A 144179-nucleotide genomic window follows, 5' to 3' on the forward strand; every position below is an offset into this window, starting at 1 on the left:
CGTAAAACCCCAATAATATAGTCTAGCAGGACCTAGGCAATAAAAACTAAACAACAAACATTTTAATAATTTATTTTAATATACAATAAAAATATTCTCAATCTATTGAGTATTACTCCCAGAATATTTATGGTACAAAAATTACTAACTACTCTACAAAATTAAAATAAATTTCTATGGTGCTATATTCATTTGAAACTTATCATTTATGTTGTTTTATCATAATTTAATATACATATTTAGTCCTACATAAATAAAGTATGTTTTAATTCAAATTCTTTATTACACACACACATTAATGATACAGATACAATATTAAAGAAACTGATTTTACCATAAACGGGCTGGTTTTATCGCTGACGCTGAGCGATTCCTTCTCAGTCTAACGTCAAAACCAATAGGTATAATATAATGTCGTTGGTCAAAAAACTGCCTTTAGCGAGAGAAGTAACTATAATTGAACAGAGAGCCTAGTGGCAGTTTGATACTGTGACGATATCATTAACGTAAACGCAAATTCCTAAGGAATTGAAATAGCGCCATCTAGTGGCACTACTTCACAACTGTTTCAATTCCATATAAATTTGCGTTTACGTTAACGCGATAGTAACAGTATGAAAATATTGAAAACTCCCACTAGGCACACAGGGCCTAGTGGTAGTTTGATACTGTTTCTATCACGATAATGTAAAAGCGAATTTCTGAGGAATTGAAACAGCGCCATCTAGTGGCACTACTGCACAACTGTTTCAATTCCATATAAATTTGCGTTTACGTCAACACGATAGTAACAGTATGCAAATATTGTAAACTCCCACTAGGCACACAGGTCGGTACCGCAATTGAAAATATATTTTAAGGTAACTCAGAAGTGGATTAGTAGTAGATTATTATATAAATAGCACTAGTTTTCCTTCTAAATTCATTATATATTCTACTTTCGTAAATTTTATCAAGTAGGCATAAAATACCTTTTAGCCGGTAGAGGGTGGGGACACTTGACTCTAACAAAGATTAGCTCTTAAAACCTTATTATTTTATAAACGGATACCTAAATCGAAAAATGTTGGTAAAAGACCCCTCATATCTTTCAAAGACCTTCATTTATTTCATAGTTTGGGGTATCGTTGGATACTATACCCAAACTATGAAATAAATGAGTAAAAAAAATCATCCCCACTTTACATGTAGGGTAACCCTAAAAAAAAATTTATCAAGGTTTTATTTTACGACTTTGTTTACGTTTTTAATGTACATACTCATGATAATTTACTACTTTCTAGTAGTAATAGTTTCTGCGCTAAACCGCGGACAGACGGACGGACGGACGGACGGATTGACAGACGGACATGGTCAAACTATAAAATGTTGACTACGGATCCCTAAAAATGAACCCTAATGATACTACGTGTACCGTTTTAGGGTTCCGTGCCCAAAGGGTAAAACGGGACCCTACTATTTTACTTTTTTATTTTTTTAGAAAAGTTTAAATATGGATGGTAGGTATTGAAAACTTAACCGCACAATGAATTTAGGAATTTATTCTAAATATATTAAGGTGCAATTTTAAAAAAAACTGCTACTAATTACAAAAGTACCTTCTAATGGTACCTTTATTTAATTACCTAAATTATTAAAGAATAATTATATCTAATTATCAGTTGTAATTGTAATATTAATAAAATATTAAAATTACAAGTAATAGTACAATAAAACCATAAATTTAAAGAAAAGTGCAAATTGAGATGAAGACATAATTTCATAAAAAAAAGTATCTAACAACAGTGAAGTGTAACACGTAAATATCTAAAAATTAAAAAAAAAATTACAACAAAATCACAAAATGTTTCTACTAAACTAAAAAAGTGAGAAATAAACATCGTATGTATTCTGATCAGTTAGTACCTAATTATATTCTCGGGCCAGGCAAGTCTGAAGTACGAACAATATTAGAACTAGAATAAATAAATTTTAGAAATTGCATATTATGCATTTGAAGTGCTATTTATATGGCTAATTTAACAACTTACTTAACAAATTACACATTTCTATTGTCACTTAAAACTACATATACATAACATAATATATTACATTTCAAACAATTAGTAAATTTCTCTATAATTGTATTAAGTGAAACTGCCTAAATATTGTAGCGCATCGGGCATGTTTGCCGACGCCAGAATACCAGATTATTTCGCTATCGTGAGATCGCGAATTGCGTCTTTTTGGTCCCGTATCCGGAATTGTCGTAATGAAATCCTCAGTGTATGCTCCGAGTATCCTGAAAACCCTATTCTAAAATATTGGCTTACCGTGCATCGCGACAGGAACAAGAAATAATAAAAAAAAAATATGTTTGCTCTCAGAAATTTCTATAGATTTATTATTTAATTGTTATTGTTCAGACCTTGTAAATGTAGTTGCCGAGTCGCATACTAGATGGCGTTATTACCACTTGTACCAAAATTGTATCGCGCTAAGATGATTTTCACCTAGTAGTATAAGGCCATAGAAATTATTCATAATAAAAGTTTTTACACGGAAAAGTTGTGCAGTGTGTTATTTCGCGGTGAGTGAGCATTGGTCCTTCGAGCCGGATAAACTGTAAGTAAAGTGAACAGTGATACACAACAAACAGTAAAGTGCAAAAAGACTTAGAAAATTCACTAGTATTCGGTAAAGTGCAAACACTTAGAAAATGTTTCATACGCAAAAGACTTAGTAAATTCACTAGTGTTCGGTAATCCGTACAGTGCAAAGACTTAGAAAATATTCAAACGCAAAAGACTTAGTTTATTTACTAGTGTTCGGAGTTCGGACTTTAAAATATTTCATACTAAACACGCAAAACACTTGGAGAATTCATTACTGTTCCAACTTAGAAATTATTTGAAGTGCATAACACATAGAATATTCACTGATGTTTTGATGAAGATGAATGGAATTTAGTTTATCCATTGATGAATAAATTTTATTACATTTGTTTATTCTCGATCACTTTGAAAATACTTAAAGATTTGGAAACTTGTTTGAAAAATGGATATTTTAAAAAGTCAGGAAGAATTAAAGGCACAAATTCACCAACTTGAATTTAATTTTAAGAATAGTGCTAAAGAACGAATTACTAAACAGTACATTGAAATCCAATTACAAGCTCTCGAGTCAAAATATGAAGATTTTACAAAAAATCATGTACAATTAATAAAAAAACGGCGTACTTTGAGCACTGATTACTTTAGCGAAGACGTGTTTGGATCCGTAGAAGAATTCTATTTAGATTTTAAAACCGAATTGTTAGAAGAGTTGGATAGTAGTTCGGCTAACAAAAACGCTTTCTCGTATAATTTACCACCAATCGAACTACCCACATTTTTTGGAAATTATCGAGATTGGGTCTATTTTAACGACATGTTTACTTCACTCATCGATAATGATCCTACGTTAAGTGATATAGAAAAACATCAATGTTTGCGCTCAAGTATAAAAGGCGAAGCCGAACAACTCTTACAACACATTGAATTAACAGCACAGAATTACGAACATGCGTGGATGTGCTTGGTTAATAAGTATGGTAACCCAAGAATTATAGGTAACACAATTGAAATGGTGAACACTACTCAGAGAAAAGAAGTTATTCACTCACAATCTACTACGCAGGCACCTAAACTTGAGATGGTTAAAAGCCTCACTACTGAAATAAATACCGAATGCACTTATTGCACAAAAAATCATTACATATGCCACTGCCCAACTTTCACACAACTCAATATGGAACAGCGTCGAGATTTTGTCAAGAACAACAACCTTTGTTTTAACTGCTTGGTTAAATTTCATTCAATTAAGAACTGCAGACAAAATACAGTTTGTCGCCGTTGTAACCGAAAACACCACACACTTTTATGTCCACAAAAGAAACTGGTTGAGAAGCCAGTAGTTATAGCACAAGAACAGACCGTCAAGCCACCAATAGGCCCTGATAAGGAAATCACTAGCACGAAAGTAGCCGTTGGCGATAATCAAGTTAGTTTACCTACTGCTCGACTAGGAATTCAGAATAAGAATAGTGTTATGACCTACCTCCAAGCACTAGTCGATCAAGGATCTATGGCCACTTTCATTACAGAATCAGCGGTGCAATCTTTAGGCTTGACTAAGAAACAATTCGAAGTAAAGGTTACCGGCAGTTTCAGTGTGTTATTCGCGGTGAGTGAGCAGTTATATTTAATTATTATCTGTACTTATTTATGTATATTTTAAATGGGTGTATAACCTGAAGTAAATAAATTATTATTATTATTATTATTATAAGTACTATCTTACAATAACGGTAATTCATTGTTATTGTTACCTTATTAGGTATAATAACGGTAATATTTATTTAAATTATATAAGTAAAATATTCCACGTGGGGATGATTTTTATGGTTATTAGGATAAGTTAGCTTAAGTTCCTTATTGTATTCTTTCTCAATAAGAAAAAAAATGTAAAATATTTTACTAAGTTTGACTGCCTTTAACGATTTCAATAACACTATTTTTATTAGATGGCTTTCTTTTTGTTATTGTTATAAGATTCTAGCTATGCCTCGCGGTTTCACCTGCATAGATCCGATTGCACAGATATTGTCAGAGTTGTAAATATCGGGATAAAAAGTAGGGTATGTTCTAAGGTATCAAAATAGGAGGTTACGTATTCAGCCCATCTGTAGATATACGTCCGTATCTAGCGATTTTCCCATAAAGTAGTGATACGATTTGAATTTACTTTTACAATTTAAAAAATAGCAAGAAGTTAGGTAGTTCATAAAAAGTTTATTTACATTCAGCAAATATTATGACTATAACAGTTAGGTATATATAAAGTAAATTTGTATGCATATCAAATTTGAAGTATCTGAATAATACTCTTTGAATGCGTGAAATTGGAACGTCATCGAAGACATAATTTTATTGATTCTATTTATGTCAGGGATCCGTAGAACATTTTGTACAATTACTGATTACTATCAAGTTAATTTTCAACTTTTTTATTTACGAAAATTCTTGATTCTGGTAGCTAACTGAGTTACCAGGAAATTATTTTTTAAGCGTCGGAACGAGATAACTTACCACGCAATTTGTAGGACATTGAGGCTGTTAAATTGTATAATTATTAATTAATCAACAGAAAAAAAGCTGGTTAGTAACAACTTTTAACTTGTTATCTATCCATCATTCAAAATCGTTTTCTGTAATTTATTTAGCTTCAGTGGAGTAACAAACATCCATTATTACAAACCATCGCATTTATATTACGTAGATAGGTTATATTATTAGTAATTTCTGTACATTCTCAACTTTTGGAGCATTATTTGCACTAAAAATACCAACAACAATACAAAATTCACACTATCGAAAGTAAAGGTACCTCTATGATTTCACTATCGTAAATCCCATTTCTGATAAATAATTATACTTTGCTTCCCGCAATAACGGGATAAAAAGAAGCCTATATTTTACTCCTGACTATAATCTATATGTTAGCCAAATTTCATCCAAAACCTTCCATCCATTTTGGCGTCATAACAAACAACCATCAATCTGAACCATCGCATTTATATTAGCAAGATAATACTCATTTGTCTAATACTGTTCTTGGAGCCTAGCGAAGAATGTTCAACGACATTTGGTGAAGAACATCCTTCTGCCCGTGTGCTATCCCCAGTTCCAATACGAAGACTTCCTGTCGTGGTCCTTCAAGATGGCTCTGATGTTGATGTCAGCGTTCTGGAGTTCCTTTATTGAAATCATATAAAATGGTTTATTTCAAGTATGTTTTTAAATAACCTTTGTATCATAAAAATGAAATCGTCTTCAAAAATGTAAGTGAAACCGATTTTAATAAAAATTAAATGGAACCGATCTGGAAGTATACTCTATGAAACAAAAAAGAATTTTCAAAATTGGTTAATAATTAATGACGAAGTATTGAGGTAATAAAAATTTAAAAAAATATATACGAGTCAAATTGTGAACTTCCTTCTTTTTTGAAGTCTAACTGACTTCAAAAAAGTGAAAACGAGAGTGCTGAAGTAAAACTTCTTTCAGAAATAAAATAATACATGCAAGAGAAACTTAAAAAATAGTAGCGGTTAGTAGCGCCATCTCTCGTGTCAGACTTGCCTCCCTTCACACAGGGTTTTACAAGTTAGTTCACAACTATGCCGTTATAAGACAAAAGTGATTCGGCGCTGGGCTTGCTTGTCGTAGTTTAGCAGTGTTACTACAGATGGCGCTTTTAAAACTTAAAGGTATGTTTTTTCTAATAATAACACTTTTATACATATTAATTTACATTTAATTTTTGATACCTTACGTTTGTCCCTCTCCATCTTGATGAGCTCAAGGCCGCGTTTGGCCGCGCAGTGGTAGCGCTGGCTGAGGGAGGCCTCGGAGCCTTTTATTCTCGGGATGTGGCCCGTGTATCCCGCTATTGGTGGAAATTCCGGTGATATTGTGTTCTCTGGAAGGTACAAAGTTAATTTAGTTAGACAAGCTGATGCCCAGACTTCGTGTAAATGACGGATTTTTCGAATGAACATTCATTATGCTAATTCACAAAGTAACAAGTAGGTCTATTGCTTCAAGTACCTGTAAAAATCTGTAAAAATCCCACAAAAATCCATTAATTATTTCATCATCATTAGGCCAGGCCTCCCTCTTTATATAGGAAAGGGAAAGCTTAAGCCCACCACGCTGCTCTAATGCGAGTTGGCGGGATTAGATTGATAATGTTAAATTAACTGGCTGTATCGGATTTTAATGACCAACGGCTTAGCGTGCTCTCCGTGGCACAGGGATGGAGAATCGGAGCGTTGAGATTTTTTACTGGAAATTCCTTATAAGTCAGAAAAGCGCTCAGAATGCTTTCCAGGTCACATATTTTGCCTAACGATGTAACTCTGCAAAATAAATAGAAAGCTATGGAAAACATTCACGATGGGCTTAACATAATCTTCGACATTCCCCCAAAACCAAACGAAACTGAATGCTTAAAGAGATTTAAACATCGTTTACCGATATCTTCCGAAACATTAACATAAATCTCACCTTTGTATTTATTGATCTCTATAAATCTATTCAAATCTCTTCTGATCTCATCTCGGGAATGAACGGTCTCCATCTTGGGAGCGCTCCGCGATCTCACAAAGCTCCTGTTGAGATTTGTCTTGCGTTGCAACTCTCTTTGGCTTGCGCTGAAGTCTGCCATGCAATCGTCGGCTGCACGTCCGTAGGATTTTCCATATCTGTTTAAAGCAAAAATTTCAACTGTATTAAAACTACCTAACTATGTTGTGATGGTATGTTAAAATACTAAAAGAAGAACGATATTTTGCGTTGATTCTTCTTGGCATGGAATAAGGAATATTGTGAAAAAGAAAATGTATTTAGTTCGAACTGTATAACGATGCAATTACTTTATTTTCATGAAAGAAGTCCTCCGGCTAAAACTTAAACTAAAATTGATTGTCATTTGTGTAAATGGCAATATATCGACATTACCAAATGACTTTGGGCGCCATTAAGACACTTTTGAGCTCAATTCTCCTGTCAGAATGAGGGGTTAGGCTAATAATTAGGCCACCGCGCTGACCCTACGCGGGTTGGCAGACTACACACATGTAGAGAGTTGAGAAAATTCTCAGATATGCAGGTTTCTCCACGATAATTTTCCTTCACCGTTGGAGACGATATTTAATTTCTAACTGAAAAGTTGGATGTGCCCCGAAGTGGATTCAAGTTACGCTCCGAATCGAAGGCAGAGGTCATATATACTGGGCTAAAGCGGCTCTCATTTAAGTGGTTGGTGGTTATTTAAATTAAATCAAACCAGACTCAAAACAACAGGTCGAAGATATTTTACGTAAAGTATGTAAATATTTCTTGTCACTATAAATGGCGAACATAAAACAGCACGGCATGTTGTCGATCTCGTAGTTGTCTATTGGCCTATACTTTTACGTGAAATACATGCCAGGCACGTATCATGTGTGGTCGGTCATGTAGGCGGGCTGTCGTACACGTCGCGCATGGGCCCGCTGCTGCGCGGCATGTTTTCGATCTCGTAGTGGTCTCCTGGCCTATACTTAACAAAGTATTTACGTGAAATGCATGCCGGGCACGTATCCCGTGTATCCGGTCGTCGATATAGGCGGGCTGTCTGTGTGGCGTCGTACACGTTGCTCATGGGCCCGCTGCGTCGCGGCATGTTGTCAATCTCGTAGTTGTCTCCTGGCCTATACTTAACAAAGTAATTACGTGAAATGCATGCCGGGCACGTATCCCGTGTAGCCGGTCATGTAGGCGGGCTGTCTGTGTCGCGTGCCGTCGTACACGTCGCGCATGGACCCGCGGCGGCGCAGCATGTTTTCGATCTCGTAGTGGTCTCCTGGCCTATACTTAACAAAGTATTTACGTGAAATGCATGCCGGGCACGTATCCCGTGTAGCTGGTCATATATGCAGGTCATATATGCAGGCTGTCTGTGTCGCGTGCCGTCGTACACGTCGCGCAAGGGCCCGCTGCAGCGTGTTGTCGATCTCGTAGTGGTCTCCTGGCTTATACATAACAAAGTATTTACGTGAAATGCATGCCGGGCACGTATCCCGTGTAGCCGGTCATGTAGGCGGGCTGTCTGTGTCGCGTGCCGTCGTACACGTCGCGCATGGGCCCGCTGCGTCGCGGCATGTTATCGATCTCGTAGTTGTCTCCTGGCCTATACTTCAGTGGTTTGCTGAAAATAACATAGTCGTAAAATTAATAGTTAGGTACAAAAAAATGTTTATCAAGTGATTTCTTAAGTTAAATAATTAATTTGAATACTTGTCTCTTGTATTCAAGTGGAGTACAAGATTGACTTTCATAATATTTCATGCTCAAGAGTGCGTGTCTACTATGCAAATCATCGATTCTAAAATAGATATACAACTGCGTAACATCATACTAGATGTATTGACGGAAAAAAATAAAATACCTAAAGAAATTCATAAAACATTTATATTATGTAAATTATACGACCTGTTTTATGTCGTAGCATATTACATAATAGCTGTATTTTAGAAATACACTGGGTTTATATTTTTTTTTAAACACAACTTCATAAATTACAAACGTACCCACGAAACAATAAATTATAATATATGCTACCTACTGATCACTTTGAAGGCGGTGCCAAGCCGGGGATGTATTAATTCAAGACGTAGACCTAACCTAACCTAACCTAACATGAAGATTTTGGTTTCTTAGACATTGTCTTTTCTTTCATGTGTTTTTTTCAGTTACGACTTTAATAAATAAAATCTTTCTCATATAAAAAGCATTATAAAAATCGGACCAATCTGTTAAAAGTTATGCGTATTTATAAAAAAAAAACAAATATATACGCATCGAATTCATAACCTTCTCTCCGTTTTTTAGTCGGTTGAAAATATGTATATAGTAGTAAACTATAGTAGGTATAAATTTGGAAAATGCCCTTACAAATTGCGTTTTAACAAACTGCTAGAACAAGATAACGATTATAAGTTGCCGCTACGTGCCGTAGACTATTGTAGCATAAACTCATAAATCGTATACGATAGACCTTGTAACCTAGATTGAGTTACATAGTAGGTACTTACGTAGGTTACTTTAGAACGATAATGTCCTACGTACGAACTTCGAAAAACGATAAAGCTGAAGAGTTTGTTTGTTTGTTTGATTGAACGCACTAATCTCAGGAACTACTGGTCCGATTTGAAAAATTCTTTCAGTGTTAGATAGCCTATTTATCGAGGAAGGCTATATATTATCCCCGGATTCCTACGGGAACGGGAACCACGCGGGTGAAACCGCGCGGCGTCAGCTAGTCTTACTATATTACAGCCTTTCTCGATGAGTACTGTTTACCAACAAAGAAATTAGAAATGAAGGTAAAAAACGCCTGTCTTTTCATAACTTATTTATTTTTAAAAATGTATGGTTTGTTTTTACAATGTTATATAAAATACATTAACCATATCTAATTGTTTAAGCTTATGAATCAAACTTATTTTAATTAATTTACGAACAAGTTATTTTTTTTATTTTATTTCTTTATAAGTTAGCCCTTGACTAGTCATGATGCAATCTAAAATGAAAGCGGGCTAACTTGTCAGGAGGAGGATGAAAATCCACACCCCTTTTCGGCTTCTACACGACATCGTACCGGAACGCTAAATCGCTGGGCGGTACGTCTCTGTCGGTAGGGTGGTAACTAGCCACGGCCGAAGCCTCCCACCAGCCATACCTGGACCAATAACTAAATCTCAATCGGCCCAGCTGGGGATCGAACCCAGGACCTCCGTCTTGTAAATCCACCGCGCATACGACTGCGCCACGGAGGTCGTCAAATTTTAGTTATTATTAGGTGTGAAATGACTAGTGATTTATACCCTCATTTTTGTTTGTAAACAGTACTTATCAAGAAATGCTGCAGTGTAGGTACAACGAAATACGTATACAAGTTATATAGAAGTTTCGTGTATGTTTTACATAATTGGTACTGAATTAAAATTTTATGGTCGTAATATACGAGTAGGTACTTGACTATTGTAGCTGTTTTTTTCAGTACCCACATATTTTAGAACTCTTAAATTAATTATCGTGTCACATTGTTGTTGCCATACACTTTTAAAACGGCTTGACCGATTTTGATAAAGTTTTATATGAATCTTCAGTAGTTCTAAGAATAGATTGTTATGAATTTTTCATACTAGGGGTATGAAAAAGTATTAAGGGTGCCATTTTTGCCAAATTATTTTGTTATGATATATATCGTTTTTTGTATTATTTTTTATGAGGCTTTAAAATACATACAACTCAAAAACCCGTACAACTGGTTCAGCTAGTCTTTCTATAAAATCTATCTAAATATATCTTGGTTGAACAGGATTAACTGGATATGATCAATATAGATTAGATATGGTTTATGGTCGATAGAATGTGCATTAATAAAGGGGAGAATCTCACTTGAACAGTCCTTTAGAGCGTATTTCTTTGAGAATGTGCCGCGTGTTGTCGCCGTAGCATTTCCCGTAGCGAAACTTCAGTAGCGGGCAATGGCCTGTGTACCTGGAACAACGTTCGTATTATATGAATAACCTACATAATAACTCCTATCGATTTATGACGGCCTAGTACTTAGCTTAGGTTGGGTTACAGTTTTTTTGAAGATGTTATTAGTTTTTTGGTAGGTTTTCTATTAAAATATGTGAGGAAGTAAGTAGGGAAGGTAGTTAGAAAGCCTATTGAGTGTTTTTCTACATACTGATATTTTTAGGGTAAATCTCAAGATATAGGATTCATCATCATCTCCTTACCCTTATTCCACTTAAGTGGGGTCGGAAAAATATGTCAATCTTTTCCATTCGTTTCTATTACTCGTCAACTCATCATCCACTCCTTTTACACACATGTCCTCTTTCACACAATCCAACCATCTCTTCTTTGGCCTTCCTCTCCTCTTATGACCTTCCACTTGCACATTAAATTTTTCTAGTAATATGACTTTCCTCTCTACGCATTACATGTCCATACCAAGCTAACCTTCTACTCCTCAATTTTTCTGCCACCTTCAGACTTCCTCTTATATACTCATTCCTTATTTTATCTATTTTTGTCACACCACACATCCATCTCAACATATGCATTTCGTTTCATTCAAGATATAGGATTACTTTAGTAAAACTTTTGAAAGATGCTTGTAGTAAATAAAAAAAATCCCCAACACTCACGAATGACCTAATAAAATAATTAAATACATTCAGCTAACTTATCCTAATAACTATACAAATCATGATCACTTGGAATACTGGCAAGAAAACTTGCTGTATTTACGCGTTAAACAGCCAGGCTGATCTTTACACTGAAAATGTGCCACCCCTTCTGTCACCAGTTAAGCCGCGATGAAATAATTCGGATAATTTTTTTGTCTATGGCCCAAGGGATTCCACAACAAAAGGAAAAATTAACTCTCGGTCTGAGAGACATACCACTATACCAGTTTCAGATTTTTCTGTTTCTCTGCTAAAATACAGCCATTTGAAACATTACATGTTTGTCTCAAATCTCACAGTGCTTTTTGACTGGGAACTTGGATGCAGGAAACTAATCTATATTAATATAATAAAGCTGAAGAGTTTATTTGTTTGATTGAACGCGCTAATCTCTGGAACTACTAGTCCGATTTGAATAATTCTTTCAGTGTTAGATAGCCCATTTATCGAGGAAGGCGATAGGCTATATTATCCATGTATTCCTACGGGGACGGGAACCGCGCGGGTGAAACCGCGCGGCGTCAGCTAGTAACTAAATAAAAATGCATCAGTGTATTATTGACTTATCGATAGCACACTCAAAGTGGAAAATATCGCACGTTTTCAATTTCACGTTTTGATAACGTTAAAAGTAGGTACGTTTCATATCACGCTAGAGAAAATGTTATTCGATAAAGCAAAAAGCAATCTCGAGAAATATATTTAATGGATTTGGGTGCCCCCTATCACTTGGAAGCGTTGAAACGGGTTAATGGAAATAAAAAAATCCATCATGTCTATTTATACTGAAAAATAACTAAAATATGGTATACTAGCGAATTCTTGTGCAATTCTGAAATTTAGTTTTTCACAGATTGTGTGGGAATTCTTGATTTTTCCAGAATAAAAAGTAGCCTATTTGTAAGTAACAAAATATTCCATTCACCTTACTTACACCTTCGCGATTATATATTGGTGAGACGAGATAGATTTATTTAATGCATTGAATAATAGCCGTACTAAGCGTTTTCTCACCTGTTTATCCCGATGCTGTAGGAATTAGAGGATAAAATTTAGTATATCCATCTTTATGTACCTACTAATCTAGATTTCTAAAGTTGTGAATGGGGTGACTAACTAAACGAATAAACTCTTTTTCACTTTATGGTCTTTATCTTTAATTTAAATTTAATATTCCATTTGAATTTCCTAAATCAAAATAAGGGTTTTAAATAAATAAAAATATAGTTAGGAAGTTGGTACTATGTTTCAAAATTTAAAATTTGAAGATAAAATACATTAGTTTATTTAGAGGTTTCTGCAATTAATACCAACATTTTTAAAGGATAATAGGTATGTTAGGATAGTTATTAGGATACGTTATCAATACAATGAGCAAATACAATGAGGAACTTATCCTCATTGTATTTTTCCTCAATAAAAAAAAAAATATTCAAAAACGTTTTATTTCCAGTCAATATCTAGGCATCACAAATTAGGGGCAATCCTCATAGTCGAAGCAATATCCGGACGCTAAATGTAGGACAAAGGGGAAGTCGCAGTCACAACGCGACCAGTCGCATATAACGCCCATTGATGTTGCAACTGGATCGTCGCAAGTCCTCTGAGACGCGGTTGGGAGACAATCACTGGTCACTCTGTGCATGTTTTCTGGGCAATTATCGACGCCTGTGCAAAAATTTCAATTTGAGGTTAAAATAAAGGCCTGTTTTTGTCATCAACAGAGCACAAAAACTCAAGTTTGTACCGCGATTTTACCCGCGTAGCTCACGTTCCCTTGACAGTACGGTAATAAAATATAGCCTATGATATTCACAAACAATGTAGCTCTCTAGTAGAATTGTCGAAAACGGTTTAGTAGATCGAACTTTACCTCTTTATAATATATATATTATATATATTTGAATAGATAAAGGTAAACTTACATGTGTTATTAAACAATAAGCACCCTTGCTTACCGATTTGGTAATACAAGGCTTTACTAAACCGAATGTAGAAGTATAAAATGACAACCAATTTTATCGTCTTCATTACGCCGATATATTACCAACAATGGTCATCGCACGGTATCTTAACGAACAATTGTATCGTTGAAGCAGGAAATAATTTATGAAACTTGTTTGGTTTCAGAGAAAAATTGATCCAATTGAAACAGATAAATATTGATACCCATGTGAACTCCACGGGAATTAGAGCAATTATTAGTATTGCTTGGTCAATGTATGATAAATCTGGGGGAAATTCAATAATAATTGGCAATAGTTTCAAAATACTCCACGTACTCGCTTCAGGAGTGCTATTCACCTCTATCTTTCTAATCCTAAGTTATAAAAACATTATTACAGAATAGCACTTGGTACAGTTCTCTACGTTGGTATAACAACTTACGAAGACGAAGGCGATAACGAGGGCGTATGACGAATAGTTTTGAACTCAGTTAGTCAATTGCCAGTGTTCATCAATTGTCTAATTGTTTGAAATTAATTCATAACACTTCCATGTGATGACCTACGGATCCTAGACTTGGTCGCTGACTATGGGCCTTATTGGAAGGCTCAAAGTCACTCAGCGGGCGATGGAGCGAGCTATGCTTGAAGTTTCACTGCGTGATCGAATCAGGAATGAGAAGACTGCGGATCTCATGCGGACGAACCAAAGTCACTGACATAGCTCGGCGAGTCGCGAAGCTGAAGTGGCAATGGGCAGGTCACATAGTTCGAAGAGCCGATGGACGTTGGGGTCCCAAGGTGCTGGAATGGCGATCCCGCACCGGTAGGCGCAGTGTTGGTCGACCCTCCACTAGGTGGACCAAGGAAATTAGGCGAGTTGCAGGGAGCCGCTGGATGCTGGCGGCTCAAGACCGTTGTGCTTGGAGGTCCATGCAAGAGGCCTATGTCCAGCAGTGGACGTCTATCGGCTGATAAGGTACTCCCATATTCCCAATACGGTATGCGCTACAAAGAATAATTTCCCATGAAACCTTCCCTTCCCAAGCTACCGCGGTCTGAAATTCTGCCATCTTAGATTGCATCATCACTTACCACCAGGTAAGATTGTGGTCATGGGCTAACTAAGACACTTAAAGAAAAAAAACTCCATAATTGGCTTCCGTATTTAGCTATAGTAGGACCATAGGCTGAATGCATGTCTTTAGTATAAGTATAGGGCCAGTATATAATGTCAGCTATATAGTATGTCAAATGGAAGACAGGTCTTTATTAAGCACAGCCAGTAAGTTACTAATCATATGGGAACTAAAAACTTCCTTTATTTATTTTTTATCTTTATTTTTATTTTCATGAAGTTTCCACAAGCCACAATCTATTATCTATCTGTAGTTATCCAGAACCACTCTTTAGCATAACATGGGACATAAAACCTAAAAATTATTTGTAAGTTTTTGTTCATATTGATATACGACCAAACACTAAATGAATCATGAAATCGTTTCTGCATCTTCGTTTATTACTACTTTCTTAAGGCCTTTCAACTAGCCATAATCTAACCATAAACAGTATTTAAGCTTAAGGCAAATAAAGGACTGGAAGTTGAGAAAAAACTAGGTGTTTTTATTGTGTAACTTTATTGATTTCTTTGGTTAAATACAGTCAAAATAGCATATGAATTATGTCACCATGACCTTAATTTAATATAAATAAATACAAATGTAAGTTAAAAGTTTGTTAGTTTTTCATGTTTTCACACTAAAGTTGCTAAACCCATTTTAAAAATTCTTTTATTCTTGTTATTCACCATGAGATTCACCAGTATAATTTAGCCTATCATGCAGTAACACAGGATATATTTTATCCCTGTATTCCTACCGGAAAATACACAGGTGGAACCACGGAGCAACCGCTGCTAATCATATACAATTTAATTAATTAATCAAACGGTTCTGGCTCTTCCTTAATTTCTATATTCTTGGACTTTCTACGCCTCTTGCCCTGCTTCCTACGTTCACTGCGGCGACTCTTCCGTTTGGATGGTTTGGATATGTACAGCGGACATTCAGTACTTTTGACACAATACTCATTTTGATCGTCCCACAGCATGTCTCCGTTACAGTCGCAGCGAGACCAACCACATGTATATCCTGAAATGAGTATTTAAGCAAGAAGTTAAGTACAGTACTTAATATGACCATTAAGGCATTGGTCATATTTTCATTTGAGTAAATCACTATGAAAGATTATGAAAAAGACCATGATGATTACCCAAAGACTTATGAAAAATCCAATTATTATTGTTCCAATTGGGTAGATCTATAATTAGCCTAGCAGATGGGGATCATACTGAGATGAGTCCGGCCCCTTTAGCTCGTCGAATATTATCAATTTAATGCTGGCTCTTAGTAAAATAGGGCTTACAAATAAATGAACTTTCGATGATTAACGCAAGGCAGGTTATGGTAGGGGTAGGGTTAGGTAGGTGTAGGGTAGAGTAGGGATAGGGAAGCCAAAAGAAACATTGGCGTTTTTTTACTTTTGGACAAAATAAGGAGATTTTTTAGTTACCTAGGATACGTGGTATCGGTGAATCGCACGTTGCTTGTGACATGGTGTCACCATTGCAGCGCGTATGGTAAGGGTGCATGGTGCGTGGGCATGCTATCACGCCTGTAACATTTTTCATGTAATAAAGAAGTTTGTATCGTCATTATCATCATCATCATCCATCATCATCATTAACAGCCGATGGACTGATCCACTGCTAGACATAGGCTTCTTGCATAAACTTCCAAACAAAATGGTCTTGAGCCGTCAGCACCCAGCAGCTTGATGTCCTTGGTCCACTTAGTGGGGGTCGACCAACACTGCGCTTTCCAGTGCGGGGTTGCCATTCCAGCATCTTGGAACCCCAACGTCCATCGGCTCTTTGAACAATGTGCCCTGGCTATTGCCACTTCAGCTTTGTGACTCGCTGAGCTATGTCAGTGACTTTGGTTCTTTTGCGCTAGACTGTAAGCTTTTTCAAATTTCATTCAAAATTAATCGGGATGACGAGCGACTTGATTTATCATTGACTTTCTAGATCTAGACTAAGCGAGCGAGCACGTGTTTGTAACTAGGGTAGGCATTATAGTATAAATTAACTGCCTCATTGGTCCCGTGATTAGCTGGTTCAGCTACGGACAATGAGGTCCAGGGTTCGAATCCCGGGTCAGGCCAACAAAAACAAACGATATTATAGTGCACAAGCATACACTTGTGCACTATAATATCTCCTGCGTACATGGTTAATCTCACCATGAGATTAGCCGCCGTGACCGAAAAAAAAAAGTCGGTCGGGAGCATATTATTATAATATAAATTGCTATAGTATAAATTGCTCAGAATGGAAAATACTCTACTACTGAATATACCTTTGTGAGTTGATGCTTAGAGGAATGTTAGTAATCACTTACCATGCCCTTCTTATGATTGATGATGATGGTCTTTGCCTGATTATCACAACACTAAGCTATTCCCCCACATCACCCATCACCCATTTTTTTAAAGAATATTTGCCATATCTTTTAATATGACTAACATTTTCATTCTCCTCCAACTAGTCGAGAAAGACTGTATTACGAGTGGGTACGACTATAGTCCAGCGGGGCAAGCATCGAACCAACACCCCTCGGAGTCCTGTCACTTTACCATTCAGCTATTGAGAGTCGGCTTGCATTAATGTATCACTCTTAAGTCTGTGTTAACATTTTTTACAACTCGCCTGGCCTGAGAGCCATATGAGATCAGCTTGCTCTTCCGCTTTATGGTATTACTATATTACATTACTTACATTTTCCTTTAAACAGCAAACAATGTCGATAGACGTTGGCATGTATCACAGAAAGTGCGGAAAGTATGAGCGTTGTTACGAAATGGACCATTGTTCTGACGCTCTCGGAGACGAAATGCGGATATCATACCACTCTAAACTCTCACGGTATACACGCTTGTTATGATAAGGGTTGCCACCTAGTTGTCTTCTTCTTCGATTATTCTAGCGTTCGTCCGCGACTTCATCTGCTAGAAAATAGATATAAACTTTATCTATGCTCGTTAAAACTCGAATCCTCCTAAAATGTCTCCAACTTTTGTTTTAATACAGGGGTGGTTAAGAAAAGAAATGTTATTTTGGTATTGGAGTTTTATGCTAATTAGGTATTGGATTGGAATTTAAGATCGTTAGAAGTCTACTAGGGTTAGTAGAAAATATCACGAATATTAATATATCACATTATTCGTGGATAGAAAGAAGTATGTTTGCATGGATCTCGTGGTATAGTCTGACGGTAGCGAGAACTTCGAACCAGCACTTTGACTTTACCCACCCCTGAAAGATTTCTACGTAGTATACGAAACGCACTTTGGCAGCTTCTCTGATTGTGTAAATGCCGCAGGCTCTTTAATGGGACCTCAGCGTATTACGTATTAGGGTTCATTTACACGAGCAGCACGTTGCAAACAGCAACTGGCAACTGCTACCGACGACTGCAGCAGTTGCTGGTTGCATAAATGAACTCTTACTATTAGGATGGTAACCGGAAACAATTACCAGACTCAGACCTGAGCTATTTTGTATCCCAAACTGGGGCCTTACTACAAGCTCTTAAATCCGTAGCGATTCCATAACGTTTAGACATTTCATACCCTGAGAGCCATTGAGCTACATCGAGAGAGAGTCACTAATCATTTTATACACTCAATTCGTACCACTTAATGAGGTAACGTTACTTACGCCCTTAAATAAGATGGACAGATATCATGATGGTTTTGCAAAAGGTTGTGGTAAGCCCCCATAGATCCGAGTTGAAAACCCAACACGGTCATAAAGCAAGGCATTCCCAGCTACGCCAAAATATACGTCTCATCAAAAAACAGTCTTCCTGAACAATACTTGCGAACTGTTTCGATTTTTTTACGAGAAATAACTATAGTTAAAATAGAAAATTTATGGTGTCACACCATTCGTGGAAACAAGGAAAAATGTTTGTGTGGATTTGAATGCATACCTACTTACATAATTTAGTGGCATTTCCCCCACTGACAGTTCCTGTTGTGGTGTCAACTATCTACTGGCAGAAACTAGGCCAAATGTCACACATGCCGATATAATGTAATGTTTACTATATTGTTGATTTTGTGTTCGTTTCTTCCAAACGGATTTTTTTTTATTCTTATTTTTATTGTTTAAAAATCAAAAATCATTTATTTCAAGTAGGCTCAGTTTACAAGCACTTTTGACACGTCAGTTGACTATTTGTAAAGATTCTACCAACGGTTCGGAAGGCAGGTTCTGCTGAGAAGATACCGGCAAGAAACTCAACAGTTGCTCTTTTGAAAAAGTCTTACAGTATTATAATTTACAATTGATAACAATTACAATTTCTTATAGTTTTATTTCCTGTGTGAAGGTGGAAGCTGATCCAATGGCCTCCAAGCGCTTTTATCTTTAAGGAACTCATCAATGTTGTAGTAACCTCGACTAAGTAAATGTTTTTTAACACATTGCTTAAAGCTATGCATTGGCAGGTCCACCACAGTCTTGGGGATCTTGTTATAGAAGAGTACACCCAAACCTACAAAAGATTTTTTTAGCAGGATGAAAATCCACACCTCTTTCGGGTTCTACACGACATCGTACCGGAATGCTAAATCGCTTGTCTTGGCTTGAATCTATCTATCAGCTTTAAATTATGTATTATTAAAATTAGAATATTTCGTATTCCATTGGAAATTTAGTAATTGTTCGTTTTGTAGAAAATGGTTTTCTTTTGCAAGTTTTTTTAGTAGTTTAGTACGAGTATTTACCAAAATCTGTAGAGTCGTTGCTCGCTTGTTACCTGTTCTGTTCTGATTGCACATAGATAAGTTGTTAGGTTTGCTACGCTCCGAAAGACCTATATTTTATTTATTACATTAATTACCAAAAGCCATTAAGTCTTGGCAAAATAATTTTAGTAGACTACTACAATGTCAACTAATTAAATTCATATATTTTCGTTCCATAGCTTAATGTAGAATCAGCTCGGTGGCAACCATAGAGTGATAAATGGTTGTTGGTAAGCAATTACGGTAAAATAGCCGGAGATTGTCTCATCAGAAAAGAAATATTGAGTAACATAGAGGCTTAGGTATTGTACAACAACTTAGCCAAGTACACAAGTGTACATACAGATATTGTATGCTTATCTATATTTGTTTGTATTGTATTTTAGGGGCAAACAACACGCGAGTTTCGGCCAAGGCCTTCGGAATTGATTAATGGATAACGGGACATGGACCTAAATTAATACCAACCATTAATTTGAAAATTTTGCTAAACGCTAAGCTAAGTTTCTATGTTCAAAGTTAAAACAAATAAACTTCTGACACAAGTAGCGAGCTAAGGACTGACAAACGATTGTAGGCCACGAATATGCGTTCCATTTTGTATTTAGCCTATTTTAAATGTAGGTGAGGTGTTATAAGGACTCGTGCATATAGGCGTTAAAGTCACAGAACATTACAGACCGTTGTGTCTATAAAATAAAAAGGAATACATACTAGATTGAGTAAGTACGAGTTTCTGTACGTCACGTGTATATCTAAGTTAATTTTGGTACAGAGATAAATAATAATATTAAATTTATATTACTGTTCCACTCAGACCAATTATAGAAGGACCTGTATCGCACTCATAGTCACGAACAAAATTGTCTGTCATTTTCTGAGGAAAACTAGCTTAGATTTGGTATATATCTTAAAATAAACTAGAAGTTTTTGCCCGTTTTTTACACAATTCAATTACACAAAAAGGAATTTTTACGGAGCTCTTTAACCGACGAACACGATTACAACTATTTAACATCGATTCTATAGAGACAGTATTTATAATCGCATTAGATCGTTGATATACTTTGACAGAAAAGTAGTTGAAGTAGCGAGGCAGGTCCCATACAATAATTGGTCTGAGCTGTTCCACATGACGATAATCTGGTAAAAGCCGAAAAGGAAAAAGTATCAAAATACTTGGACCTTGCTCCATGTGGCATGTTGAGTCAACTATTATTGTTCCGATGGTTGTTTCAGTCAATGGTCTTAAAGCAAAACGCTTCGACCAACATCTTAGGAAGGTTTCACTTAACTGTTGGATCAAGGGTGGGATACAGAAGGCAGTGTTTCTTGAGACGGCGCGCATTGTAAGGAGTTTCCTCACTGGAGCCCTGACCACCGGTTGCTTGGGCACTCAAATGTCCCGCAGCAAGAGTATTGACTTTTTTATAAATTTTTAATAGTGTTCTGTATTTTATATTTATGATATTAAAATTGTTAAAATTAAAAAAAAGGACTTATTTATGTGTAATAAATGAGAGTTAAATTTTTATGTCAAAAGCCATTAATTTAAATGCGCTTTATTCCTACAGGTAGTTGGGTAATGTTCATTACCACACGGGTAAACCGTGCTACATTGACTTCCAGTAATGAAATGAAAAATGAATTGAAAATTTATTAATCAATAGTCCTATGTTATGTATGTTATCCTAATTCTAGGAGTAACGCCGATATAAAATCATGGAGCCAATGCCCAACGTCAAATGTATATTTATATATCAAATGTATATTATTTTAAATTTTTTAATTCTTTTATATCTTTTATCATGCCACTGCACTAAATTAGCCATTGCAGCACACAAGCTGCAATGGTCCTCATTAGATAACAGTGCCATAAATAATTATTTTGTAATTTCATAGTGTGAGCTTCGAATTCGCAATTAACTCTCTCTATCTTTAGTATGGGGTTAGAAAGAGATGAATTCGAATCTCACACTGTCAAATTACACCTATAAGCATCCTGTCAGAAAAACCCTGCAGGTGAACCAACTGATTGTTTCATAAACTTGAAACATTAAGGACACCACAGAAAAGGTATGTAATTACCTTTTCTGACATTTCAACCTTCTTTTATCTTCAGTAATTTAGCAGGATTAATTCCAAGTATGTCGTGTAAATGAAACCTTTACACGATAGTCAAATTATACCTAGTCAAGGCAAGGCCACGGATCGTACCACGGATCCACCTGCGGTCGTAGTTTGATGACAACAAGCGTTTTAAAAAAGTGGAACTATTTCTAAGATAGCTTGTTCTGGCAGTTTATTATATGAATAAAAAATTTTTAACAATAAAATTCAACCGATATCAAAATCACAAAAATGAACTTAAAAGCGAAAAATATTACTTTACGCCTTCGTTCATTATGTTAGTATAGGACACACTAAAAATAACATCGTATGTGCTACCTTCTGAATACTTTGAAAGCGGTGCCATAGTATTAATTAAAGCCGTTTCTGAAAGAGCCGCGGGAGCCTGAAAATCCTAAAACTTTATGATTTAAACGGCTCAAGTTAATGCATTACTATGTTGGCACCGCCTTCAAAGTGTTCATAAGGTAGCACATACGATGTTATTTTGTGTGTCCTATACCAACATAGTGAACGAAAACGCCACAGTACGAGTATTTTCGTTATTTTAATTTTAACACAAAATTACTGAACCGATTTTCTTGAAAATTAAATGAGACCAATCTGGAAGAATACTCTTTCAAAAAATAAAAGAATTTTTAAAATTGGATTAGAAATGACGAAGTTATGAAGTGACCAACATTAAAAACAACATACGTGTCAAATTGATAACCTCTTCCTTTTTTTGAAGTCGGCAAAAATAGATGAAGTATTTTTACTTGCGTAAAGCTTTGCTTTAACTTACCCCATTGGCCAGTTAACAGTTACGCTAGCAAGAAAGCTATCGGCGACAAACAGAGTTTTTACTCGCTTATACATAAGATGAAATACATGACCAAGTAGGATAAACATTATTAGATAAATCTATCGTTTTGCATAGAGCCAGCCTATGTTTAAAGTCTTAAATAGCTACTCATGCATAGCGCCGTCAGTGCTAGGAACGAAACGATTGCGATTTGCGGCCTTGTACGTCGAACGTGTGATAACCTAATGATTTTCGAGATTGCCTTCTTGATAATAGGGCGCAGAAGGGTAAACGGGTTATACCTAATAGTAGGTAGTTTGTAAATTAAAAATACCAATGCATTATCAACTCTATCTAGAACCCGCTGAGTGTCTTTGAGCCTTCTAATAAAGCTTATTTACTAATCATCATTTAATATTATCAGTCTATTTTTGAAGTCAGGCGTTCTTTCTTGTAGAAGAGGCGACTTTAGACCTATTATGCTGCTCCAATGATGAAACTGTGAATAACCCAAATCGCCGACCAATAAGTTTCTACCATAAGGGTGGGAAAGTATTGGTGATATATTCATCACTAGCCGAGGCGTCGCGATTTCATCCCCATAGTTTCCGTTGCCGTCAGAATACGAGGATGAAATATAGCTTTTGACACTCACGAATAACGTGGCTTTCTAGTAGGAAAACAATTTTGAAAATCGAATAAGTATCTACTTATCTGGATCTCCAGAGATTTCCCCTACAATTAAAATGACCTACAATACCATATATTTTAGCTCTTTTAATATTAGTATAGATGGTATCGCACTAATTTGAGTCAAAATATAGGTACTTACTTACGGTTTATTTAGCGGGTTATTAACTTATAAGAGGCTATACGAGTAGATACAGACAAATAGACCAAAGTTCGTAGGTACCGAAACCCCAAATTAAAAGCTTGGCAATACCGATGGCAATACGTCTTTGTCTATAAGATTTATTCTATAATTTAGATAATATATAGGAATCGAATGCAATAGGTATCACTAAATTGCAAAGGCATTCCTAACTGTGCAATAGGTCTTAACATTTTTATTGATTATCCAAATTATTCTAAGTTCGTTTTTACGTTTTTACCAATGTCACAGGGCTTTATCGTTAGCGACATAACCTTGACATAAACATTACATAAAATTTTAACATAATGGTAACATGGTATGGTATTCACGACAATCGATAACGTTGGAGGTATTTTTTTCCTAAAATGGGAAAATTAGGTACAAATTTTTCATTTTTATCTTGGTAGTATTTTATACATTTTACTAAATGAACCTGACTAGGTAAATGGGGTAATGTTTAAAATTGGAATAATTAAAAAAATAAAATAACAATCTAACTGTAAAACTCTAAGTATAGTCCAGTAATTTTAGGCATTTTATACCCCAATCTGGGGAAAAATTCCTAGTGAGCTGAATTTTTGTATACACCTTTATTACGGCGTTATTATGAAGTTTAAAATATTTCGCGACCTATTGCTCGGACGTCAATAGAGGTCATTATAAAAATTGTTCCTCATAAAATTATCTACAAAAAATGTCTCTTATAGTTTTTCTGTAAAATTAACGGTTTTCCGATCATAGTGCTGAGAAAGCGGCACTCACATACGGTATTGTTAGTAATGTTTGTAAATGTCTCTAAATCTTTTATTTTACATTTAGATGTTTCCAGAAAGATACATTTATCGTATTGGGGTTTAGGTTTTTAGTAAGACGTACTATATCTCATTCTAATGACCTTCAATGGCAGATGTTTCGTATTTCATTGTTCCGAGACCCGTCCCTTTATACCTGCTACTCCCAGTCAGACTGAGTATACTCATAGCACGCACTCAAATACTTGATCAATCTACATCAATTTTTTTCAAAAAACCAGGAAAAAACAATGCTGAAACAAAAATATACTCGACTGATAGCCTCAACAAGTATCCACATTGCAAAAAAAATATTCTGTTTCTGCATGCCATGACCGGATGCGATACAACTTCAGCACTTTTTGGGAAAGGAAAATTGAAAGTCATGAAGATGTTTGAAAAAAGACCCGATATAAACAATTGTACAGAAATATTCCAACAAGAAAATTGCTCTCGAGATGTCATTGTCAATACTGGAATACATTTTCTACTAGCTGTATACGGTGTTCCAAAATCAGAAAATTCAATTGATAATTACAGATAAAAGCTACAGCTTTGCTAAATTAACAAGACAAAGTACAGCTGTAAAATTTCCTTCATTACCACCTACTTCTTCAGCTCAACAGCATATTTTTCGAGCATATTACCAAATACAAACCTGGCTAGGAAGAGACATCGATCCAGAACAGTGGGGTTGGGAGTTAAAAAATGAAAAGCTGCATCCAATAATGACTTTATTACCACCAGCACCCGATGAACTACTGAATACAATCTTTTGTAATTGTACAAAAGGTTGTGGCGGTAAATGTGGATGCAAAAAAATTGGATTGAGATGCTCAAAAGTTTGTGGGCATTGCCGCGGCCAGTCATGCTTAAACGCCGAGTCAACGAATGATGAAAATGATGAAGATGTAGATTTAAATCAAGAAATAACTCCACTTGACATTTTGTCAGTAGCCAATAACGATAGTGAAGCTGAAAATATTGACAATGAATAAAAAAAAATTATTCGCAAAAATTTATTTTTTTCGGTATTTTTCAAAATTTTGATAAAAAAATATTAATTGTTAATTAAAATAAACTTTCATTATATATCATGGATTATGCCTACGGGGGAAACCATGTAAAAAACGCGCCTTGCATTCTACCTCGAAGGTGGTGAGGAAACGAGTGCATCGTCACAATATAGTCGCTTTCTCAGCGCTATGATCGGAAATCCGTTAATTTTACAGAAAAACTATAAGAGAAATTTTTGTAGACAATTTTATGAGGAACAATTTTTATAATGACCTCTATTGACGTCCGAGCAATAGGTCGCGAAATATTTGCAAAAAACTGATTTTCGTGACCTTTTGACCTCTGTAATTTTTTTAGCCGGCACGATATCGATGTCGATTTTTCACAACTTCATAATAACGCCGTAATAAAGGTGTATACAAAAATTCAGCTCACTAGGAATTTTTCCCCAGATGAAACCTAAAATAACTGGACTAGTATATCTTACCTAAGTATATAAGTAAAAATAATGTCGTTACTAGTAATTGTAAGTTTCTACTCACTATTTATTAGGTAGACCAGTATAAACAACCTTGTTTGAGGGCATTTTCATTGTATTGCAATACCTACCGACCTTAAGAGTTCGACGGCAATACCACAGAACACATGGTTTAGTAAGCTAGTAGAAGAATTTGCCCATTAATATTTTTCTCCCAATATTACGATCTTAGATTTTATTTTATGTTCAGGCTAAACCTATGGTTATATATTATGGTCGTATCGGTTAAATATTTATTAATTGACTGCGAAGATGGCGACGATTAATTTAAAACAGTTTACTTTATCTTTCAGAAACCAAAGTGTTTATGATTGGTAGAATTTTTAAACATCAGGACCCAGGAAAAAACTTTTTCATGTTTAAAACATTTTTTTTTTAATTCTTGACAATTTAGCCCTTGACTACAATCTCACCTGATGGTAAGTGATGATGCAATCTAAGATGGGAGCGGGCTAACTTGTTAGGAGTAGGATGAAAATCCACACCCCTTTCGGTTTCTACACGACATAATACCGGAACGCTAAATCGCTTGACGGTGCGTCTTTGTCGGTAGGGTGGTAACTAGCCATGGCCGAAGCCTCCCACAAGCCAGACCTGGACAGGAACTACCTACAATGGTTATCACGTTATTAAGGTGCAGTTTATAGCAACTCCCTTAATGAAATGATATAAGAAACCATCAAGAGTAACGTTACATTACGCGGTGTCTCGTTACAGTTATGTCTGTCACGGTCAACCAGTTTCTTAACTCAAACTGCGATTGGCCACGTGACGGCGCACGCACGGGTCGTATTTCAAGAGACACACGATATTAGACTCGACGACTAGCACTAATAGACTTGCATGCATGAATGAAAGTTGTTTATACAAATTGCTAATGGACAAACACGCAAATTAACTATATTATATGAAAATGCGTGTTTTCGCCACCGTTATTTGAAAGGTTACTATTGTGTTACTTCATCATCTTTCTACCATTTCATCATCTTTGGCCTATTGATATTGAGCAGAACTAGTGTCAGATAGCTAACTTGATGCGCTAAGTAATCTTCGGTGAGCTTCCATCATTAAGTAAAATACTATAAATAAAGAATAAAGAAAAAAATAGAGAATTAATAAAATGTTAATGTGTATGTGGATTTTGAAAACTTTCATGCACTCAATCGTTTTTTTTCGATCGGCTTTAGTGCCCCCGTAGACTTCGACGAATTGCAAAAATAGCTTATAGGCAAATCGAGGACTAAACAGACGTCCTATAAAAGAGAGGAATTGGAGCTTAAACCCACCACTCTTAAAAATATAATATCTAATTTTTAAACTATAACAATCACTATCAAATGTTAGTGATAAATAGAGGGGCCGATGGCCTAACATACTATTTGCGGAGGTGTACCGCCACTAACTTCCCATCTCTGGGCTGAGATTTTTTTACTGTCAATTTCTAAGAATCACAAAAACCCTTAATCCTAGGATTTGAAGCCAGGACTTTGTGATCTGAAATCACAGGCTAACCACTCGACCGCATACAAACACACCAAATGCTAACTAACCATTTTTTAATCTTCCCCTTATTTTTCCTTCTACCTACCTACCTAGAATGTCATTTTTATCTCTCCGAATTACTTGTCCATACTAAAAAAAATGCGGGCGAAATCACTGGCATCACCTAGTTCCTATTCTATACTAGTATTATTAAGAGGAAATATTCGATTGTTTGTTTGTTTGCATTGATCTCTGAAACTATATTGAACCGATTTGAAAAGTTCTTTCTCTGTTGGGAAGCTACACAATTCCCGAGTGCTATAGGCTATATCTTATCCCCGTATTCCTACAGAAACGAGAATCACGCAGGTAAACCAGCGCGGCACAGCTAGTTAATTTAATAAACAGATTGTTTGTTTTTAACCTTTGGTTTTACATATCTTTGTGTCGTCATACTTCATAATTGTTTCCCACAAGCCATTGTAGTCAAGTGCAGTTTATATGCAATAAAAAAAATGTAAAAAAATGTCTGCTTCGAGTGTACTACGTGACTTTAAGTGCCGTGTACTTGTTATAGTGTTATGCAACGAACGACCATGGTACCTATCAGTGTCTATGTAACTCCTCACCTGGACAATAATCGAAGCGAATCGAGATCGTGGGAACAATAAGCGATTCAGTTTCACTATCTGTTGGTAGAATTGCTTTTATTCACGTTGCGTTTCTGCCCGAGACGACAGACGCCTGGTAGCTTTCACCTTTCAAAAATATACTATATGAACCTGAGTTGGTTAGAATCTATTTTGAAAATCGTGCTTTGGATTATTCACAGCGTATACAAGGTACTCGGGAGTATTTCCCATAACTTTAAGGTGTTCAGTGTTGCTATGGAATATAAGTCCACTTCTATGAGCCGAACTACTTAACATAACGTTGGTACGTACTCGTAGGTAGGTATAACAAAAAGTTGGGACTCCAAAGCCTAGACAAATCATAATAATATTATGTTTTCAGCTTAAATTAAGAATTATTCAAAGCATTTTTGAAATATCAACTTTGTTAGTTTATTGTTGACTTTACAACGAAGGATAGTATTACTGTGGCAATATCTAGGCGTTCTAACTAGAGTCTAGAGATAACGGTTGCTTTTTTAACCGACTTCAAAAAGGAGGAGGTTCTCAATTCGGTCGGTATTTTTTTTTTGTTATGTATGTACACCGATTAACATGAAACAACACTGTCAGCAAAATCTAAATCTATAAGATATTCTCACATGGCTTGAATTAAAACATCACCGGCTTAGTACCGCCTTCATACTGATCAGCAGGTAGAACATATTATTATGTTATTTTTCGCTTTTTAGTTTAGTGGGTACGTTTTTAGGTTTTGAAGTCGGTTGTATTTTTTTTATTAAAATTTTTATTATAATTTGTGACGATACGATCGACAAGTCATAACTAGGCCGGATATCATAAATCATTACAATAATAATTACATAAATTTAATACTACGATCCATTTACCATCGAAAAACATTATAAAATCCCAGAGGATGGTGCTTTTTCAAGATCTAGACCAGACATTTTCCATTTTTCCAAACAAACTAAGCGTATAGTACTTGTTGAGCTTACTGTGCTGTGGGAGACTATCATTCCGAAGAACCACAGTATAAAAGTATAAATATTGTGACCTAACAAATGAACTAACTAAAAATGGCTATGTAGTTAGTCTGTACGCCGTAGAAGTAAGTGCGAGAGGATTACAAGCAAAATCTCTCTATAACTTGCTGAAAGACCTTGGCCTCTCTAGAACTGCAGCTAGTTCTATAATAGAACGGATATCCAAAGCTGCTCTAATATGATCTTACCAAATTTAGCTAGGCAGGTAGAACAACACGAGCGGAGGAGTGTTGATCGATCGTCAAGGAATTCCTTAACCCTACATCCAGCTCACAAGTCCTGGACTTGGCTCCCGGCAACCGCACGGTGAATCCATGGATTGCTAAGATATTCGTCTCATTTCACACTAATCCGAAAGGGAAAAGTTCGGGTGTGTGAATATTAGACATAAATTAATTTGATTTTTAATTTACATGAAATTAAAAATAGCTGGTAGGTAAATAGATGTTTTGACAAATCTCTCTCTATTATTCTTGGGCACACGCCTGTAATGTTGCACCCATTGAGTCATTGGTTCAATATTCTATGGTTGAGTAGTTCAAACGAATTCGGCGATGCAGCTCAATGGGCAATTTATTATATTTATCAGATCGAACTGTCATGATTACAGTGTTGGTTTTGTAAGGCGTTGTATTCCGGATATAGAAGCTAAACTGCTTAATTTCCGGTTCTTTTTTCGAGTCATTTCCTGAAAAATACACAATCAGAATATATAGGTAGTAGGTACCTACTTCATCAGTTATAGGTTATATAGGAATATAGCTACTTACTGACCTAACATGTCAGCTTATAAGCTGGGTATTATACTTATAAATTATAATAATATGTCAATATTGTTTTAGTATATATTATATTTACTAGCGGACGCCCGCGACTTAGTCCGCATGGAATTTAGTTTTTCAAAAATCCATGGTTCTCGAGAGCCATGGATTTTTCCGGGATAAAAAGTAGCCTATGTGTTAATCCATGCTATAATATATCTCAATACCAATATAATATTCCATATGTAATTCAATCGGATTAAACATAATATTCATAACAGAACGTCAAAACGGATGAAACTTCTAACAGAGATAGATTAAAATCTAGCATAACTTAGATTATTTATTTATTTCGATATTCTCACGGAAACGGAATATCCACATGAAACAGGAAAACAAATGGTAGTTCTTAATATAAAAATAAAATGAAATTTCAAATAATTATTGAATATCTAAGATTTCGAAAAGTATTATAAAAATTAAGTAGGTACTTACATAAAAAAATACTCACTTTTATTTATTTTGTTTAGATTGGCTTATTTCTCCGATAAACACTGTTTCTAAATCGAACGTATGATGCTATGGCTTGGCAAGATCGTTGATGTCATTTCCATGATACGCGGGCGACGGGGGGAAAGAACTGCATGGGTAAGGTCGTGCGCGCGAGGCAGAGGGAAGGTCTGCGCGGGTATGACGTCGTGTTCCCCTCCCGGCCCGCGCGGACCATCATGAGTGTTACGAACGAATTTGCCAAGCTATAATTAAAATGCACATTTTGGTATCATTTTGTTACGTCCACTAGGCCGTTACGGCCTTAGCAAATCGACCGAAAAAGATTATTCAAAGCATGTTTCATGAGAATTTGTCTCGTTCATGTCGCATAATAAATTCTCGCACGCTAACCAATGAGAGCGAGTTTTCCGAATATTTTCCCCAACCAGGCCTGTTCACACAGAAATTTCCATTTATGTAAACAATTTTAACAGTGCCGTATTATTTTATAATTCACTCGCGTGGTTCCCGTTCCCGTAGGAATACGGAGATTATATATAGCTTATAACCTTCATCGTTAAATGGGCTGTCTAACATTGAAAGAATTTTTCAATAAGACCAGTAGTTTTTGAGATTAGCGCGTTAAACCAAACAAACGAACTCTTTAGCTTTATAATATTAGTACAGATAAGCAACTATTCTATACTACGAGTGTTACTTAAGTAACGTGCCTACAAAACCACCAGAAAATGTGATCCGAATTTAGCTACTCCACACATGCTTATTTTTGTGCTTACTTACATTATGTATTTATATACCTATAATATAGTTTATACACTTCCCGAAAACACAATTTGACACAATATTAGGTATTATTTGTATAAATAACTTACGTATTATTATTTGTATAATAAATAACTTTACTAAGCGACTAAATTAATGCGCCTCAGTTGCGACGCGTTAGTGACATATCTAATAGTACAACATCTTTGATGATAAGTTCGTGCGACATTCAGGGCAATTATTTATCTAGATGTAGGTACAATACAAAACGCAAACGTAAATTAACGTAAATTTTCTTTTCACATAAAATGGTTGAACGAAATTATATCAAATAATACCCGGTAGGTATATCCATTTAGAAGCATTAATAGGTCTAGATATAGGTAGATATTCTAAAATTATTTTTGCGTTTAAAGTCCAGTCGTTTTAGATTTTATCTGGGAAAAAATTCCAAATGAGCTCCATTTTTGTATACACCTTTATTATGGTGTTATAAAAATGTGAATCGTGCCAAGTAAAAAGTTACAAAGGTAAAAATGTTATAAAAATCATTTTTTTGCAAATATTTCGCGACCTTCTGCTCGAAGGTCAATAAAGGTCATTATAAAAATTGTTCCTCATAAAATTGTCTAATAAAAATGTATTGCAGTTTTTCTGTAAAATTAACGGATTTTTAAGCCAACACGATATCGATAACACCGTAATAAAAGTGTAGGTATACAAAAATTCAGCTCACTGGGAATTTTTGCCCAGATTGGGGCTTAAATTTAAATTTACTTAAAATGCCTAAAATTACTGGGTTAATACGGATTTACTAGGTTTTTTTAATATATTTTTTATCAGATGTTAACGAGGTGGGTTTATGTCGCCTCTCCTTATGATACAGTGGGCCGTTATAAGACGCTTAAACAAAAAAAAAACACTGCAACAAACTACAATTTTATTAGGTACTTTAATACAATGAATTCAAAAAAAAAAATACAGCGCTGTTTGTGTGTTTTGTTCACGTGAAATGGAAATTTCTAAATGCCCAAGGTTCCTATAATAGTAACAATTTACTTATTTACTTACTTACCCGGGAATAAATGATCCGTTTGCAGCCGACAAATAATTCTGCCTCTCCCTACCACTGACATCCACCCACATTTTCTATAAACAATGTTTATGGTTATATAACTTTGTTTATTTTTATACTATCGTAAACATAAGTTGGTGTTAGTAAACATAGCGGTCACGTTAGCCCGCTGAGAGATTGTGTTCGTTACTAATGTAACGTTCTACGGGTGACGTTCTAACTTCTACAGTCCGTGCCAGGCTTCGCTTACGTTTATGGGTCTCAGTAGGAAAGTTTGCGCACGCAATCCATGGAAGTTGCCGGTGTTTTCCTTTCCTATGATAAATTGCAAGGAAATTGTAACAAGATATAATGGTGTAGTTTTGTTGAAAGTAGATAGGTAAAGAATTTAATTAATATCTACTACTACTACTCATAAAATTATTGTAAAGATGTAAATTTTAAGTGATGAAATTGTCGTTTGTATAAATTTAATAACACATACTTATTAAATAATTTGCATGCCAAATTGGCAAGATACATTGACCATCTACATCTACCGACCACCTGTTTAAATATCACAGATGTAAAAGATAACAGCGTTAGTTTTTAGCGTTGTCTGTTCTGTGATGTACATATATCATGTATGTATCTACAAATAAATAAATTGATTGGTTAGCCGTTGTGATTTGATTTGTATTTTATTTCGATTTTGTATTAATTTGAAACAATTAAAAAGTTATGTTTTCGGCTCGACATAATTTCATTATAAACACCTTTTAATAAACAATATTTTTGTTCATACGAGTAGTTACCTGTGTGTAGAGATTGCAACATCTCAGCGTGTTAGACATCAGTCATTAGGTATCTCTTAGGTGGGAAGTAATTTGTATGAGTTATTCCCTCCCTGTGGAGGGAAGCAGCATTTCCACCCAATACTCAGATCAAAACAACATCGAGTATGAGAAATGAAAAAGAATATTTATAACCCGAAGTCCACCAACCTGCATTAGAGCAGCGTGGTGGGTCTAAGCTCCAAATGCTATTTTTTACTCTTTTATAAAAGCGCCAAGGTAAGAATATAATTATTAGAACATTATAAAAAGCAAGCCTCATCCAATTTTAAATGAGCTCTAGCACACCTACCTGTTCACTGCCTGCAAATTAAAAAAAAGAAGATCTGCAAGCGTAAAATATTTTAGGGAAGGCTAGCCACACCTACATCGACAATCTTACTAATATTATGTACTTATGTAAGTTTACTTCCAATAACAGGGTGTGGGTTCTAATCCAGTCCGGGGCACGCACCTCCAACTTTTCAGTTATGTGCATTTTATGAAATTAAATATCACGTGTCTCAAACGGTGAAGGAAAAACATCGTGAGGAAACCTGCATACCAGAGAGTTTTCTTAATTCTCTGCGTGTGTGAAGTCTGCCAATCCGCATTGGGCCAGCGTGATAGTCCACCACGCTGGCCCAATTGGCCTAACCCCTCTCATTCTGAGAGGAGACTCGAGCTCAGCAGTGAGCCGAATAACGACGATCGGTCGTAGTACCTCGTCGGATGAATTTTGTTACGTGTATGTTACAATGCGCTTACAAAAGTCTAACATTCAGGATTAAACACAAGTACCTAAAGTATGCGCAAAATATTTAGTCCGCTTTAATATTGCAAGACGCCTGAAAGAACCTGCGCAGGTTTTCTAACCACGCTGAAATAATTTATGCTTTTCTATACTGCATTGACTGCGCAGCCATACGTCTCTGGTTCAAAGCGGACTTGAAATTTGGCGGATATTATTTTTAAAATTATTAGTGGAAAATGTTCGCTCGTCAGCTCGTATTTAACGGTCACAATACTTCGTTAGGATTCTATCGAATTAAATCGGGCGCTGTTGGTCGCAATAAAAATCTTAATAGCAGAATTGCATTTTAAAGTAATTGTTGTTGCTATTCTATTTTGTAGGGGTCATTCACGGACGCCATCCGACGCTTGATATTTTGCTTCTCTGTCTACTTAATTTAGATTTTAGTGTGGTTAATCACGTGACTGATGATTTGACAACCTTCTGACAGTTGCAAGTGTGTTTTGGCCCTAATATCCGTATTCGATTCTATAATTTAATTTGTCTATAGCTTCTTCCCTTGACAGTTGAATGAACTTTAATTTTATTTATCTGTAAAAAGGATTGTTGTGAGTCAGGCTGTTCATCGGCATTTCGCATTTTCTCGGGAATTCCGTTGTATTAGAAATCCATATACAGCATAGCAAAGCATGAAAAAATGGCTATAAATCTAGAGAAGCATAAGGAAGCCCTGATCGCTGCGTGGAAGGATGTTCTGGACGAGAAAACTGATACGAATTGGTACGTAAAGCCCTCCGACCTACTTGCTTGTAAAATTAAATAAACATCCCTTAATTAAACCAGCAGCTGTTATTGTATTACGTGGCAGTACTCGTTATTACTCTTTCACTTGCATCGTAATTTACATATATTCACTTTCATAATAGTAATATCAGTTTGTACTCCTGTGTCACGCATTTATTTATATGACAATTCTCGTATGCGTTAAAGAAACGTACTTTTTACGACAGATACGATGTTCATGTGATTAAACTGATAAAAAAATGCTTCCGTAACATAGACTGTTCAAAAAAGATTATACTTTATACCTATCACTATTTCCTGTCTTAATTGTTTTCCTTATTATATGATTAACTCAATACTGCTATTCTTTAGAATATTTTTATGTATGTCCAAGTTATCCTTTTTGTGACCAATATAATGCATACTATGTAACAAAAAGATGCTTAAAATTAATTTGTACAATTAGCTCCTCAATAAATATGACTCTGTTTCTGGGCTGTTAGTATAGAATAAGTTAAAATTTGGATAAGAAATACACAATTTATACTTCTATACTAATATTATAAAGAGGTAAAGTTTGTGAGGTTGTACAGTGTATAACTGCATCTACTAAACTGATTTAGAAAATTTTTTTACCTATACTGCTGCAAATGACATATGATGTAATTCCGGAGGGTGTGGGCTCGAATCCGGTCCGGGGCATGAATCTCCAACTTTTCAGTTGTGTGCATTATCAGAAAAGTAACTATCATATGTCTCAAATGGTGAAGGAAAAACATCTTGAGGAAACCTGCATACCAGAGAATTTTAATTCTTTGTGTGTGAAGAAAGTATAGAAAGCCACATTTTTAATTTTTGTAAAAGAGAGATCTTACCAATCCATGAACTCATCTAAGCAAAGGATTTGTGACCAATGGATGTAGGGTTAAGGAATAACTTGACATAGGCTATATTTTATTCTGTGTTCCCATGGAGCCTGGAATTATGTGGGTGAAACCGCAAGGTTTCTCCTAGCTTAATTAAATATCAAAAAAGTTTTTTTTTTTATAAATAAAACAATAGTTTTCATATTAATAGCTTGCATGTATATAGGTAATATGTATATAAATTGCCTGATAATAACTAATCGGGCAGTTATTTCCAATAACTTATCACATCATTGACATTAATGTTAATATTATTGTATGATGGGAGTAATGTACTGATTATGTGTTCATCTCTGTTCAATGAACCTATGTTGTGAATCATAATGTATTTCATGCCCTCACTCATTACTCTATTAAGACAAAATACTCTAAATGTCCTAATAGAGTAATGAGTGAGGGCATGAAAGGTACATACAATACAGGAGATGGATTAGATCCCTGGCTGGGCAGCCCACCTAACTAGTCGGGAAAGACTGTATTATGAGTGGGTACGAAAATAGACCATAGCGGGGATCGAATCACCACCCTTTATTTATGAGTCCGACTACTCTTACCGTTAAGCTATTGAGGCTATGTGGTTAACCAATATGGCAATTTCTAGTCACACTATAAAGGCGAAAGTTTGTGTTATGTTTGTTCCTTCTTTGTGCTGTAGCTACTGCAGTGATTTGACTGAAATTTGGAATGGTAATAGATTTTACTCTAGATTAACACATAGGCTACTTCTCATCCAATGGAACCATGGAAAAATCCATGGTTCCCGTGGGATTTGTTAAAAACTGAATCCTATCTCAATTCTTCCAGAAACCTGGTTCATAGTAATTATAATTCAATCTTAGTATTGATAATGTTGTTAACATAACATTAATATATAGTTGATTTTAAAAATTTGATGATTTTGTTTCAGGGCCCTCTTTGGCTATGATGGACTATCTAACGATCTTAAATACATAAGCAAAGGTGATGGAGGGCTTACAGAGTTGATAGATGACTTCAACAGTGGCAAGATACAATACGCCTTTCTAAAAGTTGATGTGCCTAATGGAAGCATATCTAAATATGTCCTTATCAACTGGCAGGTTAGTTGAGATAAGATATTGTACAAGTTTGTTAAACATTTAACTGTTTACTTATCTATACTTTAACAATACTTAAATGAATGACAAAGGTGTGTACTTTGTACTGGAGTAAAATGTTTGTGTGTGTGATTAAAATTACACAAAAATTTAAAGGAGACAAGAAATAGAGAACATTAGCAAAAACGTACACCATATAATGTCTGTCGCCAGTATGTGTATCATGAACTGTGATAGACGTAGAACATAGAAAACAGAATCAGATGAATGTTTAAGGGGGCTCCCGTACAACAAACGTAATTTTTTCGCTGATTTTATAGATAATGGCACATAACCCTTTGGCTTTTATATAATTAAATATTAACAACAAATGCACAGGGTGAAGGAGCTCAAACGGTACGCAAAGGCACGTGTGCGAATCACATAAAGCACGTAGCGCAGTTGTTCACGGGTTTCCACCTCACAATGCACGCGCGGACGGAAGACGACCTGGATGAGAAGATCATCCTCGACAAGCTGTCCAAGGCTGGCTCTGCCTTCAACTTCAAGACGACCAGGACGGAGGAGTTGCCACAGAGCGGGCCTGTCGGGACTACATATAGGAAAGTTAATCCAGGTAAATTTTGAAGCAGAGGCTAAATTTTGAGCGATGGCTTATGAGCGCACGCGATTTTTTTCAGGGTTTATCTGGGATCAGTAATAACATAAAATTTAAAATTTTTAAAAACTCCCGAATGTTAAGAAATTATAAATGACACTCAAGTCGTAAGTCTCTTTCAGTTTGCATTCATTTGAGACCCCACTTGAGTATATTTGCAGACATTTAATTTATATTATAGATACTTTTTGTTTCATTTTAAATTACTAAAATTTAAAAGCTTCATTTTATCACTTTCTCATTGACATTTTGGTATCGGACATTTAAATGAGAGAGACGAAGCGTGCCGGGTCTATGGTGTGGCAGAGAGAAAAATTCTGAGCACTCCAGATTTGTACCTGATGGATGTAGAGTTAGGGACGTCCTTGATATCTACACTCCGCTTTCTCCGCTCGTGTCAAAAAGCTACGTAGTAAGTTCTTGTATATCTCGCGAATACATTCACGATGTTTAAAGATATTAGCAATAGATAGCTATTTAAATTTTCTCACGCGTGCCAGGAGCTTTGACGTTAATTACAATGCACTTAATGCATCGGCGTCCGCTAGGATCCAGGTTGCAGACAGCGTAAACTAAAATTACGATTAGTTATGGCACACCATTGTTTACCATCCGCGGAATAACAATGCGCCTCGCCGCAAAAGTGTGGCATTGTGTGCTAATGGTGAATGTAAACATTGCCCTGGCTGTGGCACTCACTGTCGCGTCCACGGCGATTAGGCGTGAGCTTGTGTCGGAAATGACAAATCTGACATCGCAGAGCTACGAGATAGTGTTGACTGGGAAAGTTGAGGAGGATATTAGGAAAAGGAAGAACAGTTTGCGTAGAGGTAGGAATTGGTTTAACATTAAGCTTTTTAAGAAGTTTTTACAGGCTCTTTATTGGGGAAGATATTAGGAATATAAAGAACAGTTTGCGTAGAGGTAGGAATTGCCTCAGCATTTATCAAGCTTTTTAAAATCTATTTACAAGCTCTTTATTAAGTTGCCTATTTGTATTTGCTGACACTTTTGACCCTGAAGATGGGCTTAGAGATTGGAACTCCCTGACTTCCTGGTCAAAATGGTAGGGCATTTGGTTTGGTATGTGTTGTTATTTGTGTGATCATCATAATTTCTAAGTCTTCTCTCTCTCTTCACAGTTGTGTTTTTCTTATACTTATAGATACTGATTGAAAATGTCTGCCCATAGAAATATTTAATTTTAATGAGAAATAATGCTTATACAGGTTTTTGCAGAGGTAAGAGACATTTTACAAGCGTTTTATTAGGTTTTTATTCATGTTGTTGCCCATCTAAATATGCAAAACATTTTTTTTTAAATTATAAGCATAAAAATATGCATTAAAATAACATCTTGTTTTTATTTACAGTGCAGGAAATCAATTCAAAAGAAAGAGACCAGTTTTGGCTAAAAGAAGAACAAGAAGAGAAGAAAAGAGTTGAAGCAGAGAGGAAACGAAGAGAGGAGGTATGTTTATGGAGATATTTATGAACTTTGTCAGAGTTTGTTTCTACAAACCTATCTTTGGTGAAGAAAGATTTGTATCTATCTGTTTATCTATCTATCTACTATCTGTTTTCCTCCGATAGTCATCAACCCATATTCGGCTCACTGCTGAGCTCGAGTCTCCTCTCAGAATGAGAGGGGTTAGGCCAGTAGTCCACCACGCTGGCCCAATGCGGATTGGCAGACTTCACACACGCAAAGAATTAAGATAATTCTTTGGTATTCCTGCTATTATTTCCTCACTATGTTTTCCTTCACCGATTGAGACACGTGATATTTAATTTCTTAAAATGCACACAACTGAAAAGTTGGAGGTGCATGCCCCGGACCGGATTCGAACCCACACCAGGCAGAGGTCATATCCACAGGGCTATCCTCCAATAGTATTTTGTGTAAATCATTATCAATATGTTTTGCAGAACTATGCAACTAGCAACTTAAACATGCAAAATACAATAAATAATTATTTTGTAAATGATAATATGTTTAATGATGATTATTCTTTTAAGAATAACTGCTTAGTTTCATGCTGACTTACTAGAATTTGTCTTTTAAGCAGATAGTACAGTCACTAGAAACAGTCAATCTCCTTGATGATTCGAAAGTTCTTGTAAACCAGGCTTACTTGAAATAAACAAATTGAAATTAAATTGAATAGTTTTGCATGAAATTTCATTGTTATAGGAGAAGAAGAAAGCAGAAGAGAATGTAAGAAGAAGGGACGAGCAGGAGGCGGCGAAGAGGGCTAAAGCTGAACAGCAGAAGTAAGTTTGTTAGAAAATATATATTAAAAGTATTGATATATGAAAACTTGACAAAATGTACCCTCTAATATTTTTACTACTTATCACAATGAGTTAATGTGTTTCAGTAATATTTTTTTTTTATTCAAAAACTTGTAAAAATAATTTAATAACATAATTTTATTATTTCTAAGACTTGTCAGAGCGAGGGCTTCTCATACACATTGCTAAGATATGGAATGCTCTTCCGCTATTTGTCTCACGTGATTTTTTTTACCGACCGTACCGAGACTTGATGACTAACTGCGGATCTCATAAGAAGGCTCAGCATCGCACAGCGGGCGATGGAACGAGCTATGCACGTAGTTTCTCTGCGTGATCGAATCAGAAATGAGGAGATTCGCATTGGATCCAAAGATACCGACATAACTCAACAAGTCGCGAAGCTGAAGTGGCAATGGGCGGGGCATATAATTCGAAGAGCTGATAGACATTGGGGTGCCGAGGTGTTTGAATGTCGAACCCGCACTGGAAAATGTAGTATTGGTTGACCCCCACCAGGTAGACTGAAAGAGGTTATTTGACCATTGACAAAATATCTTGGGACTTTAAGAAAGGACGTGGTCGAGTGTTCATATTGAAAAAAAAAAACTTCTCTGTTTCAGGGCTCCAAGTCCAGAGGGCGGTGTGAGCGCCAGCGAAGTCCTGCGGCGGCAGCGCTCCACTGAGGCACGTCAGCTCATCGGGGGCTCCACAGCCGCCGCCAGAGCCCTGTTCCAGCAGAACCTGGCACAGGGACAGATTACTAACAGGTAATATATAGCCTATTAGCCAATGGATAGAGATTTAGAATGATTTCCAATGATAACGGTCTTACGCCACCTGTTATATTAACTGTAACCAGCTAATCCCTGCTATTTTTTTTTATTCTTTACAAGTTAGCTCTTAAACAAATGGTAAGTGATGTTGCAATCAAAGATGGATGCTAACTTGTTAGGAGGAGGATGAAAATCCACACCCTTTTCGGTTTCTACACGACATCGTACCGGAACGCAAACAAATGGTAAGTGATGTTGCAATCAAAGATGGATGCTAACTTGTTAGGAGGAGGATGTAAATCCACACCCCTTTCGGTTTCTACACGACATCGTACCGGAACGCAAACAAATGGTAAGTGATGTTGCAATCAAAGATGGATGCTAACTTGTTAGGAGGAGAATGAAAATCCACACCCCTTTCGGTTACTACACGACATCCTCACCAGGCAGGCCTGGAGCAATTAAGAAAGTAAAAGGGAAAACCTCAATCTGCCAGCCAATTGAAATTGGGATTTAGGAATACCAGGGGTTTCCCTAAATCCCGATTTCGCAAAAAAACTCTGGCTACGTTGCCTGGCACTATATAGGCTCTATATATATAGGTCTATATATATATAGGTATAGACTCTATATATATAGGTATAGACTGATAATAATTAATTTTTCTCTTATTATTTACAGATCAAACTCAATACCCGAGAAACCAGTTCGCAGTTCCGTCATAGCGCAGAGGATAAACACGTTCTCGCAGAACACATCGCAACCCTCATCGCCCAGTCACATCAAATCCCCAGACACCCCCACCCATACCCCCGTTTCCCCAGAAACAACACAAACAAAACCGATAGAAAAAACAACACTCACAGAACAACAAATAGAACAACCGAAAACGAGTCCACTGAAAAACATAGACAAAATAAAAATGAGTCTCGAAAGTCCATCACAAATACAGTACGACCCAATAATTGATCCATCAGCCGATCTTAGTCCGAGCACAGAGACTGAACCAACATCATTTGCTTCGGTGAACTATTCAGAATATCATGAGAACTATCGAGATATGGACGTGAAACAAAGCGAGCCGATGATAAAACAGAATATTTTAGAAAATGATATGTTCGATGCATCGTACTCGAGTTCAAATGAAAACGATGATGATGACAGTGACAATAAGTTCAGTACGATCAAACGGTCACCGTACAGTAAGAACACTGATGACAGGGAGCTGAGCAGACAGAACACGGTCATAGAAAATGTTAATTTTAAGAAGGAGAATGGCACTACTACACTTGACGGTAAGTTATCTATTTTGATATAATAAGAGTTTGTATGTTTGTTTACTTTCTTCACAAGATGTGTCGATGGTCTCATGTTAGTACGATTAAACAGTCACCGTACAGTAAGAACTAAAACACTATTACACTTGACGGTAAGTTATTTATTTTGATATAATAAGAGTTTGGTTGTCTGATTATTTTCTTCACAAGATATTTGGATCGTCTCATGTTAGTACGATTAAACAGTCACCGTACAGTAAGAACTAAAACACTATTACACTTGACGGTAAGTTATTTATTTTGATATAATAAGAGTTTGGTTGTCTGATTATTTTCTTCACAAGATATTTGGATGGTCTCATGTTAGTACGATTAAATGGTCACTGTACAGTAACAACACTGATGACAGGGAGCTGAGCAGACAGAACACGGTCATAGAAAATGTTAATTTTAAGAAGGAGAATGGCACTACTACCCTTGACGGTAAGTTATCTGTTTTGATATAATAAGAGTTTGTATGTTTGTTTATTTTCTTCATAAGATATGTCGATGGTCTCATGTTAGTACGATTAAACAGTCACCGTACAGTAAGAACTACAACACTACTACACTTGACGATAAGTTATCTATATTAGAAGACTTATTAGTTTGTTTGTTCGTTTTCTTGTTGTTGTTTTGTTGTTCATTTTGTTGTTTGTTTTGTTGTTAAGATTGTTGGTAACAGAAAAAAATAATACAGCTTCAAATGTTACTTCGCCACTTTGGTACACCGGCAAACAATTTACCCTAGAAAAGTGATAACAAAATGTATTTTTTTTTTAAGGAACATACTTTTACTAAGCCTATAATATAATAATATAACTAGATATGCATCATATGATCATCTTCTATGCCATTCCCTATTTCGATTATGTACAAAATATAAAAAAATGCGCACTCCTTTTTCCAAAAACCTTTTTCATGTATGTTATAGATGTTTCACCCGAAGGAATGGAGGAGGAAGGCACGATATACGAAGACCTGGACGATGACCCCGGTCTCACCGCCAGAGCATTATACGATTATCAAGCAGGTATGTACTTTTAAATACCTCGATGATAAGTAATTAGCCTATGTGGCTTCGGATTAGGAGGTTCGAGTATTTAAATTTTTTTTTATTCCTGATGGTAAGTGATGATGCAATCTAAGATAGAAGCGGGCTAACTTGTTAGGAGGAGGATGAAAATCTACACCATTTTTGGTTTCTACATAACATCATATCAGAACGCTAAATCGCTTGGTCTTTGTCGTTAGGGTGGTAACTACCCACAGTCAAAGCCCAAAATTTTCTCTTAGAAACTCTCAGTAACCATCAGAAGATTCAAAAGTTAGTGGTAAAATATTTTTAAAGTGATTAACATTATCACCATCATTTTTAGCCAGTGGATGTCCACTGCTGGACATAGGCCTTTTGTACGGATTTCCATATCAGTCTTGAGCCACCTTTTACCAACTCCCAAAATCAAAAAATCAAAAAATCAAAAATCATTTATTTCAAGTAGGCTCAGTTTACAAGCACTTTTGACACGTCAGTTGACTATTTGTAAAGATTCTACCACCGGTTCGGAAGGCAGGTTCTGCTGAGAAGATACCGGCAAGGAACTCAACAGTTGCTCTTTTGAAAAATTCATACAGTATTATAATTTACAATTAATAACAATTACTGTTTACATTTTTTATAGTTTTACTTTCTGTGTGAAGGTGGAAGCTGATCCAACGACCTCCAAGCATCTTTATCATTAAGGAACTCATCAATGTTGTAGTACCCTCGACTAAGTAGATGTTTTTTAACACATTGCTTAAAGCTATGCATTGGCAGGTCCATCACAGTCTTGGGGATCTTATTATAGAAGAGTACACCCAAACCTACAAAAGATTTTTTTACTCTTTGGAGACGATATGCAGAAATAACTAACTTATGCCCGTGTCTAGTAAGACGTGGGTTTAAATCTCCTTTTCGTTTGTACAAATTAATATTTTGTCTTACATATACTATACTGTTATATATATATTGACAGGCTACTGTTAGTATACCTATTTCTTTAAACTTTTGACGGAGGGACTCGCGTGATTTTAATTGATATATTGCTCGAATTGCTCTTTTTTGAAGAACAAATATAGATTGTATATCGGCAGCCTTGCCCCACAATAAAATACCGTAAGACATTACGCTGTGAAAGTACGCAAAATAAACAAGCCTAGCTGTATCAACATCAGTAAACTGTCTTATTTTTCTCACGGCAAATGCCGCTGAGCTAAGTTTACCAGACAGTTTTTCTATATAAGCACCCCACTGAAGTTTACAATCCAAGGTCACTCCCAGGAAAACTGTGGAACTCTCCATTTCCAGTGTTTCACCATCGATCATTATAGACTTATCTAATTTTTTAACATTTGGCAATGAAAACTCAATACATTTAGTTTTCTTGGCATGTAACCTTGTTAACTTCATCTGTCCATCTAGTGGGGGGTCGAGCAATACTATACTTTCTAGTGTAGGTGTGGTGTATCTCCATTTCTGTACCTTGGGACCCCTACATCAATCGGTTCTGTGTATTATGCTCCGCCCATTGCCACTTCTTCGTCAGCTTTGTCACTTGTCATGTCTGTAACTTTGACTCTTCAGCAGATCATTTCTAATTTGAATCAACTTTGAGCCTTTTTATGAAAACCATAGTAAGCGTCAAGACATATGGAGCGTTGAAATAACTCTGGACGTGAATCATTATTTGTTTATTTTAGTTCAAAATTTCAAATATCATTTATTTCAAGTAAGCTTACAAGCCCTTTTAAAACGTCAATTTTAACTATTTGTAAAAACTACCACCGGTTTGGAAAGCAGGTTCTGCTGAGAAGAGCCGGCAAGAAACTCAACAGTTGATCTTTTGAAAAAAAAAAATAATACAATATTACAAATACTATACATGAAAATTTGTTTTAGTTATACTTACTGTGATTAAATTGAGGTTGTACGAGTCATTCAGCTCTTATAATAAAAGGATGCACAATCATGTAGAAAATTTCACTTAAAAACTTATCAATTTTGCTTTGACAGTTTTAGAATTATTGGTAAAGAAAATTATACCTAAAGGCCTTCAAATATAGTCCAATATTCAATAAAATCCCAAATTCAGAGCAAATTCAACCTTAAGAATTGAGTTTAAGGTTGAATTTGCAAATGCGACTACTTGAATTGAGTGCCAAGAAGTTGTGTTTGGCACTCATTGAGTGGGGACGATTTTTGGTCGCTGATTGTGCATCCACTTTTTAATAGGAGTACGAGTAAATAGAATAAATGTAACTTCCAGCGGACGAGTCAGAGATAACGTTCGACCCGGGCGACATCATCACGCACATCGAGCAGATCGACGCGGGCTGGTGGCAGGGGCTCGGCCCGCATGGCGTCTTCGGCCTCTTCCCCGCCAACTACGTGGAGCTGCTGCCCTGCCACCCGCGCTAGCACTACCACCACCATCTGCATGATCCTTCCTACGTATACCATCTGCAAGAATCGTGGTATTTATCATTATCATTAACAACCAATGGACATTCACTCCTTAGCCTCCTGGAAGGACCTTCAAACACCACGGTCTTGAGCCATTACCATCATGCGGCTCTTTGTAACCCGCTTGATGTTAACGGAACAACATCGCGAGTTTCGAATTCACCTCCTTCTCTTTCTATAGTATCGTGTTAGACAGAGATAGAGGTGAATTTGATAGTTGCATCAGCGAGTTATAAAACATCGTTACATAAGTGGTACTGATCGCTTAGGCAAACTTAGCCTCTCGTCATATTCAGTACTACTGTACTGCGCGATTGAAGACTCGCTTACAAAAGTAGTCCTACGATGCATCAACGATTGTCTTGTGACGAGACATAGTCCACTATTATCGGAATTCAAAATATCGTTTTCTTTACGAAAGTATGTGATATTGTCGATTTCGTAGGTCCACTAATAGCGGCGTAATTGAAAATATCGTTTTATTTCGTCCCAACATAGAACGAAAGAATGTTATATTGTTAATTTCGTAGGTCCACTAATAGCGGAGTAATTGAAAATATCGTTTTCTTGTCCCGACGCAGAACGAAAGAATGTAATATTGTCGATTTCGTAGGTCCACTAATAGCGGCATAATTGAAAATATCGCTTTCTTTCGTCCCAACACAGAACGAAATAATGTGATATTGTCGATTTCGTAGCTATAGGTTGACAATATCTCTCTCGTTATGAGATATCTCGTGGCGCGTCTCCTAGTTCTGGTGATTGCCCAGTACACAATTTTTAGTGACTGCTCAAAATAAATTTCATTTTTAATTTTTTTATTCAATTTTTTAATGAAATTTTAACGTTTCGTTCAAAAATCGAAATGTTAATATAGAATGGACAAGTGAACAACAAATGAATTATTGTTTTTTCTATGTGAATACGCATTTCTAGAGTTACTTCAAATGCATTTATATAGTATATTGCTTATTTACTAATAGAAATTAGAATATGACTCATTTATGCATTATGAGAAGTTTTCAAGTATTATTTTAGTTATATGAAATTATTTTCAAAATTAACTTTTATCTTTTGACTTACAATGTGTTGTGAATTTAAGTAATTTAATTTATATTTTTTTTGGTTAGATTCTATTTAATTATGGCATCTATAATTTTGTCTGTTTATTTTGAATTCATATTAATATATGTAAATTATATTTACCTGCCACCTCAACACACAAAAAAAATCCTCTTGTATTGTCGATGAAGATAAAGAAATGTAAAGTGATTGTAAGTAGTAGATACTACAAATATTATACATGACGTATCAAATAAAAGAATTTTGATTTTTAATTAAATAAAACATCAATTCACCTACAATCTTAGTATGAATGTGGTAACGTGGCAGTTAAAACAAAGTATATCCTGACCAGAAAAATAAAAAAAAAACTCACTGTATCGTGAAAAAAAAACAAATATTTTTTTAAACTGACTTTACAGCCTTTGAGTTCTAGCCCTTTTGAGACTTAATTTAAAATTGATGTTAAACACAGATTGCTAAAGAGTACTTTTGGCGCCCTCCAGGTTTTTTTTATTTTTCTGCTCAAGCTATAGGTATATTAGTAATCAAGCATTACAATATTGATTTTATTGGACTATAGTATTAAAAAAATGTATGAATTCTTGCTTTAACAAAACTTATTTATTTATTGACTTTAGAAGACTTTAGAATTTGAAGTAGAAATTCTTTATATTTTTTCCATAATGAATTTTATTAAATTAGAACTATATTGCACATCGCTTAAAATGATATCACAAAATATTTTATAAATAAAATGGTAATATTTATTGATTAGGCTTTTACTCAACTATTTATTTTTTTATGTAACTGCCTCTATGGTGTGACTTTAGGGTTGACGTTTAAAAGCTTTAGGTTGTTCGCACACACAATAATAGAGTCAGTAAAGTAGGGTTAGGCTGCCTAAAGTCGTTCAACTTTTCTGTTTGGCCTCTAATTAGACATTTTTAGCTAAGATTTTCAGTACTTATATACTTAAACAATACACATCACTATCTAGCCCCAAAGTAAGCATACAAAGTAGCTTGTGTTATGGGTGCTAAGATAGTTCATATTATAATATTAATATACAATTATAGACTACATATAAATACTTATATAATGTATAAATACACACAGACACTGGAAAACACTCATGCTCATCACACAAATATTTTCCAGTTGTGGGAATCGAACCCACGGCCGTGGATGCAGAAAGCAAGGTCACTACCCACTGCGCCACGCGGCCGTCAGTACTTGGTTTTGTTTATGGTTAAATTTTGCAATCTTTCTCTTTATACATATGTACACCCGTCATTATTTTCTCTTTTTTGATTGGTTGTCTGGAAGAGATCGCTCATTAGCGATAAGGCCGTCAATTGTGCATTAATATTTCAGATAATTTCGTGCTTATAATTTTTAATTTTTATTTTTTGGTGTACAATAAAGTATATTTAATTCATTCATTCATTCCAAATAACCTATGGTCTTGCTTATAGACTTTGAGTTTTACATGCCTTAGAGGGTATGACTTAAGAAACCTTAACCAACTTTATTGACAATGTTTTTGAATGTGTGCGAGCAGCTTTATAGGAAACATGTAAATTTTAAATAAACCACCATTAAGTCATAATTAGAATTCATTAAAGACTAATTCAGTCTTTGCTTCTGTGGTGAGTGATAGTATAGTCGTCATTCCATTAATAATGATATCCTTGTAGTCAATACGTCCACACACGAATTTTTATGGGGAAAAATAACACTGAAATTCATAGTAGTTGTAAAAACAAAACATTATCTATCTCTGTCACTCTTACATTTTTGTTAGCGTGTGACAGAGATAGAGAGACTTCACAAAGCTAGTGTGACGTCATATATTGCTTATTCATATGTGTATTATAGAAGCACTGAGTAGATGTGTTGTGTTGATAAACATTTATAAATATGGCGTATGTGTGTGATATTGTGAATGTGTGTGATATTGCGAATGTATGTACAATGTATGTGTAAAGTCCGGCCGCTCAGAGATTGCGATTCTGACAGGTCGTGATAGAATGGAACAAACATATTAGGTAAATACAATTGCCTCGTTATTTTGTTTCATCACTACAATGACAACCTTGAAACAGCGCAGTTCAACAACCTTGTACGCCAGTTTGAAGTTACACGTTCGTTCGATCACGACCTGTCAAAAACGCAATCTCTGAGCGGCCGGACTTCAATGCAAGGTTGTAAAGTCTCAAAATTGTTTACTATGAAATATTTATATTTGAATGAGGCCTAGTGGACGTTAAGACTTTTTAATATAAAGAAATAAAATTGTAGGCAATTACCTTATACCCTTGAAATTGTGTCTTAGTAGTGCCAAAACCATTTTTACCCACTTTTGTACTGTTTTTGTATGATAAAATGAATTTAATATTGAAATAGAAAAACAGTTAAGCTCTAATTATGAACTTAAGGTGAAATTTTAATATACAGACAAAATTGTTTGAGTTTTAGCTGATTTTCTATTTAAGTATTAAAACGCAAACGATAGTTTAAATTCTAAAAAAAAATACAATTGGCGATAGTGATCCTTACTTATAATGATAAAGGTACGATTATCAATAGTTTGGAAAATCATCTACTTAACGATTTTTTCCCGATCGTTTCTCTTATAATGTAGCCTACATCGTATCGTAGTACGAAGAGCCGATGGACGTTGGGGTCCAAAAGTGCTGGAATGGCGACCCCGCACTAGTAAGCGCAGTGTTAGTCGACCCCCCACCAGGTAGATTGACGACATCAAGCGAGTCGCAGGGATTCGCTGGATGCAGGTGGCTCAGTATCGTGATATTTGGAAGTCCTTACAAAAGGCCTGTCCTGCAGTGGACGTCCATCGGCTGATATGATGATGATGATGATGTAGCCTACATTACCATATTTCTCTAATAATTTTCTTAACAAACTGCGCTTTTTGAAATTGAAATTAGAAATTTTTTTAAATCTTCCGCAGTCAATAATTTAGCAAGACTGACTTCTCAGAAAATCATCATAGTAGATTAAAGATATCTTGGAATTAGCTTGTTCTTTCTATAAAAATCGCATACAAATCGGTCCATCCCAATTGGAGGTACGGTTTTTCGTGTTTTTTCTTTCTTAACAATTATTATTTCTTTTACATTATGATACAATATTATTGAATTGAAATTGAATACATAAAGAACATAGTTAAAAATAAAGGCTTATGTAATATTTTAATTAAATAATTAATTAATATCGACAAGCTTTAACATTAGTGAAATAAAACATTTTTTTTTTGCTTTTTGAAATTATTAATTCATTACAATGTAATTTAGATTTTACTTTAAAATATCCGTTGGATTATTTTCCAGTAGATTAGGTTTTAAATTGTATTTAAAAAATTAGTCAAAGCAATGTTTTTTAATATTGTTACAATATTTTTTTTTTAGGTTTTTATATTCTACAGAGTGAGAATTTGAGATTGAGTCAGAATTTGCTTGAACAAATTAATTCAAATACGTTGATTAGCGGATTTAATTAAGAATTTTACAACTTTATCTGTCAAAAATGTTCCATTAAAGTAAATATTCCTGTCTCAAAACTCACTCTTTGTATTATTAATAATTAAGTTTAAGTGTTAGTTAATTATGTACAGCATTCATTTTTCTTTTTGTAGTTATTATATCGACGTTATGTTACAATAATAGTCGCAAAGTTAGGAGAAAATATTTAGTGCAATTTATTATTGTTTTATATGCAATATTTGTTTTGTATAAAATATCTCTTATAGTTCCCGCGTGACAAGTTGAAACAAGTTCATCGTTATATACTCAGAGGCACAATTATCCGCCTATTTTAATAAGACGCGAGTATATTAAAGTGGGCGGATAATTGTGCCTCTGGGTATATATTGTTTATGACTAGAAAACATGAATGTCTCAGGACATCTACTTTGTTTTCCAACGAGGGAGAAACTTGATTTTATAGTCTCCTTCTTTTAATTTTTTTTTAATTTCATAAATTGTAATGTGTTGCTTGAAACTGTTGCTCTGATTCATTTGTAACTTTTTTTTGATTTTTGAATAATTATACATATTTATTTTGATATCTATATTCTATTTTAAATGTTTTAACAGCTTTACTTATGACTATAGAGTTGCATTTTATTTTTTTCTTATGAAGTGTGCATTTTATTAAATATATGAATTACTCATAAATTGTCTTAGATATAGAAAGTTTATTTAAAACGGTGCCTATCTCACATCATTATATTTTTTTCGAGATTTTCCAAGCATTTATATACATATTTGACAAAAAGTGCACTGTCAAATTATTTAAGTTTAGGGTGACATTTCATACTGTATATAAAGGTGCAGTTAATAACTTTTTCATGTATTTTCATAGCTTAAAAATAAAGACTAGATCAATATATAGACTAGATCTTATTTAAAACACGGCTTGCTTTCCATTGTATTTAAAACTATACATAGCATTGATATAAAATAATTATGTATTTACTAATTCTAAAAAAAATTGCTAGAGGTGTGGGAAGTTAAGAAGGCGTGCAATTAATTACACAGTTAAAGTTTACATTATCAAAATTTTAATTTAAGTATCTGAAATGGAAATGGGTTGTCTAAAAAGGGTTATTATGTACCTATATTCCTTTTTTTTAATTTCACAAAAAGTAAAAAAGTGGTTTGTTTATCAGAAAAACTTCCCGAGTATTGAGGAATATAAAATAAAACATTGTTCATGATTTCTTAAACTCATCTTGAGTTATAAACATTCAACATGAAGCACCGCCTCGCAATTTTCCACGCTCTCTATGCATTGAAACTGATGTGTAAGTGGTGAGAGAATGTATGACCTATCAGTCCACAGGACGATAATATAGTGGCAATTGGAACTATTTTATCTACCTACTAATTAATTAATTTATTGAAAAGAACTATCTAATAATTATGATTATTCCAATATAGATTTTTAATTTTCAATAATAAAGGTGCTATTCCATTATTGCGCATAGTTCGCATGCTTCGCACTAATCGGCTCCTTTCCTTTAACAGTCTCAAATATCTCTTTTACGAGCTACAATATCTCATCTTTATATGTTATATTTTTTAAGTAAAATTTTTCGTCTGTCTGTCTGTGTGTATATTCGTTATAGAAACGAAAACTACTCGACGGATTTCAACGAAAGTTGGTACAATTATTTTTCATACTCCTTAGGCAGGTTATAGTACACCTTTCATCACGCTACGATCAATAGGAGCAGAGCAGTGAAATGTTGGGAAAACGGGAGAAGTTACTCCATTTTTACACCGATACTCTATAAGGGCTGGATTAAAGAGGTCTAAGGGCGAACGAAGTCGCGGGTGTGCGCTAGTATTATAATATATTGTGTATTCAATGTTTATTCAATACGTGCAAATAGACATGCGCATCTAAAATGCCTTGCCCCTGCGCAGCAATGGAACATCGTCTTTATTTTTTAATCGTATTTTCTATATTCAAAAACCCATATTATAAAAATTGTATGATGTATAAAATCCTTGTATGATGACGTAACGCCTAATATTGTATGTATTGTGACTGTTCATGTATGTGTATGGTGCTCCATTGTATTGTAACATAGATGTACATTCGTATCCTATTTTCGAATAAACGAGCCCTAGTATAAAACTTGTTTTATTTGTTTAAAGTGTATTTGAAAGGCATCTCTTTCACCACGTATTATTTTAGCCATCATCTTTTTTTTTTACAAGTTAATATTTTGTTCCAGGACAAATTTAAATATTTGTTTAGTTCAAAGGAATATAAGTGCATTACAGCCATTGACCAATAATAAGAGGACCTGTGTCGCACCCAAACTCACCAACAAAATTGTCTGTCGTTTTTGAGCGGGACGAGGTAAACTCGCACATCGATAATATTTAATACCATTAAATATATGTTGTGTCCATACACTACAAACAACTATTTTGATTCGCAATGCACACACGCGTAATTTTTACGCAGACTAACAAACGCATCACTGTAGCTGGCAAGTCCGTTGATAACACTCCCAGTGATATGCGGGCGACGGGGAAAGACTGCGCGGGTGTGAAATCGTGCGTGCGTCATTCGTGGGTTTTTCGTTCATCGCTACACGCTCCCCGGCCCGCGCGCAACATCGGGAGTGTTACGAACGAAGTTTCCAAGCTATAGACTACACAGAATTTTCGATTACTTGATCGATGTTTTGCTGTTCCAATCGAAGAATCGATTCTTTTTAGATGTTTTATTACATTTTTTTTTTATTTTTAGGTAATATTAATAGCTGCCCATATTAGGATGTTGGAAATAAAAGCACAAGCTTTAACTTATTGACTTTAGGTAAATCTGCTAGCATAATTACCTAATAAAACATACAAACAAAATGTAATCATTTATTAGTAATTATAATATCAATCATTAATCAATCGTCTACAACAATCCAAAACACTTAAAAATTAAATTAGGGAATTTTAATACAAAGATTTTTATATATGTACACTTGAGTTCATAATTTTTAATACATAATGTGAAGGGTCCATTAATCCGTAGGTATTTGGAATAAGGGCCCGCGCAGACCAGGCATTTTGAGCAACGTCTATATTTATTACCACCGCACAGATATAGTAGCGATTAGAACTCGTTATCTGCATGTTTTTATAATGTTTTGCACACATTACAGAAAACGCGTAACTCAGAAACACAGCTGTTTGTCAACAAACACAAAAACAAAAAACAAGCAAACGTAGGCGAGTTAGGATATGTCATTTAGTTAAATAATGTCATTTGGTTGGTGGAGGAATGAATATTCCCTTTGAAAGTTCGGTATCTCACCAGGAGACCGACCCTACCAAAAAATATATTCCTGTACAAAACGAGTCACTGGACATTGTTTAACTATTGTCTTCTAATATGTCTGCAAACATACTTCTAGGTGCTGGTATCTTGTTTAGAATATCAGGGTTTACCTGAAAAAAAAAAAAATTGGTTGTCTGTAAAGTCGGTTTATCGGTCTTACGTAATGACGCCATAAAAAATTGCACATCATTATGCCAAAAATAATGTAATTTTTTTTCAAGTAAATATTATAATTGAAAAACATATTACTTTAGACATGGAAATTTCGTGAAAATTAAGAACTGCCGGTAAAATTGCGTAACTTGAAATATCGTGTTTAATTAAATAAAGAGGTGTTATAAAGTCATACATGTAAAACATAAAGCAGAAATTAAAACTGGACGTTTTGTCAGCCCAAAACTCACCCTGATCCTTATTTCCCTGGGCATAAAGTCGTGGAAGAAGCAGTAGAAGTCGTAGTGCGTGCTCACGATGCACAGGCGCGCCATCTCGCGCTTGAGGTCGTCGATGGCGGCGGGCGGCGCGACCGGCAGTTTGCGTACGTCCTTAGCAAAGTGATAGAGTTTCTCCACGAGCTTCTCTGCGCGGACTCGAGCGCGATAATCGTATCTGGCGATAAAAATGTATTTTTTAATGTCATTTTTTCATATTAATATCTCAAAAGGAAAACAATGGCATGCTGATAGGATTTGTTTGTTTGTGTAAACCTAATTCACATAGCGGGCGATGGAACGAGCTCTGCTCGGAGTATCTCTGCGTGATCGAATCAGAAATGAGGAGATCCGCAGATGAACCAAAGACGCCGACATAGCTCAACGAGTCGCGAAGATGAAGTGGCAATGGGCGGGGCACATAGTTCGAAGAGCCGATGGACGTTAGGGTCCCAAGTGCTACAATGGCGACTCCACACTACAAAGCCCAGGGTTGGTAGACCCCCCACCAGGTGGACTGACGACATCAAGCGAGTCGCAGGGATTCGCTGGATGCAAGCTGCTCAGTATCGTGATGTTTGGAAGTCCCTACAAAAAGCCTATGTCCTGCAGTGCACGTCCATCGGCTGATATGATGATGATGATGATGATCATGAGACCTAATTAAGTTATGAGATTAAAACGAAATAATGACTCTTTGGATCAGTAGATAGGCAGTGGCTTCGGAGTCCTGGGTCGAGCTATGCAAACATTTCTTTCCAGGAAATTCTATGTAGTAGCCCAAAATTAAAAATATTTTCACCTCTGTGGCTGTGTCTGTATATACTGGTCCGTGGACCAGGGAATCAGAACAGAGAGACGGTGGTTCTAAGCTCCAAACCTGTTCCTATAAAAAGAAAAACCTAACCCTGGTCCTAATGGGTTACAATCACTAGAAAAAATCAGTGTTGTATGCAGAAAAACTTACTTTGGCTCCAGTTTATCTTCCAAATATTTGTACAGTCTCTTAGTAATCCACGCGGCGTTCTTTCCTTGAAACCTCTTAGGGGGTTTATATTTCATATCCTCTAAGATCTCTGGAGGTAACGGCTCACTAAAGAAGGGAGAAGGCTTCGGTTTTGACTTAGCTGGTTTCTTAATAGCTTTCACTACTTTGTTTGTTTTAGGTATTTCGGGAATTTTGAACGGGTTATATTGCCTTGCCATTTTGAGGGAATTCATTACTTGTTCCTGCTGTAAAAGTTAAAAAAATTTTGACAAATAAAAATATATAACTTTTTCAAATCAAAATTGTCATTTAAATGATTATGTACCAAATGTATATTTGTCAGTATTTTTTATAAAACAATTTTAAACAATATAGAAACATTACTCAATTTAAAAGTGTTTTAAGTTAAAATAAATTTTTACTTTACACTCGGTTTAAATGTGTTACATGTGTGTACAATTTCTATCTATTCATACTTACCATTTTACGTCTCCTTTCAGCATTTTCTTGCTTGATTCTATCGAACATTTCTAGGTTTTTCTGCCTTAATTGCATTGACAAGTCATTAGACCCCTCTACAGTTTGATCGAGTTCAGATGCTTCTTGCTCTCTATATGATAAAGCGTCCTCTGATTCATCATCTGATTCTTGTTCCCTGTCTGGCACTGATTCTTCTTCACTTTGTTCTTGTTCTTTATCTGTATCAATATCTTCGCTTTTTTCTAGTTCTATATTTGACACATATTCTTGGCTCTTTTCTTGTTCTTTATCTGAGTCAAGTTCTTCATCTTGATCTTGTTCTCTGTCTGACTCCAATTCAAAGCTTTGCTCTTGTACATTATCAGTTACAACTTCTTCTTCGTCTTGTTCTCTATTTGACTCATATTCTTGACTCTGTTCTTGTTCTTTATCAGAATCAAGTTCTTCATCTTGATCTTGTTCTCTGTCTGACTCCAGTTCATAGCTTTGCTCTTGTTCTTTATCAGTTACAATTTCTTCTTCCTCTTGTTCTCTATTTGACTCATATTCTTGACTCTGTTCTTGTTCCTTATCAGACTCAAGTTCTTCATCTTGATCTTGTTCTCTGTCTGTCTCGAATTCATAGCTTTTCTCTTGTTCCTTATCAGTTATAATTTCTTCTTCTTCCTCTTGTTCTCTATCTGACTCAGATTCTTGACTTTTTTCATGTTCTTTGTCAGACTCAAGTTTTTCATTATGCTCTTGTTCTGTATCTGACTCTAATTCTTTACTCTGTTCTTTATCAGTTTCAATATCTTCCATTACCCCTTGTTCTATATTTGACTCATGCTGTTTACTCTGATCATGATCTTTATCAGACTTTAATTGTTCATTTTCTTGATTTTGTTCTCTATCTGATTCTATTTCGTCACTTTGTTCTTGTTCTTTATTAGATTCCTTTTCAAAGTCGTGCTCTTGTATTCTTTTAGACTCAGACTCTACAGCTTTTTCTGGTTGTTCTCTAACAGATTCGTTTTTTTTGCCTTGTTTCCTATCTGAGTATACTTCTGCAAGCTCTTGATATTTATCTTGCTGTTGTTCTTTATGTGATTTTGATTCTTCACTATTTCCTTGTTGTTTAGCCGGTTGAATTTCTTCATCTTGCTCTTTTTCTCTGTCTGATTCAAATTCTTCATCTTGAACATGATAAGATTCAAAATCAGGATATTCTGTTGAATTCGCAATAGGCCTTCTCATTGTACCCGATGTAATATCGTTCAAATTGTCCTGTAGTCTAGTTTTATTTGTAGATTCATTAAAATTGGTCTGACGTTTGGACTTATTTGATTCAAGATCTGGATTGGTTTGTCGTTTTGCCGATCGTTCCATAACAAGAGCACGCATAGATTTCCTCGGCGTAAAATCTTTTCCGAAAGTTTGCCGTAATGTTTTACGAGTAGTTCTGTGCGAATCCCAACCTGAACCTTCAGCGCTAGAATTTATAGACCCATCTGTTAGTCCTGTACTTTCCCTATAGGAGGCAAAACTCGGTTGTACATCAAGGTCTTTAATAATGGTTTTTGATCTTACTAACGTTTTATTGTGACGTAGACTAGAGAATATTTCTTCTCGATTAATTTTATCGTGTAACACAGCTTCCGGAGATTTAGTATTGCGTTTATTTTTCCTGAATCTTCCAGTAGTGTCGTAAGACACGTTCGGTGATTTATTTGGGTTTTCATTCGTTTGTCCATCTTTATCAATATTGACAGCAACATTTTCATTTTCTTCCTCATTATTTTCAAAATTGTCTGGATTACTATATTCTTGTTTACTTTTATTTTCTTCGAGGTTTTCTTGTGTATATTCTTCTTTTTCGTGATTATCTACTTTATTTTTATTTTCTTCTTCAATTTGATCGTTCATTTCTACGTTTTCGTGTTCAGTGACATCTTGTCTTTGACTATCACGTATTTCCTTATCATTTACATCGGAAAGTTGTTCATCTTCATATACTAAAGTGAAGTTTTCATAATCATCCGGACATTCATTTATAAGTGTTTGTTCATTTTCATTATCATCCAAGTCCATTTCAATAATTTCTTCGACTATAGTTTTATCAGAACCATCCTTTACACATTTTGAAACATTTTCAACAGGAGTTTCACTTTGAGATTTAGTCTGATTTATCATTAGTTTATTGTTATTTTTTGATTGGTTTGAACTCTGAGCAGTTGTGTTAATTAATTGTAACTCTTTAGCTTCTGTGTGAATTACTTTAGAATTTGAATTCCTTGATGTCTGCGCCTGAATTAATTTCTTGGATTTGTTTAAAAGGCTTTCTTCATTTAATGTCTTATTACTTGAAATATCTTCTACAAGTTTTGATTTACTTTTCACAGAGATTTCTTTGGCATTTGAAATGTTGCCATGAACCTGAATATTTTCTTTGGATTTATTTAAAATATTTTGGTCATTCCTTGTTTTATTAGTTGAAATGTCTTGTATATGTTTAGATGTATTTCTGACTGAAGTTTCTTTAAAAGATTTATTATCATTTATCACAAAATTACTGCCAGTTTCTGCTATATTTAGAACTTGAGAAGTTGTGTTAGTAAATTGAAGTTCTTGAACTTTTGTATTAATGGCATCTTTGGCATTTGAATTGTTTGACCTTTGTGCCTGAATAATTTTCTTGGATGTGTGTAAATTTTCATTATTCATTGTTTTATTAGTTGGAATATCTTCTACATGTATTGACATATTTCTTATTGAAGTTTCTTTAGGAGATTCATTAGCATCTGTTACCTTACTGTTTCTTTTAGTTTGAGATTGTCTGTTAACTACAAGTAATTCTTCTGTTATTTCACCAACATCAAACTGATGCTCAACCATTGTTGATGAAGGAAGATGTTCCCATTCATCCATTTCTACATCAGTAATATTAGATGTAGATGAATGGACTGAACTATGAGAAGTCGACCTTCTATGTTGTTTCAATATCTGTGAGTTTTCTATTTTTTTCGGGAATCTGAAAACTTTAGGTTGTATATCTGGGATATCATCTTCACTGTCATTCAAAAGAAAAGCACCAAATGTGTGTTTACGTTTAGCACCAGGTTTGTTACTAAAAAGATTACGTACTTGACCATGTATTTCTTTTGTAGATTTTTCAGGACTTTTACTCATAGTTTTGTTTGCTGATGCACTAAGTAGTGCTGTAGAGAACACAGGTTTTGTTTTCTGTTTTCCCTGATTAAAAAGTTTTTTTGGTATAACATTGATTTCCTGGTCTGTAGTTGTCTGATCAAAGTAACTTTTTTGCGTCTTAACTAAATTTTCTTTATTGTTGATTAGTTTTGTTTTTATCATCTTTTGAGGTTGGTCATCATGATTTCTGAATATTTTATGTTGAGGAATAATTATACTTTGAATAGATTCACCATCACTGCTTTCTGGCATATCTACACTGATATTTTCATTTTCTTGGCTGTAAATAATATGAAAATCATGTTTTATAGAATATTTAAAAGTTAAGATGGGATTCCTGACTGGTTTAAGAGTAGTTACAGTACAATTTTCAACAAAAAGCATTTGAATGGATTTCTCTTTCAATTTTATTTTTCAGAACTACTTAAAACAAGTCTCAGAGAATGTTCCAAGTATGCAACCCGTTCATGTAAACTCACCTTAAGATTTCAAAATCAAATATCTCTGCAATATTTGTATCTTTCACAATTGCTTCATTGTCTCTTTGTTCCATAATCTCAGATAAATTTCTGGAGTTGGCATCTATTTGCTTCCACCAACTTTGGCCTTTAACAAATTGATGAAACAATAAATTAATAATAATAAAGTTTGAACTTTAACCAAGTGATGACCTCATTTGATGTTAACAATTTTATGATAAAATCAGTGAAGCCATGAATATAAAAGAATGTCAAAATTTCCATCAAAATATAAAAAAACAAAAGGTGAAATTGACATAGAAAAATAAAATTTGGAAGGGAGATTCTTTGTGATATCCGAATAGAACAGATTTTGTTGGATTGTTGGATTAAGGAGCTCTAAAGATGGACGAAGTCGCGGGCGTACACTATATATTTTACTGTGCAACTTCACAGTAATAAATTAATTTCTGGACATTTTCAAACTAAACTAACTTTCCTCATGATCGCTTTCAATCTAGCACAAAAAAGAAACTTAAATTTAACAACAGTCAGTAAGTATAAATTTACTAAGAGATTATAAGAGGTCTAATACATAAAAGCAACCTGGAGGAGGTAAAACACATCCCAATTAAGATACTGCTGCTATAACTGGCGGCAACCAGTATTGGAGGGGAAATTTAGTCAGTTGCAAACACAATTTATAAGAAACTGTCAAAGTGATACAGGGACCTCGTGAAGACCTGTAGAGCTGCTAGATCAAGAAAAAGAAGAATCACATGTCTCAAATGGTGAAGGAAAAACATAGTGAGGAAACCTGCATACCTGAAAATTTTCTCAATTCTCTGTGTGTGTAAAGTCTGCCAATAAGCATTGGGACAGCATGGTGGACTATTGGCCTAACCTCTCTCGTTCAGAGAGGAGACTTGAGCTCGGCAGTGAGCCGAATATGGGTTCATAATAATCATATAGTTTCTTAACTGTAAAAGCCACACTTACTGGCAGGTTCATCAATGTGTGTCCCATCATTGAGCATTGATCTTCCCGTTGGCACAGGTGACAATTGGAATGAATCTTGCAGGACTGCTGTAAGGCGCACTGAAGTGTTAGATGCTGCTGAGCTTACACTCCTTGTGCGACGAGACCGTTGACGGCGTGGTGACTTCAGATCCAACGAATGAGCGGGCGATGCCGCCCTTAAACTTGACATCTTACAATCTGTAATGCACATATAGTACATACAACATCCAATATTATCAAGGGGTAAAGTTTATAAGTTATAGCAAAAATAGCAAGCAGCCTTATTAGTTTGTGACATAGGCTATATTTTATCAATGTATTCCCATATGAACAGGAACTACACCAGTGAAAACACGGGGCTTCAGCTAGTTGGTAGTAAAAACACATAAGAGGCACTTCTACATTGACCTGTGTGTGTTAAGTAAACACTGGAAACTGTTATAGGACTGATAATTGACTGCAGTGGGTACCGGCACCTAATGGACATACATACAACAGCCAATTTTGTAGCCAAGCGTGGAAAAGTCCCAAGAATGAGGAAGGACTGATAACAGAACACTGCCCACTAAACAATCACTAGAAATTCTAGGTATGACTAGACTAGACTTCTGTGTGCAGCTTGCCTGAGCAAAATGAGATGCAGATACATGTAATACTTAGATTCAGAAGTGTGTCAGAGCAACACACAGCCTACGCTAGTCCCTTATTAAAGTAGTCGAAAATGAAAATCATGATTTGAACTTCATCCGCCTTCGGCCGCCATAAAAAGCTGGTACTTACATGCATTTAGCATTAACTGTGCAACAATTGTATTGTTTTAGTGGGATGTGTGTACATTGAAATTTCAAACAACATTGGAAACATTAGAACATTCTGAAATTATTTACTTATAGTAAAAATACTTCAGAACCTTTCGTGACGTAGGTTAAAATTGATTAAAGTAGGTATACCTATTGTATTATTGTTTATTTAAACTTTAATAACAATATTCCTATTGTCAGTTGTACTTACCTACTTATTTTTAAATAACTTTTATTTTTTCCTTCAATACAAACAATAACTAGAAACTGGACAAATCAAATTCAAAACAATTTGGAAAACCGTTGAAAGCTGACTAATTTGAAAATCGAAGTTGTCAAAAGTCAATGTCAAATCAAAGACTCCGATCTTTTTTGCCAGGCTTCCATTATGTCTATGGTATGTCGTAGACAGAGAATCTCTGTCTGAATGGTCTAGGAGGGCTACGTTCCACTTGGGAATCATATTAATCAAAACCGCAGTTTTTCCCAGTTTACTTGCTTGGGAACGTTAACTGGAACAAACATAAACTGGAGTAGTTAAGGATCGTTTGGAGCATTAATTTAACCATGATGTAACTAATACAAACTGGTCTGACGTGTAAACTGTAACTTGAGTTACAGTGTTTTGGGTTTATAGCGCTCATTTGACTAATTTTGATGAGCTTTATATCCCAATAAAAAAAAATTTGATTTTTTTTAAATATTTATGGAGATATGAGTATACCAACAAGACTGTAATTCGAAAAAAGTCATAGTTTATAAAAGCATAAAACTGTAATTTGAGTTACAGTATTTTGGCATTACTTTTTTCGCGAAACAAAAGTTACAGTGTTCTCCCTAGCCAATAGTTTTTGAGCCATCAAGTAGAGCATTTTAGCCTGCGGGAGGTTCCTACATTCAGTGGCCGTTTGGCAATGCGTGTGAGTGAACGCTACAGTTAGGTTATAAAAGATATTAGTGCGTCGGGTAATTTACTTTTGCAAAAATGATTACAAAGCAATATACAACATTATAATTATTCCACGATGGCGTCAACATTAAACCATGTTTTGATTGAATAGGAAAATATTAATAACAAAGAATGTTCTGAAGCTAACAGGCCATACGATAAGGAGATACGGTCAAACAGACCAGAGGTTGACAACTACTATAAGAATTCAGAGTTTATTTTCGAATGTCGCTTTGATATAAGTCCTTTAATACCACTAAGCCCTCCCCCAAGCCATACCCCAGGAAAATCAAGCAAGCGATGAAAAAACAACCAGAAAAATTAAACAGCCCCAACAGACTATCAAAATTGGAACATTTAACGAATATCTGTAAAAAAACAGAAAAAATTATAGAACTAACATGCAATATATTTATGTAGGGCTGCACAATCAAAAATACATATTATGCTACAAAGGTGAAACAATCGGCCAGAATGGAGTTGGTTTTTTAATAAAAAAAAGAACTTAGATATTAAATAACAAGCTTTTTAGCACATTCAAATCGAGTTGCGCTACTAAAATTGAAATACGGACAACCAACCAACTGCTTACAATAACACCTACAAATATACGCACAAACTGAAAACTCTGCAAATGAAGAAATCAACTCATTCTACGAAATGCTTCGGATTGCTCAAAGCCAGGCAGAAGAAAACATCGTCGTTATCGGTGATTTTGACGCAAAAGTTGGCCAGGCCAAAATAGAAAACCTTGTGATGGGAATATTCGGACATGGAAAGAGAAACGAAGGAGGAGATATACTCATTGGAACATAGAATGTCAATTATGAACTCTTTAAAGCTCGAGCAAATCGAAAATGGATCTGACTCTCGCCATACGGCAAAGTAAGAAACGAAATCGATTTTATTTTGTCTAATCACCGATCGAAGCTAAGAAACGTAGAGGTGCTATGGCCCTACCAACCTAGAGTACTGGGTTTTAAAATATACGAGCCGGAAATGCAACATGTAGAAGAAGATATCCAATTTTCTTACAACAAACTAGCTGACACTATCATCACCAGCCTCCCACGTAGATATAATAATACAGAACTAAATACTATAGACAGTGAAGCTATGCATATTCTTCTTACAAGACGAACTGAACTTATGAAAACAAAACAAAAATGTAAAGAAATGGCAGAAGAATTGAGACAATTATTTAAAGCTTCAAGAAAATCAATCAATAATGACTACAAACACTAACAAAACAATAGAGAACATAAAATACTACAGAAGCACGAAAAAAGCCTCAAAAAAAAAAGAAGTGACCACACACAAAACCTGGATCCAAAACTTGATACTGAAACTAAAACCAGACAAGATATCATGAACTTCGCTACAGATTTCTACATACACTTAAATAATAATACATCAAACACAATCTCTTGTTCTAGAACCAAAGATTCAATAGGAAGCCCTCCAGACATATTATGTGATGAACCTGTGGTTGAACATGGAAGTTAGCAAATACATTCAAAAACTCAGAACAGATAAAAGCCCTGCTGCCATGTTAGCCCGTCCACTATATGTCTATGAACAATAACACAAAAAATACAGTATTTCAGTTAAACATATTGAAGAGCTACTTATAAAGCCAAGAAACTGTAACTATAAATAGAGTGTTTTGGTTTGACAAGTAAGCTTAATTTGTTAAGCCTTTGCTATGACAATACAAGTTTATAAAGATTATTGCAAATGTATTTACAGGATTGCCCTAAAACTTACATGGCTATATAGGTAACAAAAATATCTTTCGATTGATACCTAATACTACACATTTTATAAGAATAATGTAGCTTAAATCAACCAAAATGCAAAAAAACTTTTAAACGCCGATTTCTCAAAACTGGGTTTTCTGAGATACAGTGTTTTGGGTTTACACGGCAGTGGTGACAAAAAAAGTTTTATTTTGTAACTTTAAAGTCATGTTAAAAATTGTGTATTTTAACAATTTTTTCAACCGCTAAAAACATTGTTGGCGATTTCGTGACGTTTGACTCTTATAACTTAGTATGTATAACATAAATTAAGCCTACACGCATTGGGGTAGTTTTCTATTAAGGGGCCCTGTATCAATATTAGTTGGGGGGCCCAATAGACGAGCGGCAAATTCTGAAACTCTTTAGCAGAATTTTATGTTATTTTTTTTCCGGGAAACAACAGATAAATTGAGATTAATTTTGGATTTATTACTATTTTTTGCTTTCACCCTTAATGTGCCCCTGTAGTCCGGGGCCCCGTGTCATTGTTTCGGCAGATACGGCGGTAGTTACGCCCCTACCAACACGTCAAACTAAAGGTTGTCTGACTTTTTTCTTTCTTCTTCTTGGTCGTTGTCTTCACTACTGAAATAGACATGGCGAATCTAAAATTGTTTCTAAAAAGGTAGCTATATACCTATTCGTTTGTGTGTATGTTTTAAATTAAAAACAACAATTTTAATTAATGTAATGAATAAAAGTAATGAACGCCTGCGATTTCGGCCGCCCTTGGCCCTCTTCAACTCAGCCCTCTCGCGAAATCCGTACTTAACGGATGTTTACTATCTTTAAACTACCTCTCTACCAAATTTCATTTCTAAAAGTATTAGTTATGTAAATGTTAATGTATGTAAAATGTTATAAAGCAAGTAAAGTCAGTTTAAAAACTTGTTTCAAAATGATTGTTTATTTGCCACGTCAGCCATTTGTTAACATAAAATATTTAAGACTGTGCTAACAATAAACAAATGTACCTATTGATAAGATACCTATTTGCAAAAGCGTATAAGATTGTACGTAACGTAAAATATTGTGTGTTAGTTCAATGGTATTTTGCGGCTGACAGATCAATGCGAGGGAAGTTTCTTGTTATTTTCTGATAAAATGTTTAAAAACTGATAACTGTTGTCGGATCTCGAAATTGGACCTACCTACGCGTAGGTACTTAACTGGGGTGTGATCAATGACATTTGTACCTACCTACGGTACATGACTGAAAACCCATCGATCGTAGATCGTGAAAACCTGTCAAATAGTTGCTCCCCGCTTAGCATTGGGAACAACTTTACTTTTACTTTATTTACTCCGAAAATATTCATTTTAGAACACAAATGAATATGCAATTTCGAAAAGGGCACATGTCGTTCTCTACATACGAGTAGGTAGGTACATCTCACAATTATAAAATATTTTATTTAGATTAATTTTAAAACAAATAATATTTAGTAATTTTCGAAGGCTAATTAACACCAAAATGTAAGTTTCTTTTATATATAAAACCGGAAAATAATTAGTTTTATTTTTAATTCCTGGACATTTTAAACTTCAGACATGTGCCCTTTTCGAAATTGCATGTTCAAATGTTCTTGAACATTTTAAATAAATTTTTGTTAAAGAATAACCCTAGAGTTTTGGGAAATACTCCCGAGCACTCGAGGTAGTATAAAAAAAAATTAAAAAAAAAAAATTGAATTTTACTTGGAACCTTTGAACATACGGCATGCTGGGATGCTCAGTGCTCACACCTTAGCATCTAGGCGTAATCATGAAACGTTCCGTCGTTCACTAATAGACCGATTTTCATGCAACTTTGTGAATTGATCAAGTGAGAAGGTACCTGAGTAATAGTACCTACGCTTGAAGCAGAGTGGACATAAGGAAACTGAGACAGGTATTAGAAAAAAAATTCCGCGCAGACAACGTCGTGGGCGTACGCTAGTACTACCTATACATTAGAGGAATCTTTTTTTAACTTGATATATTGTTATGTTTAGTATTTAAATCCTAATAATATAATAGAGTCTTTATACAAATAACTCATTGCAAAAATAAAGGCGACATAGAGGAAATGTTTATTATTTGGGCTCAGAGCTATAATTTACTTTATTTGAGTCTACAACGTCGCATCAGAGAAATAAAACATAGACGTGCAGTACCTAGACAGCTAGACATCGTACTTTCACAGACTAAAGGAAGTAAATAGACGGAAACTCCAAACAAGTTAGCCAGCTTTTATCTTAGATTGCATCATCAATTACAATCAGGTGAGATTTTAGTCAAGGGCTAACTTGTACAGAATTTAAAACAAAACATCCGGGTTTACAACATTGTATGAATGTTGAAATCACAGGTTAAGGGCGTAGAGCTACGGGAGTGCATAGTTGGTCGAGTATCTACTCAATGTGAGCCCTGCAAAGTATTTTTTGATTATGAGCGATGGGTAACCAGGATTAAAAAAGGTAGGGACATGACATTTGCTATCGATCCAACGATAACTTAATCATGTGACCACATGATCAAGTTATCGATGGGATCTGTCAGTGTCATACATTTTTAGTTTTCGAAACGTTAGCGTTTGTAGAAAGTTTGTAGAATTGACGTACCACATGGATACAGGCCCAGTTAACATCTTGTGGGACTTAAGTATGCTTGTTCCGTCAAATATAACATTTACAAAATCGAAACTGTTAATTTTTTGAGTGCAAGAACTTCGTCAGGGAATACGAATTGTACCTAAACCTTGTGGTTTAATGAGTTTCTTCTGCAATCTGTTTCTAAAAGCGATGCTTTTCCACTTCTGGACAAGTGGGTCATCTAATTGGTTGACAGATTATTATTATTAGTTTATCCGTGCTGTTAATGACTTTAAAGCGATTCTACATAAAGGCTTACATTAGATTTTTTTATGTAGAATATTCTTAATCGTTCTTGTTAAATATTACTTATTTATTTATTCATTATAAATTATTAAGCTTGGAAGGAAAATAATGATCGTCTATGTTCCTCATTTTGTCTGAACACACTACATAGTCAGGTCAGGACAGTCGCATTACGTACGGAAATAATTTTATGTGCACTAAAAAACCTTTTAAGGTAGCATTCCTAGCGACGGCGACCGGCGACAACATCTAACTACCTACATCTCAACCCGATCAAACTATCAGCAGATAGTTAGTCTGTAATCTATGGGGCTTACGCGACTGTAGCCTACGGCTGTCGTGCGCGATCTCACTTGGGGTGTGATTCCGCTATTTTATACTCGTCGATGTAATATTCGCCTATGACAAGTTTTATTACAATTTGAACAACGAAATTGCTTTGGAAATGAGCGATGTCACATCGCTGCAACTTTAGAACTTTAGAACTTTGGAAGAGGTAAAAGTTTATTCCACCCATACCTACTTAATGATGGAACGCTAAATCGCTTGGCGGTACGTCTTTCTTGGTACGAGGACGGTAACTAGCCACGACCGTCGACTACCAGCAGGTCAGACTTGGGTTAATTTAGAAAAATAAAATCACCAAGTGACCCGAGCTGGGAATGGAACCCACCTCTCTGTTGAGGATGAATTTTTATCGTCTATCCCATGGTGCGGGGTATCGTTATGGTATTTTTGTGCATTACCTACTTAAGGGATTAAAGTGCTAGCTAGTGCTGTGCGTGACCTGACTCGCATTTAGCTGGTTTTATATGTTATGTTTTTATTTCGCTTAAATATTTTCATTGTGGTGTACATTAGAGAGTAATAAATAAAAAAAAAAACGATCAGACAAACTCTTACATTAATTATATAATATATGTAGGATACATCTCGCAACGTCGTGTTGTTTGCTGACTATAAGATATTAGATATAAATAAGCATTAGTTGTAACATTCGTCATTTGTTACACGTTGTTACGATGATAGTGTCAACGGACGTTAATGTGAAACATGGGGACAAAACGACGGTTAGTACATTTTATTTATTATTATATATTTTTATCCCCGACGGTATACCGAGGAGGATATCCGGATATGTCTACTTAAAGTTAACGGAACATTGTGCTAGGAGGATTGTAGGATTTAAAGAACGAAAACGCTGAAGATGTGAAGGTTTTACCTGACATTACTATAAAATTACCTGACTAAAAGCAATTTTGTAAACTAAGCTTAATTATTGTACTAAATTAATTTTGACTTTGACTTTATTTTATAACCTGCCGTTCTAGAGTTGACATCTTAAGATTTTTACTACTTATTAGGTATGTTACTTAGAGCGTCGAAACTAAAGAATTTCATTTAGCCGCCTAGGTAAACAATGAAAATTATTTAAACAAATAATTACCTAAACTTTTCTACAATGTCGAGTTATGTGTTCAGGAAGTGTCAAAACTATATTATTACTAGCGAACGCCCGCGACTTCGTCTGCGTGACACTCGATGTAAAATTTCAACTACCCCACCCCTACCCTACCCCTACCTCTACCCTACCCCTATTTCATGTACAGAATTGACCTCTCTACAAATTTAATAAAAGTAGGTATGTTTAATTAATAGTGTCTTCTTATTACTTTTATTGTTATTTTGATTAAACTAAATGTTGAGGTGAGTTATTATTTAAATTAAAAAAAACTGACTGAAGCCTCACGATTTCACCTTTGTAGTTCCTGTTCCCGTGGAATTATTGTGAGTGTCATAGGTTATACTATTCTTTCTCCATAGTCCTACGCTACTGAAAAATGAACTATACACAGAAAAATTAACAATGTATTGCAAAAGGTACGTAAAAAGATAATTAACGTAAGGACCTACTCGTGGGAACACAACAAAGATAAAGCTTTCAGTTAAGTAGTGTCAGGCGCAAAATTATTAATTATGTTCTTACGTTACTTGTTTCTAACTCTTTGTAACGAGATCAAGTGAACTTATTTTGCTTTTTGAAAACGTCTAAGTATAAAAATTATTACATAATATAATAAATGAAGACGTAAGGATTCTTGTATGAGTGTAATGCTGTGGATTTGGTCATCAGCTTCTTTTTAATTATTGCTCTAAATTTTTTGTATTTTGTGGAAAAATCATTAAGAAGGAAAAACATGGCGAGGAAACCTTTTTTTTTTTTTTTTATTCTTTACAAGTTAGCCCTTGACTACAATCTCACCTGATGGTAAGTGATGATGCAGTCTAAGATGGAAGCGGGCTAACTTGTTAGGAGGAGGATGAAAATCCACACCCCTTTCGGTTTCTACACGGCATCGTACCGGAACGCTAAATCGCTTGGCGGTACGTCTTTGCCGGTAGGGTGGTAACTAGCCACGGCCGAAGCCTCCCACCAGCCAGACTTGGACAAATTAAGAAAATCTCAATCTGTCCAGCTGGGGATCGAACCCAGGACCTCCGTTTTGTAAATCCACCGCACATACCACTGCGCCACGGAGGCCGTCAAACCTACGCCTACGCATACCTGAAAATTTTCTTAATTCTCTATCTCTGCGTGTGTGATGTCCGCATTGGTTCGTGGACTATTGGCCTAACCCCTCTCATTCCGAGAGGAGACTCGTGCTTAGCAGTGAGCCGAATATGATAATGAAGACGTTTTTATTCCTATACTTATCTAATTGATGGACTGTTTTCTAGGCGAATAATCGGTTTCCGAGGATGGTGATTATTATCATGCTCGCCGAGTTCTGTGAGAGATTTTCCTTCTCCGGCATGAGAGGTAAGTCACTTTTATATCTATAATAATCTATACTAACATTAAATAGAGGTACACTTTGTGAGATTATAGGGGGTAATCTCTGGATCTACTGAACCGATATTGAAATATATTTTTTTGCAAATAGAAAGTCACGTTATTTGTGAGTGTCATAGGCTATTTTTTATCCCCGATTTCTCACGTGAACGGGAACTACGCGGGTGAGACCGCGTGGCGTTGGTTAGTAATATTATAAAGAGGTAAAGATTGTGATGTTAAAGGTGGATCTACTAAACCGATTTAGAAAATTCTTTTACCAATAGAGAGCCACGTTATTTGTAAATGTCATAGGCATATATTTTATTCCCGTAGACCCACAGGAATGTGACGTATACGAGTGAAACCGCGGCGCGTCTGCTAGTCATTTATATGAATAACTAATTACTGCACAGCGATTTTAGCTTGCAAAAGAAAAAAAAGCATCGCAGAATGTTATTCAGAAACAAACGAGCCTGTACCTATCTATGTATTTATATACTCATAATTTTTCATAATCTGTTCTAAGAATTTTTTCTCTGGAAAATAGATTAAAATTGAAAATCCATATTCATACTTAGTACATAATACTTATAATGATAATTTATCTAAATTGGCGCAAAAAAAACAACAATACCTGGCACTGATGTTCAGTTGATATTCTTTAGATGAGTTCATATGAGAAACCTAAAATTATTATAACGTCACATACACATTAAGTTGAGGTTTATGGTCACACAAACGCGACTTTGCTTCGAATCTGCGCCAATGTGAATGAAGCCTTAGATTGTTGTAATTAATTCGTTCTTTCGACCGTTTCATGTTTTCAGCGTTCCTCACACTGTACCTACGCAGTAAGTTGGGCTATTCCGACGAGGGCGCTACAGAAATATACCATGTTTTCAGCACTTTCGTATATTTCTTTCCTATTTTGGGAGGAATCCTTGCTGACAACTACCTCGGAAAATTTAGGTATTGCTTTTGTTTTTTTTTTTATTTTTAAGGTGTCTATTACGTAAAAATGAGTAAGTAGACGAAATTTTGCACTCTACAATCTCATTCTTAAAAGGTAAATGCGTTGGATTTATTTAAAAAAAATTAAAATACGAGCCATCCAGCGCATTATCTTCAGGTATGAAAGATGAAAGGGGTTGTTTTGCTTTTGGCTAAATTTTTCTTTTTTTTATTATTCTTTACAAATTAGCACTTGATTATAATCTCACCTGATGGTAAGTGATGATGCAATGCAATGGAAGCGGGCTAAGAACTTGTTAGGTGGTTTGTGAAAATCCACACCCCTTTCGGTTTCTACAGGACATCGTACCGGAACGCTAAATCGCTTGGCTGTACGTCTTTGTCGGTAGAATGGTAACTAGCCACGTCGAAAGCCTCCCACCAGCCAAAATTTCTTCAGAGGGTTCTTGAAACTGTTACTCCCTTCCCCCTTGAAGGTAAAGAAAGAGAAACGTTCCGAAACTCAGAAATTTTTATTTCCTGGTAACTCAGTTAGCTACCAGAGTCAAGAACTTTCATAAATAAAAAAAATGATCATCTCATCGAAATAAAGCTACTCACGAAAAATTAACTTGATAGTAACTGTTGAACAAAATGTTCTACGGATCCCTGACTAAGATACCCTTGAGTTGGAAAGTCCTCATTGGTTATGTCAGAGCACGTATGTACGCAGCTGTCAGCAACTAGCCTATAATATTATGTGCTTTTATAACTCGAGAGTGCGAGCTCTGAATTCATCTCTATTTTTTGTATATAGAGATTGTTAGACACAGAGAGTTAGAGATGAGTTCGAAACTTACACCATACCCATGAGTTATACAAATATTGCTATACAATAACGCTATTGATCTTTCTCCCGTCTTGTAGGTGCATAATCTAAACTACTACGAGTATAAACTACTATAGGTACTAAATTATGAAGAGGTAAAGTTTGTGATTTATTAGTGTTATCTATGTATCTACTAAACTGAATTTGAAAATAATTTTACCAGTATAAAGCCACGTTATTTGTGAGTGTTATAGGCTATAATTTATCCCAATATTCTCACGAGAACAGGAACTATGCGAGTAAAACCGCGGGACGTCGGCTAGTCTCATCTATAAATGTAATATAGAGTCAGTATACTTGGACTTTACGTACTTTACACTATAATACTTTTTTAAATAGATGGTTTGTCTGAAAAGGAAAGGATGCGATTTTAACTCAAAACCATATAATTAAATATTTCATTTCATTTTAGGACTATTTTATATCTGATGTTTGTGTATGCAGCCGGGAATATACTGGTAGCTGTGACAGCGATACCTCAACTGGAGCTACCAAAAAGGTACTACATAATTATAATAACCATTCAAGGTCCATCCAAGGTCTAATCGCAAGTCCAACCATTCAAGGTCCATTTTGTTTGTGACAAATTTCGTGTGGTTTAGCTATGAAAAAGTTTTTTTTTTTTTTTATTCTTTACAAGTTAGCCCTTGACTACAATCTCACCTGATGGTAAGTGATGATGCAGTCTAAGATGGAAACGGGCTAACTTGTTAGGAGGAGGAAAAATCCACACTCCCTTCGGTTTCTACACGGCATCGTACCGGTACGCTAAATCGCTTGGCGGTACGTCTTTGCCGGTAGGGTGGTAACTAGCCACGGCCGAAGCCTCCCACCAGCCAAACACAAAAAAAAGTAAAGATACAGACAGACTACGGCCGCCAAGGAGCATTGCTCTGTTCCAGTCCAAAGGGCATGGATGTCGGTGTTTTTTTTTGTAAATAAACTAATACAATACTTAGCCCCAAAAAAAACCGTATAGCCTGTGTTATGAGTACTAAGATAGCGGATTTTATCATATATTATGTATATTTATATACTACACCCAGACACTGGAAATCCGTGCTTATCACACAAATATTTTTCAGTTGTGAGAATCGAACCCACAGCCATGGGTGCAGAAAACAGGGTCACTATTCATTGCGCCACGTGGACGTCTGGACTATTGACCCCTCTCATTCTGAGAGGAGGCTCGAGCTCAGCAGTGAGCCGAATATGGGTTGATAATGACGATGATGATCTGATTTGCCGATTCATGTATTTTTTATTGTATTATTTACTGCAGAAAATAATAAGTAGGTATAAAAGTATGACATATATATAATAATAATTCATATTGGAATTTGGAACATAAATTCTTTAATGATGTAAGTCAGATTTGATATTTCTGAAAATACAAAATGAATTGGATACGGGGCATGTTTATTGAAAGCACATATTTTCATCTCGAAATAAAGTAAAATACACAGATTTAATTACACTCCGGGAAAATGCAGTACCTACATCCGTCATTGGAATAATTCAAGATGATTTATTACGAGCCAATATGTACTGACGTATTATTTTTAATCTCGTTTGAGCATTCAAGGTTTTTTTGGTTTGGGGTTTGGTTTGGTTTTGAAATATTCTAGGTTATATGTAAAACTAGTGGATGCCCGCGACTTCGTCCGCGCGGAAATCAATGTAAACTTTCACCCCCTTTTCATTTTATTTTCGCAATAAAAAATATCTTATAACCTTCTCCGTATTATGGTCTTAAACAATACCAAGTTTGATTTGAATTCATTTAGTAGTTTCAGCGTGATGCCCAAAAAAGGAAAAAACACGGACAGACAGACAGACAGACAAAAATCGAAAAAAAAAAAATTTTTAGATTCAGTATTGATTTTATAATGCTTAAATGAATGTACAAAATGTAAAGAATTCGTATTATATGTATACATTCTAGATGGCGCTGGCGTCCTTTATGCCACGCTAACGTTTGTTGTTACATATGGTATAAGTAAAATCTCAAATTGCGAATTTAAATGTATAGAATTCAACCAGTTTTATTATAAGTATATATAGATATAGATAGAAGATAGATACGTACACTTTTTAATACCAATAGTCGTTGAGCTAAATCTTGGTCAGACGGACATGGCGAATCTAAAATTGTTTCTAAAAAGCTGTTCTCTCAAAAAATATTAATTCTATTTTCAAGATCATTATTTAACAATAAATCTAAATTTGAACAAGGATTTAGTTATAATAATACCTACTAATGAACGCCTGCGATTTCGGTCACCCTTGGACCTACATAGCGGATATCTACTATCTATAAACTACCTCTCTAGCAAATTTCAACTTTGTACATAAAGCGGTTTTCGATATTTCGTGAAGAAGTTTTGTATATTTCTGTCTTACAGGTTATGCACAATCATTGGTCTCCTAATGATAACAATAGGCACAGGAGGAATCAAACCATGTGTCACTGCTTTCGGAGGAGATCAGTTTAAACTGCCACAGCAAGAGAAGCAGTTAGCTCTGTACTTCAGTATTCTCTATTTCAATCTATGCACTGGTAGTTTGATCGCAAAGACCGTGTCTCCTATATTGAGGTCAGATGTACATTGCTTGGGAGATAAGGATTGCTATTCTTTAGCTTTTGGTGCTCCTGGAGTAGTCGTTTTGATGTCTATTGGTAAGTTATTTTATCTATTTACTACTACTACCTACTACTTCATCATCAGCATAGTCGGCCTACACTGAGAAAAAAAGCTTAAATTAGCTTGCAAATTACTACTTACTGTGGGTGTAGCATACGTAAAATAGATGACGTATACTTACTCGTAGTAAGAGTACAACTTAATGTGCCATTTCCGAAGCAGCATTATGTTACATAATATGGAGCTTGTATATAACATGGTGCCGGCTACGAGCGTAATAGTGTTTGCTACGTATATTAAGTATGGCAATAGGTATTGGATTTTTTTCGAAGTAGCTGTAGTTGCTAAAAATTTGCACTAGATCTACTATTTTGTTTTCCAAATTCGGGAATACGAGTATCCTCATCTGTTTAGTTTGCAGCGAGTACAGCATACGTAAAATAGATGACGTATACTTAATAAGGCTACAGTTTACTGTGCCATTTCCGAAGTAGTATCATGTTACATAAGGAGGTTGTATATAACATGGTGCCGGCTACACGCGTAATAGTGTTTGCTACGTATATTAAGTATGGCAGTCCAAGGTTTTTTTCGAAGTTGCTGTAATTGCTAATAATTATGCATTAGATTTACTATTTCGTTTTCCAAATTCGGGAATACGAGTATCCTCATTTGCCTAGTTTGCAGCCATTTTCTTGTCCACAGATTGAAAAAAAACACAAAATTACTTGTTAAAACGCTTGAAATATCCATCGTATCGTATAATATTCTGATTCTGATCCATGTATTCTAATTTTCTCGGTATCATATCGAGTGTAGTGCGGAAGTTTAAAGATAGTCGGAGTTCCGCTTTCCGCCTCAAAGGCTAAGCGAGAAAACGGAACTACGCGTGGAATAGCGTCTGTATCTTTCCAGATAAAAGCAAATATGTACTGCAACCATCTCGTAGATACAACTATTTCGCAAATGAATGAACAGTGGCAAACAATTAATGAACAATCATTGTTTTATCATTGTTTAATCATTGTTTATCAACAACAACAAACAATTTCCTATTATTAACTCGCGACCTCCAGTTATCTTGCAAAGGTCATCTATATTAGGCTCGTATATGTATTTATAATATCTATAATGCATGTGTGTTCACCTTTGAAACATTTCCTAAACAATATTTGTGTAATGATTAATACAAATATAAATAAAATATCTGTTAGCAATATCTAAATAATTACTTTCTTCTGTATGCATACGTAATTCCGATTGCATCATCACTTACGATCAGGACTAACTTGTGAATAATAAAAAATAAAAAATATAAATAAAAGCCTAAATAGTTAAACAATAAAGAGTATGAATCATGCTGAGAGCTCATGGGTTCAAGGCCTAACATGGACTAATGGCAATAGTAATTGATTTACCGTAACCATTACTGCTAAAATAGTTTTTCCGACTAATTGGAGGGAAACGAGAATATTAGTCATGATGAAAACGTGTGGCAAACACTTTCCAATTTTATAACATGTCCGACTGTCCGTCGAATTTGTTCCGGATCAGAATAATTTCCGATACGATTGGATCGATTTTGACGGGTTTTTCATTAAACGATAGCTCATATTATAATGTGTAACTAAGACTACTTTTATGATAATGAATTAAAATTTCTCGGAACCTATATTTATACACTCGAAAAATTTAACCCTCATTTACTTCAGAAGGATTAACATCATGTTGAGATGGATGTGTGGTGTGACAAGAATAGATAAAATAAGGAATGAGTATATAAGAGGAAACCGTGTCTCAAACGGTGAAGGAAAAACATCGTGAGGAAACCTGCATACCAAAGAATTTTCTTAATTATCTGCGTGTGTGTCTGTCAATCCGCATTGAACCAGCGTGGTGGACTATTGGCTTAAATACGTTATGTATACGAGGGGATAAATAATAAATCTAAAACACACTATATAACTAATTAACAAAATAAATGTCCGGTATTTATCGGGTCAAATAATGTACAGCTGTTATTTATTTATTATTTAATTATTATTATTTTATTAGTTCAAAAAACAAAGTTTCACGATTTTTTTTTCAGTGATCTTCGTAAGTGCCAAGAGCAGGTACGTTATGAAGAAACCTGAAGGCAACATGGTCATTGATTTTGTGAAATGCGTTTCTGTAAGTACCCAAGATGATAATTGATTTACATTTGTAGTCTTATATACACTTAACTAAATAGTAGAAAAAATCGGCCAAGTGCGTGTGAGATTCGTGCAACTAGGATTCCGTACAAATAATATTGAATTATTCTTACTGACGTTCACAAACTATGTTACGATACTCGTAGATGAATATTAAAAAACTCATAAATTTATCTCATAGGTCAGAGGTTCTCAAACTTCTTTTTTCTCGTAGACCACTTTATAATTTAACTAGTTCCGGTGGACCCCCTGCTAAATTTATATCTAAAACTCGACTAATAAGTGACTTAATTCACATATGGAAATTTCCGTTGCTGCTTAATCAACAGCCCACAAACTAACAGTTAAAAAAATTGTGAGAATTGCTTATTTAATTAAATAATTGATTGTGCTGTGAGTGGATGACAAAAAGTGAAATCGTCCAGGGAAATAGTTATCTCAGCCTACTTTAATTTTTGATATCTACTCACAGTGCAAGGAAGCAATCAGTACAGGTTAAAATCTTACGATGATAGAGAAATTTCTTTTTGCACATAACCAAATATTTAAATTACAATATTCATTAAGAAATAAAATGATGTAAGCTAACTTTGTCGTTAGAAAACTGTTGTCCCAAACTTCAACATAGGTACAGTGAATTTATCAACTGTTAAAAAGTTACAGTTGCACGTTTATTAATGACGCAACTTACAATCAAATATCTCACAATCTTTGACTTTTATGACTAAACTAGCTGACGTCGCGCGGTTTCACCCGCGTAGTTCACGTTCCCGTGGGAATATGGGGATAATATATAACCTATAGCCTTCCTCGATAAATAGGCTATCTAACACTGAAAGAATTTTTGAAATCGGACCTGTAGTTCCTGAGATTATCGCGTTCAATCAAACAAACAAACAAATAAACAAACTCTTCAGCTTTATATTAGTATAGATAGAAGATAGTCGACCGCCGTTATAACGTTTCGTCTATATCTTTTGTTATACTAGAAATGTCGGAATATTTTATTGTTGTTTCTAACTTCACCCTACGGTTTCACTGGGTCGCTCGTTTTTCTCAATGAATTATTCACGAAGTTTTGCTTAAGGGAAGCCATTTGGGAAATTTGGTTTCGAAAAATGAAAACTCACGGTGAAAATTTTCTTTACGACAACGTTGCGTTTAATGATCACTTAATGTTAAATGGTAGACTATAGTGTGTCATGGTTTGTAGATATTGAAGCGGAACTCTAACAAAAACTTAGTAGGATTTTTTCCCCAGATTAGAGTTTAAATTGCTTAAAATTACTGGACTACAGTGGAATTCATAGACTTTGTAGGGGCAGCCAATTCACTCGCTGAGTGTCATATTCTCTAACGAAAGAGGTTAAATTCGACACTCAGCGGCTAAATGATCCCCTGGGGGTACCCCTACAACGTCTATGGATTCCACTGTAAATCACGCTCCTCGGGTTTACCCACGTAGTTCCCGTTCCCATGGAAATACGGGGATAAATAAAGTCTATGTTCATTAGGGATAATGTAGAATTCTAACGAAGCTAAAATTTTTCAAATCTGACCATTAGTTTTGAGATTAGCGCGTTCAAGCAAACAAACAACCTTTTTAGCTTTATAATATTAGTATACATTAATAGTATCGTGTTCATACATCACATTGGGCCATTGACTCGAGCTCAGCAGTGAGCCGAATATGGGTTGATAACGATTAGTATCGTCTTTCTCTAAAAAAGCATAATTTTTATATATTTTTTATATTTATTTTAGTTAGGTCTAAAAAACATGCTAACAAAAGGCAGAAGCGAAAAACAGTCCCACTGGTTGGACAGCACGCATCACAAGTACGACAAAGGTTTCGTACGAGATGTGAAGAAAACGCTGTCTATACTCACCTTGTTCTCCGTACTGCCGGTGTTTTGGGCTCTGCTGGATCAATTGGTAAGAAACACAGACTATTTTTCATCTCAGACTAATTACTTAAGGACTAAAGTCTTCTTTAGATAACATGGGTATGGTGACAGTTGCCTTATGACGTTCTTAAGGCGTACTATTATCGTGAATCGCGGCAAACTTTCAAGAATTAAACGATCTGTTTCCATACCCATGTTATCTGAAAAACACTATAGTAGGTATAGCCCCCAAATTCACGAACAAAATTGTTTGTCATTTTGTGAGGATTATCTTCTTAGAGCTTAGATAGATACTCGTGTTCAATGTTCATATGTGTTATACTAAACTAGAAGTTGTTGACCATTTTTTACACCATTCAAATACACAAAAAGGATTTTACGGAGCTTTTTAAACTTATATTCATGTTACCGATGCACACGATTACAGTTATTATGGAACATCGATTCTATAGAGACAGTTTTTATAAACCCATTAGATCATTGATCATTGATCATAATATGCTTTGACCGAAAATAACGTCTAGCGATTCAGGTCCTTTGTAATTAGTCTTGTATGCCTACATGTATGAACCGTTATAATATCCAAATTAGTGTCATTAATTAAATAATAAATTCAGTATTTAATATACAAATGTTTATATAAATTAAATTACTTATGTGAACACATTTTTTTTTCTTTTGACAGGGTTCGAGATGGACTCTACAAGCAACAAAGATGGACGGCCGCCTGGGCTTCGTGACTATCAAGCCAGACCAGCTGCAAGTGTTTGGCCCTATTTGTATACTTATTCTCATCCCTTTGTTCCAAAAGGTATGAATTGGTTAATGTTCATCATCATCATCATTATCAACCCACTGCTGAGCTCGAGTCTCCTCGCGGAATCAGAGGGGTTAGGCCAATAGTCCACCACGCTGGCCTAATGCGGATTGGCAGACTTCACACACGCAGAGAATTAAGAAAATGCTCTGGAGGAAGGTTTCCTCACGATGTTTTTCCTTCACTGTTTGTTGTTGTTAATGTTATTTTTCCTAATTAGGTACATAATTTTTTTTTAAAGAATATTTCCAAATCTTTTTTTAATATCACTTATATTGCCATTTCCCTCCAACTAGTCGGGACTGTATTAGGAGTGGGTACGACAATAGTTTAGGGTTAGGGCGGGGATCGAACCACCACCCCTCGGTGATGAGTCCGGCCATTTTCCGTTGAGCTATTGAGTCTTATAAAATTGTACTTTATCATTGTGTTTAAATTTTGCCTTTTTTTCAAATCAAAATAACTTGTAAAATGAAAAAGGTTATAAACCCCTGACTTAATTGTAGGCGTAAATTATTTTTTTTGTATTTATTATATTTTGTATATATTTTTTGGACCATCCCGCATTTAATTACATATTAATTCCTTTAAACATAGGTTGTCTTACAGATATTGCTTTAAGCAATAAGACCGCCTTTGTTCAATACTTGTCTTCTATGTTTACTTCTGTTTTTAGTTGATGTTGATTTTCTTTTGTACAATAAAGTTTATATAAATATAAAATAAAATAAATGTGTTCGTTTACGTCCCCTTAACGTCACGCTGGTTACGTTGGTTTTGTAAGAAATACTGTCACATTAGATATCCATTAATTCTTATATTCATGGTTGATAAAGTACTAAGAATATATTGACTACAATCTCACCTGATGGTAAGTGATGATGCAGTCTAAGATGGAAACGGGCTAACTTGTTAGGAGGAGGATGAAAATCCACACTCCTTTTCGGTTTCTACACGATATCGTACCGGAACGCTAAGTCGCTTACGTCATTGCCGGTAGGGTGGTAACTAGCCACGGCTGAAGCCTCCCACCAGCCAGACCTGGGCTAATTAAGAAAATCTCAATCGGCTCAGCCGGGGATCGAACCCAGGACCTCCGTCTTGTAAATCCACCGCGCATACCACTGCGCCACGGAGGTCTTCAAAATGTCTGAATTTTGGTCGGAAAGACATTAATAGCGACATTATTTGTTCCAGTTCTTATATCCCTGTCTAGAGAAGCGCAATATTCTCACAAATCCGCTCCACAAATTGACTCTCGGAGGCGTTCTGGCGGGCGTAGCGTTTATTGCTTCGGCGCTCGTCGAAATTTATATCAAGGTACTCGTAGATTGCATTTAAAACAATACGTTGATGCTTCGTACTTAAGTTTGCTGTTAATGAGAAAATGTACTTTTATTTGGAGGTTAATACTCGTAGATTACATTTAAAATAATACGTTGATTCTCTGTACTTAAGTTTGCTGTTAATGAGAAAAAGTACTTTTATATAGACGATAACACAATAAGCGACCTATTTTCTTGTCTTCCTAATGTTTGATTTTCTATTTGACCCAAAAGAGTATAAATCTAAAGAAGGTAGGTATAGCCTTGTTCTGCGGGTTTAACTATAGTTAAAGTTCAGGTAATATTAATTAAGAAACTAAATGAAATCTGCTTTTTTTATCAACTTTATTTATAAGTAAATAAAAATCGACTACAGATTCCAAATGTAGTAGTAGTAGTAGAAAGGTAATCAAAACTGATTTTTTTTTCAGACAACATATCCAGAACTTCCTCAAACAGGCTATTCACAACTTCGCGTATATAATGGCAACCCTTGCTCCATCTCCATACAAGATAACATGGTGTACACGATTCCCTCCCTCTCTTACTACTCAAACAAACAGATAAGAGTAACCGAGACGGATAAAGTTTTAATGAGATTGGGAGGCAGTTGTATCGGACGGAAAGACGAAGTTTTCCCCTTGGAAAACAATAAAGCGATATCGTTCTTTGTAAACGGTAATGACACAGTGAGATTTGGGGAAAATGTCGACAAAAGCAAATCGGGGTTACCAGTTGTGAGGTAACTCATGACTTCTAAATTACTTACATTGAAACAGAAAACTTTTTCGTTAATTGATTACCTAGCAGGCGCCACGCGGTTTCACCTGCGTAGTTCCTGTTCCCTTAGAGAAATGGGGATATTATATAGCCTATAGCACCCGGTATATATAGTGATAGAATTTTCAAATCGGTTCAGTCAAAAGTCAAAAGTCAAAATTCATTTATTTCAATTAAGCTTAGTTTACAAGCACTTTTGAAAGGTCAAGATTATGTCATAATTTAATTTAATTTAATGGTGGTAATAATAGTCGAAAACTTTAGCCCTATTTAATGCAAACAAACAAACAAAAAACCCTTTCTTCTTTATGATATAAGTATATATTATTTATATCTATACCCATTACCCAATCTATCAGAAATAAACGCATGAAAATGGGTTTAGTAATTTCAAAGGATAATCTAAGAGTAGGTAACCTTATTCAATGGTTTTTCTGTTCAAATGGTCCAATACATATTACGATAATCTGCTGACTGACTGAATCTGTAGTTCCAAAGAGCGTATTTTATTGAACTCTGCTTTATTAAACCGAAATATTACTATCTCTTTCATAGCGTTGGGATAAAAGAGATGAGTCTGGAACTACTCAGCCGATATTGGTCAATATTTTGTCTATTTCTTTTCACGAAATATGTCGTTGATCGCATTTACATACAGATAATAAAATATTCGATATAATGTCATTATCATCATCATTATCAACCCATATTCAGCTCACTGCTGAGCACGAGTCTCCACTCCCCCCTCAGAATGAGGGGGGTTAGGCGAATAGGCCACCACGCTGGCCCAAGACAACGATTTTTTCCCTTCACCGTTTGAGAAACGTGATATTTAATTTCTAAAAAAGCACATAACTGAAAAGTTGGAGGTGCATGCCCCGGACCAGATTCCTACCTACCTACATCCTCCGAAACTGAGGCAGAAGTCATGTCCAATGGACTATCATGGGTCTCGGTTTAATAATTTAAATTAATTTATATTTTCCCGTAGATTTCTCGTCACAAATCGTGTGACCTCATCAAACATAACTCTCTTCAATGAGAAGAGAAAAGAGATAGAGTCTCATATTCACCCCGGAGTGAGTGCACAAACGGAGGTGTTTATGTCGACGTACTCTCTCAGAGTGGGAGATAAGATCATTATGGATGATATACAATTAGACCAAGGAGGAGTTTATACCATGGTTGTTGATAAAAATGGCGATTTTTATGTAAGTATATTATATGAATGAATAAATTAAATATGCTTTATTGTACACTAAAAATAAAAAGAACAAACAAAAAATTAATTAAAAAATTATTGTACAATTGGCGGTCGTATCGCTAATGAGCGATATCTTCCAGACAACCAATTAAATTACTTTATTTTTTAATAGTATTAGTCAGGGATCCATAGAACATGTTGTATAACTATTAATTAAGAAGCAGTAAAAAAAAAACAGCTGGTTAGTAACAATTTTTAATAACCTCGTTATTGATACAAGTTGGGAGGACAGTAGTTTATCAAAAGTTTCTACTAACCTTAGTCTTTTTTACTTGATTAATTAATAGTCATACAACTTAACAGCCAAAATGTCCTACGAATTGCGTGGTATGTACATTATCTCGTTCTGACCCTCAGAAACTTTTATTTTCTGGTAACTCAGTTATCTACAAGAATCAATTTTCGTAAATAAAAAAGTTTATCGTCTCATCAAGACGAAAAATTAATTTGATAGTAATAAGTTGTAAAAAATGTTCTACTGATCCCGGACTATATTATGCGGTCGGTTTTGTAAAGATAGCATTCCGATCTGTTGATTTTTGTTTGTTGTCATTCGATTGTTGACGGCCTCCGTGGTGCAGTGGTATGCGCGGTGGATTTACAAAACGGACGTCCTGGGTTCGATACCCGGCTGGGCAGATTGAGATTTTCTTAATTGGTCCAGGTCTGGCTGATGGAAGGCTTCGGCCGTGGCTAGTTACCACCCTACCGGCAAAGACGTACCGCCAAGCGATTTAGCGTTCCGGTACTATGCCGTGCAGAAACCGAAAGGGGTGTGGATTTTCATCCTCCTCCTTACAAGTTAGCCCGCTTCCATCTAAGACTACATCATTTTCCATCAGGGGAGATTGTAGTCTAACTTGTAAATAATAAAAAAAAAAGAAAAAATCTTGGCGACTGCCCGAGACCGCGTCGCGCGACCATCTTTGTTTAGTGCTTCGTTAAAATTCGACCTGGTCGCCGTCGCAGGTCGCGGTCGCCTAGAACGGAAGTCTACCTTAATTTATAAAGTCTCAGCTTTTAAAACTTAGTGAACTCATAATTTACAATTATTTTCAGCAAGCCAGACTGATCATTATAACTGAACCCAACTCAATAACGATGGCGTTGCTACTGCCACAGTTCTTAATTATATCAATTGCCGAGGTAAGTTTTTCAGTTGTCTATTCTTATTCTTACATCATCATTCCAAATTTAAAATGCAACACTGCTCTATAAAAAAACATCGTGTTTTAAAAACGTGTGAACATATACTTGGAAATGTTTTTGAATGAATAAAATAAAGATATAGAGAGAAGAATAAAATACCTATAGCCTATATGACACTTTCTATTAGTAAATGAATTTTCCAATTCGGTTCAATAAGTACATCTAAAGATTACTTCTTTTTTTTTTTATTCTTTACATGTTAGCCCTTGACTACAATCTCACCTGACGGTAAGTGATGATGCAGTCTAAGATGGAAGCGGGCTAACTTGTTAAGGAGGAGGATGAAAATCCACACCCCTTTCGGTTTCTACACGGCATCGTACCGGAACGCTAAATCGCTTGGCGGTACGTCTTTGCCGGTAGAGTGGTAACTAGCCACGGCCGAAGCCTCCCACCAGCCAGACCTGGACAATAAGAAAATTTCAATCTGCCCAGCCGGGGATCGAACCCAGGACCTCCGTCTTGTAAATCCACCGCGCATACCACTGCGCCACGGAGGCCGTCACTTTAGTTTTACATGAAGAAACTGGCTGTTAGAGGAGCCCAGTATCTAAATTAGTTGTACCCCGAATGAAGGGTTCACAAATTTCTTAAAAAAAAAATGCTTGTTTAAAATAAATATGACAATGACTTGACCTATGTAGGATGTTTCCAACTTTTAGGCGCACGCTTCTTAACCCGGGAAAAAACTGTGCTTTTCTAAGCACTATCACCATAGTTCCGTCTATGATGCTTATTCACTCTTGTCTTTAAGAATAGACTTTTTTATGACAGAAGTGAATGATCAGAAATTATCTAGATGTAAAAATTCGGATATTCGGGTAGAAGCTCCAGACTATAGCTAAACTAGAAATAAAGATGAAAAATGCTTTGGAGGAGACATTTTTTTCAAAAGTTCAATGGAAACGACACGATAGAGGGATGAAAATCCAATCGTCTGGTCCCATGGTAAAACGATGATGGGGTAGTTTTTACCTATTCTTTCTACATTTTTATAAAATAGCATTTACCTATCTACCATTTTTCCACTAGCGCCTGAATCAGTAATCCTATTTTCCGTTTCGATTTTCTCGCGAAATATGTCAGACTGCATTGCTTCTACTGCAGGTGTTCAATGGAACGGACAACATATTTTATCTCTCAATAATACCCGCTCTAAATTGTTTTTAGCTTAGTGCGAAACGATATTTTTATTGATTTCTAATGTACATTGATTATTGTTGATACATATAAAATAGCGAAAAATTATTAAATCGGCCAATACAATTTTCAATTCAAAAAATTTAAATACAAAATATGAGCCGTGATAGCCTAGTGGATAGGTATAACCTATGCCTTCGATTCAGAGGGCATATGTTTGAATAAATAACATATCTGAGAATTTTCTTAATTTTTTGGGGGTGTGAAGTCTGTCAATCCACATTGGGCCAGCGTAGTGGATTATTAGCCTAATCCCTCTCATTCTAAGAGGAGACTAAGATCAATAATCTGAGGGCCTAGTGGCAATTTGATACTGTTACTATCGCGTTAACGTAAACGCGAATTTCTAAGGAATTGCTATAAACTTGCTACTAGATGGCGCTGTGTCACAGCGCCATCTAGTAGCAAGGTAATTCTTTACCGAAAATTATTTTTAATGTTCAAAGAACATGATTGTGTTCTAAAATTAATATTTTCGGAGTAAATAATATTTTTTTGTAAACAGATCTTAAAATGTGTCCCTTATACGCATCTTTATTAATATGATGTAGCCAAACTTTAAAATTTTAAAACGCAAGGATAGATAAAGGCGTGTACATGTTACATAGATAGATAAAGGCGTGTACATTGTTACATGGATAGTCGTAATTATTTGAATTACTTCGTATGAAAGCAGTTCGGCTCCTATAAATGGACTCGTCAATACCTTGAAGTTATGGGAAATACACCCCAGCACCCTGTATATTCTAAAGCACTTATCAAGAAACCATTTAATATGTGCACAGGTGCTGTTCGCAGTGACAGGCAATGAGTTCGCGTTCAAGCAGGCGCCGAGCAGCATGAAGGCAGTAATGACGGCCGTGTGGCTGCTCACTGAGGCGGCGGGGAACGTGCTCATCATTATTGTCACCAGGGTCTTCGTTAATTACCAACAGGTAACCGTCGTTGTCACCAGACACTTCAATCGCTTCCACCAGGTAACTGTTTTTGTCATCAGTATCCAGAACAGTTAACTGATACTGATGACTAGTATCATTATATTTTTGATTATGAAACACGGCTAAAACTCACCTGATACAACGTCGGAGTATGCTCGACTAATTTCGAACCGTTTGGTTCATGTCGCGTTGCAAGAACCAGCTCATGACTAAGGGCCCCGTATGAGTTCGAAAGTAGTCGGGCGTACTCCGACGTTGTATCACGTGTTTCGTAATCAATTAATGTGTATATGTAATCAATAATATATATCACTCACGATAGTTTAAATTCTAAAATAGTTGCCAAAAGGTATCCCTTATTATTAACAGTTGGTATATTTATACCGACCAACCAGTATATAAAGTAACTGTTCTTGTCATCATCAAAGAGGTCTTTGAAACATTATATTTACTCGTATAGACTCTCATTCTCATTTTCACATTCTCTGCGTGTGTGAGTCTGCCAATCCGCATTGGGCCAGCGTGGTGGACTATTGGTCTAACCCCTCTCATTCTGAGAGGAGACCCGAGCTCAGCAGTGAGACGTATATGGGTTGATAACGACGACTCGTATATTTTTACGCAAGTGACACCATAAATTTTTGATGTTATTTTGACAGGAGACCCAGTCGTTCATATACACGGGCCTGATGTTCACGTCAATAGGGTTGTTCCACTACCTGTCGACGAGGTACCAGTTCGATGTGGACGATGACGTCACCAAGAAGCAGTGTCGAAGCAACAGCGAAGTGTTGTACCACCAAGTGAAGCAGGCAGAGGACTGTTTAGAACACTGACGGTGGTTAATGTTGTAGATTTATAATTTAGTGTATTGTGTATTTTATAATAATTTAAAAATAATATTTAATTTAATGTTAATAATAAAAAAAATATCATGATTTTACTTTCTGTTTCAATTGGAATTGAAATAAAATATATTTTACGCGTAAAATTAAAGAAATAAACACAAACCAATAAATGACAATAGATTCAAAATATTTAAAGCCATTTTAATTTTTGTTAGATTTTAATAAAAAAAAATTGTTTTCATCTATTTTACCACTACTATAAAGATCTACAATGAATATACAAATGGACAATAATATAAACCTTTTACTATTACTAGGTGCAGTACAGAAGGCGATACCGGGAAGAGGTAGGTACTGTTTAATTATCGATGGTTTAATTTAATTGATGATAAGTGATGTCTTATATTCGATAATATCTGTCGAGTCAAATATTATCATCGTCAATTAAAGTCAAAAGTCTTGGTCAAAATTCATTACAAGCACTTTAACAGTGTCAAGTAATATTATTAGATAGTCATGTTAAAAATAATTAGCCGTAAACTTAAAATTAAAGTTACGAGGGTTAAAAACGCGCCATGGTTCAAGAAGAATCTATAACAAACTCAGCCAGGTTTTTAATTTTTAGATTTAACAATAGACATTTTGACGGCCACCGTGGCGCAGTGGTATGCGCGATGGATATACAAGACGGAGGTTCTGGGTTAGATCCCCGGCTGGGCTGATTGAGGTTTTCTTAATTGGTCCAGGTCTGGCTTTTGGGAAGTTACCCAACCGCCAAGCAATTTAGCGTTCCGGTAATATGTCGTGTAGAAACCGAAAAGGGGTGTGGATTCTCATCCTCCTATTAACAAGTTAGCCCGCTTCCATCTTAGATTACATCATCATTCATCACTTACCATCAGGTGAGATTGTAGTCAAGGGCTAACTTGTAAAGAATAAAAAAAAATAAGTAACAATAATGATAATCCGATATATATGCTTGATAAAAGATACTATTCCTTTCCCAAAAAGAGAGACTCAGTCTGCAGTGGCATAAATAAGACAAATGAAGAATACGTATTATGAACCCTCTCACATTGCTTCTAACAATTTAAAATTAAAAAGTTGGTTGCAGGATGTATTTTCAAGTGAGTGCTTGCCCAATTTTTATACAAATAATAAAAAAGTAAACATACTTAAGTTAAAAGCATTTTTCTGTAGTCGGCGTACCGTTTAATATCCAACAAAGCTTGGAAGGTAGCCAAAACAGATTTAACCGAGGATAAGGTGCTTAAGGGGAGTTAGGTTTGCTACCCCAATATGTGTTAGGCTTATGTAAAAATAAAGATTTGACTTTCAATCTGGCCTCTAATAATACAGAAGCCCACCTTTCTGTATTATTCCAGTCTATTTTTAACGCAGCACAGGTCTACTTTCAGACTGTTGGTTAAAAAGGAATAAATCAGTCTAACTCGAAAAAAACGTAATATAAGAATCACTAAATTATATAAATAATAATTTCAATTTGTACTATCGATTTTTGTTTTCTTGTATGCTTATTTTGAATCACAAATTGGAACAGGATGAATGAAGTGGCGTAACTATCGATTTTTTTAAAAATAGCTATGCTTTTTTTTTAATCTAACTCATCAGAATATTCAAACCAAATAATACCTTCTTACTATAATTTTTAAAGTAATATAGTCATGATAAAACTGCAATATTTTAAAATTATAAATTTTTAATATGTGGACCCACTTTTATGCAAAAAATACAAATATGCCTACTATCGGTAATTTCTAAGGATAATGAAACGTAATCTTATCCTAATTTGTTATATTTATTTGTCGTTTTTTTTTTTAAATTTAACAATGTTAATGAAATACAAAACATAACAAATAACAGCATTGTACTAAATACCAAAATAATGTATTAAAAAACAATATATTATAATATATTGATTACAAGGAGCAGCCGTAAATGTTTCTTGAAAAAATATATTAAAAGAAAAATATCTTAACCAAGTACTTCAGATGAACGTGAGTATCTGTGGAGTTTGCGGACAATGATGAAGCACCTATTAAAGATATTGACGTGCAAAAAGCGAATATATTTTCAAAGTATACCGCTGACAAATTAGCTGTCAGGTTAGGGATAATTTCGCCGTGACAATTTGTAGATTGATTAATGTACTCGGACAACGTCATTAATCTTAACAACAGAGAGCCTGTACGAACGATAACCCTACCAAATACATGTTCGTAGCACAAAATATTTATTTTCCATCCCACTTGCTCGAAAAATTCCTTTTCTAAGCGAATTCAGCTAGCAGCTTTTATTATCTACTGATCTGGGCGAGTAAGTAATTCGAATTTAGAACGTGAAGGGTAGTAAATACTGCAAAGTGTGCGTGTCTACGCAACTTTATAGTCTCATAATGTTGAATTTCGCTCCTATTGGTTCAGCACGACGATTTTTATCAGTAACGGCGTAATTAACGCGTTATTAGCCAAAACGCTGAATCTGCTCAGATACTGGTTTCACTAAGCCTACCAAACGTTTTAGGTATTACCTTTTGCGTTTCTAGTTCATTAATTAATACAAAAATTATTTATCAGCATAATACCTTATATTATATGTAATATAAGGTGGCATTTATTTTCTAAAAGCGCTCGGATAGTCGGATCCGGGCAGCATTTTTAGAATTGATTACTATCAAGTTGTTTTTCGTGAGTATACAAGTAACTTCATCTTCAAGAGACGCTCAACTTTTATTTATATGAAAATTCTTGATTCTGGTAGCTAACAGGGTTACTAGTTTGTTTTTTTCTAAGAGTAACAGACAGAGCCAGCGCCATGTAGAATCTATAATACGAATTCTGTACATTCTGTACATTGAAGATATTATGAAAATTTTTGTTGGGGGCATTATATAATCTATACTGAAGCTAAAAATATTCACTTGGCACGGTTTAACACTATAATACGTAAAAGGTTATAGGATACTTTTTATTGCGAAAATTAAATAAAAAGGGGGTGAAATAGAGGTTGAAAGTTTGTATGGAGAGTCCTTCATTTTTAGAGTTACAGTTTTAAAAATTAGTTCATAAATCATAAAAAAAATACGAAAGACAATGGGATTCAAAAATTTTTAAAAATCAAACTCGAAAGTGGTAAAATAGGGCTTGAAAGTTTACATTGATTTCCACGCGGACGAAATCGCGGGTGTCCGCTAGTAGGTAAATAAGAAACGATCTCGATAACGCCAGCTTTAAAAACAAAAATAGTTGCATCACAATATTTAGATGCGACAGACATACACTTCAAACAACCAGCTTTTAGTGTATTTAAAAGGTTAACCATAAAAATCCAAGGTAATATAGTACAAAGCTCTATAAAAAATTAATAAAACCTCGATATATTTTATTAAAGCTCAGGTGCTGTTAGCGGGAAGAATACTAAACTCTTTGCAAGTGTTTAGACGATATGGCCGCCTCAGATCATTGGTATTCATGCGGCCAAGAGTCGGGCAAGCTTGCTACACTTTATTTGCATTATTGGTTTTTATAGACCGCAATGCACTAAATAAAAGATGGACTGTGATAATAATAATTTACTTAATGTTGTATTATATTATCATCATCATTATCGGAAGTAACGGAACGCTAAATCGCTTGGCGGTATGTCTTTGTCGGTAGGGTGGTAACTAGCCACGACCAAAACTTCTCACAAGCCAGATCTGGAGCAATTAAGAAAACCTCAATCGGTCCAGCCGGGGATCGAACCCAGGACCTTTTTCTGCCCATACCTCTGACTGACCTCATTAGATCTAAGTCCCATATCCCTACTCCTAAAAGCCTCAATAGCTCAACGGTAAAGCGGTCAGACTCATTCCCGGGTGGTTGGACTATTGTCATACCCACTCCTAATACAGTCTTTCCTGATTAGTTGGGGTATGGGAATGGGAAAATTAAAATAAAAGATACAGCAAATATTATTTCCAATAAAGAAAAAAGAACGGAGGCCTGTCTCTGAAGAGAGTATGTGGGGTGGCTAATAAAAATAATAATGATAATATGAAAAACTAGCTGATGCTGTTGCCGTTTCCGTAGGAATAGCCTTCTTCGATAAATGGGCTATCTAACACTGAAAGAATTTTTCGAATCGGACTAGTAGTGCCTGAGATTAGCGCGTTGAAACAAAACCAAACTCTTCAGCCTTATAATAAGTCAAAGTCAAAGTCAAAATTCATTTATTTCAAATAGGCTTAGTTTACAAGCTCTTTCGAAACGCCAGGTAATAATATTAAACTTAAGACAATGGTTCGAAAACTTAAAATTAAAGTTACGAGGGTTTCAAACGCGCCTTGGTCCGAGAAGGGCCCACAACAAACTCAGCCAAGGTTTATTTTTTTCATTCACCATCACCATTTTACAAACTTATTTAAAACTAAGCACACAGTCGTATAATACAGTTTAACACCAAGCTTTTTTATCATTTACATAGTCATTAACACTATAATAAGACTTTACTAAAAGCTTGCCTTTAATAAACACTTTGAACTTTTTGAGTGACATTCTAGTGGCTTCATGTGGTAGTTATAAAAACGTATGCAATTGGCCTTAAAAGAATTAATTTTTATTTCAGACATGAATGTTATTACAATCACACCTTCTTTTAAAATTGTCTATGTTTTTATGTATATATACTAAATTCTCATATAGGTATATATAATATATATATATATATATATATATATATATTGACTATGCACACTCATTGCTTTAATTTCTTTAAATTTTTCTCTTAACGACTCTCTAGGCCCTCTCTTTATATATCGCACGAATAGCTCTTATTATTAATACTAGCTGACGCCGCGCAGTTTCACCCACGTGGTTCCCGTTCCCGTAGGAATACAGGGATAATATATAGCCTATAGCCTTCCTCGATATATGGGCTATCTAACACTGAAAGAATTTTGCAAATCGAGCTAGTAGTTCCAGAGATTAGCGCGTTCAGTCAAACAAACAAACTCTTCAGCTTTATTATATTAGTATAGATAACACTTTCATCGAACGCCGCGATTACCTAATCATCAAAATGGCGGCGGATCAATTGTGCCCGATAGGTTCAATTTCCATTGATTCCAGCAGAAGTATCTAAGCGAGGTGATATTTCCACTTGCAAACAACAAGTTTACCGCAATTAAAAAAGTGTATTTTCCTTTGTGAAAACTGTGACCCAAACTGAGCATCGCATGGAATGGGATTACATGAAAGTTTTAAAAAAATTCCACGTTCATCGGACGTTGCAAGCTATTTTAATTAACAAAAAGTAAAAATTGAATTCCACACATGATCATAAACCTTGTACACGTCAACTGACTATGTCTCAGTTACTTGTTTTATTTTTGTTTTGTTTTATTTTTGTATTGTTACTGAAATTTAAAGTGAAGGTATTTTAATTTGATATATGTACAGCTTTCTAGTTTTAGAAGCGTTAGCGAATTTAAAAAGAGAATGGACGTACCACTTGGCTAGGGGGGCAGGTATATTATATTTTCGTAAGACAGTTTGGTTTTCGATGTAGAAGTAAGATAAAAATACCACAGTTGTGTTAGTATCTAATGTCAACACATCAGCTGGCCTATTCACTAATTTTGTCTTTATCAACAACACTAAAATAAACACCAAATCAGCTGAGAAATATCATCTACCTACGTCGAAAGGTTGTCAATAGCCACCGGATGACATTTTGTTACATAAAATCTCAATTTCGTAAATGTTAACTAACGTAAGTGAAAGTTAGTGAATTACCCTGCTGCTGAAACGCATTGTTAAATTGCTATTGAAAGGGGGAAGGCTCAGCAACCACTCACAGACGGACAGGTCTAATCTTGTATACTGATTTAGAGATAAGAGTAAGTAAATATTTAAAATAGCTTATGTACCTACACAACTTAGATTAATATTGACTACATTTGACAATATTAAACATAAATGAGTATAGAAAAGGAGATTCGAGATTGGCAACGGTTTGTTCACTTTGTCGAAGGACGTGCAAGATCACGAGCAATCTCACTTTAATCTAAACTTTTTCTAATAAAAACCTAAAGCACAATCTCCAATAGAGCAAGATTATCACGGCAAGTTTTTTACAGTATACTTTAACTAATAAACAGTGGCTTATATATACGTTATATATATAAGCGCACGTGGTTGATACTGCAAAAAACCATTTATACTAATAATGCAAAAAAATTGCAAGTCATTCCCGTGTAAACGTAGCCTAAGTTTCCATAATTGTAATGTGTAAAGTGTTTGTTTTTATTTAGAAAAAGTGCAGAGCTTTGACTATGCACGGTACGACATTCTAAAATATATTCCAACATAATTTTTCTAGCTTCATTTTTAAAGACCAACTGCAAAATATTAACGTGAATGATATCCGGAGATTGATCTCTAGCGGATTTCCCAAAGTGGATAACTTGTTTCAATTTGGGTGTTCCTGAGAGAGTGGCCACAGATCTAGCGTTTTTATCAAAATTTAATTCTAATATTATGAATAACGAATACGGATGTAAGTTTGTTTGTTTATAACTGAATTATACAAAAAAAATCTCACAAGTTCCGCGGGTAAAATATCTTAATTAATTTCGCAAATATGAGCTAATTATAACCTATTTGGTTTAACTAAAAAATAAAATAAAAACTCCAAATGATTTAGTGAAAATTGTCATTATTCTCAGTAGCCGATCGCAGCTACTCGTATAAGAAGATTTTTTATCGGGGACGGGACCCACAATGTAAATGCAAACAAAATGTGCTATTTGCAATTTGCGGTTAGCGGTATTTTCGCAAACATACGGAAACCTACGGAAAGATACCATTTTAAATGAAAAATAGGTAAATGTTTTAAATGCTTTTGCCTTTTATATTGTGCCCGCTAGTTCCATGGCCGTACAAAATCAAGCTTTTGTTTCATATTTCCTCTTCCGTTCGCTCGCACACGGTGATATCGGAACACGTGCAGCGAGCCGAACAACAGGATCTGACAAGGACACGCTGTATTAGTTCTTTTAATATCTGTTTGGAGTATATTCTCTTGCGCTATTGCTTTTGTTTCATAAGCGGGTGCAGGAATGTAAAGTAGGACGAACGATTACTGTTCCGGTTATCCCACTTCTGATATCGAAGGACTGAATAGGTATGGGTCAGCTATGGTGGAATCTTAGAAATAATATTTGCCAGTAAATAGCAAAACAATTAACAATAACAATTAATTAATAATAATAAATTATGGAAACGCGGTAAGTTTTATGCCATGAGCCCGTTCGTAGTATTATAGTAATCAAAGTTCCAAATATTCGTTAACAAATTTTTAATTTGATTGATGGCTAGTGTCCGGTGATAGTGAAAGATTGCATGTGAATGAAATGCTTATGTTGAGATGGATGTGTGGTGTGACAAGATTAGATAAAATAAAGAATGAGTATTTAAGAGGAAGTCTGTAAATGGCGCCAGTGACAGAAAAATCGAGGAGTAAAAGAAGATACAGCTGGAGTGTGTGAAAGAGGACATGTGTGAATGATGAGTTGACAAGTAACAGAGACGAATGGAAAAGATTGGCATATTTTTCCTAAGTGGTATAAGGGAAAGGAGATGATGGAAGTGACCGGTGACTACGCTCTCTGAGATAGCAACATCATATCGGAACGGTGTATTTTTTAGACAGCGTATCCTTGCCAGTAAGGCCATTGTCAAAGTTTAGTCAATTTTGATTTAAGTCTCGTTGGTTAGTTTTAATTTTTTGTGTCTTTACTAGATTAGATAAGAAGCTAAAATTCTGAATGCAGACCCTTTTTTCTAATTTCTAAATAACGAACCTTCTTTTCTCTTTTGTCACAGTTCATTTCGAATAGCAAACAAAAGTACTCTTAGGCTAAGTGCCAAAATCGTTACACAAATATCGGTTAATGCGTAATTTTTAAACTTCTTTTTGTTTGTACGAATACAAGAAGAAGAAGAAGAAGAAGAAGAAATATACTTTATTGTACATTAAAAACAAAAATAAACAATAACTTATAATAACACTTAGAAACTAATGTACAAATGGCGGTCTTATCGCTAAAGAGCGATCTCTTCCAGACAACCACTGTGGAAGAGAAAAAAAAACGTAAGCACCGATTCGGGTATACGCACACAAAAAATAAGAAAAGTTAAGTAATTTAAATACATAAATATTAAGCAATAATACATAATAATAATACATAGACTATACTTAACTACATCATACATATATACAAAGAAATACATATATACATACATACATACATACATACATACATACACACATACATACATACATACATGAAAACCTGCAAAACATAAAAACAAGACGGCATCTAAGGGAAGACAAAAGAAAAATAAATAAACAAAATAATTCAAAAATAATAATAAATAAACATACACATACAAGCGTAATTTGGATTAATAAGTTAAATTAAAAGATCAGGGAGGAAAAAAGTGCATGTTTACCAGCCGTTTGAAAGAGGTTAGAGATTGGGCACGCCGAGTGTCTAAGGGCAATGAATTCCAGAGCCGAGCAGCTTTAACAGAAAAGGATTTAGAATAGAAGGAAGTATTATGGGAAGGAATTTTTAAGATTAGGTTGTCTTCAGAGCGAAGGGAGCGACAGTGAGTATCACTTAGAAAGCTAAAACGCTCTTTTAAATAAATCGGAGTCGTAGGATTAAACAGGACATTATACAAAAAAGACAGAATGTGAGTATTCCTGCGAAGGCGGATCGAGGGCCACTTGAGTTTTTCGCGAAATTCGGAAACATGGTCATATTTGCGAAGTCCAAATATGAATCTTATACAAACATTCTGAATGCGCTCAAGTTTATCCAGTAATTCTTCACTCAAATTTAGATAACAAGTGTCCGCGTAATCGAGAATTGGTAACAGGAGAGATTGTGCAAGCGCAATTTTAGTAGATAAAGGAAGGAAGTTTCGTAACCTACGAAGTGACCCCACGGATGCAAACACCTTCCCACTTACTCTGCTTACCTGAGGGGCCCAAGTGAAATACTTGTCAAAAGTAACTCCGAGATTTTTAACCGTGTCACTAAATGGCACACGCGTTCCATCAAAGATTACGTATGGAATATTATCCCAGTCAATACGTGCAACCAAACTGTGACTGCCTATAATAATAACTTGGGTTTTAGACGGATTGACTTTAAGGCCATAAGCCTTACTCCATTGCACTATACAATCTAAATCTTTATTTATGGCATCTATTGCATTGGGTAAATCAGCCAGTTTGGACTGAGCATATATTTGGAGATCATCTGCATACAGGTGATAGAGCGAGGTAAGTTGAAGAGTAATAGAACTTATAAAAAGAGAAAAAAGAAGAGGAGACAACACGCCACCTTGCGGTACGCCGGCAGAAATTGTGCACCAATCAGACACAGAGTCATTGACTCGCACACGCTGCCGACGTCCGAACAAGTAACTATGAAACCAGTCAATCACATTAGGAGATATGTTGAGAGAAGCTAGTTTGGCTAGTAGAAGTTCGAAATCGACATTATTAAATGCATTGCTGAAATCTAGTAAGGCCAACACTGTGACACACTGATTGTCCATATTAAAACGAATATCTTCGGTAATTTTTACTAATGCAGTAGTCGTACTATGACCAGTGCGGAAACCAGATTGAAAAGGATTTAAAAGATTCTGTCGGGTTAGGAAAAGGCTTAATTGACGATGGACTAAACGCTCAAAAACTTTCGAAAGGAATGGGAGGATGGAAATAGGCCTATAGTCAGAAAAGCAGGAAGGATTTAATTTTTTGGGTAGTGGAATGACTTGAGCATCCTTCCAAGAGGAAGGAAAACTCCCGGAAGACATGGAGAAATTGAATAAGGATTTAATTATTGGAGCTAGTAGGTTAATGAGAGGAATAATCATCTTCCGACTAATGCAGTCAGTACCAATAGCATCAGAGTTGACCTCACGAATACTTCTCTCAACATCACTATCAGTGACTTGACAGAAAATAAAAGCAGGATCATCAGAAGTGGGTAAAGCTAGTAAATTATTTTTAGTAGTAAGTTTAGTGGCGTCATCAATGACGCAAGTAGAGGAAAAGTGGCTATTAAGCTGATTTAAATTTATGTTGAAGGAGCTATTATTTTGACGCGCTTTCCCAACTCCTAGAGACTTAAGAAATGTCCACACTCGACCTGAATCTTCTTCTTCGAGTATGGATTTGTGGATATGGCGTCGTTGCATGTCTCTACACAACCTGTTGCAGCGACAAGTACAAGATGTTGATATAAGGGGTTGGCGTAATTTTTAATCTGTAGCGATTGTTGGTACTATCACTAAAATTTACGCGATATGTATATAATATATGCTGTGTGTTATAAGTATGCTAAGTTTTGAGAGGGCGTAGGTTCGAATCCAGACCGGACCTTCAACTTTTTACGTGCATTTTAAGAAATTAAATATTACGTGTCTTAAACGGTAAAGCAAAAAAAAAACGTGAGGAAACCTACACACCTGAAAATATTCTTAATTCTCTATGTGTGGAAGTCTGCCATTCCACATTGGGCCAGCGTGGTGGACTATTTGCCTAACCCCTCTCATTCTGAGAGATGACTCGTGCTCAACGTGAGCTGAATATGGCTTGATAATATTGATTATAATGATGATTAAGTTTTGTTATTGACATTTTATTTAATTTTCATAAGAATTAAATAACTTTAAACATCTTTTTTTATATTTTTGTTACTTGGACTACACTTTAATTGTAAAGTTCTGCTGTTAGCGGAACGGTATTTGAGTTAGTAGATAAAGTTTAGTAAGAGTTTCGTCGATGTCTTCGCAAATCCCAGATCTTATAATGGAACCATCCGTCTGCCTGTCTGGAGCAGACTATTAAATAATTTCAAACTGATTTTGATGGGATTTTCATAATTAATTATAAAATGGATGACCTTATAGAGAGAGGAACGACTTCCTCTAAAAGCTTGGTTAGAAAACGTTTTTACGTTCCTATTAAATAACTTTTAACCCTCGGCGTAAAAAGAATGTGTAGTTATATAATATTGGAGTGACGAGTCAGTGTCTCTCATCACGGCTTCTAAACGAATGTACCGATTATCACGCGGTTTTATATTTGATAGCTAATACGACAGTTGTGGATTTTCATCCTCCTCCTAACAAGTTAGCCCTTTCTATCTTAGATTACATCATCACTTACCTACAATCAGGTGAGATTGTAGTCAAGGGCTAACTTGTACAGAATTAAAAAAAATATAGTTTTGTACTTTGTCTTATTCTGATTTTAAGCTTTACTGTTACTGTAAAATTTTATTAAAACCCTTTTAGTCAGTAACTAACTGTTTTTTACTTTTGTATATTATTGTTGTATGTTATTTCTGGATCTATCACCAAGAACCGTATGAAAATCCGTTCAGTATTCACCGATATACTCGTAAGCTCCGTTAATATATTAGAAATTTTATTTATGATAGGTTCTGACTCTCGATTTCTATTTATATTTCTTTTATATTGCTACTTTTCTTTAAAAAAAAGCAAAATACTGTCGCAATAGAAAATATAAAGTAATATTAAGAATGCGACTGCAAATATGTTAATGTTCGTGGCACTGCACGACTGGAATCGACGCTGCGGTTTAAATATGAAGTGGGGTTATTCTATAGACGAACATCCTTGCATCGTTAACGCAACGATGCATTGTTTAATTAAATTATTAGAGCAAGCGTGTAATTGCTAGACTTCAGTGTACTTTGAAAAGGAAAAGTTCTGTATTTATAGGCTGAACCAGTACTAGAACCTAGTATGTTATGTTACAAAGTCATAAAGGTCAACCACTAAATCAATGAGGCATGTCTTGGAAGAAAAAACGCTATATTTTAATGTGAGACTTGAGGGCGTAGGTTCGAATCTGGTCTGGGGCATGCACCTCCAACTTTTCAGTTATGTGTATTCTATGAAATTATACATCACGTGTCTCAAACAGTGAAGGAAAACCATCGTGAAGAAACCTAAGAATTCTCTTCTCTACGTGTGTGAAGTCTGCCAATCCTCATTTGGCCAGTACGGTAGACTAACCTAACCCCTCTCATTCTGAGAGAAGACTCGTGCTCAACAGTGAGCCGAATATGGGTTATTGTGATGATGATGATGATATTTTATTACCAGACCCAAGAACTGGAACTCAGTACCTAATTGTCCGACTGAACATAGGCAAAGTCAATAAATAAATATTAACAATATTTAGATTATAGTAATCGTCTAACCCAAAGCGAACTCAACATCGGATGTTAAAGCAAACTTAGAGAATATGGAATGACATATTATATTGCAATACAAAATAGAGTCAAGATTCCAGATATTCAGATGGTATCTGAATAATACAGCACACATTGTGTAACAGATGTGAACAAGCTTTGAAATATCTTCCATAAACTAGCGACGTGCCCCTGCTTAGCACACATTTATAAATTACTAGCTAACGACGCGCGGTTTCACCCGCGTGGTTTCCGTTTCCGTAGGAATACGAGGTCAATATAGCCCATAGCCTTCCTTGATAAATAAGCTATCTAAAAAAGAAAAAATTTTTCAAATCGTATCCTGAGATTAGCGCGTTCAATCAACCAAACAAACAATCAAACTCTTCAGCTTTATAATATTAGTATAGATAATTTAATACTTGATAATGTTATATACAAAACAAAAGAAAAAACTGTAATACCATTTCGCATTAAAAAAACGAGTTTCTGTTTGAGCCAGTCTGCATATGTACCTACAAGGTGTGAGTATGTAATTATGTATACCTACTTGCATATTTAGCATTTGCAGCTTGTAGCCATGTTGCACATCGATTCTCTTTCTACAAACGCTAACGATTCGAAATCTAAAAAAATGTATGGGAATGACAGATCCGATCGATAACCTGATCTAGTGACCTGTCGATAACGATTGCCAATCCCATACATTTTTTAATTTTCGAAGCGTTTGTAGAAAGAGAATCGACGTTTCTAATGGCTATACATTACCCATGGTCCATACCAGATCTCCATTTTCACGATCTTAAGGGATTACATCTTGTCCCGTCAACCCTTCCACCTTTGGTATTCTCAACCTCTGAAAGAGCGGTTAAGGAATTTCGAACTTCATTCAGATTTAGTAGGATTTAAATGCGACAAGCGAAACCTTGTACAGGGTCTGTGATCCTACTACGAGGCTGTTGGGGCTCTTAACGATCAAGTATGACTATCTCAGTAGACTCTTGGAATACGAAGGATCCAATTGGAGGTACCATATGACTGACCCCATGAAAATTAATATAATAACTTGGAGCAATAATTATTTTTCCTTTTCCAAAAATACTCCTGCTTCCCTGGCATTTATGCAATCTTGCTAAAACCCATGTGGCGTCAAATTAATTTGTCAAAAGTTTGCGGCGTTGCGGTTAGGCTGTGAAATTGCCCGCCCGAACTTTAATTACCAACAAATAATGATCAACGTACCTTTCGACATAATTACTTTCGTATAATTATTTACACTTTAAATTATTTAACAAAGCTTAAATACAAACAGTAATACAAAACAGTAAAGCTTTGACTTATGTTCAATTACTTTTTCCCTATCATTACCTTGAAACTTACCCTACCCCTACCACACCCTTAAGCTTATCTATACCCTACCCTACCCTACCCGTACCCTACTATCATTATCATCATCATTATTAGCCGATGAACGTCCACTGCTGGACGTAGGCCTCTTGCATGGACTTCCAAACAAAACGGTCTCGAGCCGCCAGCATCCAGCGGCTCCCTGCAACCCGCTTGATGTCTTCGGTCCACCTATTTGGGGGTTGACCAACACTGCGCTCTCCGTTGCGGGGTCGCCATTCCAACACCTTGGGACCCCCAACGTCCATCGGCTCTTCGAACTATGTTGCCTGCCCTTTGCCACTTCAGCTTCGCGACTCGCTGAGCTACGTCAGTGACTTTGATACGTATGCGGATCTCCTCATTTCTACTAAATATGCAAAAATAATGAAAATGAATGCATGAATTCGGTATTTATTTAACAAAAAGTGTAGGCGAGACCTAAACTTTGTGCCATTTTATACTTAAGAAGGCTTTAAACTGACGGTTTTAAAGCTACAAATGTCATTTAGTTTAATACCCTCTTTAAGCCTTGAAGGCAGTCAAATCGGAATGACGGGCCGTTATCTTGGCGTAACGTTCAGCGTATCTGTGTTTTTCTTATTCCTACCCGCACTTTGTGACCACATTAATCTTCAAGCCTTATAAAGCAAAAATTGCGGGAATTGTCTTATTATATGCTGGCGATTCTTAGCTGTTCGGCTTAATAATAGGCATAAAAAATGCAGTGTTTGTCTGTGATTTTATGATAGTTATATATAAGATATTAAACACATTTGTCTCTCTGTTTGTCCGGGTCCAATCTTTGGAACAGAATGACCGATTTTAATGGGACTTTCACTGGATGATAGAGAAGGTTATTGAGCAACATAATAATATAGCCTTTTTGTCCCGGAAATATCCATTGTTAAAACTTCATTCTTCGCTACTGGGTAGTATTCGTAGTAGTACAGTAGGTAAGCGACTTGAGTGATATAAATTACACCATAAAGATAAAGAAAGCATGCATTTTAATGTAGTTATTCATGAAGATGGTCAGATATAAACTTTATAGGCCCTAAACAATGACCTGGTTAATGGAGACCGTGCTGGATTTATGGCTGACTGTCACCACTATGATTCGAGTAAGAGTGAAGCCAGCCGGTGCGGTGCAGCATCGCGGTGCTTTTGTTTTTTCTTTCTTTCTTCTTTCTTTCTTTCTTTTTTCTTTCTTTCTTTTACCGTGTTGCTGTAAACACGGTGTGCGGCACGTCGCACCGTGTGGCATATATACCTAAATGCGAAAGTTCATTCATCACGAAATTTCGAAAACCGCTTGATGTACCAAGATAAAATTTGCCAGGGAAGTAGTCTTTAGTTAGGTTAGGCTAAGAACGGATTTTGCGACACGGCCGGATTAAGGAGGTCTAAAGGCTCTCGCAAGTTTGAATGAAAGTCCTTCATTTTGTATGCTACAAACTTGAAATTTGGCAGATAGGTAGTTAACAGTTAGTAATAATTTGCTGTAAATGGGTTGTGTTGTAGAAAGTTTACACCGATTTTTTTCGTGGATGAAGTCGCGGGCGTCCGCTAGTCATTGATATTATAGAGATAGAGGTGAATTCGAAACTCGCACTTGCGAGTTATAAAAGTATGGTTCAGAATAGCTGTAGCGCTATTCTATAACGTTGTTCTTATATCTCGCAAGAGCGAGTTTAGAATTCACCTTTATCTCTCTCTAACACGATACTATAGACTAGAAAGATAGATGTGATTTTGAAACTCGCACTTGCGAGATAAACAAAACATAGTTACAGAATAGCACTGCAGTAGTGAAATAATAAAGCTTGTTAATGATTGTGTTCATAGAGTTTCCAATAGCACTATCCAACAGTCAATTAGGCTAATAGCACACAACAAAACAGTAAATTATATAATGGCTAAAGATAATTATTTAAACGTGAACACACGCCACAATACATTGTTCGGCTTACACATTTGGTTGCGTTAAGCCGGAGGCTCTATAGAGACAATAGCGGTATTTGCCGTTTTCCACATTTAACATAACAGCAGTGCAGAATTTAAATGCAGTTTTTGGTAATAATACTTCATATCAAATTGTAGTACAAAATAAATTCGGTATCGTGTTGTTTTATGTAGGTACTCGTACCTATATTATTTATGTACCCTTTGAGGAAAGAACCACAGGTTGTCGACCCCTTTTTTTAACATGGGGAAATCCTCATGGATACCTTCTCGCCACGGGGAGGCAAGAAGGTTGTAGACCCCTGTTCTAACCCTAAACTGAACGTATCTTATGTCATATTAGCCACTCACACTAGTTAATATGCATGACATCATGCCGATCGCGACAAACACACGATCAGTTTTATCCGACGTAAAGCCGTTAGCGTGGCATGTGGGCTTTTCGGATGGTGGGTGGCTAGCATTATGGGTACTAAGTCTGATAAACATTTTTCTAGGTGATGGAATAACTGGGTAGACCACAGAACAGTGAATAAACTTTAAGTTTTTATTAAATGACACAGGTCAAACCTATAACAAAAACTAGCTGACGCCGCACGGTTTCACCCGCGTGGTTCCCGTTCCCGTAGGAATATGAGGATAATATATAGCTTATAGCCTTTCTCGATAAATGGGCTATCTAACACTGAAATAATTTTTCAAATCGGACCAGTAGTTCCTGAGATTAGCGCGTTCAATCAAACAAACAAACTCTTCGTCATCAACCCATATTCGGCTCACTGCTGAGCTCGAGTCTCCTCTCAGAATGAGAGGGGTTAGGCCAATAGTCTACCACGCTGGCCCAATGCGGATTGGCAGACTTCACACACGCAGAGAATTAAGATAATTCTCTGGTATGCAGGTTTCCCCACGATGTTTTCCTTCACCGATTGAGACACATGATATTCAATTTCTTAAAATGCACACAACTGAAAAGTTGGAGGTGCATGCCCCGGACCGGATTCGAACCCACACCCTCCGGAATCGGAGGCAGAGGTCATATCCACTGGGCTATCACGGCTCTTCAGCTTTATAATATTAGTATAGATACGAGTCGATATACGTAGCTGAAAATTGGTATCAATATAAATTACGCTTCATAAATGAATACCTACATTATGTTACAACAAATTAACCATTATCAGGCGGTAAAATGTTGTATAATATACAAAAACTCGTTGAAAATTTTGGTAAAAGTGCTGTTGAAATTTGAAATTCCGCAGATGAGACCGACGTAGATACAAAGGCTTATCGCAGCGGAATATAGTTTGTCACAGTTTCCGCGCCGCGTCCGCTGCACAATGGGCCGGCAAACAATTAAGCATTGTAAGGGAGGACGCGTGTCGATAGACTTTGTGATAGTTTTGCAGACAGATTTTGTATGTGAATATAAAGTGCACGTGCAAAGGAGATGGTCCATTTCAGGTCCACTCTTATACCCCTTATCATTAAAATTTTAAAAATCCAGGGTATTTGTTAAAATCTAAATAAGTGAATAAATCTAACTAAAAAAAAAAAAATTAAAACCCAAGTTTTTAAATTAAATCAAGATGGCGCCCTTATAGAAACTATGACATGACAATTGACATCAAACGTCAAAACGACTACTGCGTTGAAAACGTCATCATTCCGCCATTGTTACCTTAATAGTGTTGCATATCTAGGGAGAGAATAAATATTATTTCGAAAGAATTAAAGTAAATTCGTAGATTTGTACGATCGAAAGTATTAAAAAACAAATTTTCCTTAATTTCCGCCAGGGTACAATGACTGATCCTGGAATCCATACAATTTTGGACCATCTCCTTTGGCTTTATAACTTAGGCCTGAAACAGCGGTCTTCCGAGACACGGCTTATATCAGTCCACCGACCGACCAACAAACATTGTGCGCTAAGATTGTGAAACGGTGATAATGAAAAGGAAACTTGGCTGTGTTTGTTGTGACTTTTTCTTTGATTAAAACTTGGAAACCTGGTTACTTTAATTTTGTGTGGTTATACCACCACCGAGTGACGGCATAAGCCGTCAAAATGAAACAAACATAATAAAGATACGAGTAGGTAGCTCAAAAAAGTGTAGTGCTACTAGTATCTAAACTATTTGTTGACTAAAAAATTTTTAGAAGAACCCACTATACTTAGAGTAGAAGAACCAAATTAGGAACTATCTTCACCCATCTGTTTATTGAAAAAAAGACCTACTATTATTATTAACTGTTTGATTATTTTTTAGTGAATAGTACTTTTTATTTATTGTATTGCAATTTCCCATCTCACAGGATATTTAGATTATTTATGTTTAGGTTGCCTGGAAGAGATCACTATTAGTAATAAGGTCGCCTTTTGCCTAAAATTTATGTATTCTTTTGTTATTTTCTTTTCTGTGAATAAAGTTATAAAATAAAGTTAATAAAAAAAAATATTAACTGTTACTAATGATAGTTTGGCCAGGAGTTTATTAAAAGCAGTCTCAATATTTTTTCGAAATTTGAAATTCGGATCATTTTAATTAATAATGCTGAAACGCCAATATTCAATTCTAACAGCCAAACGATGTTATAAAAAGTGCACCGTCACGACAATTCGATACATACAAAGCTAAACCCTAAAAAGGCAGAGCCAGGGCTGTCGGCGGAAAGAAGGCAATTATTTATCCGATGGCGGCTCGACTGCGCATGTGCCAACCCTACTCCGCGCATGGCACTGTTCTACGACGTACCTAACAAATACAAATACAGATTTCTCAACATTACTTGTTTTTTATAACAGTAATTTAAGTGTTTTTATATTAATATACATTAACAAGGTGTATCTCATGTGGTTTTGGTTAAGTTTTGCTGAAATATCTAAAGGACACGTGAGTATTAAATATTCTAACCTCAAACCTATCGAATAACGTGTTAATGGGTGTTTAGAAACCACCATTTAGTGGATTAGTCCCTGGCGTTAACTCTGTTTTGAATAATGAAATTTATTGATCGTGTTTTATTTATTAACAGGTCTTAAATGTGTTTTTTTTCATTTTTATTTTTAAACTAGTATTTAATTCATGTTGATAATTTGGTTTACTTTTTGTAATTAATATAAATTATTGTTTACTACACTCTGACCTTGGCTTTGTCAGCGTGAAATCCTCCTCTATTTAGGCCAATTATTTTTAACAATAAAGTCTAAGACAACCTTTCTGGTGAAATAGTGTCTCTTTGTGTAACTTTATGGCCAGGATTTGATTCACAGCTGAGATCAATTAAAGTTCGGATTTTAAAATTGCTATAACTTAAGTCTGATGGTAGAATTTGTTACCTTATTAGCAACAACGTACCTCAAAGCGTTTCAGCGTATTAGTATGATGCCGTGTTTATAAAAGTCACATGGAATATGTTTAACTAGATGATGCCCTCGACTTTGTCCGCGAAATTTAGTTTATAAAAATCCCGCGGGAAACATGGATATTTCCGGGACAAAAAGTAGCCTATGTGTTAAACCAATGTTAAATCTATTTCTATTCTAAATTTCAGTCAAATCGCTTCAGTAGTAGCGTCGTTAAAGAGTAACAAACATCCAAACATATATCCAAACAGCCATACAAACTTTCGCGTTTATAATATTAGTAGGATAGTTCTTCCAATGAAATGACGCTAATATAGTCATTTCACATCAAATAGCATACGTAAAGTAGTGGTAGTGGTATGTGGTAATGTTATTCTAACCTAATTACGTTAATTTACGTTAATTTCTTCGAAATAAAATCTAATTGTTATTTCGAAGAAATTAACGTAATTTCTTCGAAATAACAATGTTAGAGCATCACAAAAAGGAAAACTCCCTGATTTTTTAATGTAATGGTTCATTTATCAATTAATGGCAGAGACAAAACTGAGATTCATAACTACCCTGCAGGTCACCTTGCTTAGGTAAGTTTTAGCTTTAACAAGCTTAGTGTTTCGCGTTTTCCATGTTCTATTCTGTGAGGTCTATTTGCATTTTCATGAACTAGTCTAATAGGAAAAACATTTTAATCATTCATTTGTGGTCCATTCATTTAAAAACAAAGTTTTGCGTTTATTACTGCCTACTCGTAAATCTAAACTTCGAATATTGGAGAGTCGCCAGTTGGCGACTAAAGCCGGTTGAATTAAGCCACTAAATAAAGTTATCGTTATGCAAATTGCCGATTGAACCGATCTTTCGTTTATTACTTTATTACGATTGCCATTTTGATTAGTTGTACATTTCTCGGAGACTCAATTCTTAGGAGGCGATATCGATATTTTACTTCATTTATAGTCAATAGACCTTGTTTACTCGATTTAATATTCTCTCGACTCGACTTACTAACTAAAACCTTATTTAATCAAAGTTGGTAAATAACTAAATTATCATATAAATCTGGTCCATGAATTTTCATTTTAGTACGTTCCAGAGCAAACTCCTGTTATAATATTTTTGTTGGCAATTTATTTGGTTTTACGCTAGAGCTGTGTTTTTTAATTTAACTTAAATTTATTTTTATGATTATAGACATTTTCTGTTCTGTTGTAATGTTGTATATGTTGATTTTATTCGTTAGATTGGCCTAAAGAAAATAATTAACTATTTGCATTACGTGTAAAGTAAAAATGTTATTTTTATTCCTTACAATATTATGTTTTATCTGTCTAATACTGTAAATCTACACATGACTGTTATTGATATACTTCTAAATTATATGTCATGTGAATAAATAAAGTCAGCTGGTTTAAATAAAGTAATTTAAATTTGACTTTATATTGCTGCCACTATACTTGACGGCCTCTGTGGCGCAGTGGTATGCGCGGTGGATTTACAAAACGGAGGTCCTGGGTTCGATCCCCGGCTGGGCAAATTGAGATTTTCTTAATTGGTCCAGGTCTGGCTGGTGGGAGGCTTCGGCCGTGGCTAGTTACCCTACCGGCAAAGACGTACCGCCAAGCGATTTAGCGTTCCGGTACGATGCCGTGTAGAAACCGAAAGGGGTGTGGATTTTCATCCTCCTCCTTACAAGTTAGCCCGCTTGAGAAACGTGAAATTTAATTTCGTAAATTGCACAGAACTGAAATGTTGGAGGTGCATGTCCCGGACCAGATATAAACTTTTTTTTTTCGTGTTGAGTAAGTGCCGATGGCTCCATGTGGGACCACTACGGCGACACCGGGGGGTTTGGGCGAGATCAGAAGCATCGCCTGATGAGACCCAAAGGCTGAGATGAAGATAGAGGGCGGAACGACTCTTTAAGGGCGTCTCCTATGAGACTCGGACCTCGGCTTTGAGGGCCATTCGGGAAGGGGTAACCGTGACCTGAGTGAATCAGTCCGGACACCCCAAGATTGTGAGTTAGAAAACCCACGTCCGGGTGACGTTAGATTTCGGGAAACTCGTCTTCGTCGTCGAAGACGCTGTGTAGCTTGTGATTTGTGTTGCCCGGGAAGCATTGTCGGTCGTCATCATGTCATCGATATGAACCTACGCCCTTCGGAATTGGAGGCAGATATATCCACTGGTTAACACGGCTCACTTTTTAATAAACGTAATATGTAACTTTTTAACGTAACTTTTCTGGTTGATTTTTTACACCTTGTGTCCGAAAAACCCAAATATCTCACGGAACCTTATTTTTTTCCAAAATAAAATTTAGACTATGTTACTTGTGGATAATGTAGCTTTCGAATGGTGAAAGAAATTTTAAAATCGGTCCAGTAGTTTTTGAGCCAATTCATTACAAACAAACAAACATACAAACAAAGTTTTCCTCTTTATAATATTAGTATAGATATAGATTAAAGACTGAAAGTGAATGGAACTTCAAATTTTGGATTTAAGGTGAAATAATGTTTAAGTGAAGAAATATATCCACTGATTAACACGGCTCTCTTTGTGATAAAGATTGTAATTACAGTACTCGCATGAAGCTGTTTCCGTGATATATTCATTTTCTAGGTATATTAATATACTCGTAACTAACATGAATATACCTGCAGGCACGTTCACTTTATAAACGTATGCCTCAGTATGAGAAAGTGTACGCCACGGAAACGCTATTTAGCACGTAGCTTATTAATATTTATGCTCTTGTCTTACGAGCGTGCGGCAGGATTCAAGCCTGATATATGACAGTGTTTAAACTGTTCTAGTAATATATCTATACTTAGAACAGAGGGACATATCTCAGAATAATGAAATTGTGTACTTGTGTTACTTGTTTCGAGATTTATCTTCTTTGTATGTAAATAAAGAATGAAAGTGAATTGAGCTTCTTTAAATAGCTTCAAATCTGGCTTCAAATTGGGCCAAATGTTTATATGAATGAAAGGATATGGAAGGAGGAAATTATTGCAACCATTTTACAAACGATGTTTTTCCTTCACCGTTTTGAAACACGTGATATTTAATTTCTTAAAATGCACACAACTGAAAAGTTGGAGATGCATGTCCCGGACCGAACCCACACCCTCCGTAATCGGAGACAAAGGTACAACCATTGGGCTATCACGGCTCCTAAATTTCGAGAACGGAGAATTTTCTTAATTCTCTGCGTGTGTATAGTCTGCCAATCCGCATTGGGCCAGCGTGGTGGACTATTGGCCTAACCCCTCTCATTTTCAGGGGAGACTCGAGCTCAGCAGTGAGCCGAATATGGGTTGATCATGATGATGATGATGATTTTACAAAAGGTGAATCTTGAGTTATTATCTAATAAACTTTGTGATGCTATTGGGAATAGCTTGTTTGCATTAATAGGCACTAAGCAGTTGGGTGGATATTTTTGTAATTTTCTATAGATTAATACTAATCTCTCACAAGTGCCAAAGGACTCAAAGGTGTTTTGTTAGGTGGGTCATTAATTGTTAAACAAAAACAGAATAGTACCTACCTGCCTACCTAGTCAATAGTTAAACAATTTGATTTAACAAAATTATAAGAATTAATACAATTTTGTTCATCCCGCTGAATATTTACCTATTTCCAACATCCGACAGTAAATTTTGTTTCTTTATAGCAAAATGAAAGTTTAATTTTAATTTACTGACCAAGGTTAGGTAACTACGACAAACAAATCAATAATTTATACCTTCGTTTCATGAATTCCTACTTTTATATACCGAAATTTATACGTAAACTCAACGAAACGGAAACGTTAAATTGCATTATATTTGTTACAGGTCCGGTGGTAAATCACACGGGAGCTCGTAAAACTGACTACCCAAGGCAGTGTTTGCCTTTAAAATTGGAGCTACCGCAGTTCGGGGCAATGAACGAAACCACATTAAGTTACTCCTACTCGTTGAACGTTTCGGAGAAGTTGAGGAACGAGACGCAAGATGCGACCTTACCGCCTCGCATAGCGGGATATGAGAACATTATAGACAACAAATGGGTCCAGTCCGCGTTCTGCGTGATATATACAGTCATATTCGTTCTCGGTTTGCTTGGAAATGTTCTAGTTTGCTTCGTCGTCGTAAGGAACAAAGCAATGCAGACAGTCACTAACCTATTCATAAGCAATTTAGCGTTATCTGACATACTGCTCTGCATATTTGCAGTGCCCTTTACCCCGTTGTATTCCTTCCGTGGCACTTGGAGTTGGGGCACATTGCTATGCCACATGATGCCTTCGGCGCAGGGTTGCAGCGTATACATATCAACTTTGACACTTATGTCTATAGCGATCGATAGGTTTTTTGTAATAATATACCCTTTCCGACCGAGAATGAAGATAGAAACTTGTATCATAGTTATAATCCTGATATGGATCTTTTCTATAACTGTAACGCTGCCTTACGCTCTGTTTATGTCGTACTACGATATAGAGATTGGTAGATTTTGCGAGGAATCCTGGCCGACTGAAAAGTTGAGGCGCATTTTCGGTTCCATAACTTCCATCCTACAATTCGTTTTGCCGTTCAGCGTGATCGCTTTCTGTTACACTTGCGTGAGTTTTAAACTGAACGATCGGGCTAAAGCTAAAGCGGCGAGCAAAAATACTCGGAAAGAGGAGTTCGATAAATACAGGAAGCGGCGCACGAATCAAATGCTGATTACAATGGTCACCATATTCGGATTGTCGTGGCTGCCTTTGAATGTAACCAATCTCTACAACGATTATTACATATACGCGATTCATTCGAAGTATTACTTTTTGATATTCTTCATGTGCCACGTGATAGCCATGTCTTCAACATGCTACAATCCCTTCATCTACGCGTGGATGAATGAGAACTTCAGAAAGGAGTTCAAGCAATTGATACCTTGTATTGATACGTCAGTGCAAATTCGGAGCAATATTCCGTTGGAGCAATTAGGTATGTTGCAGTCAGAGAAAACTTTTAACGGTAACACGGCAACCGACAGTTTGGGTTCGAGTTTTCAGAGAGCTCCTTCGTTTAGACATAAGAGGAAGCCGAGCGCAGCAGCCGATGTGGAGAAGAGTGGAGTGGAGTTGAATGAGGACTTGTTGACTGTAGACGTGAAGCATTGCCACATATCGACGAGCTACAATCTGAGGAGGGAGTCTGTGAAGTTGAGATTGATTAACGAAGAGTCCTTTGGTAGCGGTCCGTCGCAGAGTCAATTCTAACGGTTGATTTCGTGGGTGAGTATTTTCTAATCCAATGCATATTGTCGGAAGATTAATTCCAGTCAGTTAAATTAAAAGTGCAACTCTTACTGAAATGTTATTCTACTAGTAAAATGACATTTCAGTGACAGTTGCACTTGTCATTTATTTACTTTATTTTATTGTCTGGAATTAATAATCGTAATATAGTTTATGGAATAATATAAGAGTAATATAAATATATAGTACTCTTCATACCCAAAAGATTTATTCGACTTCTATATTACTTTGATTAAGATCATCGTGATGACTGCGGTTATCTTCATAATGAAGTTAGATATTGGTCTGTAAAAACTTTTCTGCCTTTTATTAATATCAATGCATTAATTTGCCTAATTAAAAAAATGCATTACTCGTTTTCTCTAAAATTATATTTATAATTATTATTGTTAGGTATTTTAATTTCTATCACTAAAAATCTAAAATTTTAGTCTTTATATAACTTTCTTTTCAGGTGCGAAGGACTAGACGTGCCCAACTGTAAGCGCAATTCGAAAAGATTTTAGGAGATCCCAATATTTTTGGAAAATATTTTTTGTACAGTACAGACCTGTCTATGCTGATTTTGATGACTATGGAACTACGATACGCTTATGAATTTTTGTGACCTCTTGTTACTGATGGAGATTTAAACCCTTTTTAAATATGACTTTAAGCACAAACGTAGATTCCCTGATAGCACTGCCAGTCTATACCTTGTCCAATTAGAGTAGAAATTAAGAATGTCGTATAAAGAGTGTAGAGTTTTGATATCTTTGTAAGACTAAAATAGTCTTTAAAATGAAATGCGAAGCAAAACGTACTATGAAGCAATAAATAAAAAAAAATCGTCTAAAAGGGGAAAGCCCATCCCCGGCCCAAGCCTATCTTATCCACATTTACTGATACCTAAAAAAATCTTAATAATTCTACTTTATTAATGAAATTATTACTTTATCAAAAAAAGTTAGTTACAACGTTTTATGACATGTTTAATTTGTCCACAACGGGGACAAGCTAAGATCGTTGAAGCCTGAGTTTTGCGATATTTTTTAAAACTTATGATTGGTTTGTTTGTTCGTTTTCTTGTTTGTTATGATAATAATAACAAAAAAAAATACAGCTTCAAATGTTACTTCGCCGCTTTGGTGGAACATTTTGCCCTAGAACAATGATAAAAACAACATTTTTCTTCAAGAAACATACTGTTATTAAACCAATTATTTAACCAGATCCTTATTTATACATCATATTATCATTTCCATATACTTTTATACCTGGGTCTATACCTGGGTTCCCTGGGTCGACGTTGTATGGGCCGATGGGCATTCCTCTTTAACATATTTTTAATTAAGTTGAATTTTAATTATAATGCACAACTATCCTTAAAGCTAATTCTGAATTTTTTCGTGTTTATTTTTTAATTAATTCCGTTTACAACTATGGTATAAAAATTATTTTATATATTCGAAATTGAATTAATATCTTATGAAACATTTTGTAATATTTGAAGTTTTTGAGGAATAAGAAATCTTTGAAGTTTTTGAGGATCTTTAGAAATTAAATATGTAAATTACAAAACGATCGAATGTTATCTTATGAAATTTAGAATGACGTAAATTTAGTAAAAATGAAAAAAAAAAAGAAACAGTGAGATGTTATTAGCTAGAGAGGCCCACATATTCAAAAATTGTTGTAGTTATATCAAAACATTTTGCAATAATTTTTATATTCTATTAAGGGTTACAAAAGCCCGTATTCTGAGAAACCTGGACGGCCAATTCACTAACTGTGTACGCAGGGACAATCAATTATTATTTATATAATATACTCGTTATTCATTTGAATTTTGTTTTGTAATTGATGTATTAAAAAAAATTCGTGATATATGTTATTGAGTAAATTTGCACAAATAGAATTTTTAGAAAATGTGTAGTAATTTTGCGTCAATGCACAGAGGGTATTATTGATAGTGATAGTGTTTTTAGATTTTTAAGTGTAATGAGAAAGTATTTAGTAAAAAAAATTGGAAATATTTGTATAATGTTCCTACTTTGCGAAATGCCCTGTTCCTAAAATGTACGTTTTACTACCGATCAAAAGAATTATGGTTAACAAAATATCATAAAGAGTTTCAGAATTAACTACAACCCCAATATTAACAAGTATAAAACGTTGATTTAGTTCTAATTTATTTCCAAATCACTTCAAGAAAATAATCAAATAAGTTAAATTGAAAAATTGGTCCATGCTCCTTATTACGAGTGTAACACGTTAGTGTAGCTGTTGGGTATCATGACTTAGACCTGTAGAGCTATTCTGTAACGATGTGTTTATAAATAGACAATGTGAGCTTCGAATTCATCTCTATCCCTCTATTCTATCTATGGTATTGTGTGAGATAGAGAGAGGAAGAGAGGAATTCGAAACTCAATATGTCGATTTTTTAATAACAAACTTACCGATATTCGAGCTACCGATATAGATTATTAGAGAATCAGTAGTTATCGATTTAAGTCACAAGACCGTTTAAAAGCCTTCAGTCTAGAGTGGGGTAGAAAATGACAAAAATGTACCGAAAAAGCAAGTGCATTGTTCTAGGTTTATTATTTTATTCGAAATATAGAACTTTAGAGGGTGTTTGCAAATCTGCTGCATGTTCATTTTTTATATAAAATTGAAAATATAAAAATAAGGTTAGTTTCTTTTTCATACAAACTCAAAAATACAAATTAATAAAGATGAGTAGATTTTCTACATCTAACAAATATTTTAAGTCCGTTGAGAATTTATAATGGTATAAGAAATATATGTATTACCTTCAATAATTTCCATACTGAAATTAACTTGAAAATGTGATTAAAACTAAGTACCTATCTATAGCAATATTTTGAAATATTTGATAACTATTAAAGTTTTTAAATTTATTGTAGACGTTAATATTGTAATTTATCATTATGGGGTAGTTGTAACAAATCCTAAAAATTATCTAGATGTAAAAATAAAATTTATTACACATTATTTTGTTTCATTCTCCAAAGAGAAACCTGAAACACACATCCTACTAATATTATAAACGCCAAAGTTTCTATGGATGTTTGTTACTCTTTATCGACGCATCTATTGAACCGATTTGACTAAAATTTAAACCAAAGCCTGGATTAACACATAGGCTAATCCATGGTTTTTACGAGATTTGCGTAAAACTGAATTCCTCGTGAACGAAGTCGCGGGCGTCCGCCAGTGTGTATATATAAACAATATATAATTTGTTCTTTGTCTTAAAAAATAATATTTAATTAATTAATTCTGGTTAAAGCCAAAAAGGAAAAAGTATCAAAATACTTGGACCTTCCTCACGAGATTACCGCCATGTGACACTCACTTTCCTCACTCTGGAACCCTGATCACCAGTTGCTTGGGCACTCAAATGTCCCGCGGGAAACAGCGGGAGGGTTGATTTTTTTTTATAAATTTTTAATAGTGTTTTGTATTTCATATTTATATTGACATTGACATTGTTAAAAATTTACAAAACAAATAATAAACAAATGAGAATTTAAAAATTAATTAATAAGTAAGAAAGTTAAGCGTAATATTTGAACTTAGCAATCAATATCTTTTCAATTAAATAATAATTTAAATTATTTCATGAAATAGTTCAAAATATTAAGAAATAATTTTATTAATACGAGTGAAAACCATAGTTGTCTTTCCAACTGACCAATTCACTATTTTTGTCTTTTTTATCTCATTTATGTATTTGTATTTTTTTTAATTTTAACAATATAAAAATATAATACAAAACACTATTAAAAATTAAAAAAAAATCAATCCTCCTGCTGCGGGACATCCACCAATCCACACATTACACAAACATCTGGCATGGGAAAATTTTCAAATATCACAGTATTTTTCTTTTAAAACAAATCATACAAAGCAAGGCACCCTTAAAATACAAAGGTGAAAGGTAACCTTATTATAGCAGGTGTGTAAACATCACTTTGTAGATGTAAACTAATTAAGTACACGCGTTTATATGCGAAGGGAAGCCTTTGATGACGGGGAGGTGTGCACGTATGTTGCTATTGTATCAATTACTAGCTGACACCGCGCGGTTTCACCCGCGTGGTTCCCGTCCCCGTAGGACTATGGGGACAACATATAGCCTTATAGCCTTCCTCGATAAATGGGCTATCTAACACTGAAAGAATTTTTCAAATCGGACCAGTAGTTCCTGAGATTAGCGCGTTCAATTAAACAAACTCTTCAGCTTTATAATATTAGTATAGATTTGCTTACGTTGTCATTCGTTTCATTGTTTTAATTTATGAAACGTTTGCATACTAAGGGATTTTTATGAATTTTAAAATTCTTATAATCTCTCTCCTCTGGCTTAACATTATAATAATTTTAAGATTCATAAAAAACCTTTAGTATGCAAACGTTTCATAAATTAAAACAATGAAACAAATGAGGAGAAAGAAAACAAGACGACAAACAACAAGACCTTCATCATCAGCATTATCATCATTAACAGCCGACGGATGTCTATTGTTGGACATAGACTTCTGGCAAGGACTTCCAAACATCATCCAGCGGCTCCCTGCAACCTGCTTGATGTCCTCAATCAACCTAGTGGGGGGTCGACCAATACTACCCTCTCCGGTGAGGAATACATTAACTTACTGTACCTCGGAGGGTATGTACCTATTACTAAAAGACCTGCATATGATTTTTTCAGTATTGTCCGTCTGCCATTTTATCTATATGTGGAAAGTGCACTTGTGTTTGCGCATACTATTGTGCACTATAGTTTCTCCCGCGTATATAGCTAGCCTTAACATGGGATTGATTGGAATCCGGTTAGAAGTAGCTATACTAAGCGGTTTATACTCGACTTTAAACCCGACTGTTTTATAGTCTATTGGATTATAGGAAATTTTCAATGCAAACCAATAATTCCTGTACCACAATAAATCAAACAAACACTTCATCATTGTATAAATACCAGTGCTATAGATTATATTTTTTTATTTTTTATTTAAATATACACATTTTTTTACATTTCTTAGTGTAACTTATCGGTGTGACATAAACTCGATTGAATAAAAATACAAGGTCAGCTAGGTTACTCAACTGTTGATTACATTAGAAAAAGTTTTAATAACTCAACCAGTCTTATAATTAAGTCTTTTTTACCGTCGATTCGTTTGAGAAACGTGATTAGAACTTTGACCTTACTTTAACTCAAGAACAGTTACATTATGCTAGTATCGATCATGCTTAGGAAAATGAAAAACTGCTGACGCGTGTAACAATTGATGCGTTTGCATTCTAGCTTTCCGGAACATTTGATATTATTGTCAACTAGCGGACGCCCGCGACTTCCTCCGCGTGGAAATCAGTTTTTCACAAATCCCGCGGGAACCATGATTTTTTCCGGGATGAAAAGTAGCCTATGTGTTAATCCAGAGTAAAATCTATTTCCATTGCAAATTTCGGCCAAATCGCTTCAGTAGCCACAGCTTAAAAGAGGAACAAACATACTTACACACTAACTTTCGCCTTTATAATATTAGTGTGATGTGATAGAGTGATTAGTGTGAGTGTGATGTGGTGTGATTAGTGTGATGTGTGATGTGATGTGATAGTGTGAAGTATGATAGTGTGATAGGCAATCTTACGCATACGCCACTTCATTGACAAATTGAAGATTCAGTACATACTCATTAATTTTATCAATGTATTGTCAATAAAGTAGGTTAATATTGTAAAGTCATACCACGGCTAAAATAATATTATTTCCTTAGAATTACCAGTACCACCTTCCATATTATCGTCAAATGGACAGTTTAAAGTTTTGACTCACATACCTGTTATGTGAGTCAAAACTTTAAACTGTCCAAGTTATAAAAAGGTAATTTGTTAAAAGTTCTTTTACCTAACCTAAGTTTTCCTTTGCTATAAATTGAGCATAGGACCAAAGTGCCGAAAATATACAAGCCATCACCTTAAAACCAACCACATACGATCAAATTAACCGTAAAGTCTGCAGCGCGCTTATGGATGTGAGAATAGTTATATTTATTTTCACTCGCACATCTCTAAACGCACCGCAGACTTGACGGCTCCTTGAGTGTGTGTGGCTGGCGTTAGATGGTTAAAGAAGAAGTAAACACAACACAGCCTTTATCCATGTCAATGTCTGCCCCCGGTCAATCACTTTACGCATATTAAGGCTCTGGCGGAGTGTATCCACATATAATTCGCTCGTATATACGTATTTGCTTCTGTTAACATTAGGGAGCTTTTTGTTTGCTAGCATACCATTTGTCCTCATTATCACCATTAGGTAGGATAGATGATTTCGTTATGTTAAACCGAATTATGGATACCTAACCACCACGAGTACGCCAGAAAAATCTAACCTAAGGGCCAAGTGGCAGTTCGATTCTGTTACTATCGCGTTAACGTAAACGCGAATTTCCAAGGAATTGAAACAGCGCCATCTCGTGGCACTGCTGCACAACTGTTCAATTCCATATAAATTCGCGTTTACGTCAACGCGATAGTAACAGTATGAAAATATTGAAAACTCCCATTAGGCACACAGATCGAAAAATGTTTTTTTTTAATTTCTTTAGAAGTTAGCCCTTGACTACAATCTCACGTCCTGATGGTAAGTGGAATAATCGCAGGGTTTCGGCTAGTAATCTTATATAATGGTTTCTACCCTGTTATTTTGAGTCTGTTAAAGAAGTCGGTATATCATTAAATCCAATACGTGGTAGGGGACATTATTCAGGCCACGTTCAATTACAATTCACGGCTCAACAAATAGAGACTTGTCGACGCGAGACAAATGCCTTGTCAATTATTTACATCCCTTTCTCTGTTTGTAGACAAACAACTCCCTGTTATGGTACGGGCAAATTTCACCCGAAAATCGCGTGGCTTTTTCCGTAAACTTAAAAATATAGAATATAGAATAATAGAATAGGCTTACCTACATTTAAGTTTATTTATTAATTAATTATTCTACAAAATACATATTGAAATTAAGCCTAACCATAATGCTCAGAGGGCGGTGTAGCGAGCTATGCATAGAGTTTCTGAGCGTGACAAGGATATTTGCAGAAGAACCAAAGACACCGACATAACTGTTGCTCAGCGAATCGCGAAGTTGAAGTGGCAATGGGCATAGCCTCCAAAGATTTCCATTTTTCCCGGACTTTAGGAATTTGTAACCATTCACCATCGTTATCATTATCAGCCGATATATTTTTCCTCACATCTGATCTTGATGAAATAAAGCCCAACTATGCTCCAAGTGTGGAAAGAAAAATTTGTGGAACAATTCTATAAATTAGAGCAAACGGACAGAAATACAGTCTGAAACGAATTTCAATTGTTTTCTTTGTTGACTATTTTTCTTCTTTTAAGTAACTACATGCAATAGATTTTTACTCTCTAAACTATACTTGGCTATAATAAATCTGTAGAGAGGTCAATTCTGTACATGAAATATACTTCCAAAATAACTATTATGCGGTGATTAGTGATCGATACTGATGGCAAAAATGTAATCAGTAAAATTTTTATCAGTCTGTCTGTCTATATGTTCGTTATAGAAACAAAATCTACTCAACGGATTTTAACGAAACTTGGTATATTCGTCATACTCCTGGGCAGGTACACTTGTTATCACGCTACGATCAATAGTAGCAGAGCAGTGAAGGAAAATGATGGGAAAACGGGAGAAGTTACTACATTTTTATAGCGATACTACTGTAAGGGCTGGATTAAAGAAGTCTAAGGGCGGACGAAGTCGCGGGCGTCCGCTAGTTATTAATATTATATTATTCACAGTGTAATTAAATTCAAATTAATTTATTATTTCGCTCAAATTGAAATTAGCGTGTCATAAACATAATTTATTGAGTGTCAAGTAAGATGAAGAGATTAGTTAGACGCTCTGTAATTATGCCAACATTTTCGTCTCTGATTATGCAAAGTACTTAATTACAGAATCACGTTCCGATTTGTGAAGCAGAGAGCACCATTAGTTCCGTACTTGACAGCGAATGATATCCTACTATTATTATAAAAGCGAAAGTTTGAATGGAAGATTATTTGGATGTTTGTTACTCTTTAACGCCGCTACTACTGAAGCGATTTGGCTGAAATTTGGAATGGTAATGGATTTTACTTTAGATTAACACATAGGCTTTTCATCCCGAAAACATCCAAGGTTCCCGTGGGATTTGTGAAAAACTGAATTCCGCGCGAAGTCGCGGGCGTACGCTAGTAAACTTAGGGGAGCCAAAGACCGGATTTTTGGATAAGCTCGATCGCGGCATAAGAACATAAGTGATATCTTGCATGTCGTTGAGTACCTCCACCAGCTATGAACCCTCCATATTGGTGGGTGAAACCCATAAAAAGTCACGCGTGAGTCTCCTTGACATACTCATAATGTTGCTACCTTAAACAAACTTTTTTCATAATTTGTATTCCACTAACAACAATTTTTGGTTGCCCGTCTCCATCCTAGATTGCATCATCACTTACCATCAGGTGAGATTGTAGTCAAGGGTTAACTTGTAATAAAAAAAAAATACATGCACTCTATCTGTATATTATTCTTTAATCTGTAAGTATTTAATAAATCCTGACCGAATTCCGGCTACAGCGGTCATCCTCATCTACGGAGTATAAGTTTTAGTGTACAAGTTTGGGAATCAAACTTAGAAGTCGGAACATCTCGGCTATAAAGCATAGCATTCCCATTGCAGTAGAGAAGTCATCAAAATACCAAATTGACTGTAATTCCGATCCAATATTATTATGCTGAAACTCATAGGGATCAAAATACCATTTGATTCTGGAAATTACATAGAAGTAATCATATTATATGTAATATACATACAGGTGTCTCGTAATTAATGGATGAAACGAAAATGGTAAAATATACACCACATAATTCACTAAAACTAATTTGAAAAATAACACGTTAAATTGTAATCAGTATTTTCAGTTCACAATATAACGGCAAATTATAATATCACGAGTGAGATTACAAATTAATGTATTTTACAATCTAACGGTGACATATTATATACCATTTGCGTTTTATCCATTAATTACGGGACATCCTGTATATTGAGTCGTGATAGCCCAGTGGGTATGACCTCTGCCTCCGATTCCGGAGGGTGTGGGATCGAATTCGGTTCGGCATACACCTCCAACTTCTCAGTTGTGTGCATTTTAGGAAATTAAATATCACGTGTCAAAGTATGAAGGAAAACATCGTGAGGAAACCTGTATACCAGATAATTTTCTTAATTATCTGCGTATGTGATGTCTGCTAATCCGCATTAGGCAAGCGTCATGTACTATTCTAACTAACCCCTCTCGTTCTGAGATGAGACTCCAGCTCAGCAGTGAGCCGATTATGGGTTGATAATGAACGAAGCCTCAATAGCTCACTCGTAAATGGGCTAGACTCCGCCCCGTTGGTCTATTTTCGTACCCACTCCTAATACAGTCCCGATTAGTTGGAGGGGAATGGGAATATTGGTCACATTTAAAAGACATTTCAAATATTTTTTTTATAAATATCTCTGTTGACGCCGCGAACTTTGAAATATTTGCTGGTAACATTTGTGTAGACGCGCGCGCCGTTTCGCGGCCGCCATGTTTTTTTGGAATATGTTGTCATTGCTTTGCTGAACGCGGTTGCGAAAACGCATAGAGATATATCGGAAAATTAGGGTTTTTTGGTTTCCGGATGACCATTTTCTTGTTGCGTTGATAAAATTGTAGTCTACACGACGAAGTAAAAGCTGACCGCGCCGATACGTCGAAGCGAGCGCGTGTGAATTTGGACGATAAAATTATTCTTTTTTCACTGTTACTTAATTAATAGTTATACTACTCAACAGCCACTTCCTACAAATTAGTGGTATTAAAATAAGCTGATAATGGTAAATAAAAATCGGCCGAAGAACAACTAATAAATACCCTTAGATCGTAACTTCCGAAAGGACCGAAAAACACACAACGTATAAAATACACGGTAACAAAGAAGCCACAATACTCTTACACCGAAGCATTGGAATTGACAATTTAGAAGTGGGAAAATGCGAGCAAATATTTATGCCGTCACTGCCGCCGAGACAAAGGCCTCTCGATATTTACAACCCTTGGTGTTAGCTGACAAACAAGTATATACCCTGCATATTTTGTAAACGAAATTTTTTTGATCTTTTTGATTTTTTCTTATTTGGTACATCGTCGTCGTCGTTATCAACCCATATACGGCTTACTGCTGAGCTCGAGTCTCCTCTCAGAATGAGAGGGGTTAGGCCAATAGTCCACCACGCTGGGCCTATGCGGTTTGGCAGACTAAACACACGCAGAGAATTAAGGTTTCCTCACGATGTTTTCCTTCACTGTTTGAGACACGTGATATTTAATAAAATATTTCTTAAAATGCACACAACTGAAAAGTTGGTGGTGCATGCCCCGGACCGGATTCGAACCCACACCCTCCAAAATTAGAGGCAGAGGTCATATCCACTGGGCTATATCATTACGTCTCATTTGGTATATATCATGTGTCTGTCTACTTTCTATATTAGACATTGCAACGATCGCTTTCATTTTCAGATTCGATAATGACCAGCAAGGCTTATTCACTATCTTTGACGTATGCTAGTTGTCATAATATGAAATTGGAATTCTATGTAAAAATGTCATTCGGTGCTTACTGGTGGATATCACACAGTAGGTGGTGGTTTGGCTGGTGGGAGGCTTCGGCCGTGGCTAGTTACCACCCTATCGGCAAAGACGCCAAGCGATTTAGGATCCATCTTGGACTGCATCATCACTTACCATCATGTGAGATTGTAGTCAAGGGCTAACTTGTAAAGAATAAGAAAGGTAAATGTCATTCTGTCAATTGATTTGATGTTTATTTTAATAGGTTGATAATAAACACCTTAACATTTTTAACATAAAAATGGAATCAACTTCAAAGACATATTTCAGCTATTTTGATTTTAATACAAAACTACAAAATCGATTAACATGTAAAAGAAATAAGATCAATCTGGAAGTATGCTCTTTGAAACAAAGAAAGAATTTACAAAATTGGTTACTAAATGACGAAGTTATGAGGCAACAAACATTAAAAAAACATACGCGTTGAATTGAGAACCTCCTCCTTATTTTGAAGTCGGTTAAAAATAGTAAATAGGCCAGCTGACGTCATTTTAAAGGCCTCTCTACTTAAACTTAATTGCATAGTGCAACCCAGGATTCGAATCAAGGACCATAAATTTCAGAATATCACGTCAAACAAACGCCGCAAAGTTGCGAGCATTTATTATAGGGAATACCGACGGGATATAAAGTACAAATCACCATAACTTCCGCACTGAATTATTGTTTATGGTGGAGGAAATCGAGACTTTTCCGACAAGCCGAAACCCATCTCGGCTATTTACATTTTTCTGACAAACAAGTTGTTGTGTTTGCATAATGCCGTAATGATGGGGGAGGGGTTGCATTACATTGCTATCTGGGACATAAAATACTTGGATCTTGTTCCGATAGTATTTCCAGTCAATCGTCGTATAGCGAACACCTTAGGAAACTTTCTGGCTGTTATCGTATATAGGATCAACGAAACTTCCTGGCTGTATAGGCTCAAGGATCGGGTATATAGGATCAAGAACCTCCTTTACTCGATCCTTGATGCTATCCACCACCACCACCACCACCACCATTATCAGCCTATAGATGTCCTCTTCTGGGCATAGGCCTCTTGCGTGGATCTCCAAGCACAACGGTCTCGAGCCGCCAGCATCTAGCGGCTCCCTGCAACCCGCTTGATATCCTCGGTCCACCTAGTCGTGGGGTCGACCAACAATGCGGGATTTGTGAAGAACTGAATTTCACGTGGACGAAGTGAAGTCCGTTAGTATGTAATAAAACTCAGAAGCGGGCTTCAAATCACAAAAATCAACTAAAAAGCGAAAAATAACATCATATTTGCTACCTTCTGATCACTTTGAAGGCGGTGCTAGCACAGTGATGCATTAACTCAAGCCGTATATATCATAAAGTTGTAGGATTCTCAGACGATTCTTTCCCGTGCTTCTTTCAGTAACTGCTTTAATTAATACGCCACTGGCCTAGCTAAAGTGATCATAAGGTAGTACACATGATGTTATTTTTCGCATTTTAATTATAAGCATTTACTTTAAACTTTAAGCCCGCTTCTGAGTTTTATTACATACTTCGTCCACGAGAAATTTAGTCACAAATCTCGCGGAAACCTTGTATTTTTCCGGGATAAAAGTAGCCTATATGCTGCTGGTCTATGCCCTCCTCTATATCTACCAGTGAGTCCCGTTTATTTAGCCCGGACAAACAAAATGACAGACAAATTTATTACAAAGTTATCTTGAAATGACAGAGAGACACTTACATTTTATTTATATGTATTGATTTACTCTGCAGCTACGGAGTGCCTTGTGAATCGGAATAAGTAGTCAATAAGCAATTTGAGTTCAATGGAACGTCAGAAACGGGTTCTATTATAAGATTTGAGAGTTAAATAAAAGCTTGGGATACTTAGATATTTAGTTTAGAACGCAAAATGTTTAAGTACTCGCAGTACTGAAGTTGTTTAACACAGAGGTAGTGCCAGGTTGACTCATATAAAATTTAATATTTACTAATTTCGCATAGTACATGGAATAAGGGTCCGAAATATATCGATATTAATTTATAAAAGATTAAAAATGTAAAAATCATGTATTTTTAAAAATTTCCTAACGTCTAAAAGGTTGTCGTAAAATATCACAAGCACATCGCAATTACTGCAAACACAAATTCTTGCAGAGATCTTGTGATAAATATAATAAGAAATACGAACATAGTGATATATTCTTATATAAGTACGGAATGTTTGCGTCTGCACTCAGGAAATGTGATTAATTCGTTTCCTGATTGCAGTAAGCCTTACCTTAGACAAATGTATACGAGCCAAAATAAAAATCTAAGTGTATCTATTATATTATTATTTATGTACTTTGTAATTATTTCTCAATTTATATGTGAAAACTTCGCTGGCTTAATGTCAACAACTATATATGTTTAATTTTAAGTAATATGTAAAGCTGTTTGTTTTCCTTTAATAAATAAAATATTAAAAATAATTGTGACGTCATAAAGTTACTTGATGTACTAAACGTCAACCTAATTGTTAATTAATATGTTTATAAGGGATTTGTTACAGTGACGTCATGAAACAGTTGAAATATACATGGCCGACAGGCGTTTCGGCTCTTGTAATAAAAGAGTGTCAACTAGCCTATTGTGCCGCCAAGCAGCATTTCTGTTTTCCGGTCTGAAGAGTATTTACACCTCAGGTTAATGAAGGTGGTATTTAACAGGTCGTGTTTCTTACATGCTCTGTTAAATGTTGCTCTGTTTATAAAAAACTAGTCGACGCCCCGCGGTCCCCCCACGTAGTTCTCGTGCTTGTGAAAATACGGAGTTAAAATATAGTCTATGACACTTACAAATACTGGGCTCTATAGTGGTAAAAGAACTTTCAAAATCTTTCAACACCATAAACTTTACCTCTTTATTATATTAGTATAGAAGATCGTGTAATCGTCTTACGAAACGACATCGTCATCCTTTCGTGGTATTTACTATATTTGCAATAAGTATTAATTTTTTTATGCAATATAGGCTTGCGCTTGACTACAATTAAGCCTGATGGTAAGCATTAATGCGGTCTAAGTTGGAGCGTGCTTACCTAGAAGATGCCTATTCACTCTTGCTTTGAAGGTGTCTAAATTATAAGTGCCAGGAAACACAAACGCTGGAAGAGCATTCCAAATTTAGTAGGTAGACAACACAAAATGTCATTATGGACAAACGGAAAATTTATCTGCCCTCAGTACAGAATTTCCGTCTAACATTATCAGGTTTCCTATTTGTTTTCGTTCAGTGGTGGCCGGATATCTGACAGAGATCTGTGCTCGTTCACTTGTACTCGATACATGTAAAGCGTAGGGCACACGCTGGCATTGTGACATTTAATTAACCTTTGGTCCGTTTAGAGTTCGATGGAGAAACTGGCGTTTCTAATTATAACTAATACTAATATAACAAATCAACAGACAGGGCAAAACCACATAAGGGTCCCTTGAGGCTTGTGACTGAAAGGAGCAGGTTTAAAGTTATCTCTGACGACATCTCAACACTCACCTTTTAGCAGACTTCGAATTAATTACAAAAAAAGGAAAACTAATGTCGAACAAAGGTTATGATTTACAACATTTGTCAGGACAACTTAATTAACAAATCAAACTGTAACCAAAATAAGACCCTAGAATGACCTTGAGTGAAGTCACGCACTTCTGAACGTTGTGTGTAGGGTTAAAGGTACCTTTGACTGTTAACAAACACTACCCTTTTCCACTCAAGTCACTCTCCCCGCCTATACCAAGTAACCCATAAAGAATTACACAACAAGAGATGTGAACGGCTCGAGCGCCACGAGCACACTGAAGCCGTCCGTACCGCAAGTTGCACTTGCATTGCATTACCGTTGCAATGCGTCGATAACACACCTTGATCGCTCGTGGAGTCTTTCTGCTCAGATAAATCAATTTAAGAAGAATTATATCTTGCAGGACCTGATGGATGTGATAAACATATGTTCCACCGATCTCCTCAGTTTTGTTTATTTATATTAAAAGTATGCTATTAGTAGAAGTAACTATGTATCTGCGATAACTACTGTCAGATAAACAGGCACATTTGCGGCACTGCCAAGAATTGCCTAAAAACGCCCCATACTAATTACGGTATGATCGAGACGTCATGTCTCTTGTCAGATCATTAGATTTGTATGGGCAGACAAAAAACATTACAAATATGTTTGTTATTTGAGCGTTTATGTTTATACTTCTAATAGTGAAAAGTATTACAAGAAAATAAAAATTAATTATTTTTCATTTAATTACATTAAAAGAACACTGAATATTCTTGCATGTCAACAGTATACTGAGATACTCAAAATCAATATATTTTTAGGTAGTAAAATACCCAATTATAAGTAAGAAGGGGTTCATCCAAATTCATCATTTGTGTATCAGGTCTAAGGTAACATTTAGGCTTTAGCGGTGCGGTTTCTTTTTGTGGTTGAAAATAAGAGAAAAATAAATTTGAGTTGTAGCGGAACAAATTGAATTCCGATACCTATAAGTGATATTATAATCAGATTTTTGAACGTTTGGGGTAATAATCCGTAATAATCGGGGCAATGACATCACGAAAAAGAAACGTATGCATTTTGAGACGCTCGTCAGTAGGAAAACCTGCTGCCGAATGCGTGTGATAAAGGGAACCAGACAGAGTGGCGTTGTAACGCGTTACGTTACAAGGCACTTTAGCCTTCCATAAGAAGTTATTACTTCAAACTACTTTTACTACAGCCTTTCTTAATAAATACTGTTTACCAACAAAGAAATTAGAAATGAATTTAGAAATATCATTTCATAACTTATTTAATTTAAATTATGTTTGGTTTGTTTATAAAATGTTATATAAAATATATTAACCATATCTAATTGTTCTAAGATTATTATTCAAATTTATTTTCATTAATTTAAGAACCAGTTAATTATAATTATTATTAGGTGTGAAATGACTATTGATTTATACCTTCATTTTTAATTTGTTTGTTGGTAAACAGTACTCATCAAGAAAGGCTGTAGTATAGATTCTAGCATTCGCTGGATGCAGGTGGCTCAGTATCGTGATGTTTGGAAGTCGCTACAATAGGCCTATGTCCTGCAGTGGACGTCTATCGGCTGATACGATGTGATGATGATGATGATGATGATGATGATAGATTCTAGGCTAAAAACATAAGCTTCATTATCAGCCTACTTTAACAGCCCACAACAGAAGATATGGAGCTTAGACCCACCTTGCTATTACAACACGGGATGGTGGGCTTAGTGTATTGTGATTTAATGATCACATAACATCACCTGAGATCATGTAACTCTTGTCGATAAATAGAAAAAATAATACTTTCCGTCCGATTAAAATCGGCAATTCGTTATTTCGCGTGGACTACATCGTTACCGGTATAATCCGTTTTGCCGTTTGCTCAGGCTCCAGTGCTTGCCAAAGTAAATGATATATACCTGTCAATCATTTTACGTTTGTACAATCCATTTCCAGTACTGAGTAGGGCGATTAAACGATCGGAAAAATGTGGAACCTTATTTTTTAAATACGCTTTTTAGTTAGTTATATTCGTTTTAAATTGAAAGTTGAAACCTCAATAGCTCAACAATAAGAGCGGTCGGGCTCATCACCGAGGGGTGGTGTTTCGATCCCCGCCCTATTGGTCTATCGTCGTACCCACTCCTAGCACAGTCTTTCATAGGCGTATATACCGGGTGGGTCGGGCTCACCCTAGAATAGTCCAGTGTCCACCCTAGGATACTGGGCTATCAATTTGAAATTCTATGATGAACGCTAATATTTTTACACAAAGTATCATTTAAAACATCAAATAATAACAATTACAAGTTATAATAAAGAAAAACTTATAAGTAAAGATTTTGAAAAATATATTGAGACATTTTCTAATACCTACTATAGATACAAAGAAAAAATAATAAATAAGTCAAGCCGTTTCAGAGGTCTGCGTCCACAAATATTGCTAACGAAATTTTAATATTGAGTGTAGACTCTGTCCAGTGATATGTAGGCCCACCCCAGGAAATAATCCTACATACGCTAATGCAGTCTTTTTTTTATAAAAAAAATAATTAGTTTCATTACCAGGGTGGATGTCGTTTTTTTCGTTTAACCACAACTTATTTAAAAGTAAGCAACTTCATCAGCATAGTAGTTAAAAAACAAGTGTGCCTCTAATTCAAGTATGTTGAAAAATGGCCGAGTAAATAGACTTAAACAGGAATAAGTGAAAAATCGTAATTTTTACTAAATAGTGATTTTTTCGCTTAAAATTTAATTTTTGCAATGGATTGCCAAGTATCCTCTTTTCCTTTTTTATTAAGAAGGGATCATTAGCTATAAAATTGTTCTAGGCTAGACTGGGAAAATATGTACCAACTTCGACAAAAAAAAAATGTTTTTCCTTTTTTCAAACGCTACTTCAAAGTGGATTTAATGGTTGTTTTATGTTTCTTGTTTGCTAACACCATAATACGTAATAATAATATAAAACAGAATATAAATGCCGTACCATTTCACAGTCAGGGTGGGGAGTCGACCCACCCACGGTAGGTACGATAAGTAGGCAGTAATTTACTAGCGTACGCCAGTTACATTGTTCGCGGCAAGTTTTGTTTTTCACAATCTCGCAGGAGTCATCGAATTTACGGGATAAATAGTAGTTGTGTTAATCATTCCAACAACCAATTTAACAAAATTGTTTATTTTTTTTTACAGAATATTTGCCATATTACTAGTCGGGAAAGACCAACCAACCGCACTTAACGTTGAGCTATTGAGGCTATATCACGTCATCAACCCATATTCGACTCACTGCTGAGCTCGAGTCTCCTCTCAGAATGAGATGGGTAAGGCCAATTGTCCACCACGCTGGCTCAATGCGGATTGGCAGACTTCACACACGCAGAGAATTAAGATAATTCTCTGGTACGCAGGTTTCCTCACGATGTTTTCCTTCACCAATAGAGACACGTGAAATTTAATTTCTTAAAATTGTGTGCATTTTAAGAAATTAAATTTCACTGAAATGTTGGAGGTGCATGCCCCGGACCGGATTCGAACCCACACCCTCCGGAATCGGTGGCATAGGTTATATCCACTGGGCTATCACGGCTCTATTGAGGCTCTATGAGGTTTAAATAGTTTTAGTGCGAAGAAGTTTGTTACATCTTCGTACAATAAAGAACACAAACACACCACTGTGCTTTAAATCTGACGAATAATCTGTTGCCCGCTTATCCCATGTAGGGCTGGAATGATGGTGACAATAGTCGTAACGGGAATCCAATTTTCAGAAACGATCGTTAAGCTTACCATGCGTTTGCATGAGGGATAAAAAGGGACAGCCTTTGTTCCCTTTGTAGCATTTTCTGATACTTGCAGACACTGGGCAATGCGTGACCACTTGAACGAGGTGTTTGTTTACTGCTGATACTTTTTAAAGAGATTCCTCTGTGTTGTCGATGTCGATGTACGGTCGGTAGGTTAGGATAACCTTCGGATTAGAATAAGGGGATAAAATATAGCCTATGGCGTTATCACAAATAACGTGGCTTTCTAGTGGTAAAAGAATGTTCGAAATCGGTTCAGTAAATCCAGAGATTACCCCCTACAATACCATAAGTGTTACTTACACTTTATAATACTACTAGCGGACGCCCGCGACTTCATCCATGTGAAATTTAGTTTTTAACAAATCTCGCGGGAACTATGGATTTTTTCGGGATAAAAAGTAGCCTCTAAAATAAACCTTTATCATAACCTTCTATGTCTTCCAGTGAAAGTCCATTTAAAATAGGTTCAGCCGTTCCCAAGATTTGCCCGGAAATATAAAAAAAAATAGACGGACAAAAACTTTTAAAAAAGCCTGTTTGTGGTTTGATGTGGTGTAAATAACTATAAGCACTTAATATAAGACAGTTATCTTGAAATCACAGACAGGCTATTTATTTGTACATATTATTATAGTATAAGTTACTAACGGACCCTTTTGTCCTTTCCCTATTGCACTTCTTCCCTACCCCTATCCTACTCCCACCTTACACCTACTCTACCTCAATCCTACCCCTAACCTACCCCAACCCTCCCTCTTCCCTACCGCTAAAAAAACTCTCCGTAAGACCCATCCTCGATGCTGAGCTCGAGTCTCCTCTCAGAATGAGAGTGTTTAGGTCAATAGTCCACCACGCTGGCCCAATGCGGATTGGCAGACTTCACACACGCAGAGAATTAAGAAAATTCTCTGATATGCAGGTTTCCTCACGATGTTTTCCTTCACCGTTTGAGACACGTGATATTTAATTTCTTAAAACGCACACAACTTAAAAGTTGGAGTTGCATGCCCCGGACCGGATTCGAACCCACACCCTCTAGATTCGGAGGCAGAGGTCATATCCACTGGGCTATCACGGCTCTCACTTCAAGGAGTATTCTAAAAGAATTAGCGATATCGTTTTAGCCGTTCTCGAGATTTGCGCTTAGGAAGATTCAACATTTATTTTTATATTATAAATAAGTTAACTATTGTTAAGTTAATTCTATAGCAGCAGTTCTAACTAGCCAGCCTCAAAGCAGTACCTAGAATCTTCTTAAGAGTTTCTTACGTCAGAACAAGTTCACTTCGACGTCAGAGCAGTTGTGACGTAGTTAGCAATGTACATTTGATTAATACACATTCATGACGCAAGTGCAAATATAACTGCAGTTGCTTCATGAGTTACGTTGCGTGCTTTTGGTACAAACTTTGTGCAAAGATTGTAACTAAATTAGAATTTTGACGGCCTAAATGACGCAGTGGTATGCGCGGTGGATTTATAAGACAGAGGTCCTGGTTCAATACTCGGCTGGGCCGTTTGAGATTTTCTTAATTGGTTGAGGTTTGGCTGGGGGAAGGTTTCAGCCGTCGCTAGTTAGGCAAAGGCGTACAGCCAAGCGATTTGGCGTTACGGTACGATGTCGTTTAGAAACCGATAAGGGTGTGGATTTTCATCCTCCTCCTAACAAGTTAGCTCGCTTCCATCTTAGATTGCATCATTACTTACCATCAGGTGATATTGTGGTCAAGGGCTAACTTGTCACACTAATCACACTAATATTTTATTGGCGAAAGTTTGTGTATATGTGTGTGAAAGTGTGTAAGTATGTTTGTTGCTTTTTTACGCTGCGACTACTGAAGCGATTTGTCTGAAATTCAGAATAGAAATATATACTCTGGACTAACATATAGGCTACTTTTCGTCCCGGAAAAGTCCATATCGCGGGATTTGTAAAAAACTGACTTCCACGCGGACGAAGTCGCGAGCGTCCTCTAATAAAGAATGAAAAAAAAACATAGGTAGATATGCGTGTTGTATGTGTCTGTGTGTTAAAATATGGTATATGCTATACATGTGTACTGTGTACTCATGCACGCATCTATGCCGTCAGCACCGCGTCGCAATTTGCCACACTAATGAGGTATTTCGATTTCCCCATAGGCGGTGGGCGAGTAATATCCTACAAATTACAAACAAACCGTTTGGCTGTTTGTTGATGCAACACGTGTACTGTGTGACTTTGTGTACGACGGTGCGTTTTTGGACCGAGAGACTGTAATAGCCCGAAATACCTCTAAAAACATTTTTCTTTTTTAACACAACCTTTTTTTAAAAGCCTTTGACCACAAACCTGATGGTAAGTGATAATACAATCTTGGATGGAAGAAGGCTTTTTTCTCTCAGTCACAATCACAATCAACAATCTCACCGGATGATAAGTGGTGATGCAGTCTAAGATGAAATCGGGATAACTTGTTAGAAGGAAGATAAAAATCCACACCCTTTCTACACATGGCACCGGAACGTGCTAAATCCCTTAGCGGGACATCTTTGCCGGTAAGGTAGTAACTAGCCTCCCCGTTAGATCTGGATCAAGAAAACTTTAATTGGCACAGCCGGGGATCTAACCCAGAATCTCCGTCTTGTAAATCCATCGCGCATACCACTGAGGCCGTCAAGTCACTTTTGAAACTCGTTTCAGGAAGGCTTTTCAGCATAAACTCCTACTGTACAGTAGTAATCCTAATATAAGTACTGTAGCCAATTATGGAGTTTAGAATGTGGTAGGTTTGACCCTCAACCGTTCAAGTATAAAGTGTGTTTGTAAATATTTTCCACGGCATAGTATAAGAAATCATGTCATCTATCATGTAAAATGAGGTAAACCTGACCATTACAGGCAGACTGTAGCGCTGCTCGATGATTTTATAACTCAATGTAGTGTGTTTTGTATTCACCTCATTAGTTTAAACCGGCGTGAAATAGGTGAAAAATAGCGGCGTGAAATAGGTGTAAATACAGCAACTGTGAGATGGGTAGCTACCCAAATATAGATTTGTTGAATTTGATGACTGGAATGACTAGATTTATATCACCCCCATCTTGTGGAAATCGAACCCACAAGAGAACCCACGTAGAGGCAGGGACACTAATCACTATCCACTGCGTCACGCGGCGATCATTACCACAAAAAGGTAGTCTTCATAATGAATTTATAATGCACAGCTATTTTATTTCATTTCTACGGCTGTCTGCAGGATTAATGATCCGCGGTCTAACAAACGTGCCACGTGCCGTGCTACGGTTGTGTAGAATTACTGCAATTATTTCCGCTTGTTTGTTATATATAATATATATATATATAACAAACAAGCCAACAAATACCACTTGTTTGTTATATATTATATATAACAAACAAGCGGTAAATATATATATACAACGTACAACATGTATGACAAACGTGAAAAGCGCATTTTTAAGTTTTTTTTTTAATTAATTGTAACTTTATGAGTACTTCACTGCATATGTCAATAAATTTTATGACGAATGGTCTTTTAATATTAATTTTTTCGTTTTGTGGAAACAGTATTTTTAATCATATAAAAAAAACGTTTTATGGAGGTACGAGAATGATTGTTTTTTCAGCGAGGCGATATGGCCAAAGCTTTTGTTATTTAAATACAAGTTTTTAACCGACTTCCAAAAAGGAGGAGGTTCTACGTTCGGCTGTATGTATGTTTTTTAAGGTTCCGTAGTCCATAAGAAACCCTTATAGTTTTGCCATGTCTGTCTGTCTGCCCGTCCATCTGTACGTCTGTCCGTCCGCCCGTCTGTTTGTCTGTCCGTCCGTCTGCGCAGCGCAGAGACTATTACTACTAGAAAGCTGTAAATTAGCAGAGCATGTACATTAAAAATGTAATGTCGTAAAATAAAATTATATTAGATTTAGGGATCCGTTTGTAAAATATTAAATAATAAGGTTTAGTTTCTAACAGTGGTCCTATGTCAAGCGAAGCTCGTCTATCGGCTAAAGAAAGCGGCAAAAAATAAAAAAAAATAAAAAAAAAAATTATTTATTAATCACACAGTAACAAATAAATAAATAAGCTTATGGCATACTCGTACAAGATTTGATCGTAAAACTTTGGTTCGAGATTGGAAAACGATGATCATAAATTAAGTTTTAAGTGTATATAATCTTCTCACTTAATGTACACAGTATAAACAGTAAAGATGAAAAATACCCTCTCGGTAATTCCTCACAGACATCTCACAGTAGACGTGGACCATTTGTTACTCCGTGTCGAGCATTAATCGCGCCTAGAGAGTACTATGTAAATGACAGAGATAAAAGCCCCTGCATAACCTGACGCTATCGTACGGTATTTGTACCTTTGGATTCCGTAGGAAGAATAATTTAACTCCACGTTTAATTACTATTTACGTAGCACATAACGTGCGCTACGATGTGCTACGAACTGCTACAAATGCTACGAATACTACGAGAATGTGACGTAACTCGATTTCCTTGTTGTTATTGCGAGTACGTACTATTTGTGTTCGTTCAGTGCTTAGCCGCAGTATGTTATGAGGGTGAGGTTCCAGGATTTGAGTCTTGGTCAGGATATGCAATGTTGTGCTTTTTTTCTACGAAATTCTCAATAGCAGCCTGAATTTTTAAATTTTGTGGTGTTTTGCAGCCGTATCTCGAAGTGTGAAGAACTTCACACATTTACAGGGTTAATCATCATACCTCCAAACCCTCCCTCAGTGCAAAATCTCTCCCTTCTAATGTAGTGTAGGTCTAAGTTTGAAATACCTCACCTATAACAAGTAAAGCCTTACCCTACAGTGGGGCATTAAAAAGACTGATAATAATGATGACTCTAAAAATCATTAAGGTGACATAGGGACTGTAAAAAGAGCCGTGATAGCCCAGTCGATTCCGGAGGGTGTGAGTTCAAATCCGACCCTGAGCATGCTCCTCCAACTTTTTAGTTGTGTGCATTCTAAGAAATTAAATATCACGTGTCTCAAACGGTGAAGGAAAACCATCGTGAAAAAACCTGCATACCAGAGAATTTCCTTAATTCTCTGCGTGTGTAAAGTCTGCGTGGTGGACTATTGGCCTAACCCCTCTCATTCTGAGAGGAGACTCGAGCTCAGCAGTAAGCCGAATATGGGTTGATAATGATGGGGGACTATTAGTTGACTTGCTTTCGATATTCCAAAAAAAAAATAAGAAGTCCCTTTACTAATGCAAAATACCCAAGTGTTTTTTGAGTAAATTCAAAACAAACAACCATTAAACTAAACAATAAACTAACACAAAGTCCACAAGAAACTCAGCTTGGCCTAGCTTACAAAAAATTTAATTAGGACTTCTTTTACAACTAATCTACACCTTTTAAAAAGCTGACTTGTACTTATGATAAATAATTATGTTTATAAATTGTAGAGTTGTAATTAAATTTTCTTAAGGACAGCGCGGGACTGAAGCACGAAGTTATGTATTGTAATTACCAAGAGCCAGAGGGGAAACAACAATAATTAGCAATTAGGTGTTGTTATAACTTTTATTTATTTAGCTTTTGTTTAACAGCCTCTTTTGTCCAATGGTTAATCTATGTGGCTGTGTATCATCAAGTACTTCGAGTCTGCCCCTCTAGCCAAGTGGCAAGTCGATTCACTTTCTACGATCGCTGACGCTTCGAAAACTTGAACAATGTATGGGAATGACATTTGTTATCGACGGGTCACGTGATCAAGATCTGTGATTCCCATACATAATGTGATACCTAGTTTTCGAAGCGTTAGCGATCGTAGAAAGAAAATCGACATGCCACTTGGCTAGGGGGGCTGGTTTCGAACTATAAAATACTTTTTTACACCCACTTCGTAATATACTCAAAAAAAACAAAAATTCAAACCATATCACAAAGTTATTCATTCCTACAGTTCGTTTGGTAATGTTTATAACCACACAGTTGCTACAATGTTATTTTTTTTAATTTTTAAATGGTTCCGTGGCATTTGCTACAAAAAGTCAGGCCACGCCGGTAGTAAATCTAAAGTGTGTCGGGTTTATAATGATTACTAAAATAACCGTTTTATATATATAGAAATGCTATATCCAAGAACAACAAAAGCTATCTTCAGAACTATTTTCACTCAATTAATAGTACAGGACGTACAATCTAGTTTCAAAACTATTTGGATCCACGCCAAAGGAGAGGTCTTAATGACTGTCTCATTATTGAAAATTGTGGTTAGCAGCAAGATACTAACGACCTACTTTCCATATTTCAATAGGCAATCGGACAGTAGTGAAGAAATCATCGATATAAAATGAGTATCTCTGCCACTGAAAAATTTTGCATTTTCGGAACATTAAAAAATTAGGTAAATTTTGTTCGAAATAATGATATTATTTATTTCTTACTATGAAAAAAGGATAAATGTTTGTAATTTAAATATCTATACGAGATTTAGTTTAGATATAGTTTATTATAATGGTCATACATATGCCACGAGAATTTATTTTTTGAATAAATCAGGCTGGTGTTGGGAAGTGCCTCACAGAAAACTTTATGCCCTCGGTTCTTGTCATTACCATTAGCTAGTTGACGTCGCTTGGTTTCACCCGCGTGGTTTCCGTTCCCGTAGGAATACGGGTATAATACATAGCCTTAGTCTTCCCCAATAAATAGGCTATCCAACACTGAAAGGATTTTTCAAATTGGACCAGTAGTTCCTGAGATTAGCGCGTTCAACCAAACAAACAAACAAACTTTTCAGCTTTACATATTAATATCTAACAGTAATCTTTAAAGTGGTAGTTCTAAGCCACATATCTTCTCGCCTTAAATAAAGAAGGTCTGGCCCTGTCATTGATGTTGATAATGAATTTGTAATACATGATTTTCTTATAATATTTATTATTTATTTATTTATATATAATTTATTTGTTTACTAAAATCACACAAACAATAGAAATAGAGACATATTATGAAGAAAGCAGGTTTGCGATGGAGCGAGCTATGCTTGGAGTTTCCTTGCGTGATCGAATCAGGAATGCGGAGATCCGCAAACGAACCAAAGTCACTGACATAGCTCAGTGAGTTGCGAGTCTGAAGTGGCAATGGGCATGGCATCCCAAGGTGCTGGAAAGGCGACCCCGCACCGGAAAGCGCAGTGTTGGTCGAACCCCCACTAGGTGAACTGAGGATATCAAGCGGGTTGCAGGAAGCCGCTGGATGCTGGCGGCTTGAGACCGTTGTGATTAGAGGTCCACGCAAGAGGCCTATGTCCAGCAGTGGACATCTATCAGCTGATAAGGTAAGGTTATAAAAGGCTGCCTGATGGCTGAGTAGTTATTTTTCCAGACAACTTTAGGCTTAGGGAAATATGAGGAAATGAGTAAGCGGTGTCAAGTTTCTATATATTTGTAGAGTTTCTTTATTTTAAACAGCTTAAATAACATCATCACCAACAACCCTTATTCGGCTACTGTTGAGCATTAGTCTTTTTTCAGAATGAGAGGGGTAAAACTCAGTCCAGAAAGGGCGAATTCGACGCGATTCTCTCGCGCGTATTACGCGCGCCCGTTGCGTCCAGAAGGTGCGACCAACGCGCGAGCATTTGAGTACGAAACATGAAGCTCATGGAGCTCTAGAGTTCGCGAGTTAACTGGACGAAACAAGGCATCCCTAGTATCTCGACTCCCGTGCAATAAGCGCGAATCAAGCTCGCGTCGAAAGTCTGGCGTAGTGCATGCGATTTACGTTTGTATTTAGAATTCGCGCGATGCTTTTGGACGCGATGTATTGAAGTCTAGTACTTCGACAACGCGCGTATGAATTTGCGCGATACGATTCGCCCCTTCTGGACAAGGATTAAGGCTAACGGTCCACCACGCTAGCCCAATGCGGATTATCTTTTAGGGCGTAGAGGAGGATTTTTTAATATATGAACTATAAACATAAATAACAAAGATATTAGTAATTTTGTTTAAACGCCCATACAAATCTAACGATCATTAATTGCCTACGACGTCATAAATTCGTACCATTGTGTATGAGGCGTTTTTCAGGGATCCGCGGCAGCGCCGCAAATCTGGCCCTTTAAATCCTACTTTGTTACTTTTACAAAATTGCTTTACTATTAGCGTACTCTTAATTTATATACAATTTAAAAAAAACTGTCATCATCCCTATTATGTATAAATTACCACAAATTCGCTCGTCGGTCGCGCTTGAGCGGCGTTTGTGATTACAAACAGTCGCTCGCGTTTGAGCGGTGACTGTACAACACCGCGGAATTAATTGCAAGGTGAACCGATGAATATCAGATTTGCGTTACCTCACAAACGGAGCCTTATGTATGGAAGGAGCATGTCGTACGGAAACCGTATGAATTACGTATAAGGAACTTTATGTACGGAAGAAACTAGACGTACGTAAGTCGTATGAATTACGTACAATGGGGATGATGACTAGGTTTGAATATATTGATTTTTATGATACATTCGGGTAAATAAGGTCAATGTTAACTAATTTATACATAAAAAGCAAAGATTGACTGGATATTTGCAAAATAAATAAGATTATAAAATTTCAAAATCTACTATAAATATTTTATCATAATTAGATGAAAATTCATACAGTTTTAGCTTCCTTACATTAAATGTGACATTTTTTAATATATTTTTTTTTTTTTTTAGTCTCTCATTATTCCTGCAATCTGTCGTGAGACATTCAGGGGGATTTTAAGTATTTGAATTATGGCGTGTTTGGTGCGAAATCCAGTGATTTGCCCAAATATAATAATGTAGTGTCTATTTCATGACATCTTGTGGTGCTCGGTCTCGTGAGCCTTTTGAAAGTTCTACCGTACCAGCTCTTTTGTGTGAAGTGGGTTTCCGATACTACGCCATTTGTTTCTAAAAAATTGTTTAACTTCTAAAGAGTGGTGTGACAGGCCATTTGGGTTCTATAAAACTATTTGGAGCTGCTCGAATTTTGACACATGACTGTCATTAAATTGGTGAGTAGATTTGTCACGCTGCATAATTGATTCATAATTTGATTGAACATATTTATTTGATTCTTCATATCATTTGGATTATCGGAAGATTCTTGGATATTTGAATAATTTTTTGGTTGAGATTTGTTTTTAAGGATATCTGCATAGCACGTTTCAGGCATTTGCCGTTGTTGTCTCAGCGTCATAGGATTGATTGGTATTTTAGGCTGTCCTGATTCTGTAGCAGGTATTTTAGGGCGTAGAGGAGGATTTTTTAATATATGAACTATAAACATAAATAACAAAGATATTAGTAATTTTGTTTAAACGCCCATACAAATCTAACGATCATTAATTGCCTACGACGTCATAAATTCGTACCATTGTGTATGAGGCGTTTTTCAGGGATCCGCGGCAGCGCCGCAAATCTGGCCCTTTAAATCCTACTTTGTTACTTTTACAAAATTGCTTTACTATTAGCGTACTCTTAATTTATATACAATTTAAAAAAAACTGTCATCATCCCTATTATGTATCTAGCTAGTCGTATGACTGATCGTAAATTATCGTCATTAACAACCCATATATTCGGCTCACTATTCAGCACGAGTATACTCTCAGAATGATAGGGATTAGGCCAATAGTCCACCACCCTGGCCCAATGCTGACTTTTTTACCCAAGAGAGTTAATAAAAATATCCGTTATGCAGGTTTCATCACGATGTTTTTCCTTCACCGTTTGAGACACGTGATTCTTAAAATTATATATATTTTAAGAATCATTATAACTGAAAAGTTGGATTGGATTCGAACCTGCACCCTCGGAATCGAAAGCAGAGGTAATATCTACTGGGCTATCATGTCCTCGTGATCATGATCCTGATCGCGAATAAAATAAATTAACTAGTAGTTACTGTTTACGTGTTAGTCACTTCCTACTTACAAAGACACAAGTTAAAATATTTTTTTAAATTGTGTGGTAACATGTGTGCTGAATCATATATCATTCATTTAATTTGTCATCCTATCAAATCAGTATTAGAGGAACTAACTACAAAGGACCATGTAGCAAAGGGCCAAGGCCTTACCACCTGCCACATCTTTTTGACAATTAGGCCGATTTTCATGTACCTTAAATTTTTATACAGATCACTGTTAACCCCATAGAACAGAACAAAAAACTCCTGAGAGCCCACTTAAACTAATTATTATAAATTAAATAAAAAAACTATATCACAGTGCCGCATCTAGTCGCACATTACTCTCTGGTAATGTCGACCGGCCGCTGTTGGTATTTTTTCTTTCAATGACTACCTACAAATAGTCATTAAAAATTGAATTATTATGTATTTCTGTTTATCACGTTATAATTCTTACTGTGTATTTGTTATTATATTATAGTTTATAGTTTATTTGTTAGCACTACTATTATTACTACGTTTTACTATTCTTGTACGCTCAAACTGAAATGTACTAGCCTGTAAGTTTCACATAAGTGAATGAGTTAATTCTTAGTGAAATAATAAATATTTTAAACCCGAACAGACAACGCTAAAAGCTAATGCTAAAATAAATGAACTAGTAGGTAGGTAGGTTTTGTTATTTCGTGACCTCTGAGCAAACTATAAAATGGCTGGCATGGGTGGAAAACCAGGGTCTGGAGCAATATGGCACGTTGATTCTCTTTCTACGATCACAAACGCTTCGAAAATTATTATTTGTATGGGATTGTCATTTGCTGTTGACAGGTCACGTGATCAAGTTATCGATCGAATCTGTCATTCCCATACATTTTTATAGTTATCGAAGCGTTAGCGTTTTTAGAAAACGACTACAGGCCCACTTAAAATAAATAATAAACAGCATTCAAATCGGTTCACCCGATTAATAGCTACAGTACACATATACACACATCGATCACACTTGTAACAAAACTTGTTACAAGTGTGATCGATGTGTTTAACTTGTTTAAAAAAAAGTAAATCTGAAAACCGCATCACTGAGTTGTCGGTGGATTAACAAAACAAACCAGTTCCTGCATAGTAAACCCACTCCGTTACTATAAATAGAATCGGTCATTGTAATTATACAAAACAACCCTTGACTGCGTTGGACAGGTTTAATTAAAACTACAGGATTAGCTTTTATTTCCCGACATATTGTGAATGACAGGCCAATAGTATTAAATACACCGGCATCCATCTGACGAGTACATTCTTTCTGTTGCAATGATTTATTTTGATAATACCGATATTTACTCTAGATGTTTTTGGAGTCTACTCCTTAAGAATAGAATTTTCATAATATAGCCCCCGGTATGAAAAAAATACGGGCAGTAAAATTCGATGTACGAATGACAGCGTTACGTTTTTTGTGCGCAACCTATTCCGCGCACCTTTCACTTTTCGTATGTTAAGACGTACATGGTGTATGCTGCGGGGCAACATGCACCTATTTAGACAGTCTATCTGAAAGAGTAAACTCCATTCGTGTGTCGGAGCTGACACATTTTTTTTATTCCTTACGTGGCCCTTGACTACAATCTCAGCTGATGGTAAGTGATGATGCAATCTAAAATGGAATCGGGCTAACTTGTTAGGATGAATCCACACTCCTTTCGGTTTCTACACGACATCGTACAGGAACGCTAAATCGCTTGGTGGTACGTCTTTGCCAGTTGGATGGTAGCCACGGCCGAAGCTTCCCACCAGCTAAAATTTAATACTTATTAGAATTACATTATTGGTAAAACTCAAAAACACTCTTAATTCTAATAGACTGATCTACCATGCCTTTTTGGCAATAAAATCACAGCGTCTCCGACAATTATGACGGTGTTCTCGACACGTCACCTAGTCTTTTTTTTTTTATTCTGTACAAGTTAGCCCTTGACTACAATCTCACCTGATGGTAAGTGATGATGCAGTCTAAGATGGAAGCGGGCTAACTTGTTAGGAGGAGGATGAAAATTTACACTCCTTTCGGTTTCTACACGACATCGTACCGGAACGCTAAATCGCTTGGCGGTACGTCTTTGTCGGTAGGGTGGTAACTAGCCACGGCCGAAGCCTCCCACCAGCCAGACCTGGACAAATTAAGAAAACATCAATCAGCCCAGCCGGGGATCGAACCCAGGACCTCCGTCTTGTAAGTCCACTGCGTATACCACTGCGCCACGGAGGCCGTCAAAAAAGTCACCGGGACGTCAGGATTAATATCACTCAATCCACGAACTCTATTGGATTCTACTGCCTTATTAGTCCCTTGGTTAATTACTTTATGCTACAGACAATGAGGTCCAGGGTTCAAACAAACAAAAACACGTGGGATTTTTCTTAGAAGAAAAATCTTAATAGCAGCCTAGAGTTAGGAATTTGGCAGTTGGGAGTTAGCGGAAAGCCGTCGATCCTGCGCCTGATCTTGCACCAGTCGTATTGGGCTATGAGAGTGAGAGAAAATAGAGTGCAACTGTGCTAGAATATCTGTGGCTAGAACATCATTTCTAGCCAATATGCCTTAAAGGAGGTGCCCTTATATAGACGTTTTATCTACATAATAGTACTACAGTTCGTCTTAGTCATACCGCGTTTGCATAAACCACTCGGTAGCGCTGCGATCCCATTTCGAACCTACAGAAACTACAAAGAAAACTTCATTCACACAATGTAGCCACAGTTAAACGAAGAGACAAATATAAAAGTTCGTTGACCTTGTAAGACTAATATCGGGTATATAGCTCCACCTTCCCATTCTAAGCTAAAACCTTAAGCCGGTATCAAAAAAGGTCCTCGTAAAACAGCCTGCTAATTCGCGCTTTCATCCTTAACCCGGGGGCCACACAAAAATGAAAATTGCGGTTACGGGTACCATTCCACCGCTTATTGCAAGACTTATTATGCCATGCCACTAGGATGATAACGTGCCATAGCTGAAGATCAGATTAAAAACATTTTGAAAAACATAAATGTAAAACATTTAGCTGGTGGGAGGCTTCAGCCGTGGCTAGTTACCACCCTACCGACAAAGACGTACCGCCAAGTGATTTAGCGTTCCGGTACGATGTCGCGTAGAAACCGAAAGGAGTGTGGATTTTCATCCTCCTCCTAACAAGTTAGTCGGCTTTCATCTTAGATTACGTCATCACTTACCATCAGGTGAGATTGTAGTCAAGGGTTAACTTGTAAAAAATAAAAAAAATGTTCCAGACTTGACTCAATTAAGTGACTGTTCAATTGACGGTTCATCATCATCATCATCGTATCAGCCGATGGACGTCCACTGCAGGACATAGGCCTTTTGTAAGGACTTCCAAACATCACGATCCTGAGCCACCTGCATCAATTTCGTAAAAGAAACCTTATATTATAATTCCGCTTTATCATAGACTCGAGTTCATTGCATATGAACGCTTGTATGTAAAATTATACTACAGCCTTTCTTGATGAGTACTGTTTACCAACAAACTAATTTATAATGAGGGTATATTTTTAAACTGTATTTTGTTTTATTTTATTAGTTATATAATTATTTTGTGTTCTGTTCTTCCCTCCTAAGGGTCTGACAGAATACCAGCGTTGTGGGTACTGATGTACTCACAACAAATTTTAGCTGAGTCAGGTCCATTTTTTTGGCACTACATATTTTCTATATATATATGTATTAGTTATAAGTTATTATTACAATGTAAATGTATTAGTTTTAAGTTATTATGTAGTTATGTGTTGTGTTAACAAATAAATGATTTCTATTCTATTCTATTCTATTCTAAATAACTAGTCATTTCACACTTAATAATAATTATAATTAACTTGTTCTTAAATTAATGAAAATAAATTAGATTAATAAGCTTAGAACAATTAGATATGGATAATATATTTTATATAACATTTTATAAACAAACTATACATAATTTAAATAAATAAATTATAAAATGACATGTGTTTTCTACCTTCATTTCTACTTTCTTTGTTGGTAAACTGTACTTATCAAGAAAGGCTTTTTTTTGACGGCCTCCGTGGCGCAGTGGTATGCTCGGTGGATTTACATGACGGAGGTCCTAGGTTCAATTCCCGGCGGGGCCGATTGAGGTTTTCTTAATTGGTCCTGGTCTGGCTGATGGGAGACTTCGGCTGTGGCTAGTTACCACCCTACCGACAAAGACGTACCGCCAAGCGATTTAGCGTTCCGGTACGATACCGTGTAGAAATCGAAAGAAGTATAGATTTTCATCCTCCTCTAACCTAGTTAGCCCGCTTCCATCTTAGATTGCATCATCACATATCATCAGGTGAGATTGTAGTCAGGGGCTAACTTGTAAAGAATAAAAAAAAAAAAATAGGCTGTAATATAGATGCACAATTTCAAAACGTGCGTTACATTTATATTATCTAGGTAGTCAAACAAAATGCTTTGACCAAGTTAGTAAAGTCTATTATCCCTACAAAAACTTTCCAAGTTGTCAAAAAATACAAGTCACCATTTTCTGCCCCCTCACACATGCAAATTATCATCGCTATATCCCGTTTTTCGTATAAGTATCTTTATCAGCAGTAAGCACTCATATTTCAGCTTACAACGGTATATACTGTGGGCAATATGGCAATATAATACGTTACATAAACATGATACGTAAAATTCACCTCTACGACCATCACAATAACGGTTTTATTTGTTTGCATGTTACGCTGTTGATAATACACGTTTTTCTTGTCGATAGTCGCTCTGGTGGAAAAACGTATTTTCACAAAGCGATGGTGAAACGGTAATACTTGTACATAATAAGGTCGTAATATTAAGAAATATGGTAAGCAGGCAAGATAACTGGGAATCTCTTAGTTAATAATTGCAAGGTTTTGAGTTTAATTCCTTACTCGGGTCTTTAAATTATCGGATCGAGAAAGATTCAAATTCCGATGATATATTGGTTCGAACTAGTCACTAGTGCGTCGAAACTGAGGTGAACAAAAATTGCTAATTGACTTAATTTAATTTAGTCGCATAGTTACCAACGAAAGTTATTTAAACGATTTTTTTATTCTCTACAAGTAAGCCCTTGACTACAATCTCACCTAATGGTAAAAATTATCATGCAATCTAAGATGGAAGCGGGCTAACTTGTTAGGAGTAGGATGAAAATCCACACTCCTTTCGGTATCTACATGAAATCATACCAGAACGCTAAATTGCTTGGCAGTACGTCTTTGTCGGTAGGGTGGTAACTAGTAGGTTGAAGTCTCCCACCAGCCAGACCTGGACCAATTAAGAAAACCTAAATCGGCCCAATCGTCACCGTCTTGTAAATCCACCGCGCATACCACTGCGCGCATACGACTGCGGAGGTCGACAAAAAAACATTTAACTCCAAAATAGCATTATATCGTTAATTTCATCAGTGTGCCTAGTGGGAGTTTTCAATATTTGCATACTGTTACTATCGCGTTAACGTAAACGCGAATTTATATGGAATTGAAACAGTTGTGCAGTAGTGCCACTAGATGGTGCTGCTTCGATTCCTTAGAAATTCGCGTTTACGTTAACGCGATAGTAACAGTATCAAACTGCCACTAGGCCCTCTGTACGTGCCAACGAATAATTCAATTGAGTTTATTAGACGAGTTAAGTAATCTAATCTGACTAGATCGGACTTCATCTGGATCTTTTAGGATTAACTAACGAAAAGTTGGAACTTAGACACTTTCTGTAAAACTACAAGTATGAGCAGAATAAATTGAATCCTGAATTGAATCTTCCATTGAAAGCTATTTCTAAAGAGTTCTAAAGAGTAAAGAGTTCTTATTTTTTTTATTATCTACAAGTTAGTTTTAGTGGCGCGGTGGATTTACAAGACAAAAATCGTGAGTTCGGTCCCCGGCTGGGCCGATTGAGGTTTTCTTAATTGGTCCAGGTGGGAGACTTCGGCCGTGGCTAGTTACCACCCTACCGGCAAATGTACCGCCAAGCGATTTAGCGTTCCGGTACGATGTCGTGTAGAAACCGAAAAGAGTGTGGATTCATCCTA

At 35.8% G+C, this 144179-nt stretch overlaps 6 protein-coding genes across 7 annotated transcripts; 3 read left to right on the forward strand and 3 right to left on the reverse strand.

The window, feature by feature from the left end:
• Positions 1–4206: 4206 nt before the first annotated feature.
• On the reverse strand, positions 4207–32265 carry LOC112043175 (protein FAM166B-like). Its single transcript, XM_024078478.2, has 6 exons — positions 32059–32265; positions 11028–11129; positions 8620–8772; positions 7089–7285; positions 6350–6501; positions 4207–5774 (listed from the first exon to the last, which is right to left on the reverse strand). Exons 1-6 carry the CDS (start codon positions 32127–32129, stop codon positions 5694–5696), a joined length of 756 nt encoding a protein of 251 aa, XP_023934246.1. The 5' UTR covers positions 32130–32265; the 3' UTR covers positions 4207–5693.
• Positions 15479–17876, reverse strand: LOC112043176 (uncharacterized). Its single transcript, XM_024078481.2, has 3 exons — positions 17618–17876; positions 16351–16452; positions 15479–15929 (listed from the first exon to the last, which is right to left on the reverse strand). Exons 1-3 carry the CDS (start codon positions 17706–17708, stop codon positions 15718–15720), a joined length of 405 nt encoding a protein of 134 aa, XP_023934249.1. The 5' UTR covers positions 17709–17876; the 3' UTR covers positions 15479–15717.
• Positions 32266–34204: 1939 nt separating the features above from the next.
• On the forward strand, positions 34205–51691 carry LOC112043178 (drebrin-like protein B). 2 transcript variants are annotated; one of them, XM_024078482.2, is made up of 9 exons: positions 34205–34404; positions 36241–36412; positions 36788–37025; positions 38441–38538; positions 39262–39341; positions 39986–40132; positions 40820–41433; positions 42389–42487; positions 44763–51691. In XM_024078482.2, the coding sequence occupies exons 1-9, from the start codon at positions 34322–34324 to the stop codon at positions 44912–44914; spliced, it is 1683 nt and encodes a 560-aa protein (XP_023934250.1). In that variant the 5' UTR covers positions 34205–34321; the 3' UTR covers positions 44915–51691. The 2 variants fall into 2 exon arrangements, with proteins under 2 accessions (XP_023934250.1, XP_052741852.1); XM_052885892.1 differs by lacking the exons at positions 34205–34404; positions 36241–36412; positions 36788–37025 and adding an exon at positions 37678–37897.
• Positions 51692–52423: 732 nt separating this feature from the next.
• On the reverse strand, positions 52424–60613 carry LOC112043179 (putative leucine-rich repeat-containing protein DDB_G0290503). Its single transcript, XM_024078483.2, has 7 exons — positions 60478–60613; positions 59446–59664; positions 58468–58594; positions 54800–58268; positions 54299–54564; positions 53305–53509; positions 52424–53010 (listed from the first exon to the last, which is right to left on the reverse strand). Exons 2-7 carry the CDS (start codon positions 59654–59656, stop codon positions 52936–52938), a joined length of 4353 nt encoding a protein of 1450 aa, XP_023934251.1. The 5' UTR covers positions 59657–59664; positions 60478–60613; the 3' UTR covers positions 52424–52935.
• Positions 60614–66873: 6260 nt separating this feature from the next.
• LOC112043180 (peptide transporter family 1-like) lies at positions 66874–85843 on the forward strand. Its single transcript, XM_024078484.2, has 14 exons — positions 66874–66966; positions 68636–68717; positions 69560–69701; positions 70985–71071; positions 72978–73252; positions 75307–75389; positions 77177–77347; positions 78005–78130; positions 79334–79456; positions 79893–80203; positions 81233–81452; positions 82565–82651; positions 84700–84849; positions 85512–85843. Exons 1-14 carry the CDS (start codon positions 66919–66921, stop codon positions 85686–85688), a joined length of 2082 nt encoding a protein of 693 aa, XP_023934252.2. The 5' UTR covers positions 66874–66918; the 3' UTR covers positions 85689–85843.
• An 18264-nt stretch (positions 85844–104107) lies between these two features.
• Positions 104108–113021, forward strand: LOC112043126 (prolactin-releasing peptide receptor-like). Its single transcript, XM_052885895.1, has 3 exons — positions 104108–104258; positions 108580–110009; positions 110488–113021. The coding sequence occupies exon 2, from the start codon at positions 108669–108671 to the stop codon at positions 109992–109994; it is 1326 nt and encodes a 441-aa protein (XP_052741855.1). The 5' UTR covers positions 104108–104258; positions 108580–108668; the 3' UTR covers positions 109995–110009; positions 110488–113021.
• The last annotated feature ends 31158 nt before the right edge of the window (positions 113022–144179 follow it).

The sequence above is a fragment of the Bicyclus anynana genome, chromosome 15 (assembly GCF_947172395.1).
Source record: "Bicyclus anynana chromosome 15, ilBicAnyn1.1, whole genome shotgun sequence".
In the NCBI taxonomy this organism is placed as follows: Eukaryota; Metazoa; Arthropoda; class Insecta; order Lepidoptera; family Nymphalidae; genus Bicyclus; species Bicyclus anynana.

Bases quoted from the DNA above. Each gene is read 5' to 3' on its own strand.
- LOC112043176 (XM_024078481.2), bottom strand. From the start codon at position 17,708: ATGGTCCATTTCGTAACAACGCTCATACTTTCCGCACTTTCTGTGATA. The intron at 16,453-17,617 runs GTAAGTAATGTA...AAAATGTTACAG, and splicing joins TTTGCTGTTTAAAGGAAAAT to GCGTGATAGCATGCCCACGC. The intron at 15,930-16,350 runs GTAACTAAAAAA...TACTCATTTCAG, and splicing joins ACCGATACCACGTATCCTAG to GATATACATGTGGTTGGTCT.
- LOC112043175 (XM_024078478.2), bottom strand. From the start codon at position 32,129: ATGTGGGTGGATGTCAGTGGTAGGGAGAGGCAGAATTATTTGTCGGCT. The intron at 6,502-7,088 runs GTGAGATTTATG...TGTACCTTCCAG, and splicing joins AGAGATCAATAAATACAAAG to AGAACACAATATCACCGGAA. The intron at 5,775-6,349 runs GTATCAAAAATT...ATTTCAATAAAG, and splicing joins TGGAGAGGGACAAACGTAAG to GAACTCCAGAACGCTGACAT.
- LOC112043178 (XM_024078482.2), top strand. From the start codon at position 34,322: ATGGCTATAAATCTAGAGAAGCATAAGGAAGCCCTGATCGCTGCGTGG. The intron at 38,539-39,261 runs GTATGTTTATGG...TCATTGTTATAG, and splicing joins AGAGGAAACGAAGAGAGGAG to GAGAAGAAGAAAGCAGAAGA. The intron at 39,342-39,985 runs GTAAGTTTGTTA...TCTCTGTTTCAG, and splicing joins GCTAAAGCTGAACAGCAGAA to GGCTCCAAGTCCAGAGGGCG.
- LOC112043179 (XM_024078483.2), bottom strand. From the start codon at position 59,656: ATGTCAAGTTTAAGGGCGGCATCGCCCGCTCATTCGTTGGATCTGAAG. The intron at 58,269-58,467 runs GTGAGTTTACAT...TATTATTTACAG, and splicing joins TTTGATTTTGAAATCTTAAG to CCAAGAAAATGAAAATATCA. The intron at 53,011-53,304 runs GTGAGTTTTGGG...TTTTTTTTTCAG, and splicing joins CCAGGGAAATAAGGATCAGG to GTAAACCCTGATATTCTAAA.
- LOC112043180 (XM_024078484.2), top strand. From the start codon at position 66,919: ATGATAGTGTCAACGGACGTTAATGTGAAACATGGGGACAAAACGACG. The intron at 81,453-82,564 runs GTAAGTATATTA...AATTATTTTCAG, and splicing joins ATAAAAATGGCGATTTTTAT to CAAGCCAGACTGATCATTAT. The intron at 82,652-84,699 runs GTAAGTTTTTCA...ATATGTGCACAG, and splicing joins TAATTATATCAATTGCCGAG to GTGCTGTTCGCAGTGACAGG.
- LOC112043126 (XM_052885895.1), top strand. From the start codon at position 108,669: ATGAACGAAACCACATTAAGTTACTCCTACTCGTTGAACGTTTCGGAG.